This window comes from Myodes glareolus, chromosome 25 (assembly GCF_982192425.1).
Source record: "Myodes glareolus chromosome 25, mMyoGla1.1, whole genome shotgun sequence".
NCBI lineage: Eukaryota > Metazoa > Chordata > Mammalia > Rodentia > Cricetidae > Myodes > Myodes glareolus.
In genome coordinates, this window is record NC_142050.1 from 3303775 (window position 1) to 3425670 (window position 121896).

Sequence of the window (121896 nt, forward strand, 5' to 3'; positions counted from 1 at the left end):
ATTAAGTCATCTTGGGAAAATCCCAATTAGGAAACTCATAGCTTTAGAAATGACAAGAATTACTGAAATTTACATCCAAGGATGTGTTCATTTATATCAAATATTTAGAAGTAACACCTTTTTTTATTCAAATAATGTTCTTTAAGATACCTGGCAGGCTGAGAGCCACTTGGTGCAGCAGAATCATCCTTATGCTGGTCTGTTTGCAGCAGACTGCTCAGGAACAAGACTTTCAGGAAAAGCCACAACTCCTGTCTCCCTCCCAAATCCAAAGGTCCCGTCTCTTCACCTAAAACCCTTGAAATGGCTTAAAATTAACTAAAAAATGACTCCAAGAAACTACAAAAAGGCAGGAGGTAGCCAAGAAAATGACACACAAAGCAAATCAGGGCTTAATTGATTTTTTTTAATGAAATGAAACAAAGCTCAAAACAGTAATCTTGTTTCTTGTATGAGCAATGAAATACAAATTAAAATGAATCTAGATATAATAGAAAACAATTGGGAAGACCGCCAAGCTCCCATGAAACCAGTCCTCAGTGGAAACAGACAAATGAACTAAGTCTGTGTGTTCATGACTATGGCCTCCCAGGCATCAGGGTGAAACAAGGAGAAAAGCTTAGCCAGGTTAAATCGCTCAACTTTTCTCTGGGAGGGGAGAATGGCAGGGAACAGTGGAGCCCCGGATGAGAAGGCTCTCCCACAGTAGCTTCCCACAGGCGACTGTCAGCCTTCACACCAAAGGTCTCTGAGCACCACGGGGCTTGGAGTTGTTTCTTAAACTATAGAATAATTTGGGGTTATTCTATTAATTTTTCTTTCTGCTTAGGAAAAGATTCCCTGGTATTGAATAAAGCAAAAATAGTTTTAAGGTAAATAAAAAATGGACTACAAGGAAATATTCCAGCAAGCAGATACAGGAGCCGACCTTTGAAATGGTTGCAAAGATAAAGGCACCCAGAGAAAGAGTATTTTTTTTTCCAGAGATAACTATCCCTGGATGTTTGTCATTTCTTCATTTACTGCAAGCAGGGGCAGGCAGTGCTGACGACAGCTGTCCTGCACTATCTGCTCAAAGATGTTTATATAATGATAGTGGAGAGCCTTGGGAGGCAGAGATAATGCTAGTCTCCAGAGCAAAGGACAAGTGACTGTCCAGGTGTATCAAAGATAAGGTCCGGCTTCAGACCCTCTAAGACAGGTTTGCTCAGAGCACGCTGTAAAAGGCTTAGCTTCAGGGTGAGGTGTTACTCAACTGTGGCACGTCCACTTGGGTTACTCAACTTTGTCCCCATGGGACGTGGGGGCAAAGAGACCTAAAGCAAGCACAAAGCCCACATTCCCTGTCTTCATGAAATAAAGTCCTTCATCTCCGTGAACCCCCTAGTCACATGTCTATGCCAGCATTTATTAAACTGTGGCAGTTTAATATCTTAGTGTTCAAAGTCCAGAAAATGTCAGGCCCTTCAGTTTTTATAAACATTTCAAAGAAGAATTCATCTTGGAGTGAAGCTGCTTCTGCTCTAGATTGCTGGCTTTCATGTTGCCTAGCAACTCATTGGTCATCATTGATCTGACAATCTGCAACCAGCTACTGTGCTATGTAGAAGAGTGTTATTCAACCGCATGCTTCAGGAGATGGCTTTGATTTATCTTCGTTGCCTAACAACTAAATACAGACATTAGTGTGTGCAAGGATTTTATGTTGAACTATTGTTAACTGGAAGAACTAGCCGTGGAAACGACAATATAGTAGTATGCTCATAGAGCTACACTACCTGATATCCAAATCCATATCCAACTTTTCCTTAGAATCATTAGGTTTACTGAATTGTAGATAACAGAAATTCACTTGAGGGAATTCAAGTGACAGACCATACATCGGGAAGTGAGCTGTGGACATCCTGCCAAGCCTGGGGCTGGAGCATGGCTTGTTCTCTGTTTCCGGTATGTAATGGACCTTCAGGGTTCTCCTCAGCACAAGCTTGTGACTTTCAGCCCTTTGTTCTACAAACTCCACCTTTAATCTGGTTCATCCACCTTCTGCCTATTTGTTCTTTATAATTTGCTATTAGTTGATAATTTCACCCACCTTCTAATTCCTGTGAAGAGCATTCAACTCAGCTCACAAAGCCCCAGGAGCCCATATGCTGGTGTGTTTTGAGTAGACACACCTTCATGAAAGTCCACAGGTTACCAGATAGTTCATGGCTTCCTGGGCATCAGATGCTGTGGGGAAAGCATCTTCAAGGATCTGAGGCTATGAAAGTCCTGAGTGAAGCGGCCTCACTAGTACCAGCTAATGACAAAAGCCACAACGTTCTAAATAAATCAGAAACACCACTGGGTTCAGACTTGTCCTATGTGACTGCCTGCAGCCTATGTGTCCCTCTCACTTTCTTCCCATCTCTTCCTTCTCCTGAAAAATGCATATATGAACACTATTTCTTCTCATAATGTCTTGAAATATGAACAAGTCTGAGATGGCAATTTTTAAAAGAACTTGCAGTAAGACAGGCGCAAAGAACTTGAAAGAACATAAAAAAAGGGAATGCTAAAATGCAAAAGGGGGAGGGATATACTACTTTAGTAAAGTAATAGAACAAGCCATGATAGCAGGGAACAGTTGTAATTTCAGCACTGTGTACACTGAGGCAGGAGGATGGCAAGTTCAAGGACAGTCTTAGCTACGTTAATGACACCATCTAGAAAATATATAAAAATAAGACAGAATAAAAGAGAAGAATGCAAAGAAATGACAGAGAAAGGAAAGGAGAAAGAGAGAGAGGGAGAGTGAAAAGGAGGGTGGGAGGGAGGGATGGAAGGACAGAAAACATAATTCATATGGCTATTCTTCTTTTAAAGAATAACCCTGACAAGAATTTTTTTAAAGGGTGTTTTTGTACACAATTGTTAAGTACAAATTGGTTCAAATTGTTGGAAAAGGAAATTATCAGTGTAGAGCCTTAGAAGTGTTTACACCTACACATTAGGTAAGTGGTCAACCTTTGCTTTTCCTAAAGAATTTTGTTTCCAGGACCCACACGAAGAGCTTGGCATAAAGCTGTGTGACTCAGGCTTCCCCTCAGCTGCCCAGATCAGAGCTGTCCCAGCTGAGAGCCAACAAAAACTATCCAAGGGCATTCTACACTCGGAAAGTGACCTGCGCATGTCCACAGAAACAGCACAGAAATTACAGGCATCTTCTAACTTTGGGAAATGCCATGACTATTTGTAGGAAAAGCCAACAGAAAGAACTAGAGCACCACAGCTCTCACCCCATCCTCCAGCCCACACACACACTCTGCCGTGACTACGTACTAAGTACTTGTCAAGTACCTAAATAGCTATGATGGCACGGGGTCTGAAAAATAAAAAGAAACAAAGTTGAAAGATGTATTTTTTAAAAGAAAATACATTTTCTTGCTCTGCTTTGGTCGAAGACAAGCCCTAATGGGCCATAAGGTCATCATTCACCCCTCCTATATGTTCCCAGCAGTAGAGAGGGAAATGTGTCTCAGTGAAGGACTCTGCAACAGCCTCAAGCTCTTGTGCAAAAATAAGATCTGACCCTAACGTCATGTCTCAAGCAGTTGTCATGACTTTATTTATACCAACCTTTTGGAAATTAACCAAATGTCTAATAATAGTGAAGCATTAGATGTGGGGAGGCCATGTGGTGGATGGTAACATAGTTATTTTGAATGCTCTCAAAGTATAGCTAATAAAGCACAAAAAATTAATAACCAAGTTTTGAAATAAACAAGTACAATGTAATTGTTTCACTTGCAGACATTACACTTTCAAACCAGTACATGATTAGGAAAAAATATCATATCTAACGAGTCATTACAGTTGAAAATCTCAGAGCAGCTCCCAGATGCAAGACTTCCACATGGTTCTCCTCACACTGCACAGCAGCTTCTGTGAATGAGTATAAGAAAATGCTTGGTTTGGGACTTAGGGATATTGCATATATATATATATTTAAATATAATATTCATTTTTATTTATAATAATTTAAATATATATTAAATATATATATAATATATATAATTCCTATCCTACTTATCCTACTTACTGGACTATAAGGCACATACTATGACATTCGCAGAAAGTGGAATTGGTTTAGAAAACACCAAATTTCAAAGTACATCTCACACTTATTAGAGCATGCATTCAGTAACAAAATGAAAGTAGAATTTGAAAAAATTTATTTAAATCATCTCTTGTACACGGCATGCGTATGAATGATATATGGTGATTATTTGTATAACTTGTTCTATGCCATGTGCATAAAAACCCAGAAAGCATATGTACAAAAACATTTATACCCATCATCACTAATGACACAATGGATATTGCCAGACAATGAATTCTTTTATCTTTGTGTAGCCTTCAGAAGCATTAAATGAATATATATTACTTTCATTACAAAGAAAAATGATTATTTTTAAATAGCATTCAAAAACATTGTATCTTTAACATTAAGCCTTATTTTATTATAAATGCTTAATACATAGTTTTAGTGAACCAATTCTCTATCAAATGAAAAATGGTATAATTAAAATTTTACTGCTTAACAAAGGCAAAAGTATAAGAACACATCTGTGATATAGGATGTAATCATCAGTGGGATGGGTATTACTTTACCTTAGAAGGACAGAACTTAGAAAGAACAAAACAGGAACAGGAAAACCTCCATTTATAGAACTGGACATTAACTTAATGTCCACTAACTTAATCCTTGTTGAGGCTAAAAAAATTGTTTCTAGGTGTGGATTATGTAAACAGATTTGTGGAGTCTATGAGAATTGCTTTGAGGTCTTCCCAGGCTCCCATCAGTCCCTACCCTTTAGTTGCCTCCCTCAAACACCATTAAGACATGGACCACTGCAGGACTTTGTCTACCATCCATAAAAGATGCACAGATGCGCTCGTCGGGTAAAAGGACATTTCTTGCTGGAACATGTAAGTTACTCTAGTAGGTCCATTTCCATGATTGGGAAAAATAAACACCTCATATGAGAAGGATTTAAGCAATGGATCAGTTAAAATTCTTCTTTGATTATGTAAGATTACTGGTAGCTGAACCATTGTGTCAGATGCGCAATGGAGATTAAATTGTAAGAGTGAGTTTTAAATTATCAATGTTAATCGGAATTAATAAATTGAGCAAAGACATAGTCCAAGTCGGACGGAAGGTTCTGCAGAAACCAGGCTGTTTCGAGCCATTGGCAACACAGCTACAAAGAAGGTACATCCTATCAGAAAGCAGTGGTGGTTGTGGGAAATTAATAGAGACTGCTAGAACCCAATCTTGGTGTAAAATTACATGGAAGGGATTAGGAAGTGAGGGGAAGGTAATTAAGTAGAAAGAACAGCCGGAAAGAACAGAAAAGCAAAAGATCAGATGGTCCCAAAGTTGAGCCCCTCACCATCTGTTGGCAATCATCAAAATTTATTTGATCTTATTGCATATTTACCCTGTAAAGGAAAAAAAACCCTTTTTCCAATGAATGAATGAATAAGTGAGGTAAAAGGAGAATGTCATTATACTAGAGCTCATTAGTGGAGCAAGAAAAATCTCTCCCATTGCAACAGGACAAATACAATTAATACAATCAATTAATACAATTAATACCTAATTGTTTCCATCTCTGTCCTTGTCCCTGATATCCACTCCACTAAAAGGTCCTTTTGTGATGACGTTGGACGGCTCTGTCCGTCCTTGTATTGTCATTGTTTATTATGTGTTTGTCTATACACTCTGCTCTTATGAAATTTCTGGGGGACAATGTGTATCCATCATGAAAGTAGGTCAGCTGCCACTTAGGTTCCTCTGTCTAATTGGCATCAGCACCTGTGATTTCGCTATCAGCTAAGGGTTGCCTGCTGCACTACGTGATTTTCTGAAGCAGAAAACTCAATTCTTCCCTTTCTTTCTGGCCCTCATGTCTCATCAAACACCATATTCTCCTGTTTTCCTTGCCTTCTCTGTTGTATTTGGTGGCTTCTCTTGCTTCCCCTGAGCCCCCAGGTCTTGTTCAACTTTTCTTTCAAACTTTGATGTCCATAAGGACGTTCCCTCTCATTCCCTCCAGATCCATCTTGCACTACCCATCCAGAAAAAACACAAACCTGATCTTTTCGACCCTTTTAAAACATTTGTTCCCAGAATATATACAGGGTGACGTCAAAAGGCTTCTCCACGCTAAAACAAAACGAAACTGCCTTCAGCACAACAGCAGCCCCTGTTTATTGCCCCTCCCATGCTCCTCTTCCTCACCCCAGAGTTCACACCCTCCGGTCAAACTGGAGTAATTTATAAAGCAACTACTAATAAATAATTAAGCAATTTTTATCACAATTAACTCTGGAGACGCCTCGGGGTGAATTTTCCCATGTATTCTGTGCTGTGTATTAGTATTTAAAAATGAGCTGCTTTGGTTAGAGACGGTGGTTAAGCCTCCCAGGGACGGCAACACAGGCCGTGCAGCCGGCTGTCACGCAGGCTCATCTACACAGAAGGCTTCAGAGTGCTCAGATACATCTCTGTATCTCTGAATACATATTAGAGCTGACCACTAGTCAAGCCAAGCAGCGTGCAGCTGCACAGAGAGCTGTAGGTTTTCCTTTATTAAAAAATGATTGAGACAGTGTCATTCTTTGTCTAATATCATCTTTCACATCCCTAGCAACACTTTTAACATGCCGGATATTTGAAATCTTTTATCAGAAAACACTGACTCCCTAAAGTCAAAGGTATTATTTAATTTAGTTCTATAAGTGACTGAGAAAAATAAATGCATGCTTCTATTAACATTACAGTTATATTTGCATTGCAGATGGACTATTTAAAGGTTCATGTAATCCACAAAGTAACTGCTAAAAGGTATGTTAATAAAAGACTTTCACATATGAGGTTGCTTCTCTGTTGTTTATTCTCTCAAGATTTTCCTTCACAAGAAATTGCCATCCTATGATGAAAAAAGATAAATCATTGGATGCTACATTGAGCCGTGGCTCTTGAACATGGGATCCATTTCTCACTGGAGATTTGCATATCTTGACAAGCACTGAGAGGCACAGCACTCCATCACCTCCTACCACTCTGAGGAGAGCGCAGATTCAAACATATGAACTGGTCTGCTGGGCCTGTTGACTGCTGTGCTAAATGCCCCTAAGAAGATGCTCAGACATCTGGAGTGTTCTACAGATGAGATGAAGTGCTCAACAGCTTGCAAAAAGTAAGCTGCACTCCTAACTTTTTCCTTTGTAGACAAAAGCTACTTTATATGCTATTGCTAGTTCTATGTTTTAGCAACTTAGCCAAAATATAACTAACAGAATAGAATGCAGGTATTTAATGTGCACAATCTTGATGTGTCTATGAATGTTATTATTTCTAAATAAAAAGTTAGAAATGAGCAAAGAAAACTTAACTATGTTGATACTACAGAAATCACAATGAACATCTTTGAACATGCCCTTCCGATCTTTAAAACTGTATTTCTATATACACATAAAGTAGACAAGGATTTCTACTCCTATCAAACTGTAAGCAAACTAGGTATATTTTGGTGTGTTCCTCTGACATTTTTACTAATGTCATGGAAAAAATCATGTCATTAAATATCATCCAAAAGATGATTATTAATATTTATCAAATACATTTTTGCTTAACAGTAACAAAATAATTATAAATTGATTGATGAAGAAAATAACCTCTAGGGAACAGAGAAAAATGTAGAGTTCAATAAAAATCAATAAAAAAAAGAAAATATCCTCTAACCACCTCTTACCTATGGCTACCACTAACAGCCACTAAAATATAACCAGAGAGGTGACCATGCAAAAATCTGCATATATAATTAGAAACAAAATATATAAATATATATATAAGGTATATAATATAAATAGATATATATGCACATGCTTTAGAATTATCAAAGTAATCAAACTATATATATTTTATTTCATTTTAAAGATATTTTAGAAAGTAGTTTGCACATTTGAATATTAGTTGCAAAAAGTTCTTTAAAATGCATGCACAAGCCTTTAATCCCAGTGCACACCTTTAACCTCAACACTTGAGAGGCAGAGGCAGGAGGACCTCTGTGAGTTCAAGGATAGCCTGGTCTACAGAGCTAGTTTTAGAACAGCTGGGGTGGTTACACAGAGAAACCTTGTCTCAAAAAACAAAACAAAACAAAAAAAACAAATAAAAAAATCCATTCATGATAAAAAAAAAAGTAATTCTCACCAAAAGCTAATAATAGAGAAAATTACTATTTGAACTTTTGAATACTACTTTTCTAAGGAGATGGCTATGAACACAGCTGTATGGCTATATAAACCCTATATAAACCCTATTATTAATTCAACTTTGATGTACATACAGTCCATGGTATTATGTTAAGGGAAAAATTAAAATCCCAACATCATTCTACAATATGAAGTATTTTTTTCCACAACCTTTAATTCAAGGAAATATTTAAAGCCCTGGACAGTTGTGTGTGTGTGTGTGTGTGTGTGTGTGTGTGTGTGTATAGAGTCATACACCCTGGTTGCCTATGAGGTGAGATGTGTTTTTCAGATGCTGGCAGGTCTTTGGCAGAGGTGTCTTTCCCTCTGTCAGTTGGCCTGCTAAGTTTGTTTTCTCGTTGTGCCATGAGTGGTGTTATCACAAGGAAACTTACCTTTGCATTTTCCTTAGCATTCCTGTTTTGCTTACACGTTCATGTGCACACTTCTATTCACCTAATTTGCAACTTGTCACATCTGGAAAGTGTTTGGGGCGCGACTTGAGGTAAGTAGGCATCCTTGCATAGGTTGACATGGCGCCTCTGTCACATCGTAAATTCTTAAGCTTGCATTTGAGTTTCGATCTGTGCCAGTGGAGTGATGAAAGCTGCAGCCCACTCCCAGGCTTTCCTCCTTTTCTCTTCTCCTTAATGCGACTCTGATTGAAGGTTGGGTGCTTTTTTCTACATAAAGTACCATTATTAAAGGCTTACATTGTGACTTAGACACTCACGTTCAGCACTTGTTCCTCTTAGGGTGATGCAAGCTTTCCATAGCAGGCATACACAAGTCACAAAGTTAGAAGGAACCAAGAAAACTGCTTTCATCTTAGGACTCAGTAGCAAGTACCAGTAGAACACTGTGGCCCTTTTAATTCTGTCACTTTCCACTTTCTAAGTTTGTAGAGGCTCAAAAAGATGAAAACCAACACTTTAAGTGGTTTCTTCCAGCCAAGCTCCTAACTGTGAAGTTCCTTATTGTTGCAGGGGAGTTGGAAACCAGTCTTTGAAAGATTTTCAGCGTGTAAATTGACACTCTGAAAACAGAAAGCCCCCACCCTCCAACCCCAAATATTCATTTAAATGGAAGTGCTCCATTTTCACCAGTTGGTGGCAACCTCAACTTATACAGTTACATCTTTTCAATGGAGCCACTGCCTGCAAAGATAATGACTCCAAATGTCTGACACCCTAATTCTAGCAGTTCTGTTGCCCTTTAGTTGTGATTGAAACTGAAAAGGTAAGACCTGAAATCACAACTAAAAAACTCTGCAACATGCAACAAAATTACCACCACTAATGTGAGTGTAGCCTTTAATGACTAAGCCCTCTCTAGCTCTGTGTGTGTGTGTGTGTGTGTGTGTGTGTGTGTGTGAGAGAGAGAGAGAGAGAGAGAGAGAGAGAGAGAGAGAGAGAGAGAATAACAATTAATGAAAAAGGGAGGTCATGAATTTGAAAGAGAGAAAAGAAGGGTGTATGGGAAGGTTTGGAGGGAGAAAATGGAAAGGAGAAATGTAATTATTTTATAATCTCAAAAGAAAAGAAAGAAAAAGACCATGTGTCTCACATGCTTCTAAACCTACTGTTACATATTTCCAGATAAGACTGAGAAGAATGCTCACAGAAACAGAAGCAACCTCATGGGCAGCACTTGAAAAGGACTGTGTGAATTAGCACCTTGCATTCATTTTAGAAGCAAAAACGAAGATAGAATTAAACTAATTATTTGCATTTTTAAGAACACAAGTTTATAATACGAAACATCATCTCATGAAGACAGCAGTTTGAAATGTCTTCAGGGACAATTTGATCTATATGTTTATACATTCAGTCTCCAAGACAAATACAATAGACACAGGGCATTGTGGGTTAGGAGTGTGGATGAACTATCCCCTTTCTTGCTAGATTATTTGAAATGAACTAAATGACAATTCCTTGATCAATATAAAACCTCAAAGCCAGGGCAGACGAGAGCAGGGATGGGATGGAATTTATTCTGAACTCTTTCATGAACTGCAGACTGTGTGTCGAACCCACATACCCACTGCTCTGCAGTTGGCCCTGTGGCTAACCAGCCTATTGGCCCCTCTTGTTTCTATTGAGGCTGAGAGAGCAGGGCAAAAAAAAAAAATCAAAAGTTGCATAGAACTTTTGGCCAAATGATGGGGTACACTTTCAAGCTTAGCTGAGTAAGGGCTAAGGAGAAAACTGTTTAGGCAAAGAACAATGGAAAAGATGATAAAAATATTAACGAAGAAACTAAGCTAGCCAAGCAAGGGCCATTGGAGCTGGAAGTCCCTCGAGGGCAAGGGCCCCTGGAGCAGGAAGTCCCTCAAGGGTGGGGGCCACTGGGTAGAAGGTACATCAGTCTAGCCTCCAGGTCTCTGAAGCTCAACTGCAAGCAGAAATCTTACACAGCATCCATTGGGACTCGAGAGTGGCATTGACTGTGTCCCTACTTTTCTTCTCATCTTGCAGGGTACCTAAACCCTCCCATTAGAACCACACTCCTCTAGTAGTCTCTTGTCAACAGCATAGTTACAAACATGGAAAGCTTTAGGGTGAAATCCAGCATTCAAACAATGAAGACTAGTACAGGTCTTCTAGAACTTGAATGTTTATCTTCATTTAGAGAGCACCTAACCTGGAGTGGTGGCACAATCCTTTAATCCCAGCGCTTGGGAGGTAAATCTCTGAGGCAGATCTCTGAGTTTGAAGCCAGTCTGGTTATATCTATATAGTGAGTTTCAGACAGTTAGGGATACATAGAAAGGCACTGTCTCAAAACAACAAACAAACAAATAAATAAAGTATTTAGCCTACTTCCTTGAGCTTTTAAAATATTAACCTGGAACTTGAGTAAATATTGATTAGAAGTCAATTTAGTTGTGAACTGTGCTAACACGGGCAGTCCACTTTCTCAAACACTATTTAAGTACATTCAGCGATCTAGGGAGTCAAGACTGCCTGCGTAAACAGTATGAAGGAACTAATACATGACTGAGTGCCAGCATGCGCTTTACAGATGCCAAGAACTTTAGGAGTTAGGAGTCGAGGAGTGGTTGTGGCCAACAGAAGGATTTAGCAGCTAACATTCACAGAGTGTTCCCTTGGTGCAAAACCTGGCAGGTATCCTTTAACGCATGAGCTCACTCCATCCCCGCATCAACTCTGAGCTAGACACTATTATTATCTCTGCTTTACACATAAGGAAACTGAGGCTTGGTGATGTTAAGAGAACTTATTCACAAGAACACAGTAAGTTACTGGGGATGTGTGGGTCATGAACACAGACACAGCCTAACTCCAGAACTCGGTATTTTAGAATTTCTGCTATGTGTACACGGGGTACAGCTGCGGCTCCATCCATCTCAGTCATGCCCGAGAAATCAGAGGTGTCTCATTTAGCTTGGTTCGTGGTGGCTGCTCTCTGATCTGCAGGGACCGGCACTTCCCAGCTCCCTTTTTATGTGAAACCAGGCAAACTGGCCCTAATGAAACAGTCTGAAGCTTTGTCACATCTGAGTCCACGGCAATCATGAGTCTGGAGCTCATGGTGACAGGGTAGGGCTCTGTGAAAATGAGCAGCGGAAATGTCAAAACAACCCATAATGGAAGATTTTTTAAAAGGCCTGATATTACAATGCATTTCTTAATTCAGAAAAAGTAATGCATACCAGTCAAAGCTATTTGCATCTTTCTCACTCAAACGACAGGCTAAAGAGGAGGCATTTATGCAGAAGGTGGTCTGGTAAATATCAGACTGATCATAGCAGGCGTTTGCGAGATATTTCTTAAGATATTTTTTATTGGAACTTAAATTTTGTATTCTAAGCACACACGTTTATAGTGAGGAGTGGGAGACGAGAGCAGAAAGTTCTCCAGAGCAACATAAGGAAATAAAAGCACAAGACAAGGCTCCCCCAAGTTAGTTGAGCTTGTTATGTTAACAAGACTTGTTAAACTAATGCTCACAACCCCAAGAAGAAAGTTCTCTGAAAATGCACAAGGAGTTTCAGCTATGGAAACAAAATATCTGGTCCTTGTATATTGTTCATAATGAGAAAAATAAAACAAAATTTATCCACAAGCATGTGACTAGTTCCAATTACACTAATGAAAAGTGAAGGAAGCTATCATGAAAAGGTGATTGTATGTCCTTCAGTAAACAAACTTAAACATTTCTTTAGACAAGTACTATATTTAAGGAGCCAAATTCTGCCTCAAAGAGAACCAGCTGGCCATGAAATATGATCTCCAGTTGGATGAAGGATAAACAGAGTTGAGTGAGCTCCTTTGCGCAGAACATGCAAGTAAGACAGAAAGCATTTTGGCCTGGGATTTTCCCTGAGCAGGTGTCAGCAGCCTGCCTTGTGGCTGCTAAGTCTCTTTTTCTCCCCCCTAGCAGAATAGGAAGAAGGATGCTGGTATCTGTAGGCCATTCGCATACACGTGACCAGAAGGAGATATACTTTGAAGTAGCTAGGTTCTATCTATGAGCAGAAACATGGTGAGAAAGCACTCTCATGATTACATTGCTCCCCAAAACATGAATCTAAAATGTTTGCTCCAGAACGCTGTCTCCAAGCATCCCAGATAATGCCCCATGAGCCAATTTATACCCTTAAGAACTTTTAATACCTTTAAGGCAGACTACACCTTTTGTTTACTATTTTAAAGGTTAGAGAGAAGCCTTGCCTCTCAGATAACATTTCAACCCCTTAGGATAAAATGCTCCTGCCCGAAACAGATTCAGTACTGCCTATTTGTGCTGGAAGAGGAGTGCTGGGCAAAGGCCAAGATCAGAACTGGTTAAGACAGCCAGCACCTGCTTATATCTTTGTACTTACTCAGTTACCCTATTTTTATTTGTGCTAAGACCTCAAAGGAGAGGTGTCACAAGTGAACATTAAGACAGGATTGTTACATTACAATCCTGGTTTACATCATTTTATGTCACTGGGTGGATCAGGAAGCAAGAGTAATGAAGATTGGATAAAAAAATAAAATAAAAGTAAAGAAACAGTCTTCTATGTGCAGGATCAATAGGAAAACCATGTCCTTTGGCTTATGCCTAGTATGGTAGCAAATTAGATGCTTTAACTTTATTTACCTATCAATCAGTCGAGTGGAGTAGCAGTTACAGTTTTGAAGATCATCATAATAAATTAAAACACTCAGCTGTATTTGAATCAATTAAGGAAACAATTGCTTGTTCTATTTTACTTCATGTGCTCTTTCTTCTCTTTTTTCTGCTCGACCCTAACTAAAAGTTCCTCTAGAAATAAACAGAAAAGAGTAATGACAGAAAATCTGAGGCTTTCAAACATCTTTCTAATTTGATTGTTTCTATAGCAATCACTTTAAAACAGACACTTTCCAATGTCTTACAGATGCAAGCTAACATTCCCAAAAAGCATGACCTCTGTGCCTTCTGAAACCAGTCATGTCTGAGACAGTCTATGGTCCTTAGTTCCCAGCTTCTGTCTTCTTCTTATGAAGTGCGCCTCAGAAGCTTCCAAGAGAGCTATCTCTCCACACTCTGTCTAATCTCTGTTTTGGGTACCACCTCATTCTTTCCCTGCCTAATAATGATCAATATCTACCAAAAGTCTGGGTCAGGAGCCATATGGTCCAAGTTTGTTACCAGGGTTTGTATTAAATTCAGGAAAGAAACACTTTCTTCCCTTTCCTCTGGATTGGAACCTTCAAGAAGTTGTTTCTTGGTCTAGCCTGAGACTGACGGCAGTCCAGGTAAGAACAGCCTGTAAAGTAGTGACCTGATGTGGTTGCTTCAGTACCTCTTAGGACTATTTCTTTGTCAGTATAACAGACACCCAACACCACCACACTTCCTTGACTCTAAAAGTATTCCTTTTGTGCTTCATGCCCAGAAATCTTTGAGGATTCGTCATGATGTCGCTGACACTGACTGTGCAGAACGTACCCAAGGACAGAAAGGTCTTGCTGTTGAGCTGCACCGGGCCAGCTTACATCGCACCTTATCGGTTTGCACAGGGACTTAAGTTCTGAACTCAGATTCTCCCTCTCAAAAGGATTGCACCATGAAGGTGCACTACAATGGATTTTAAAAATTTTTAATGTAATTGAAATCTTTATTCAGATAATTCCTTTTTCCTCTTTTTTTAACTTTATAAATAATACCAATAAAAATTCCCACTTCCCTCCTGCTCCCCCAAATACCCTCTTCTCACCCTCCTCCAGTCCTAAGAGAGGGCAAGGCATTTCTGACCTGTGGGAAGTCCAAGGCCCTTCCCCCTACATCCAGGCTTAGGAAGGTATGCATCCAAAGAGAATAGGATCCCAAAAAGCCTGTACATGCAGTAGTGACAAAGCCCAGTGACATTATCATTGGCCTCTCAGTCTACCCCAATTGTCAACCACATTCAGAGAGTCCAGTTTGATGCCATGCTCATTCATTCCCAGTCCAGTTGGAGTTGGTGAGCTCCCATTAGCTCAGGCACACTGTCTCAGTGGGTGAACCAACCCCTCATGGTCCTGATATCACTCTTGGGAATATACCCAAAAGATGCCCAACCATACTATGAAAACATTTGTTCAACTATGTTCATAGCAACATTATTTGTAATAGTCAGAACTTGGAAACAACCTAAATGCCCCTCAACGTAAGAATGGATAAAGAAAGCGTGGCACATCTACACATCAGAGTACTACTCAGCGGTAAAAAACAAAATCTTGAGTTTTGCATGCAAATGGATGGAAATAGAAAACACTATCCTTAGTGAGATAACCCAGACCCAAAAATATGAGTATGGTATGTACTCACTCATTAGTGGATTCTAGCCATAAACAAAGGACATTGAGCCTATAGTTCATGATCCTAGAGAAACTTAGTAATAAGTGAACCCAAAGAAAAACATATACAGATCCTCCTGGAAATTAGAAGCAGACAAGATCACCAAGCAAAAATTGGGAGCATGGGGGGAGGGAATAGAGGGAAGGGGAAAGGGGGAGAGAAAAGGGAGAAGGAGAGGGTTGGGGAGAGCTTGGGTGTAGGGAGCCGCCTGGATGTCGCCTTGGCCAGATAGTGCCAGCAGTCCTTCAGCCTGGAGGTATACATATCCTTTGATGTTGCTGCCTTGGGCGGGTGTGCCCGAGCCTTGTTTTGCATCTCAAGAGACTCGGTCTCCTGACCTGTCCCGTGGCCTTGGGTCCTAGTAGAATGGCATCAACCAATCAGCATTCGAGCCTCTCACCCTAGAAAAGCGGCTGTCTTTGGATTTTTCGCTCTCTCGTCATCCCTGTTCCCCATTCCCCCTTTCAAGCAAGGAGCTCTAATAAATTGTGATTGAGAAGGATTCTTGATTTTGTGACCGTCCATTCCTGCTGGTCAGGAAGCGTGTCACATTTTGGTGCTGATAACCCGGGACGCCGGATTTGAACAAGCCAAGGAGGGAGCAGAATTCAGAACTCAACGCAAAGAGCTGTGACTGATGTCAGGAAATCCTCCAGATGTATGCTGATTGCTAAGGCTGGTCCAGAGTGGTAATGTTTACATTTGTTCTTCTCTGTTGCTTTGGGTTGCGCTGTGATTAACCAGGTGGTGAGTGCCTTTGTTGCTGCTGTGACTGCAGCTCTAGTCAAAAGTAAAAATAAGTCCGCAGTAGATCAAGCGGCATTTTTCTAAAAGGACTTCCTTGTAAGTAAAAAGGAGGTTTTTTTCTTTAGCCCAGGGGGTAAGTGCGCACCATGGGCAATTCTTATGGAGCCAGCTCGAACCCCAGGGAGATTTATCGCTCAATCCAGGCACTTTTGCGACAGCGTGATTTAAAGATCTCTTCTAGCACTGTCGCTAACATCGTAAAAGACATTGTTGATGTCTCACCTTGGTTTGCAGCTTCAGGTGACCTAACTTTGCCATCTTGGAATAAGCTAGGCAGGGATTTGGAACAAGCAGAAGGTAATATTGGGAGAGGCACACTTCCTTTTTGGAGGATGGTGCGGGACTGCTTGAAGGAAGAACGTAATATAGAGATATTAAAACAGGGTCGCAAGGCATTACAGAAACATCAGGACAGCTTTTCAGAATCAGATCAGAAGGAGGAACAAGAGTGTAGGCCTAGAAAGAAAAAGGAAAAATTAAAAGATAAGGATCCGGAAATAAAAAAAGGAGAAAAGGGGAAGAGAAGCCCCATAGCTTTAGTAGTGAAAGAATTTGTAGATTTAGATTTATCAGAGGAGGAAGAACAACTAGAGGGAACGGCTGCTAAATCCGAGAAAGAGCAGCAAGGTAGCCGGAGGCGGGGCGATGTTGATGTGTTTACTACAAAGGGCAGAAGAGACGAGGCGCCAGTTCCTGCTGCCCTCCCCCCATCCGCCCCTCCACCCATGTACCAGCAGGTAGCTACAGAAGGTCACAGCTTCATAGGAAGGCAAACTTGGTCGCAACTGGCTGCTGCCTTTCCTGTTTTTGAGGAGCCACAGAATTACAATAGGTGGTATGAACCAATCCCATACAGACAGCTGAAGGATTTGGTTGAAGCTGCGAGAAATTATGGAGCAAATGCCAGTTATACAATCACATTATTGAGAAGGATTGTTACAACAGCGCTGACTCCTACAGACTGGCAGGAGATTGCAAGAGCAGCTCTTCCAGCAGGGCAGTTCCTGGATTTTAAATCTATAGTCCAGGACAAGGCTCAGACCCAAGAGCGCATTAACATACAAAGTGGCCACCCAGAGTGGACGGCTGATATGCTTCTTGGACAGGGGGCATTTGCTGGAAATCAGAATCATTATCCTTGGGAGGTTTATAGGCAGGTTAGTGAGATTCATTATAGAGCATGGAAATCACTCCCTAATAAAGGTGAAACAGCTGGTAACTTAACCAAGATTATTCAAGGTGCTGCAGAGCCATTCTCTGATTATGTGGCTAGGATGACAGAGGCAGCTGAAAGAATGTTTGGGAATTTAGATATTTCATTGCCTTTTGTCCAGCAAATAATATTTGAGCAGAGCACCAAGGAATGTCAAAGAGCAATAGGTCCAGTAAAGGGAAAAGGATTAGAAGCCTGGATCAAAGCCTGCCGTGAAGTTGGGGGGCCTCTAACCAATGTAGGGCTGGCGGCTGCTGTGCTTGCTGCTGCCAGAGGTGTCAGAGGAGATAAGGGAAAGGCATGCTTTAAATGTGGACAGTTGGGGCATTTCAAAAAACAATGTCCCAATAGTCATAATGCCTCAGATTCTTCAGGGCTCTCAGCTGCAACATCGCAGAGGCAGCCAGACATTTGTCCCAGATGCAAGAAAGGGAAACATTGGGCTAATGAGTGCAGATCAGTTAGGGATATAAATGGACAACTTATTCCTATGCCTATTCAGTCATTGTCAAAAAACGGATTGAGGGGCCCATGCACCCAGGGCCCAAAAATATTTGGGGCAATTCAGAACACGATGGCAGTCCCCGAGATGACTCCATCGTCCCAACAAGAAGGGCAGCCAAAGGCTCCGGAGGGCTGGACCTCTGTGCCACCTCCAAACTGCTATTAACTCAGGATATGGGAGTTCAGGTCATAGAAACAGACGTGTTTGGGCCATTAGAAAAAGATACTGTTGGCATAGTCTTGGGACATTCATCCTCAATTATGAAAGGCCTGATAGTCCATCCTGGAGTCATAGACCCTGCCTATGAAGGCTGCATTAAAATTCTTTGCCATTCTCCATACGGGGTAGTTTCCATCGCCCCAGGAGACAGAATAGCTCAACTCTTAGTTCTGCCTTCAGGGCGTAATAAGCTTCCAGCAGAGGGGCTTGTCTTAAAGGACAAAAGCCTTGCTCCCATGGGAGTAGATTTGGCTTGTTTATCCTTGGAGCTTGATCAGCGACCAATCTTAAATTTAGAAATAGAAGGAAAGATTTTTTCAGGCCTGGTGGATACTGGAGCAGATAAAAGTATCATCAGATCCCAAGCATGGCCAAAACGCTGGCCCTTACAACAGGCCTCCCAGTCCCTTCAAGGGCTGGGGTATGCACAAACACCGCATATAAGTGCTAAGGAGTTAGTCTGGAGAACAGAAGATCAGAGAGGGACTTTTCAGCCTTTTGTGGTTGATTTGCCCATCAACCTATGGGGCAGGGATGTGCAGTCTCAAATGAGATTGAGACTTACAAATGATTATTCTGATACCAGTAAGCAAATGATGGCACGTCAGGGCTATGTTCCCAATAAGGGACTTGGTAAATGTCTCCAAGGTAGACAGAATCCTATTGAGTCTGTCTCCAAGTTAGATAGAAAAGGCTTGGGTTTTTCATAGGGGCCACTGAAGCTGTAGCTTCCACACAAAAGACAATGCCCATCCCTTGGCTAGTAGATAAGCCGGTATGGGTCCCTCAGTGGCCCCTTTCCTTGGAAAAGCTGGAAGCTGCAAGACAATTAGTACAAGAACAGTTAGAACTAGGACATTTAGAACATTCTGTATCGCGTTGGAATACGCCTATTTTTGTGATTAAAAAGGCTTCTGGAGGTTGGAGGTTACTGCATGACCTTAGGGCAGTCAATGCTCAGATGCAGGTCATGGGCCCAGCCCAGCAGGGTCTTCCATTGCTTTCAGCAATACCAAAGAATTGGCCTGTAATTTCCTTGGACATCAAGGACTGTTTCTTTTCAATTCCCGTGTGCCCTCAGGACCGGGAAAGGTTTGCATTTACTCTTCCATCTGTTAACAATGAGCAACCCAATGCTCGGTTTCAATGGAAAACTTTGCCTCAGGGAATGGCCAATAGCGCCCTCATATGTCAGTTATATGTAGATGCAGCATTGAGTCCTGTTAGGAGACAATTTCCTACTGTGAAAATTGTTCACTATATGGATGATTTATTATTATCTGCCCCCCATCAGGAAACCCTGAAGGAAGTTTTCCAAAAGGTTACATCCCTTTTGGAGGAGCAAGGATTCCACATAGCCTCAAATAAAGTACAAACATCTTCCATGGTGAAATTTTTGGGGACTATAATCACCCCTGAAAGCATCAGGCCTCAGAAAGTGCTTATTCGCACCCATCACCTTAAAACTCTTAATGATTTCCAGCAGTTGCTGGGAGATATAAATTGGATTAGAGGATATCTAAATATACCTCGATCTGAGCTCTTGCCTCTGTTTTCCATCTTAGAAGGCAATCCTGATATCTGTTCACCTAGAGCCATGACCCCGGCTGCAATGCAGACCCTTAAGAGGGTAGAATCTGCTATTACTACAGCTCAATTACAGCGAGTGAATCCATCCTTACCAATTTTGCTATGCATTCTCAAAACAAAAAATTATCCCACTGGAGTGTTATGGCAAGATGGACCCCTCTGGTGGATGCATGGAAATTCCATAGGAGCAAGATCTGTTCAATATTATCCAGAATTGGGGGCTGGCCAAGCATTAATGGGAATAAAGCTTTGCTTAGCCCACTTTGCGAGAATGCCTGACAAGTTGATAATTCCCTATACGAGGGAACAGGTAGAAGTTTTGACAGCCACAGTAGATGGCTGGGCTATCCTGCTTTGTGTATTCCCTAATGTTATTGACAATCATGTGCCAAGGCACCCCTTAATAAATTTTGTGGAGAAAAATTTGGTGTATTTTCCCAGGATTACCTCACCCCACCCATTAGAAGGAGCCTTAACTATCTATACAGATGGCTCAAAGACCGGAAAAGGGGCTCTGGTGGCAGGAAATGCTAAACCTGTGGTCTTTCAATTTCGGCCTGATTCCCCCCAAGTCACTGAGTGCTTGGTGGTTTTGGAGGTGTTTCAGAGATTTCTTGAGCCATTTAATTTAATTTCAGATTCACAATATGTGGTCAATGCTGTGGCCTCTCTTGAGGTTGCAGCCTCAATTCGCAGCTCAAGTACAGTGTCTAATATTCTTTTACAAATACAAAAACATATTTTAAAAAGAGAAAATCCCTTTTATGTTGCTCATATTCGAGCCCATTCTCTCTTGCCAGGACCTATGGCAGAGGCCAATGCTCAAGCTGATGGTGCTACTCGAGCACTCGCCCTTGTGGCTACAGATTCACTCCAGCTAGCTAGAGATTTCCATCAGCTTTATCATGTTCCAGCAAATACACTTCGCTTAAAGTTTAAGATCTCTAGGGAAAATGCCAGGAGGATAGTAAAAGCCTGTCCCTCCTGCGTGACCATGTTACATCCCCCACATATTGGGGTAAATCCCAGGGGGTTAAAGCCAAACTCACTCTGGCAAATGGATGTGACTCACATCTCGGAGTTTGGCAGACAAAAGTATGTTCATGTGTCGGTGGACACATGCTCTGGAATAATTCATGCCACCCCACTGGCAGGGGAAAAGGTAACTCATGTAAAAATGCATTGCTTAGAGGCCTGGGCAGCTTGGGGAAAGCCAAGTCGTTTAAAAACCGACAATGGCCCAGCATATGCCTCACAGGGCTTTAAAGCCTATTGCAAGCAATTACAAGTTGAACATACCACTGGCCTACCATACAATCCTCAAAGCCAGGGTATCATAGAAAGAGCAAATAGAAATTTAAAGGAAATTTTGCGAAAGCAAAAAGGGGGAATAGCTGTAGCAGCTTCCCCCAGAGAAAGGATTTCTCTTGCACTCTTTACACTTGATTTTTTAATTCAAAATATTGCTGGAAAAACAGCAGCAGACAGGCATGCCCTGTTTGAAAGCTCTACAGAGCGAGATTTGGTCATGTGGAAGGATGTATTGATTAATAAATGGTGTGGACCGGATCAGGTAATTACCAGATCCAGGGGAGCAATTTGCATTTTCCCTCAGAATCGTGAAGATCCAATCTGGGTGCCAACGAGACTGACAAGAGAAATAAAGAAGAAAGATGATCCAGTGGATGCTGAGTGTCCTGCTGTGGAAGATTCGTGCCAGTGATGACCCTCTGGGCGGTGTCAAGAGCAACTGTTTCACGTTATCACCTTGAGCAGCACCCTGTGCAACCTCTTATCTCTTAACAATTTTCTGACTGACTCTATTCTGCCTTTCTCCCTCCTTGGGGATGGGTGGGAGCAGAGATATCCTTGGCATGCTGTGTCTAGGTGGAAGTGCTGTATGTCTTTGATTGGTGTGCTACCTGCTAGCCCAAGTGAGGAGGGACAAGGTCTTTGTGGCACAAGCCTTGGCAGTCTTGGAATGTGTATCCTCACCCCAGGTTTGGCTCTCAGCCTCAAAAGAGCTCACAGGCAATTAGCCATGCATAGCCTTTGCACCCTCTAGGGACCAGATAGTCCCACGGCACAGAGGAAGGTATGCATAGGCGGAGGGTGTGCAGACACAGCCCTAGCACTCCCAGGGAAGTAATTGTCCCATTGCACGGGAAGGGTGTGTCTTGCTTTTCTTTTCTTTAATCAGTCCACACATCATGAGGTGGGGACCAGATTGGAAAACAGTTTTGCCTTATTGCTCTTAAAGACAATAAAAGGAGGAGCTGTAGGGAGCCGCCTGGATGTCGCCTTGGCCAGATAGTGCCAGCAGTCCTTCAGCCTGGAGGTATACATATCCTTTGATGTTGCTGCCTTGGGCGGGTGTGCCCGAGCCTTGTTTTGCATCTCAAGAGACTCGGTCTCCTGACCTGTCCCGTGGCCTTGGGTCCTAGTAGAATGGCATCAACCAATCAGCATTCGAGCCTCTCACCCTAGAAAAGCGGCTGTCTTTGGATTTTTCGCTCTCTCGTCATCCCTGTTCCCCATTCCCCCTTTCAAGCAAGGAGCTCTAATAAATTGTGATTGAGAAGGATTCTTGATTTTGTGACCGTCCATTCCTGCTGGTCAGGAAGCGCGTCACACTTGGGGGAGTGGGATGGTTGAGATGGAGGAAGGACAGAAATGGGAGCAGGGAAGGAGATATCTTAATTGAGGGAGCCATTTTGGGGCTGGCAAGAGCTTGGCTCTGGAGGGGTTCCCAGGAGTCCATGAGGATGACCCCAGCTAGGACCCTGGGTGGTGGAGGAGAGGGTGCCTGAACTGACCTTGTCCCGTAGTCAGACTGATGACTATCTTGAATAATCAATCACCATAGAACCTTCGTCTGGCGACGGATGGAGATAGAGACAAAGACTCACATTGGAACACTGGACTGAGCTCCAAAGGTCCAGTTGAAGAGCGGAAGGAGGGAGAATATGAGCAAGGATTTTTTTTAAGTTATTTGAGACAGCGTTTCTCTGTGTAGCTTTGGCGCCTGTCCTAGAACTCACTCTGTAGACTAGGCTGGCCTAGAACTCACAGAGATCCGCCTGCCTCTGCCTCCCATGTGCTGGGATTAGAGGCGTGTGCCACCACTGCCTAGCCAAGATGGCATGTTTTAATTATCATAGCAGAAACTAAGGGTTACCTGCCAGATTCAAGTAAATACAACTAAAGGTATTAGAATTGCCAAACTTTTAAAAATAGGAAATCACATCTTAAAGCTGGACGAGATTAGCAAAAGTGACACACATTTATAAAGAACCACAGTCAGATCTCTAAATACATATCTGTCAAAAATTGTTGGCTGCCTTTCAAGAAAAGCTATTTAACATCCACAAATATTTGATTGAATTAAATATGAAAATAAAGTATATGCTTTAAGCAAATAAGAGAGAAGGTCAAAATTCCCAGGGTTGTCCCATGCTATAGAATCAATGTATCATGATCATACTGAAAGCCCGTCTTCTAGGAAACATGCTTTCGACACGACTATGAATGAGAAAGATTTGGAATCAGATATCACATAAGATGAGCTAAATGTAAACATGCTGAAGCCACAAGCAGAAAATGTCATTTCTTCTTAAAGTCATTACACACAGTTTCATTTGTAGATCTTGGTTCTATGAGTCAGACTAAACACATATGCCTTTTTTTCCATACCAAATAGCAGGAGGAAATAGGGGGCAGGGAAGGGGGGTCAAGGGAAGGAACTTTATGATATGAAGATGTGAATCTGTGGGGTATCCCTTAAAGAAAGATGGGCAGTCACTGCAATTAGCCAAGACTGTAGCCATAAATTTAGGCATCGCTGTGGGATGAGTGATCATAATTGTAAGTCATTGTAAGCAGGAAATCCCTAGGACCTTTTTATCCAGAGTATGTCACAGTCACAGCTACTATGTTAAGTCAGCACAGGCATCCTGAAAGATGATACTGCCCATGTTACAGCCATGCCTTGTTTAAGAACTACATAACTGCCACATGGAGTCAAATTGGATTCCAGAATGAAACAGCCACAGCCACAGCCAAATGCAGGGGAATTTTGAATTTTGACAGAGATATAAATGTACCAATAAGATTTTGCAAGCAAAGGCAGCAACATGAAAGTGCACCACCTCACAGGAATGAAGTGAATTAATAGGAAAGATTTCAAAGTATAATGGCAGCTATGAGGAAAATAAAGCTAAGAATTTAATCAAGTACATAAACAAAGAGCCAAGTGCTTATGAAATGAGAACAAGAGGTGCCACAAATACTAAGCTAAACTTCTTAGACATTCAAAATATGCTCACACTGATACACAATTTAGTAAGGAGACTAGAGGACAGTAAATCCGCTGCAGGCTAAGTGCTTAAAGTAGGAGCACAATGCTGATGAATTCTTGCAGAACTCAAACCAGAGTTGATGAAGCGTAAACTGTTGAGAAATTTTAAGAATATAGCAAGCAGACTCAACCCTGTTAATTGATTTAAAGAGTTTCTGTAAATGGAAACTGCATATCTGTGTCAAAAAATAGCAGCAAAGATTTTCCAAATAAAGAGAATTTGGTACAATTCCTTAATTTAGATGACATGTTCACTAGGGAAAGGGTCAAAGCTTAAGTACAATTTTCAAGCATGGAGAACATTTCTCTATTGCTTTTCTTTCTTTTACCTTGTTTTCTTTAGAGATGGCATCACGGGAAAAGGCTCAGAGGTGGGAGGGAACTGGGGATACAGAGAACTGTGGAGTGATGAACTTAGGGGGACAGTAAAGAGAGGTTTCAAGTAGACGTGGAAGCAGAGAAGAGAGGCCTCATGGAGAGGAGATGCAACCACTGAGCAAAGAGAAAGCCCTGTGACCATTAGCTTAGAGGATCAGGAAAAGAAGTAAGCAAATGACTGATGGGAGCCGGATTTCCCCATGTTCGAAGGATGAGCGGCAATATCAAAATGAGAAATGGTGAAAAGCTCTGAATCGCCTCGCTACAATTCGGCATTTGCACACACTTAAGTGAGTATATATGTATAGATATATACATAGATGAGTTTGTATGTTTATATGCATGTATGCATATGGAATGTATGTGTTTATATGTATTTATAAGCCTTGTTTCTTAGGTTCATCCATTGAAAGAATCTAGAAAAAGTAGACTCTAATAATTATGACCGTAAATCAATAGCCTGATTGGAGTTTCATGTTTATACATTCCCTTGAAAGGAACCAAAGACATTTGAGGAAATAGATATTATGTGGTTTGAAGTGAAAAAAGTGTGGAATAAGCCTGGAATATCATTGTGTGACAATAAGTATGAAAAAAACTTAACATAAATAGGCACATCTAAACAGCACAACACCCAGTTTTGACAAGAGTCAAATTGACAAATTTTGAACAATTTCAATATTAAAATGATAGAAACCAATTATAACTGAACTGAAAACAGATATTCATTCATAAACAAATGAAAAAGAAAAATTATTCTTTAGAAGAATATTTTTAATAAAAGTCTAAAGTTAACAATAAAGATATTATCATTTGATAATTATTGGTACATAATTATATTTTTAAAATTATATAAAAATATAATTATTTGTAAATGTTACTGCTATGGTGTCTGACCTAGTCTCCATAAACAAATGCATATACATGCATATGCACCTGTATGTATGCAAGCACATATGAGTGTGCATATACACAAAATAAATAAGTAAAAAAAATTATTGTACCTAGGGAGTTAAGTCCAGTTTTCCAATGTGTGTCTCTGTCTCTATCTCCATCCATCGCCAGATGAAGGTTCTATGGTGACATGCAAAATATTCATCAGTATGGTTATGGACCAAGGCCAGTTCAGGCACCCTCTCTTCTGCTACCCAGGGAACAATCTGGGGACTTCTCCTTGGGCCTGGGAACCCCTCCAGAATCAAGTCTCATGCAAACCCTAAAATGGCTCCCTTAGTTGAGATATATACCTCCCTGCTTCCATAACCATCCTTTCTCTCTCCCCCCATCCCATTCCCCCAAGCCATCCCCAATCCTCCCCCTCTCTCTTCTCTCTAGCCCTCTCCCCTTACTTCCACCCCTCCACCCCCTGTGCACCCAAGTTTGCCTGGCAATCTTGTCTACTTCCAATATCCAGGAGGATAACTATATGATTTTCTTCAGGTTCACCTTTTTATTTAGCTTCTCTAGGATCACTAATCATAGGCTCAAAGACCTTTAATTAAGGCTAGAATCCACTTATGAGTGAGTACATACCATATTCCTCTTTTTGGGTCTGGGTTACCTCACTCGGTAAAGTGTTTTCTATTTCCATCCATTTGCATGCAAAATTCAAGATGTCATTGTTTTTTACCGCTGAGTAAAACTCTAATGTGTATATGTTCCACACCTTCTTTAACCATTCTTCTATTGAGGGGCACCTAGGTTGTTTCCAGGTTCTGGCTATTACAAATAGTGCAGCTATGAACATAGTTGAACAAATGCTTTTGTAGTATGATAGGGCATCTCTTGGGTATATTCCCAAGAGTGGAATTGCTGGGTCCTGAGGGAGGTTGACTCCCAGTTTCCTGAGAAACCGCCACACTGATTTCCAAAGTGGCTGCACAAGTTTGCATTCCCACCAACAATGGATGAGTGTTCCCCTCCCTCCACACCCTCTTCAGCCTAGGCTATCATTGGTATTTTTGAGTTTAGCTATTTTGACAGGTGTAAAATGGTATCTCATAGTTGTTTTGATTTGCATTTCCCTGATCGCTAAGGAGGTTGAGCATGACCTTAAGTGTCTTTTGGCCATTCGAAGTTCATCTGTTGTGAATTCTCTGTTCAGATCAGTACCCCATTTTTAAATTGGGTTAATTAGAGTTTTAGTGGCTAGTTTCTTGAGTTCTTTGTATATTTTGGAGATCAGACCTTTATCTGATGAAGGGTTGGTGAAGATCTTCTCCCAGTCCAAAGGTAGCCTTTTTGTCTTACTGACAGTGTCCTTTGCTTTACAGAAACTTCTCAGTTTCAGGAGGTCCCATTTATTCATCGATTCTCTTACTGTCTATGCTACTGGGGTCCTACTTAGGAAGTGGTCTCCTGTGCCTATGTCTTGTAGACTACTTCCCACTTTCTCTTCTATCAGATTCAAAGTGGTCAGATTAATGTTGATGTTTTTAATACATTTGGACTTGAGTAGATATGGATCTACTTTCATTCTTCTACAGGTTGACATCCAGTTATGCCAGCACCATTTGTTAAAGATGCTTTCCTTCTTCCATTGTATACCTTTAGAAATGAGAAGAAGATGGAGGGAGAACGTGAGCAAGGAAGGCAGGATCAGAGGGAACCCTCATCCGACGATGGATAGAGATAGAGACGGAGACCCACATTGGAGTACTGAACTGAGCCCCCAAGGTCCAAATGAGGAGCAGAAGGAGGGAGATCATGAAAAAGGGTGTCAGGACCGCGAGGAGTGCGTTCACCCACTGATACATGGGGACTGATCTAAAGAGAGCTCACCAAGGCCAGCTGGACTGGGACTGAACGAGCATGTGATCAAACCGGGTTCTCTGAATGTGGCTGACATGGGGGCTGACTGAGAAGCCATTGACAATGGCACTGGGTCTTGTTTCGTCTGCATGTACTGGCTTTTTGGGATCCTAGTCTGTTTGTATGCTCACATTCCTAGACCTGGAGGGAGGGCTGAGGACCTTGAACTTCCCACAGGGCAGGAAACCCTGACTGCTCTTAGGACTGGAGAGGGAGGAGGAGAGGGAGTGGGGGGAATGGGAGGGTATTGGGAGAAGGGGAGAAAGTGGAAATTTTTATAAATAAATAAATAAGTAAAAAAATACAAATATTTAAATAAAAAAAGATTCAGAAAGCAGGGCTGAGGGTATAGTTCAGTAGTACAACACTTGTCTAGCTTGTGTGAGGCTCTAAGTTCAATCATAATTCTTCCCCCCCCCAAAAAAAAACAAAGAACACCTTGCATCAAAACTCAAAAAGCAGGCCAGGCAGTGGTGGTGCATGCCTTTAATCCCAGCACTCAGGAGGCAGAAGCAGGCAAATCTGTGTGAGTTCGAGGCCAGCCTCATCTACAAACTGAGTTCTGTGACAGCCAGAGCTATTACACAGAGAAACTCTTTCTTGAAAAACCAAAACCAAAAATCAAAACACAACAAGTAAGCAAAACCTCAGAGAGCAGAGCAGTTGAGACGTCTCAGCAGATAAAGGCACCTACTGCCAAACTGAAGATCTGAGTTCGAGTCCGAGGACCCACATGATGGAAGAAAAGGACTAATTCACACAAATTGTCCTCTGGCCTCTTATAAATTAAAAAAAAGCAATAAAAATAAAAAATTAAAATTTCAATCATGTGTAGTGGTGCACACTTTTAATCAGTACTCTGGCAGTAGAGGAAGGCAACTCTCTAAGTTAGAGATCAGTCTGCTCTACAGAGCAAGTTCCTGGACAGCTAGGACCACACAGAGAAACCCTGTCTCACAAAAAGTGAAATAAATAAATGAAATGAAATAAAAAATAAAAAAAAATTTATTGTAACAAAATTTTGTTAAATGTCATTTCTTGAATGGTGCTGTAACTTTTCTGGACATCTTATTGTTTCCCTCATTAATAAGTAGTTAGAACAATATTTTGTTGTTGTTGTCATTGTTTTTGGGTTGTTTTGGTTTGTTTTTCGAGACAGGGTTTCTTCGTGTAGCTTTGAAGCCTGTCCTGGAGCTCGCTCTGTAGACCAGATTGGCCTCTCAAGTGCTGAGATTAAAGGCATGTGCCAGTACTGCCTGGTTTAGAATATTATCTTATTATTTGACTACTTTTATGCAATTGATAATTTTATATTTTTGAGAAGTTTGCTTTCAATACAAAATTCCTTTCCAGAATAAAGGAATAAAGTAAAATTATAAGAACAGTCTGTCCAAACAAAATATCTACAAATAATCACATAACTTCACAATGTCTTTGCTCAAATCAAGTGGTAAAGAAAAGTTTCAACTTTACTTCATTCCCCTAGGTCATCAGGTAATCCATGAAGTGTCCTCAGTACTGGGTAGAATGATATAACAAGTTCAGGGATTTTATTTCCTCTTATTTCCAGTTTAAGGAAAAAATATGAAAACCTAAGGAATACTTAGATTTTAAACAATATAATTAATAAGAAACAATAAGAATCATAAGAAATTAAAAATCACCAAGAAGACAGAAATGATGCTAAACATCAGTAACTACAATAAAAATGAATGAGAAAAATGTTCACATTTGTTTTAAATTTATCAAGCTCTGTTTACAGAGTGTTATTAATTAACAAAATGTACATGTTAAACCAAAGGACACACAGGCAGGTTTTCAGACAGAAAGAGTGCAGCATAAACATGATGTTCCCATGATGCCACATAAGAAAAAGCAAGAGTTTAGGGAAGAAGGAGAAGGGAAGAGCAGGAATAGGAAGTGAAATGGGAAAGAAAAGGGAAGGGAGAAAAGAAGCTGGGAAAAAGAAGAGGAGGCGGAGGAGGAGAAGGAGAAGAGAAGAAGGAGGAGGAAGAATAAGGTGGGCTGGGGTGTAGGTAAGTTGGTAGAGTGCTTGTCTAGCATACATGAGATCCTGATTTGCTCTGCACTGTGACACTGATCAGGTTTGGAGGCATATGCCTCTCATCTCAGCATGGAAAGGCAGAAACAGACTTATTAGGAGATCACAGTCATCTTTGATTATGTAGTAAGTTGGAGACCAGTCTGAGCTACAAGAGACTCTGCCAAATAAAAGAAAGGAAATAAGACAAGGGGGGAAGGATAAAGAGAGGAAAGGAAGGCGGAGAGATAAGAATAAAACAAGCAAGAGTTAAGAAAATTATTTCATTCTTATGAAAGTCATGAAATGTCAAGTACTTATTAATATGACACTTACTAAAGAGAAAATAAACTTCAGAATTCAGGAAGAAATTGACAGTTTAGAGAGGGTTCTCTAAGGTACTTGTCTTAGAGCAGTAAACAGTAAACAGAGTAAGACTGAAAATAAGTATAGAGGGTGTTCAGAAAATAATGTGATTAGTACTCTGAGAATAAAGAATAGAAATGGGATTTGAGGGGTTGTTTGCTTGCTTACTTGCTTGCTTGATTTTTTGTTTTGTTTTGGTTTGTGTCTGGGGTTGTGTTTTCTGCTTTTGTCTGTTTGTTGTTGTTTGTTTGAAACAAGGTTTCCCTGTGTAGCCCTGGCTGTCTTGGAACTCTGTAGACCAGACTGGCCTCAAACTCAGGCATTGACCTACCTCTGCCTCCTGATTGCTGGGATAAAAGGCATGCATCACTATCACTTAGCTTGAGTAAGAATTTTGTAATAGCCAAGTATATGTTACCTACAAAAAAGCTTCAACAAATTTTAAAGACCTGCTATATGCCCATCATACCCACAGCATAATGAAATTACATACACAGCTTAAGATACCTGAAATCATTTAGTAGCAAATTCTCATCTTAATTAACAAGAGGACATCCATAGTCATTGTCCTGTAAAATGCGAAATCTCATGTTTGTAATAATGCATACACACACACAGGTAAACACAAGCACACATATATGCTTTCAACTCAAGAGTGCTGCCCAGATGTTCAGGAAGTCATGGACCTTCTCATATAGTATGTGAATTTATGTTGCCAGTCCAACACCTATAAATGTTTTAACTCCGGAATACACATTAGACCTCACGCAACTTGTGTAAGAGCTTCTATACCAGAATGCTATTTCCTCTGTATTCTGAACCCAAGTAAAACAGGATAATTTAAGGGAGTCTTTAGCTCCAATACCCACTTTTCCACTGCGTCAAACCTCCTAATCAAGCGTATTTGTGTGTCAAGGCACCAATTTTGTGACTATTGTAATAATGCAAGTTCCAACCGTTTTTGCTTTTTCTTTCCTTTCTCTCTTGCAGGGGATAATGGGACACACATATTTCATCTCTCCTAGAGACGAACATTAAGAAAGAGAACTAATATTTTGGCTGGTAATGGTTCAGCCTCTAAAGGTAATGATCCATCAAGCTTTATTGTACAGAGAATAGAACTATACTTGAAGGACAGGCTAATGCCTGACCGTAAGTGCAATTTGAATAAAGAGGAGTGGTTTTTTTTTTCCTCCTTATCATCACCCTTGGCTAAAAAGAAAAAAAAAAGTTAGGGGGAATAAACAGATGGAAGGGGTCACAAGTGCTATCCAAAAATTTAGCCTGTGAAACTTGGTGTATAAAAGAACAGGTGGACGGGCCTAAGAACCACAGTCAAGAAATCCTTGCACCAGTCAGTACCAGGTATTAAACGGGAGCTGAGGAGGCAGAAGTTGTTATAGGCATCATACTGTGTGCCTTGTTTTCCTGTTAAAAACATGAAGACAGGATTTAACTAAGATACACTACTTGGCTGGGGTTGTAGCTTAGAGGCAGAAGAGTTGTCAAGTCAAAGGCCAAGCCTTCTAATCTTTGGCACTACCAAATAGCCCTGGTGCTTTACCTACTGGTTTGGGCAGTGATGACGTGTTTTGCATTGTATGGGGGTTTTGTTTTGTTTTTTGGGTTTTTTTGGTATGCATGTCTTGTGTACTTTGGCTAGGTCTTGACTGAATAACACATAAGCCCAATCCTTGTGCTTTTCTAACTCTTCAGAACCTCTAAACCTGTGCTAAGAGAGCCGAAATCCTGAGCATGTACTATAAGCAGACGATGGGGAAACCGTTCTCTACACTTCTGCTACAGAAGGGGGAAGAAGGCACAGGTTTCATCTGCTGGTGTCCTAAAGATGTGTCGTAGATTTATGAGACTTGCAAATAAAATAAAATAATCATGTTCCTTATTCCAGACTTCTTTACTGATACATAGTATCAGAAGTAGCCAAATTTCTGGTCATGAGCTAACCAGTAAATCTTCATGTGAGTAGAACAAGAAAGGATGTTTAAAAAAGACTCTAGACACATGTAGCAGATTCAATACTAACATGACTTGGCAATATACCTGCCCAACCTCTGAACCAGCTCTCTTATCTTACAGTATGCTTTCTTTTGTTGAATGCCTTCACACTTCAAACCTGGGGAAGGAAAGGGCCTCTGGTTTTTCCTACTTTCATGGATTATTATTCCACCATTTGGATCGGTCTCAGGTCCATCTAAATCCAAAACTTTCCTTTTTACACAAAAGGTCAAGCCTAAGGAAGCACAAATTAAATGCTAACTTTTAAGTAATAAATAAAGGTATGATTCTCATAGCAATCCAAGCTGAGAGGCTAGAAAATTGCACAGGAGGTGATCTGCTTGCTGTTGAAACATGAGCTGTGTTTGATCCTTCGTTCGTGCCTCCCTAGAACACATAGGCCAGTCAGTCTAAACAATTAATGGTGAGAAATCCTGTCTCAAAAAGTAAGGTGCAGAGAGAGTAAGAAAGATCCATCACCTCGCCCCATGGCAGAGGTTCTCAGTCTTCCTAACGTTGCAACCTTTTAATACAGTTCCTCAAGTTGTGATGACCCCATCCATAAAATCATTTTTGTTGCTACTTCAGAACTATAATTTTGTTACTGTTATAAATCATAATGCAAACATCTGATATGGAAGATATCTTCCAAAGTGGTAACAACCCACAGGTTGAGAATCATCGCCCTACGACCTCCGTGCTGTACACATGCACGCACATACATCAGCAAACTGAATGTAGATATTTTTTCTGATTGTTAATTATTTTACTTTTTATTGTTTGTCTGTTTATTGAGTATAGTATTAAGTAAAGTTATGGAAACATAACAAAATATACACATTTTATCCCTTCAAAAAATTATATCAATTATGCAGATAATTCTTATGTCTTAATAATCTAACAAAAGATGTTTATCTCCAACATAACTTTGGCTTTCTGACTTTTGGTTTGCTGTCTGCCAATAGCAACTCCTGAATAGTGAAAGCAATTTGCATTCCACAGTCTAATGTCCCATAAGCTATAGTTTTTGGTGCATAAAATGCTCTGGGGATTTTCATACCACACATGATGAAAATGGCACACAGGATCTTTCCTCTTACAAAAAGAGCTTACTAACAGTTGTTCCATTGGTTTACTCACTTGTTTTGCGATCACTTAATAAGATACCTGACATCCTGTAGATTTGATGCAAGAACCCACTCCTCCAAAGGGGGCCTTTGCAATGCTGGTAACATGATCTAAGGTAGATGCAGACATGTATACTCATCACCATTCTACGGTATGTTTACTATGAATTTTCTAGAATTAACACCAATCTTGAGGTAGTCTCTGTATCTAGTTGTTATCTGTTTTCAGGAAACGTTGACTATTACAGTACGTTCTCACTAGATATCATGAAGAAAGAGTCACGGGAACCTGAAACTCCAGTATAATTTCTAGTACCTTTTTTTTCTGTGCTCTTTGGAGACCAAATTACATCAAAGATTACCTGTGATTCCACAGTCTCAAGATGGAAGGAATCTGTGATTCTTTGACCAAAGCTGTCAATGCCACATTCAGATGATACACAATTAACATCTTTGTCAATGTCTATGTTAATTCCATTTATATGTTGTGTTTTGACCAAATCGACTTTCAGCTCTCCAGAGGCTGTGAAAGAATAACACCCTTTAGGGATTCAGTCCCTTTAACATTACTTTGGCTCCCTTTGCACAAACATAACACATAAATCCTGAATCTTATTTTCCAAAATATGCATAATCATAAGATTTCAAAATTGTCTTTTCAGCATCAGATACAAGATGCATTCAGAGGTTTAAAGTTCATAATGGTGGGGAAATCATGGCAACAGGGGGCAGAAAGTGGGCTAACCATACTTCTTCAGTACACCATGAATAATGCTGGTGATGTTGGGGCAGGCCATTAAGTCTGACAGTTGGGAAGCAGAGGCAGGAGGAGCTCTGCGTTCACCTAGCCACATAGGTCTACATCTGGAGTTCCAGCCCAGTTGGGGATACATACTGAGATCCTGTCTAAAACAAAACAAAATACTGTGCCAGATTCTTGTTACCTGTTTTTTACAAGTCAATTTTATAAAGTTGTAAATCTGCATGATCTTAGAGCTTCAATATCCACACAAAGGCTAGTATTGCTTTGAATATATATAAAATAATCTATTTGCTATTGCAGAGTCTTAAATTTTCCCTTATAAATATCATTTATGTACAGTCTTTAAACTGTCAAAGCTAATTCTGCAATTCTAAGTCTAACTGATGGTCTTTACTAAGAAGATATTCATCACTCATATGGATTGTAATAAAATGTCAAGGATTTTGGTAATTGTCAAAATATCAATGACAATGAGTAGGCCGAAATGATTATTTTCTGCTCTGATACTCATCAGCTATACTCCCAGTTTGCAAAACATAAGGAAAAATGAAGACAGCAAAAATATTTGTGTCAATCATTACTTTTAAAATAATGCTCATCAGAAGGAACATTTTGATAGTCATGACTAATAATATTGGTTAATATTTTGTATGTGTCTTTTGTACTCTTGGATAGAGCTACAGGCAATAGAAACAGTCTATCAAATTTCAAAAGCTACATAGAGAAAACATAGAAAGTATTACACACTTGAGTAGAAGGGTGTTTAGAGTTCGGTCACCCAACCTGTCCTTCCTGACTTCTGGACGATGGTGTGATGAGCACTGATAATGGCTGGCATATTAACTGCAAGTCCAACTGTCGGCACAGGAGGCTTTGTCTTTAGTCTACAAAGCATTGGAGTCACTGATGTCCCCTACATAGAACACAAAGAGCTAAGTCAGCATGTCTTTATATAAAATTTACATCATTAATATATATTTTAGGGAAGTCCCACTAGGACTCATTTGTTGCCAAGTGCTTTTTCAAAGTACCATTAAAAATATATGGTTTTTGCTGTGTGCCATGGTGCATACTTTTAATCTCAGCACTCAGAGGCAGAGGCAGGTGGATCTTTGTGAGTTCAAGGCCAGCCTGGTCTACACTGCAAGTTCCAGGACAGTCAGAGCTACATAGTGAGATCTTTTCTCAAGAATGCTTTTTTTCATATGTGCATAATATGACTGCATTCATGTAATTATACATGTTCATATGTGTGTAAGCACACACATTTATATAGAAACTTGAAGGTAATACCTGGAACCTATCCCATTGCCTCTCTGTCTTATTGTTGAAGGTAGGACCTCTCATCAAACTCAAAACTCATGGATCTGGCATGCTACACAAAACCATGTCTCTGCTTTCTGAAGCCAGAATTACAAGCAGGTTGGCTACCATGGCCAGCAGGAACCTACATGTGTTTGGCAGATCCATGCTGCAGCCCTCTTGCTTGTGCGGCAAGCACTTTAATCAATGAGCATCAGGCCAAACATAGGAGTTTTTTCTAACTGTCCCCCAAAATAAAAACTCTTACTCACTAATGGATCTGTAACATATACAAATGACTTTTGTTGTTGTTATTTATTTTATTGCTGTTGTTTTATTTTTTGAGACAGGGTTTTGTGTAGCCCAGGCTAGCATTGAACTTTGGCATGGCCAAAGACAACCATGGATTCCTCATCCTCCTGTTGCTGCTTCCCTTAGTGTTGGGCTGAATGGTTTATACCACTACACTGTTTTTATTTGGTGCTGGAGACTGAACCCAGGGCTTTGCGCATGTTAAGTGAGCACTCTGCCTACACATATATATACAACCCTGAGCTCAAACACATACTGACCATGTGAGTATATTTGGGGGGGGGATATGGGTGTGGGTGTGTATGTGTATGTATGCATGTATGTGTGAGTGTGTGTATGTGAGTGTGAGTATGTGTATGTGTATATATGCGTGCATGTTATGTGGTTGTATATGTGTATATGTATTTATATGCGTATGCACATGTGTGTGACTGTGTGTCTCCATGTGTATGTGTGTGTGTGTGTTAGAGTACCAGAAATTGAACCTAGGTCCTAGTACATGCTAGGCAAGTGCTCTGCCACTGAGATGTATCCCCATGAGAGATCTCTTAGAGTCCATGGAGTTTGCAATCTTCCTTCTGTGATTACCACAAAACTGTGAGTTTATAGTTGTGAAAAGAAAAGTCCACATTGGTCATGTACTTTTGCACCATAAATATGGTTCATTGCTACTTTAACTATTTATTCATTTAATTTTTTTCCAGGAAGATAGTAGCCTTCTTCTTCTTTCTTTTTTTTTGTTGTTTATTAAATTATGAAAGTTTCCATTTCCGCCCCTCCTCCCAACACCCTCCCACTCCCCCCCTCCCCCTTCTTCTCCCTCTCCATCCCTAAGAGCAGTCAGGGCTTCCAGCCCTGTGGGAAGTCCAAGTTCCTCCCCCCTCCCTCCAGGTCCAGGAAGGTGAGTATCCAAACAGACTGGATCCCCAAAATCCAGTATATGCAGAGGAAACAAGTCCCAGTGTCATTGTCAATGGCTTTTCAGAGAGGCTCCGGGCCAGCCACATTCTGAGAATCTGGCCACATTCAGAAAATCTGGTTGGATCACATGCTCGTTCAGTCCCAGTCCAACTGGCCTTGGCGAACTCTCATCAGACCAGTCCCCTTGTATCAGTGGGTGATCGCACCCCTCGCAATCCTGAGGTTTTTCTTCATGTTCTTCCTCCTTCTGCTCCTCATTTGAACCATGGGGGGCTCAGTCCGGTGCTCCAATGTGGGTTTCCGTCTGTATCGCCATCCATCGTCGGATGAAGAATCTATGGTGATAAGCAAAATCTTCATCAGGATGGTTATAGTCCAAGGCCGGTAAAGGCACCCTCTCCTCTGTCCAGAGAACAATCTGGGGATCTCTCCTTGGACCTGGGATCCCATTTATAATCAAGTCTCTTGCAAACCCTAAAATGACGCCCTTAGTTGAGATACATTCTTCCCTGATCCCATATCCATCCTTCCTCCCTCCCCCCATCTCAGTCCCCCGAGTTTTCCCCATTCCTCCCCTACTCCCTTCTCTCTAACCCTCTCCCCTTCCAACAACCCTCCCAACCACTCCCCCATGCACCCGAGGTTACCTGGGACTCTTGTCTATTTCCAATCTCCAGGAGGATAAGTACATGATTTTCTTCAGGTTCACCTTCTTATTTAGCTTCTCTAGGATCTCGAATAATAGGCTCAAAGACCTTTAATTATGGCTAGAATCCACTTATGAGTGAATACATACCACATTCTTCTTTTTGGGTCTGGCTTACCTCACTCAGTAAAGCGTTTTCTATGTCCATCCATTTGCATGCAAAATTCAAGATGTCATTGTTTTTTACCGCTGAGTAAAACTCTAGTGTATATATGTTCCACACCTTCTTTAACCATTCTTCTATTGAGGGGCACCTAGGTTGTTTCCAGGTTCTGGCTATTACAAATAGTGCTGCTATGAACATAGTTGAACAAATGCTTTTGTGGTATGATAGGGCATCTCTTGGGTATATTCCCAAGAGTGGAATTGCTGGGTCTTGAGGGAGATTGACTCCCAGTTTCCTGAGAAACCGCCACACTGATTTCCACAGTGGCTGCACAAGTTTGCATTCCCACCAACAATGGATGAGAGTTCCCCTCTCTCCACATCCTCTCCAGCATAGGCTATTCATTTAATTTTTATACAAATGTCTCACTATGTAGACAAAGCTGACCTCAGACATGCAGAAATCCTCCTGTCTCTTTCTAGGTCTAAGCCTGGATTAAACGTGTGTTACCATGAGGTCCAGCCATCTTCATATTCTTATTTGAAGTATCTCCCTATAAAAGAAATATTATCTCCATGTAGGCAACTTCAATGGTAAATTTTGTTAACTGGATTGAAATTCTTAGCATTCAGTTGGTGAGAGACTTCAACCAGACCTAGGATAAGGGACTCATTTCTCTTCCCAAGTCCTCTAAATTTTTCCAGACTTCCTGTTTACACTAGATACACACAGAGCAGGGACCACTATTCTCTAGAGCAGTGCTGAAGTGGGTTTCTGGGGTGATGGAAACATTTTGAGGCAGAGTTGCAGTACTGATGTCTAAGAGCACAAATTACTAAGGTCCATCCATCTGTACATTTACAGTGAACTAATTTATGCTTTGTACAATTGAACTTTATATCTCAATATATATTTCTTGTTTCTAGATGATTTATAAAAGTGTTGTAAAAATAGAAACACTGATAAAAAGAACTTAAACTGTGACTTGAGCTTCATTCAAGAGAATAGAACTTGAAGTTGGAGACCAGGCAAGTCTACAGCCTGCTGCAGCCAAGGAACAGAGACTGGAGGTGCAGCTCAGTGCTTTCTTGACTTGCATGGGCCCTGACTTCAATTCCCTGCACCGCAAAATTAGCTAAGATTTTTGGAAAATAAAAGCAGAACTCATAAAAGACTACAGCAGAACACACAACACAACACTGTCAACGTCCAGGGTACAATATAAAAATTACTGAACATACTTTGAAAAATTTTGAAGCAATTTTAACAATAAAATCACCAATATTCAAGGGGTGGGATTTTATAAAAAGGAAAGAATATATATGAACATACACACACGCATATACATATATATATATATATATATACACATTTGAAACTGTAGGACGAAAATTCCATGAAATAAGTTGAAACTACTAACACACAAGGCTTTTAAAGTTGCTATTGTAATTATGCTCAAAATACTTATATATAAGTAATATCTGTTAGTAATCAATAAAATCATAGGAAATCTAAGTAGAGATACAGAAATTATTAAGGAGAAACTAAAAGTTCTAAAACTTTAACTATGAGATGGATCCATGTGTAAAAGAGTTGAGTTCCAATTTCCAGAATTGAGGCAAAAGTCAAGTATGCTGGCACACATATGCAATAGCAGGACTGGGTATGGGAAGCAGAGAATATCGGGGCCAACCAGTCAACCTAATTGGCATGCTTCAGGTTCAATGAAAGGATCTGGTTTAAAAATAAATGAGGAAGAGAACACTTTGTTGATTGCTGGTCTCGCCTGCACACACATATGAGCTTGTGCACATATACAAGCACACTTTAAAACTTCAAATGAAATCATTGAAATTGCAAAAAGTAATCTATTGGTGTAGCAACAAAATAGAAGCAAATATGAAAATGTGAACTTGATGATAACACAAAAGAAACAGAATACAGCAGAGACACCTGTAATATCAGAAATCGAAGGACTGATACAGAATAGACACAAGTTAGCTAGTCTGAGATCTACAGCAAGCCCATGAATGTGTGTGTGTGTGAGAGAGACAGAGACAGAGACAGAGATAGGAGACAGACAGAGAAAGAGACACAGAGAGGTGAGGGTAGCCTGAGATCTACAGTAAGCTCATAAATGTGTGTGTGTGAGAGAGAGAGAGAGACAAAGACAGAGACAGGAGACAGACAGAGACACAGAGAGATGAGACTAGCCTGAGATCTACAGTAAGCCCATGAATGTGTGTGTGTGTGTGAGAGAGAGACAGAGACAGAGACAGAGATAGGAGACAGACAGAGAAAGAGACACAGAGAGGTGAGGGTAGCCTGAGATCTACAGTAAGCTCATAAATGTGTGTGTGTGAGAGAGAGAGACAAAGACAGAGATAGGAGACAGACAGAGACACAGAGAGATGAGACTAGCCTGAGATCTACAGTAAGCCCATGAATGTGTGTGTGTGTGTGTGAGAGAGAGAGACAGAGACAGAGACAGAGATAGGAGACAGACAGAGAAAGAGACACAGAGATGTGAGGGTAGCCTGAGATCTACAGTAAGCTCATAAATGTGTGTGTGTGTGAGAGAGAGAGAGACAGAGACAGAGATAGGAGACAGACAGAGACACAGAGAGATGAGACTAGCCTGAGATCTACAGCAAGACATAAATGTGTGTGTGTGTGTGTGTGTGTGTGTGTGTGTGTGTGTGTGTGTGTATGTGTGCAGGAGAGAAAGAGAGAGAGAGAGAGAGGAGACACACAGAGACAGAGACACAGAGAGATGAGGCTAGCCTGAGATCTACAGCAAGACCATAAATGTGTGTGGGTGTGTGAGAGAGACAGAGACACAGACAGAGACAGAGAGGCAAACAGAGATACAGAGAGATGGAGACAAAGACAGGGAGAGATGGAGACAGAGACCAGAGACAGAGAGAAAATGTGCTCAAATTACAAATCTAAAATGCACCCCATTAAAAAAAATGGAATAAGCCAAACAAAGCTTCAGAAAGTCTGAAAAGTTTGCCACAGTATCACAGGATTTACGGTGTGTATAATTGGATTCCCAGGATGAGATGAAAGAATGTAGAGAGAAAAATACTTGAAAAAACAGATTCCAATCTCCAACATTTGAAGAAGAAAAAAAATACAGACTGATACTTCATAGTCTATCTGCTGAAAGCCAAAGTGGAAGGGGAAATCTTAAAAGCAGACAGAAAAGCAAGCAAGCTACCAAACACAAAACTAAGGAACAATGATTCAGATGATCTGGTTTCACATTAGAAACGGTGAAGGACAGAACTCCATGAAGTCAAAGTGGTGGTAGACGAAAACATCAACAATCACAGCTCCATATGCAGCCATCATGACCGTATGTTTACAAGAGGAGAGAGAGATGACAGGGTGTTTAAGTATGGCTACAAATATTTATTTCCTAATTGATTTGTTGAAATCGTGAATGAAATTCTTTAGGGTAAAGAGAAATGATTCCAGATGAAAACTGAAGTTCTTAGAGAGTGAAGATATTTAGAAATGTTGATATCTGGATAAATATAAAAATGCATTTCACCCCTTAATCTTTTTAACATATGTGTAAATGTTTAGATTTTTAAAATTCCTCAGTTGGTCACAATGACTCACGCCTGTGATACCAATATTCAGAATGCTAGGTCAGGAGAATTCCCAAGAAGTCAAGTACAATCTGGACTTAATGATTAGTTCCAGAAAAGTTTAGACCATACAACAAGACTATCAGTAAAAGTAAAAATCAGACATAAAATATATAAGATTCCTTGTAGACTTATTGTTTCTGTAGATGTGACAATATTACAATGGTCTCCATAAAGAAAAGGTAGGGGGGATAACAATTCAATATAGTTTGTGACTTTTATGTGACCTGCCAGATTATTAACCTTAGAGTTAAAGATTAAACTACTACAGCAACTACTTTACGAGAACTAGAATTTTTAATGACATGTTTATTTTTATTTTATGTGCATTAATATTTTGACTGCATGTGTTTCTGCATGAGGGTGTCAGACCCCCTGGAGGTGAAGTTAGAAGTAGCTGTGAGCTGCCATGTGGGTCCTGGGAATTGAACCCAGGTCCTCTGAATAAACAACCAGTATTCTTAACCAAGAATACTGCTCAGTCCCAGAATATCTTGTGGTTACCCGCCTACTGGGGCATGGCCTCATATATATGCTGATGCAGAGAATGTGTCTGGCCTTTTTTTTCTGGTCTCTCTCTCTGTTCAGGTTGCAGATTTCAGCTAATAATCTCCGTTACAGCAGAGGATTCTGATTTGTGAGTTTACCCCTAAATAAATAACCATCTATTTTTCAAAAAAGAAAAAAAAGAAGTTTTTTGTTTTTTTTATACTTCTGGATAGAAATTTACCTTCAGTCCAAAATTCTTCAACACACACACACACACACACACACACACACAGAGAGAGAGAGAGAAATATTTAGAGAGAATATTTGTGAACAATTTTTTAATCAACTTCTTTTATTGACATGGCTCCCAGATGAGTTATCATTAGACTCAACACAATGTTTGATATAAAAGTAAAAAAAATGCATCTAGTAGTAGTGGTAGTATCTGTTCTTATTGGTGTCTTTGGGACAGAGCACTGCCATCAGTAATGCTTCCTAAACCATCAAAGGATAGTCAACTCAAATTTAAAAGTGTGTTTGTTTCAGAGTACCGAGACTTAGAGTTTAAGTTTCACTGATTTTTGTGTTTGTTTGTTACTTAAGTGAGATGATAAAAAAAACACAGCTCACAGAGCGACCGAGAAGATTAAAGGTAAGTCACAGACACTGCTGATCACAGTACTGTGGAAAGGAGAATGCTTGATTTATGCGGGTCACACTCATTAAAGGAAGCATCGCATTTGACAGTGCTCAATATGAGCTGTTTACAGCTTGGTAATCCATGTTTATCACAAATGTGAATTCTGTGCTCATTACAATTTCTGTTTTTCACATTTATTGGATCGCTGTGCTATATAACACCCCTGTGTTTGAAAGTCATTCCTATACCGATTGTTTTGTGTCAGCATATAAAAAAGCAAGAATGAATTAACTATGAAGTAATAGCAACACAGACCAACAATTCCCTGGAAAAAGTGTTGTGACCTGACTCCTTTTATGGTTCAAAAAAGGTGTAGTTATCTCATGTAATAAGTGTAGATGTGTAATTTGTACACACTGCTCAGTCTCCTATTACAAGGTGCAAAATTCCAGGAAACAGGATCAGAAAAGTCTTTAAGCTTCCAGGGATCCATTCCAGTCAGACTTTGTCTCTTGCTACACTACAACGTTTTCTCTGATTTTCAGGTTTTTTTTTTTTTAAATCGCAAATAAGGGATTCCAGCCCTGTAATAGCAAACGTTTAAATTGCATTTGTCATGAGCCTGACACATTTTAATATTTTAAAAATTAACATTCTGCTCCACAACAAGGTGATCATATCAAGTAGATAGAAACTGAGGCATAAAAAAGGCTAAAGGATTTACCCAAAATACACATCTAATAAGGACCAAGCCTTATCTAGATTCTGGTCCAGGGCTTGTTCCTCAGCCACCATGCTATATACTGCCTCCCTGAAATCTAATTTAGGTCCTAATTATCTATAATGTAACACATTTAAAGGTTATCCTAAATAACAGTGTCTAAATCCGGCAGGTATCAGTCAACTGGCCAAAGGACCCACTAGAGCTGTAGAAAAGCCCCTGCTCTGTTTGCCCTCCGTGAACCCCAATACGTACAATATCCACCAAGGTGCACCAGTCACCACATTGTTTTCTCTGCCATGCTGGTAGTGAAAGAAATAGCAGAGGGTGAGAAATCAGTGGAGGGGGCAAGCAGGATGGAGAACAACATGTGGAAAGCAACCGGATCCCAAGTGGGGAGTCTTCTTTCGCTCCCGTCAGTTTCTCTCTCCCTATCTCTCTCTCCCCCCTCCTTTCAGGGAGGACAGGGTGGCAAGTTGCCTGGGCTTCACTGAAAGTCACATGGCACTGAGTCTCGGGGCCCTCTACTTGAAGAATTACAAAAAAGTCATGTCAGAGTACTGGCTATTGATTTAGATCATTTCTCAGCCCTGATTCACTCAGGTATTGACTAAGAGTTGAACAGCTTTACCAGAATTTTCTGTATCTTAAATTCAACTACAAATTCACAATGGCTTTTTTTTGAGGTTTCAGTTGTAACTATAGCAGATTATTATCTCTTCTTTCAAAATCAAATAATCAGCTTTTCCAATTTAGATTTATCATGAATATATTCTGTCCAATGTTTTCTTTTTAGGAATTGACTCCAGAGTATAAAACATTATATTTTAATATATTTATATTTTTAATAAGATACTTTCCCTTTTGATTATGACAATAAGGTTTTCACTGTGTCCCTTACCATCCTGGGGTCTAGTCAGACCTAGGCTGTGTCGAAAAGGTTGAAAATCGTTTTAACTATATGTCTGTGTTCCTTCTGGAAAAAAAAAATCTTCCTGATTTTATACTCTTGTTTTTCTATTCTCACTTAATGTTCCAGGTCCTTAGGAAATCACAGCTTTTTCATTTGAAAAACAAGTTTAGTGAGATTAGATTGGACTGTCCTCAGTAAAATGTTAAATCACTGTAGAACTAAAGGTGTGATATCCAAGAGGTGTACAGAAGTTAAGGAAATCAATGAGCTAACGTGTACTCTAAGTCACTTGTTTATAAAGCCGTGGAAAAACTCAGTTTCACTGTTTGCATCTAGAATGATCTGATAAATAAGAATATGAAAGTAAGTGAGATCTCTCTTTCCTTAGCCTTGGAAATACTGGGAAATCAAGAAATACTATTAAAGACAGTAACAAAACAGTATAATAAGATCAAAAAGATAGAAGTAGAACAGGGCAAAACTATACAGATAAAACTCTCCAATAACTCAGAAGCCCCAGTTATCCCTCTCCCCAAGGGTAAGGGCCATTACTGCCACAGAGGGAGAATGAAATAGGCTCCTCACTGAAGAACTGCACCAATCTTCCTCTGGTATGGCTGATCACAGGAACGGTAAGTCACTAAGTGGATCAGCGTCAGAGATTGCCGGCAGGGCTGTCTGCAGACAAGGTGAGAAAGAACCTGCCTCTGGTTCTATCAGAGCAATCACATTAAGGGGACCTTTCAATCAACGCAGAAGGACAGGCTTTTAGGCCAGAAGTCTTCTTTTCCGCATGGTTACAACTAAATATTGCAGGATGAGAGGAGGAAAGCCCACATTTGAAGGCCACAGTAGAGGGTATGGTGGTGGCACTTGGTTCACAGCTGCCCATTTGGTGCTCTCAGAAACTCTCTGACGTGGAAGTCTGCATTTCTCCTTTGGCTGGTAAGATGAAACCCAGGAAGCTGCTGTGAGGTGGACACAAGAGTGATGTGTTCTGTGATGGCGTGAGGTTCAGTCCACGGATCTTCAAAGCCCATGGTCCTCCTTGCACATTTGGGCAAGCTCTCTCTCGCTTTCCTCTTCAAAATATAAGTTATGACCAGATTCTTCCATATCTGAACCAGGCAGTTTCCTAAACTGTAACATTTATGCCCTCCCAGCCTCCCCACCCAAGAGTCTCCTCTGCAGTCAACTATTTTTCCTGAAAAACAGGCCAACCTAGAAAGATATTTGGCACTGGGTGAGAAGCAGAATCAGAACAAAGACATTGGTTAATGAATAAAGAAACTGGTTTGGCCTGATAAGGTAGGACAGAGTTAGGTGGGGAGAACTAAATTGAATGCTGGGAGGAAGAAGGCAGAGTTAGAGAGAAGCCATGGAGCCACCGGAGTCATAGATGCCGAAACTTTGCCATGAGCCACTGCCACATGGCGATACACAGATTAATGGAAGTGGGTTAAATTAAGGTGTAAGAGCTAGCCAAGAAGAAGCTAGAGCTAATGAGTCAAGCAGTGATTTAATTAATACAGTTTCTGTGTGATTATTTCAGTTCTGAACGGCCAGGGAAAGCAAGCAACCTCCCTTCTACACAGTATTCTTAAAATATGCTTTTTAAATGAAGAGAATGGTCATTGTTTCTTGGCAAGAGATATGAACCAGGACAGTTTGGACTCAATCTATTCTAGATCACCCATCAAAGTGTCCATGACCCAAGTGTCACTCATGGCCTAGAATGCCTACACCCCAGACTTTGGCGGGGCAGTTGCTCAACAGGAATCTAGGCTGCATCTGGGGAAGGCAGACATGGAAATAGACCTGAGTGAAGCCTATGTCCTTTCCCCCACTTCATTGGCCTTTGTCCAGTGGCTCACATTTCTAAACATACAAGGGAAAAATTAAAATCATCACGGGATAAGAAATGCAAAACTGCACATTAAACATGAGTTTCCCAACAACTAGAAGGTCAGCCAGATATAAGTCACAGCAGAGTTAAATTTCACCTACACAGTAGGTCTGCCACATATCACAGAATCCATGATACCGGCTCACTGGTTCTTAGTGGGAATCAGTTTGCTGTTGCTAAGGCACACAAGAGTCTGGGGTCCAAGAAGAACCGTATGTATAGTGTTTGTGAACGTTTCATCTAGGTAGGAAGAGGAATGATGACGTCTCCTTACCTCTGAGATCTTTCGCTTAAGACCGAGAGACAACAGAAGAGGAACTTTAAGTGATTATTCTCATGCAGTGACAGGTAAGACACAGAAAGAGAGATGGAAGCGAAGGCTTCACCCCAGCATAGCTTACTGCTGTGGAATTCATTATAGACTAGGAATGTTTATTTAACTCTTCTGATTTTATGATCATCAGTTAAATTTCAAGGAATAATTTGACATACTATGTTTCATTTTCTATAAAGTAAGAATGAGCTGATCACAGATGATTGTTCTTTGGGTAATGAGACAATTGCATTTCCAATTAAAAATCAATAAATTATCATTCAATTTTAGATATCCACTTTGTGAGTTTGATTTAACGTGAATCTGCCACTGAAATACATCTATTTTTCTGAGATGACAAGGACTCCACAAGCTCAGAGTCAGATCATTTGCTGAGATGAATTCACCCAAGCAAAGGCCTCTTGCAGAGTTCTGGGAGGTGTCAAGAAAGGCAGCTGTTGACCTGGCCTGCTTGCCATCCCACCCACAGTCAGGATCTGACTTGACATTTCCATTGCTTCTGAGGAACAGTGTTAACCATGGCACCCCATTAATTGTTGGCTTCCTGTCAACCTTATGCACAAGAATTCACCATACAGAGAACATATTGTTCACATCTAACTGGGGGTAAAAATCTAATTTTGTGGTTTCTCATCCCACCTTCTGTCAATTGTTATATCTGGTGAGAAAAATATTAAAGTCGAGAAAGTCAGTAATCACCATGCCCCAACCCATGCTGCCAAGTTTACCAACCTTTCATTCTTTGGCCAATTTACTGTCTATGTCGGCTTTTCTAGCTTTGATAATGTAGAGTATTTCACTTTGCTTTTTTCATTTTGTTTTTTCTGTGTCTTGAACATCTGAAAACAGATTTATAAGTTAATCAAGGTGGAATATATTTGATTCATGTTAGTGTTATCTTGAGGATTACTTTCTTTTCCTACTGTTTCTAGGGAGAAATGAGAGACGGACTGTGCAGGACAAACCCAAACAATGGTAACTGGATTCCATGGCAGTCAGAAGGAACTCCGTCTGTACTTCTGCATATTCAGCAATAAGCATTCTCACATTTATAATCATGAGAATGTTGCATTTAAAGTGCATACTTGTGTTTATTTGAAGATACGCCAAGACAGAGACAAAAGAAGGCCTTATGTTTCCTTAGGTAGCTATCATAAAATATGTGGAGTGTCTCTAGGAAATAACATCTAGAGGCCTCAGTTTTAACTACATGATGGGTAAATGACAACTCTGAGCTTAATCTAATGTGTCAGCCACAGAAGTCCTTTGCTGTCCCATTGGTTATGAATAACTCTTGAAACCAAATGTTGAAGAGATTCTGCTGCTACTTATATCCATATAGCTCTGTAGAAGTAGCCGTTTATATGGTGGAAAATCCTAAGAAACATTACTATTATACTATCCACTCTGTTCAAATCCACCAACAAAATCTTACTGCACAGACCTGGGAGAGGCTGAGGCAGGAGAATAGAAAGTTCCTCAGGCTGAGTTTAAGTGATGTAAATACATTTTCTTGTATCTCTCTCTCTCTCTCTCTCTCTCTCTCTCTCTCTCTCTCTCTCTCTCTTCCTTTCTTCTTTCTTCATTATAAGGATTTTCATCTCATTCTATTGGTCTTATCTCAGTATCTCTTTAGTCCTTTCTATAACATCTCTCAGTAATTCCAAAGTGAGCTGTTTCTCTGGTTACAGTAGCTTAAGCACAGCAGCTACTCATCATTTCAACAGACTCTTAGAAAACCATATGCTCTGTATATAAAGTAGTTGGAGAGTAGCTGGGGGTACTTGCTTTGATCTCACCCCAAACCACTGAATGCTCCTGATCTACACAGTGAGCTCCAGCAAGCAAGACCACAGCAAACCGGTGCCTGACACAGCCAGTGGCAGCAGTCCTGGGCACAGCATTGTTTTCCCCAGGTGTTATGCCTCCTTTTTGCCTCACCTATAGGATTTTAAATTACCTGGCTAATATTTAGGAACTACTGAGGAGTGCCAAAAGACACTGAGGAGAGCCAATAAAGGAATGTAAAAGTGAGTTAGAGAAGCAGACATGACAGTCAGAGGAGTCTACCAGCGTGGTGGCAGGAGGGTGGGAGGAAGAATTGCCTGTGCTGCTGCTCATTACTCTTCCTTCCAGAGCAGGGCTCCTTCTTAGTCATGTGATTAAAAAGAAATAGAAAAGTTAAGGCTAAACTATGAATCATATGCTCAGATAATATTCAAAAAGAATATAATATACAATCTAACAAGGAATCGTAAGGGTAGTTACAAAATTCTCTAACGAAACAACAGAAGTACATCAGTCACTTTAGGATGTCATCCTGTGGAGCTAATGGGCACAGGAAATAATTCCCACGAATGTGCCAAAGAAAGTAATTTCCCACCAGAACCCAAGGAAATATACTGCTATAATGATGACGGCAATAACTGATACACTATTCATAAGCCTTCATTTATCATGTGCTTTACAGTTATTTCCATACTGAACAGAATTTTTTTGTTGTTTCTTCCACCAGACAGCTATAATACCTAATGTTCCAGCATTAACTAGAAGGTAACATGTTGAATTCAGAGCGACTATTTGCATACGTGTGGCAGGCAGAGGTGTAGGGGCTGTGTTGGGGGTGGGGAGTCAGATATTAGAAAAGAGGCCAGCAACATTGGTACAGGAGAGCTAAGTGCACGTCTCTAGCAGTCTGAGCATTCTTTACTGTGGTTAGGAACTGTGCACAAATGAGAGCCGGTATGACTCCTGGCAGAGATTTCTGTCTCTGGGGATTAAAGCTAAGCCTAAGGAGAAAAGGTCTCTCGTTCTGGGGTTTAGAGCATAACTACCAAGAGAGAGCACTGAGACAGTGTGTTGTTACTGCTCTCGACATGTCAGCAGATCAGTTATCTCTTTCTGCATGATTAACATGTACGGTTTATGAGAACACACAGGCTTAAGTGTTTATTTTTATAGGTTAGCTATACCAATCAAGCTCTAGATATCTATCACAGCTCCCTGTGTGTGTGTGCAAGGGCTTAGTCCTTGGGTATGGAGTACTGAAAGGGAAATTGGAATACCATCAACAAATTTTTATAACTACTTAGGTATAAGACCTAAGAGATCATAAAGAAACAGATGCGAGCTTTCAGGGTAATTTCTTTTCCCTGAGGCCACAGTTATTTAGCATTTATGACCTGTCTGATTCATTAAATAAGATCAGATTAATACATTCAGAATCCTCTATAAGGATCCAAGGACCAAGGAAATGCCTGAAGATATTTTGAGACCATGGCCTTGAAGTCTTTCTGATTCTGGCCTCTGATCACACAATTACAAATGTCATCTGTTACTGCCCACACCTCACCATGGTAACCGCATTCCATCTTCATGGGCCTCCTTCTCAGCCTTAATGTAGAAAGCACTCTTGCCAATAATTTGGAATGAGTAGTTCTTCCCATAGATGCTTCTAGCCCAAAGATGCCCTCCTTCTTCTCAGTATTCTCCTACCCAGCCTGGTCTTCTACTGCTTTTTACCTGTGACTCTATTTGCTTCCTACAATTAACACTGGAAAAAACAATTCTACTTACTTGTCATCAGCTTATTATAGTTTGGTCTTTATGGAGGAAGCAAACACAAAATAGATTTTACATTTCCCCAGTTACTGCCTTCATCTTTGAATGGCAAGATTTTCCTTCCTTGCCTCTTAACAAAACTCCAGCAGCAACCCAAGCTGATGAGTTGCTTTCACTTGTTAAAACTCAGTCTGCTTCATTTTAAACCCCAGCACTATCCTCTTTCACAGGACATTTCTTCCCCATAGTCTCCTTCCCACCTCTTCCTATACTTTTAAACATTCTAGAAAGAAGAAAATAATAGGGAAAATGTTCGCATCTGCTTGTCAATGGTTCTCCATGGTCACTGAGACTTCTTTGAGTGAAGTCATCTGGTCTTTGACATTCCCCTACACAAGCCACCAACTGCCAGTTCTTCAGAGGACCACGTAAATCCCCCAATAAAGAACTCTTTTGTCTTACTTCTAACCTCCAATAGTACCTAGCATAAGGTTATTTACTCATCAACTGTGGCACAGACAGTCAGCTCAATTCTAACTATAACCTATGGTGTCTGTCAGGACTGGGGACACTCCCATCCTTGCCAGAGCAAGGAGGCAGAGTACTGTTTTCTTCTGTCGTGTCGTTCATCAGACCCCTTCCTCGGCTACCATGGCAGAGGCAGCTCCACAAGTCTGAGCATAACATGTGACAAAACCCGAAAACAGGATGCCCTTCCACTTCCTACCGGGACCTCCAAACTCTGGGTGCCTGTCTTACAGCTCCCCTCGTTTGGTTTTGGGCACCAACCAATGCTCACATGACTCTGAGGACACATTTGTCCAACTCACATCACGGGGAAGAGAATTAGGTACCAGTCACTTAGTCCATGCAGTAGCTTCTTTATCTCTCTCCATTTTCTCATAAACATCTAACAGAGAGTGAAGGGGCTAGAGAGGGGAGCTGGCCAGAAGTTAGAGATCAGCAAAGAAATCACAAGGAGATGGCTATCCTTAGCTGTTGTTTGCCATTCTTAGAATAAGGAAAATGAATGAAGACTGTAGGCTAAGGATTTTGTTATCATTCAGTGTACAAGAAAAGACTAAAGAAGGAAGAAAAGGGGAACCTTGGACTAAAAGACTGAGCAATGTAACTATTCCACAATGCATGAGAAACCAACGCAGATCTAAGTGTGAGTTGATTACTGCTCCTGTCACTCCTGTCCTTTCTCTCTTTTTCACTTCAATCATCCATAATTCTCTTTTCTCTCACCTTCTTTTTCCTCTTGCTCTTCATTGATCTTCTCTCTCTCTTCCTTCCTTCTTTCTTCATCCCTTTTTCTTTACATAGGACAAAAAGTAGTACCCAATATTCACAAATGAATAGAGAAGATTATTTTAGGTCAAAATATTGGAATGTTGAATAACTAAAACCACAAGTTTACTGGTCTATAATCAAATTAGTAGTTCTGTTTCAAATAACCTTTAAGCAGCAAAGCAGTAACATAACCGTAAAGAGATAATCAGATGTCCATTTACATATTTAATATGAAGAGGATCCTTGAAAACATCATTTTCTTTTCTCCAAATCATTTAAAACTAGTTTAATGTTTCTTCAGTTTCTTTCAATAATTTTGTAAACTCAGAATTTCTTTGTCAAATTTATAGCAGTGAAAAAGCTGTGAGTGAGTCCTTTGTCCACTTTACAACTTCCTGAAGTTCCTTCTCACTCATTTCAAGGGATAGGCAGTAGTTAGTTGCACAGAGGGGACAGGAGGTAGATTCTCAGTCAGTTCTGAAGGGAAAGCCTGGCTCTACCCAGCAGCACGGAAGCTGAAATGACAGTTTGCTGTGGTGACCACCAGAAGACAGAACCCATACTGGGGGAGTGGATGGCAGAACCAACCCAAGACATTTTGTTTTCAGTATTAAGGAATTTCTTTTCAAATGATCCCTCTTGACATTTTTCACACCTCTTCTAATAATGTCTTCAACATCATGTGAGTCTAGACTATAGGAGACAATCCACCAAGACTTGGACAACTTTGGCCAAGTATGATCTTTAAAACCTATTTCATGATTACTACATCCACAACATTACCAGTTTGTGTAGTTTCTTGTCTAAAGTGGCACACAGTCTACTTTACCACTTCCTATCATAAAGCAACTCCAACTCAACATAAGGAAACAACTGTGGCTATATAAATAATACCACACAGTATTGTCATCACAGTTCTGTAAACAGAGACTGCACTTTTGTTTCCTGGTCACTCAGACCCAAATAATCACACAAAACTCTATTAATTACAACACTGTTTGTCCAATGACTCAGGAGTATTCCTAGATAGCTCTCACATCTTAAATTAACCCATTTCTATTAATTTGTGTATCACCAAAGGCTGTGGCTTACTGATAAAGTTCTGGCATTCTCCTCCTTTGGCAGCTACATGACATTTCCTTGACTTGGCCTACTATGTCTATATCTATATCTATATCTATGTTCAGATTTCCCTCCTGGCTTTATTCTGCTAAGCCATTGGCCAAAAAAGGTTTATTCATCAAACAATAAAGCAACATATATACAGAAGTACATCCCACATCATCTCCCCTTTTCTGTCTAAATAAAAGGAAGGTTTTAATGTTAACATAGTAAAATTACATATAACAAAACAGTTACCAAGCGAGAATTAGTTACAATATTTAGTCCATTTGTTTGTATAAGGCAAAAATTAAAAAAATATTCTATCATTTGTCTTTGTGGGTCTTAAGTTTCATATCTATCTTCTCTTCAACTCCATCAAAGGCCCCAGAAAGATATAATATTACCTAAGTAAACAAGAAATGCATATAAGCAACTTCCAAAGTTCTAGAGATGACAGAGATATCTCGCTGCCTGGACAGTCACCCAAAGTTCTTCTGCAATGTTGAGGAATCATCCATATTCAGTCTATAGGCCCATAGTATCTGGCAGACTTTCCAGTAAAGCAGGAAATTTGAAGATCTGTTCTGCCTTGTAATGGCAAAGTTCATCAGTAACTTCCTTATGTATTTTGCAGAATGTCTGGCAGTTTCCTCTCTGAAGCAGGAACCCTGAAGTACCAATTTTGTCTTTTGGGACATTCAGCAGTCACTTTTCTGTGGGTCCTGCATGTCCAATTCATACAGCATACCTTAAAGCAGTCCAGACAAGAACAGTTTTTTGCCTAAATGGCTAGCCTTGTCATATTGAAAGCAAATCAAATTCTGTAAAGAGTTATTTTGATGTTCATCAACATCACTGAAGTAATTGATGTTGCCAGAAGCAGAAATGTCTCACTATCAAAAAAAAGTCTAAGTTCTTAAAACATTTTAAATGTTATATTCCATTGGTCTTTGAGGTTTTGAAGATTATCTAACTGAAATATATGTCTGGATATTTATAAAACCTAACTAACATAATTAAAAGTTTGATTATTATAGATGCTTATTTATTAATCTGTATTTCTTAATTATACATTACATTTTTAAATGAGCTACACAAACACAATACCTTAAACAAGAGCAGAAAAACATATACAGTGTAATGAAATTGACCTTAAATTTATATCAATATACCAAGATTCACACCAATGCAAAGTAGTCATCTCTATATCATATCCCCTCTTTAAAAAGAGAGAGAGAGAAAGAGAGAAAGAAAGAGAGAGAGATTGGCTGTGAACATTAATGATTTATAGCCAACCCCTTTTAAATGAAAACAAACATTTATAAACAATCATTTTGGGAATTTGAGTATAGTTTTCTTCAAACTGCTTCCTGCTGTTTTATGGGTGAAATATTTTTAGGGTTCACAGAGCCTTTTTGGGGGGTCTTTTATTATCAAACCACATCAGTCTATAAGGAATCCATAGGTTCTCATCTTCCTTGGAAACAAAAGCAGAACCTCTTTTCCAAAGTAACATATTCTTAGACCCAAATTTTGAAGTCAAGATACCTTTAAAACATATATTTTGGTTTAGCTTAGTAGCCCCCAAATCAAAGGGTTTTTAGTAGTTAATGAATTAACAGTCAGAAAATTCAAAGAAAACACAGAAATATACATAATCAAGACTCTTTGTACATTTTCCACTTTATATGGCTTTTTATATTATTTATTTTATTTTATTTTTTAAATTTTGTTGTTTTTTTGAGACAGGGTTTCTCTGTATTGACCCAGCTGTTGTAGATCTATCTCTGTATATCAGATTGATCTTGAACTCACAGAGATTTGCCTGCCTCAGCCTCCAAAGTGTTCGGATTAAAGACATGTGCCGTCACACCTAATGACTCTTATTTTTCTTTCTTTTTTTTTTTTAAAGGATTTTCTCTATACTTTTTCTTTTACCTTCCAAGCCTACATATATTTTTTAAACACATTGTATACTATTAAGAGGTTTTTTTCTCTGTCTGAATCTCTTTACTGTATATCTTTATCTTTTTCTGACCTCGTGAGTCTTTAATCTGCTAAGCAATATGGCTAGAATTAAAGCCATGACTTTGATAGCTGAATCTGCCCCACTCCTTGGCTTCCTGAGAGTCTAACTTCATGATAGAAGTACTGGCAGGAGCCATGTTTTCTTCTACAACTCGGTATCCATGCTACCACCAAGAAACATGCTGGCAGCTGCTCATAAACACTATTTAAGTATTTGGTGGCAGGGCCTCTTAAAAGGGCTGTGAGGTGCTTGCCTCTAACACTGAGTCAGGAAGCCTCTCCTTAAGGAGCTGTGCTTCTGCTTGACTCTAGAAAACAGAGTCAACCTGAAATAATGCTTCTACCAAGAAGTCAGCCTTAACTCTGCTCTTTCATGTCTAGAATCCCTTCTCAAGCTCTCAGGTTTTATGTGGATATAGTTGCCCTCCATGTTGGCACCATTTGTAAATGGAGATTGTGCTTGTATTTCCTGATCATCCAGACTACAATCACACAAAAACCAATGAGTATTCCTAGCTAGCTCTTACATCTTAAATCTTAAATTAACCCATTTCTACTAATCTGTGTGTCATCACATTAAGGTTCTATTGTCCTTCGTCTTTGGCAGCTTCATGGCATCTCCTTGACTCTGCCTTCTCTATGTATCTGTGTTCAGATTTCCTGCCTGGCTAATGCTCTGCTAAGCCATTGGTCAAAATAGGTTTACTCATCAACCAATAAAAGCAACATATGTACAGAAGAACAACCCACATGACAGCCCTTCAGGTGTCTGACTCTTGCCCTTCACTGTCCTTACTTTACACAACTGTAAGCCACAGTTAACTGGCTGCATAGTAACATCTATCAATGATTAATCCTTGTGTGATGGAGAGCGAGCTGTTTTTTCTTTTTTTACTTTCCACCTGTCCTTTCTAAGGGACCAGTTTTACTTTCATTTTCACATTTATTTAAACATTCCTGATATATAATTAAAAGAAAACTCCATTGAACATGTAACATTTCACCTTTTATATAAAGTCTGTTAAACAAAATCTTTAATGTGCTTCCTTTTTATACGATTATAGAAGCTTTTATTTTCCTTGTTTTGCGGCAACAAAACTTGGGGCTTCTTGTTTACCAAGCACACTCTACACCGGAGCCATAAACTCAGTAGTCATTTTAACTTTCCAGAACTTTTGAATATGTTAAACAGTGACAGATTGTCACACCCTTTTGACTATTTCACTCCTCGATTAACATGATATTTAAACATTCAAAATCTTTTTTTTCCTCAGTATTCTATGGGAAACTTTGTTTTCTTTGGCTCTAAACTATGACTCTTCACATGTTCCTGTGTTGTCTAGTACCACAGTTGAGTTCAATGAGAAGAGGTAGGAATATCAGAGCCCCAGGACTGTCTTAGCTTCATAGTCAATAGAGATTCTCAATTACATTTGACTCTGGATTGAACAAATAATTCCTCATTAATGATGCAGCATTTGTGGATCTAGTTTTATGGTATAATATTGGGTAGTATTTCCCAGCAAATAATATGGATCAATTTCTGTTGGATGAGAGATGAGAAAAAAAATCTAGCTTGTCAGCCTTTTCCTAATTTATTTATTCTTCTATTTGTGAGTACAACTTGCTCCAAGAAAACACTGTGTGTCTGCTTAGAGTAACACATCTCTGTGCCATCTGGCATAGCATTTTTTCCAGAGGTGTCTTAGTTGTTAACTTAGCTGCGTCTGTGAACCAGTACAGCAGACTCTCAGTAGCTGAGCCTGTCTTTACCTTCATCATATAAACTTGGTATTTTTCTACCTCTGAAATATGGAAATAAACAACACATTGTAAAGAACTGTGCTCTCACTAGTTCATGAAAAAAGTGTCTGCAAGTGGGCTTTGCAGGTTTCTTAGGAAGTAGATAAAGTGGGCATATAGAACTAGACTTACAAGGACTTTGGGAGACTTCAGAATCAGAAGTGGGAATGTAGAAAAACACAAGTTCACACGGTAATGACTACGCTCATACACACTGAGCTTGTCTGATAACGCTTGAACGGAAAACAGCTGTGTAACTCTTCTCTGTTTTTGATGGTGTGGTTGATTTGCTTCCTGTTGCTGCACAGCACTGTCACAGACTTGTCAACATAGCAAATGTCTCTGAACTCACAGTTCCTGTCGGTGAACCAAGCTAAATGTGTTAGATGCACTAAAGAGAGCTCCAAAATAGATAGATAGATAGATAGATAGATAGATAGATAGATAGATAGATAGATAGATGATAGATAGATAGATAGATAGATAGATAGATAGATAGATAGATAGATAGATAGATATAAAAAGAGAGAGCTCCATCTTGAGAGATGGTATAATTGGAAGAGAAGAGGAAGGTGTGCCTGGCCTGGGCACCAGGGTTCCATAAGTGGTTAAGGAAGACTTGTCAAGACAGGACACCATCCTTGATGACTAAGAGACACAAGGAAAGGCAGTTTCCCCGGGTAACTTTTTTTCTAAGTTCTTTAAGAATTTCATGCAATGTTTTCTTTTTTCTTTTCTTTTCTTTTCTCTCTTTTTTTTGGGGGTTGAAAAAGTTTTATTTTGTTTTTATCATAACCACCGTCCTGCCTCACAACTACTCCCAGGTTCCAACCCCTTCTTTCTCACCTGACTTCAGGTCCTCCCTACTTTTTTCTCCTTTTTTTTTTTCATCAAGGCCAAGTCATGCTGCCCAAATATTCTTGGATATGTAGCCTTCCAACAAGTATGATGAACTTAACAGGAGTTTCTAGGGAAAGCTGCCCTTTCCACTCGACACAAAGGACAGCCAATAGCTTCTCAGCTGGGAGAGAAACTTCATACCCAGCTCCCCAGTCCATGCTGGAATCTGATCTGGGTTAGGCTTGCACAGGCCTTGTGTGTGCTGTCACAAGCTGTAAATGCATAAGCACTGTTGACTTGAATTTTGTTTTTCTGTTGTTTGTTTTGATCAGTGTTAAAGCTGAATCAGGCTCCATTTAATAGTTACCCCCTTCCATGAGTTTTAGTAATTTTAAAATAAAAGTAACTTTTTGGCTAGGTAAGCAGTCTGTTGTTCTTATAGGAGTCCCTATGGCTAGATGAACAAACTATGTCTAGAAATTGCTAATTTTTTTCTGGTAGAAATAGTAAAGTTACTTATTTGTGTAGAGTTTTATATTTCTACTCAAAACTTAAAACAATGCAATTAAATTGATATATTGGAAAACCAAGAAAAAACTTACATAAATTTTAACCCCAACCATTCAACTACATGAATATAGATGATACAGTACTGACATGTCAACTTTCTAAGGTGAAGTTTGCCAACTTAAGCAAGATCTATATTTAACTATAAAAGTTCAGACTATTCTATTGGTATTTGTCTATAAGAGAAAAGGCATATACATTTAATAATGGACATAGGGGGAAATCATAGCATGAGGAAAATATTATGGAGAGGTCATTACTTACCTGCTTAACATATTTAGAGATATTTGTAACCATTTTTCTGTAAGACAGAGAAGGTGGATAGTTCTGAAGATGTTTAATGATGCATAGAGGAACACTGGTCCAGAAACTGACATCTGAACTATCAAATGATTCAAGGAAGAACCTGAACACTGTATTTAAGCAAAAGAGAACCTAAAATTTGGTCAGTAGCAAATTTCTAAATATATTCAATTATTTCATGTTAGTAATTGGCCATATTAATTATTGTATTTACTTTGCAAACGTTCGAAAAGATGAAAACCGGATGTTTGTGCCTCTGAGGGATTGTGAGCTTATTCAAGAGTCTCACTAAATTTGCAGACTGTATAGAACAGACATTTCTTGAACTCAAAGTTTCATGTCAGAAATAGAAACTAATTTGGCTTAAAGCTGTCATGTGCATGAGTAATCAATGGTTATACTAAATCCATAATAGCAAAGTTCAAGTAGGAGTTGAAACAAGCAGACTGTTCTTGCAGAGGTCCTGGGTTTGGTTGTCAGGATCTTTACCTGGTGGCTCAAACCATCTTAATTCTAGTTCCAGCTATACCAGCACTTTTTTATGGCCTCCATGGGCATGTGGAATCCTGTTCATACTTTCACATAGACACACATACAAACAAATAAATCTTAGAAAAAAGAAAAGTGCAAATATCAATAAAAAGTCATGAATTGTATTTTTAAATTCCAGGGAATGAAGACAGTCAGTGATTTTGGTGTTCAAAGTAACCCCAGAACTCACAATGCTGAGATAGGAGGACTCCAAGTTTGAGGCCTGGAATACATCTCAAGAAGACCCATCTCAAACGTAGGGGTGTTTCTAAGATATATTTTTAAAAGTTTGTATAATACAAGATCTAATAGAAATACAAAGTTGTAGACGTGCAGAAAAATTTATTTTCTTTTATTGCAGATGAGTTATAAAAGAAACAAGGAAATATATTCAAATTTTGCCAAAATTTCTGATGAGCTTATTTGTAGAGTAACTCAAGAGTTAAGGCAGAAAATACATGGATCTATATCATTATCATTATTGTCATTATTACTACCATCATAATATTAATATGAAACTAGAAAGTGGTTTTATACATATTAAATTTCAAAACCATTTTACATAGGTAATAAAGTTTATTCTTTTACATTTAACATCATCTTCCTACATGAAAGACATTCCATATCTCTTCCAGTCCTGTGTCTCATGTTGACTTTGTCAAGCTTTTGACTATCAGGTAACAAAACCTTAATCTTACCCATTTCTGAAAGACCTATGACTTCCTTCTTTCTTCTGTGTCTTGTTGTTGTTGTTTAGAATATTGTGTGGTCACTCTGATAAATACATTTATTTCTTAAGCATACTTGTTTGTAGGTGATCTGAATCACTCTGATGATTTTTGATTTTGCTTTTTGTCAATAATACTCTCATTTAAGAAAAACAAATTTCAAAGACTTTAAAATTACTTTTACAAGGTCACTGGAAAAAAATCTAAAAAGTTTGTCCTTTTATCTAAAGAAAGAGGTGAGACCCGGAATTTGTGTTCTAGACATTTAAAAAGTTACTTATGCATGGTGGTATGCATTGCCCAACAGTAGTCAAATTATATGATATATTTCTCAAATACCATACTCTTCATCTGCATACTTCAGATCTTACCTACCCATAAAGCCATCTAGAAATCTTTGAGGGATCCCACTTTCCATAATATATTCTCCCTCCCAGAAAGAAAAAACAAATGTTGCGGAATATTTAATTATGTAAAGATGTGTTATGTGTTTAAGCTGTGGACTATTACTATAACTGTGTAAAGATGTTACATTTGTTTCTGCTGTCTTTGTTAATGATGTAAAGATGTGTTGCATATGTTTGACCTTGCCTGTCTAAGGCACCTGATTGGTCTAATAAAAAGTTGAGTGGTCAATAGCTAGGTAGGGGGATAGGTGGAGTTGGTGGGCAGAGAGAATAAGTAGGAGAAGAAATCTAGGCTCAAGAGAAGGAGAGAAGAAGGGGGAGAGATCAAGGGAGAATGAGAGGGACATGCTTGGGGCCAGAAACCAGGCAGTTGCCAGCCAGACATGCAGACAGCAGGAAAAAAAGATATACAGAAACAAAGAAAGGTAAAAAGCCCTGAGACATGTAAGTGGTGTTTCTCGTTGGGACTACTGGTCAGCTGTGCCCCACTGGTGGCTCCCAAATAACCACAAAAACTTATTATTAATTATAAATGATCAGCTGATATCTTAGGTTTGTTACTAACTAGCTCTTACATCTTAGATTAGTCCATATTTCTTATCTACGCTCTAGCACATGGCAGCACCTCTTTTCAACACCACATATTCATCTCTTGTTCCCTTTGCATTTGAATGGCAACCTCAGCTCTTTCCCACACTGTCTTTTTCCTGTGTGCAAGTCCTACCTTATTTTCCTTCTTAGCTATTGACCATTAGCTCTTTATTAATCCAATCAGAAGGCACCTTATCAGAGACACATTTTTACTGTATATAAAAAGATTATTCCATAACAGAGGCAAAATGTAGATAAAGAAAAACAGATTAAAATGGGAGCTAAACTGAGGCCGAGCATTGAAAACTAATAACAAATCTTCATATGATGATTTGGGAGCTGGCTGGTGGCCCAAAAGAAAAAGTCTATTACAACCAAATTCATGTGTTTCACCTTCAAAGAGAATATTACTGTGTTCAGTTTTGATAGTGGATGTATCTATATAGAGACCGATAAGTACAGATAGTATATAGATAGAGATTGATAGAGATACTGGCAGGATGGCTCACCAGGTAAAGACAGTAGCTGCAACGCTAAGAATCTAGGATCTGCTTTCATTGTCCTGGACTGAGTCCCACAGTTTGTTCTGTGACGTTCACATGTGCACTGTGGAATGATTGCACGCACGCACACACACACACACAACCTTTTAAAATCTTATATTGCACCCCAAGAAAGAACTTCAAAAGATTACACCTAGAGTCATATTTGAGAATAAATGACATTTAATTTGGAGAGCTTATCTGCTCTAGGACAATACTTACCAAGATCACCTGAGAATTTTACTGGTAAAACCTCACAGTGAAAATCAGCACTGTTTGGTGGCCAGCTGGTCTTGATTGTTTAGATACTTCAAGTGAAAGGGATCCTCCAGAATCTAAATGGCAAAATCTTGGTGGGCAGATCTAGTGGGCTTGCTTTACTGGTCTTTGGATAGATAGAAAAATCATAGAGACATTTAAATCACCAACCCAATATTCTTTAATGAAATTATCTGCCAGAATTTAATTGTTTGGCCTCCATAGTGGATGGGTACTGACTGCTCAAAGAGGCACATCTCATTAGTACCTCTTGCTGACCTGTGGAAACAACCAGCCGAAATATGAGACTCTGTCTGTGCCCCTGCCCTTTGTGTATCTGTTGTGATCAAGGAGGTAGGGTACAGTTCCTACTAGAAGCCTTATATACTATGTGCAGGGCCCTGGGTTCAAACTTCAGCACACAAATGCTCAAAAGACAATCTCAAGAGGTTATTTATGATCAACTTTGGATCATCAAGCAAAAGTACTTAAAACTAAAAAAATAAGATTTTTTAAAAGTAAATTATTAAAAATTGAGAACTTTAATATTGTATTGTGTTTTGGTTTTTGGGGTGGTTTCTAAGGTTCAACCAAAGGTTATTTTACAATCTAAGTGAATGTATGTGTGTTTGACTTGACTACTTTTTGTTAATATCAGTCAATCTCTGAGATACATGTGAACCTGCATAGACAGAGGGAAGATTTAAGAACAATTGCGCATGAGTTGACTAATTGCAATGAATTCTGAAGGAAGAAGGCAGTTTCATTGGGCATCATTAAACTGTCAAGAACTATACATTACTCACCTAGACACGCAAACAACCTTGAGTGACGGGTGCTATTGTCTTCATTTTTATAAATAAGAGAGCAGGAGTTCAACAGGTAAAATGATTTACCTGATTGTTTAGCTCATAAATGTGAGAGCCAGGTGTCAGGTACCAAATGTTCTTTCAAAAATCCCACGCTCTTTTTTACCACATTCTTCTACCCCCATAGTAAAGATTTTCCCTAAGGACCACAAAGTTACAGCCGCTACTCCTGTAAACTGAAAGTGGCATCCAAATGTCACAAGTTAGAAAGGCAGAACTTTGTGATGAGCAGTGTAATCGTGATTTCTGGGTGTAGTGTAAAGGCTCCCTGAGTCATCCTATGCAACCCACTAAGTGTTTAGTTGACTACGGCTCTTTATCAACGTGCTAGTTGGAATTGGAAGCATGTGAGATGAAGTATCCCTGAGGAAACAGTGGCTACCTTTCAAGTGCTTTCCAGACATTACCTAATGCATTTCCACATGTCCCTGGGAGCGATACAGCTCCACAGGAAAAGCTATCCTAATTTGTTTATGGATACTTGCAGGTATTCCACGTCACAGTGGAGGCCAGAGTGCATCTAACAGCACTAGGCTCCCCGAGGTGGAGGGCCATTTGAACACTGCAGCTGCACAACTCTAAGGTAATTAACCATCATTGCTTTTCCTTATTTGGAAATTTTATTTTGGCCAAGAGGCTGTGATGTCAGGCAACTCACTGAAAACTTTCTTGTGTGGATTTCAGGGGCTACACTCTGATCTAATCCAATGGCTCTTCTTTTTCTATTACAAACAATGTGAGATCATCCTGTTCACATACCCAAGGGACACCACGCCTCTTCAGAAGCAGTAAACTGTAAATTCCCGGACAGTTGAAACCACCTACTCCACAGAAAAACTTTTTCTTGGTCTGTGAGAGAGATTCAGGACAAAGTAACTGTCAGACCACACCTTTCTTTCCAGTTGGAAAACAAAGCAGAAAAAAGCTCACTGGTGGGCGATTGCTGATTTCACCTCAGAGATTACCTGCAAGCTGGAAAGAGCAGACCTTTGGTGGACTGCTGTCTTGGGTAGGGGAAGGGTGAGAGCATGAGGCAGAATTTCATACATGGATCTACAACAAGTACTGGGTGTTTTTCAGTTTTAATATGCCTAAATGTAAACAACAATTCTTTTCATTCTTTTAAAAAATACTTCTTTATGTTTATTTTCCATACATTGGTGTTTTGCTTGCAGGTATGTCTGTATGAGGCCATCAGATCTCCTGGAACAGGAGTTTCAGACAGCTGTGAGCTGTCATGTAGGCAATGGGAACTGAACCTGAGTTCTCTGGAAGAGCACCCAATGTTCTTTACCGCTGAGCCATCTCTCCAGCCCCCTAACAACAATCCTTAAAGGCAACATTATAATAACTTCTCTCAAGTTCCTTCCCACATCAGTCCTTTCTATATCTGTGCTTCTGGAAGACTCTAGCCTTTCAAGCATAATATAAAACATAATATAAAAGGACTAATTAACACAGTATAAGAAGGACTGATGCCTTGTGCTCTAATACATAAAATTAAGAGTGAAAGGCATGATGAAGAAGACAACGAACACAGTAACTGAGTGGATTGCCAGCACACTGGAGTGTTTCTTCCCTCCAAACAGAACTGGTGGTGTCTCCACACCTTTGGAATCACAGGCAAGGGAGGCGGTTGTTGTTATTGGCCTGGGCTTTCTGCAAAATGGGTTCTTAAGCACAAACAGGAAGATGGTGCTATGAGATCTGAAGAGGTAAAGATTTCCATTCCATTAGGAGGTATAGGTATAAAGGAATGGAAGAAGCAGAACCTTCTTTCCAAAGAGAAAGATTTTAAATAAGTAGAATAAATATATTAGTGAGAAGAAAAAAAATAGTTCAAGCCAGGGGAATGGAATTAGCTGTTTTTCTCATTTCTATGACCAAATTCTTGACAGATACAACCTAAGGGGAGGGAGTATTTATTCATGGTTCAGGGGTGAAGTCCTGTGTGACAGAGAAAGGACAACAGACCTGTGAAGTGGCTTGATCACATCTCTGGCGATCATGAAGTAATGACAGTCTGAATTGAAGACAACCTATAATCCTGAAGTCCAACACCTACAGCCCTAGGTTGGCCAGCTTGGCTCCTGTCCAAAAGACTTTCCTACCTCCTAAAGCAGCCTGGCTTGTTTTGAACCAAGTACTAAGGTACAGAGTTCATTCAGGGCATTTCACACTTCAACTTAAACAGGAAGAGAAGAGATAGACATGGTGCGTCCCGGTTCAGCATAACTAGATCAATACAAGCCCGAAGGAGAGGGTGATTTGGGCCTGGTCACAGACTATCTGAAACATGTTGGAAGGTTGGAAATTCATTTTGTTCCCTAGTGAACCACCCAAGTTTTAAAGTGGAGAAGTGACAAGATCAACTGTTAAATGATTCTAGTAGTAATTACAGACAGAAGAGAGAAGAGAAGGGGGGGCTTGGAAGGAGGAGCTAAAGAAGGTAGAGAAAGAGAGGACTTTCAAAGTAAAAGATCAGACAGGAGCCAGCAGAAGTCTGTTGCAATGGCTTGAGCCTAAGCGAGATTCTGGGGAGAAGGCAAAGGAAGAGAACATGCTGATTCATAAGTTACTCCATCTTCTCTGATAGCATACTCACACCAACAAAAGAGTTGGGCATGTATCCTCCCAACTTGCACATATTTATCTATGAAAACTATGTACTGTTCAACTAATATACTCACATTATCATGTAATTTGAGGCATTTGTGCATGCTAAAAGAGTAGAGAATATGTTCATTCAAGTTTTGGAAGCTCAGTTTCTAGATGTCTTAATTTTGATGGCCTCATATCAAAGTGCTCCACACTTATAGTAGGATTCATCCTTAGCAATGAGTGGATATAAATTCTTATTTCAAGTAGTTTTGATAATTTTATTTTTGATAATTTCTTAAGTGATTTTAGTGACCATTATATGTAACATATTATTGCATATACATATATTCTTGTTTAGAATACTTTGTGAGTGTCTGTGTGTGTGCTTGTGTGTGCCTACAGAGGCCAGAGGAGGGTGTTCAATTCCCTGGAGCTGGAGTTACAGTAGGTTGCGACTTGCGTGGCTACTGGAAACCAGCTTGTGGTGTTCTGGAAAAGTAGCAAGCACTCTTAACTGATGAGCCACTTCTCCAACCTCCTGAATGATATTTTCAGTAGTCCCAGAGAAAGTGACCATTATGTGTTCCTCTTGGACGTCTGATGGCTAAGAGGACTGTGTGGTGTAGTCAGGAGAATCTGAAAACAGGGAGCATTTGGCAACCTGTGAAGAGGGACATTGTCACAGATAAAAGGAACACCATTGGGAAAGGGGAGTGAGAAATCTTTCTTTGACCAAGAATGGAAAGGACAAAAAAAAAAAAAAGAATAATTTGTTAACTTGTTCTAAAGTAATTTACAGTTGGAAGAGACACTGGATGTTTCCTTCTCCTTCTTCTCTTTTCTCCTGGCTCCTTAAAACGTTATTAGAAAGAAAGTACCCAACTATGGGTTGATGAACATTCTAGATACCTTAGGGTTAGGTAATTGAGCAGGAGACTTAATTCTATCGGTTCAGCATTCAACAAGAAAAGACATACTTACTAAAGCCACAGCAAGGAGATGGACAAGGTAACAGACTTGAGGATTGCTTAGAGGAGACTGAGGGCAATGCAAACACTTGCCTGGGTAATTCTGTCGACAGTGAAATGACGAGGTGTGTAGGTTAGAAGTGGACAGTACAAGCAGGCCTGTGATGAGTTGACATTAGAAATCCCAACAACTAGCTAATCAAGACTATCCTACTGGGGAATCAGTGGACAGCTCTACAGATTGCAGAGACACACTAATAAGGCACACAATCCTGTGTGTTTCTGCATGTGTGCATGCATATGTGTGTTTAAGGATCCCTGAGAGTAATAGGGACCCAACTAATGGTGAGCTGATGCTGAGACCACAGAAACATGGGAAGCAGCCCGACAACTGGCACCTGGCTCTTAAGAAAGGATCAACAAACAAACAAAACAGGTCTAGAGAAGAAAGGAAATTCGATGGATAGATACCATGAGAGAGTGGTCAACAGTGTTGGAAGCTACACTAGCTGACCAAAATTAACCATAGAGGTTGTGGAGGACAGGACAGACAGGAGACAGGAAGTAGCATGGCTGGGAGAAGAGAGGATCACACCCTTTCTCGGATGGAGGAACAGAAGAGATAGTTCACTAGTGGTTGCTCCGCTGCTTCACTGATCCTTCAGGTTCTTACCCTGAAGAATTAGAGAAATGATTCATTCCCAGTTATTTCTAATATTTTAGAAAGCCTTCTGGTAATCGCAATTAAGTACAACACCAGGTTTATTTTTGGCAGACATTTTACCAACCTGGGTGGGGTGGGGGCTAACACTGGTTTTTGAAGGTGGTTCAGAAATTCTAATCTGCTGTTGATGACATCATAGAATTGTCTAGGATGTGATTGGCAGGCCACATATTGTTAGCCCAGTTATCTGGTTGTTACCATATCTGATTCAATTCTGCCAGCATGTGATCAACCTCAGATCAGAAGGACAGCCAAAATTAAGCGACCATTTGCAGGGAACAGTGCCTAAATGTTTGTACACTTATTTAACTTTATTGCTTATTAACATTATACCTATGACAGTGATGTATGTGATTTCATTTAAGCGACAAGAATCTTTCATGATATGAAGCTTGTGGCTGGAAATATAATTTAAAAAATCCTTCAATGGAGAATGGGAATGTGTCGACAGGATCTGTAAGTCCCTTCACTCTAATATTCTAGAATGCTGAGAGGGGCCTGTGAGCCCAAGCGTAAGAATGGCTAAAGAACACTTGAGAACACCTCCAACTTAACTGACCCATGCTAACCGGAATGTCAACAGCCATTCTGGTCTGCAAGGCATCGTGAGACCAAGTACACGCTATACATTTAGTTGTGTAACAAGGCCTTTCAAAGGACGTGGAACGTTGGTTTTATTGATAGGAACCAGGATTGTCAAGGACAACCAATCTGTCACCCTGGCCAGCTTCTGTGTAAACAGGAAGGAGAATGGGACACGTAGACTAACTATGCCTTTGTCGGGCTCCTTCTATGCCGTACTGACTGCATCTACACCCACTGCCAGTGGGCAAATAGGTCAATAAAAGTTCCCAGAGGGCCTAGCCAAGGCAGTTGGGTAGTAAATAGTAAGGAGAGGCCCCGTACTCTTGGGTTGAGTGTTCCACCTTAGGTTCAGAGGAACTGGCCAGATTGGTTACTCTGGGCGGGCACAGAGAGCAGCAAGTTCAGAAAGGGGTGTGATAGGGAAGTAGGAAGTGTACTTTCCGGAACAGTAGTTCTATTGCCCCAACCTGGGCTCAGGTAGAGGCCAGTGCCCCGGGAGACAGCTCCGGAGCCGACATCTGGGCCGGGCTGCAGGCCTTGGCCGTCTCCCCACACCCCCATGTCGGTGCAGCCGCCGCCGTCCGCCGGCGTCCGTGACCCCGTGACCCCGGAGGCCCGCGCGGGCCCGGTGACCCCGGAGTCCCGGGCATCCGGACCCCCCTCACAGGCGCAGCCGCTATTAAGGCAGGAGGCTACCGGGGAGGAGGAAGGGGAGGAGACAGGCGGCCGGGGCGCCTGGGGCACCGGCACGGCGGAGCAGCGGCGGCGGGGCTGGGGGGAGGCCGACGAGGGCCCGGGGGAGGCCGGCGGCGCCGACGCCACAGGCTCGGGCTCCCCGGCAGGCGGCGAGGGTGACGGGCGAGGCAGCTGGCGACTGCTGCTCGGCTGGCTACCGCGCCGGCCGCCCCAGTGCCGCCCCTGCGCGGCGCCCCTTTCCCGCTCCGCCGCGCACTGTTGTCATGGAGGAACCAAGATGGCGGCTCTGGCCTACAACCTGGGCAAGCGGGAGATCAACCACTACTTCAGCGTGAGGAGCGCCAAGGCGCTGGCGCTGGTGGCCGTGCTGCTGCTCGCCGCGTGCCACCTCGCGTCCCGCCGCTACCGAGGTGAGCGGGCCCTCCCCCTGTCCGGGCCGGCCGGCCGGGGGAGGCGGCGCCGCGGCCCCGAGCGCGCGCGGGAGGCCGCCCCCCGCCGCAGCACGCCCACGTGCCTGCGGCCCCGCGGCGCCCCACGTGCCCCGAGCGACCCCCGCGGGCCGGGAGGGCCGTGCGGCCCTGGGCCCCCAGCTGCCCGCCCTCGGGCTGGGACCTGGAGCCGCACCGGGCCGGCGCTCAGGCGGGAGGCCGGGCGCGGGGCCCCCCGGGCCAGCCTCAGGTCCCAACGGTCGGACCCAGCAGCCTGGGCAGCCCTATTTGTCCTTGCCAGAAGAGCTGCTCTGGCCCACCTGCCTCCGCTGGGGGAGGTGTCATCAGCCTTTCATACACTTTTCAAGAGTTTGGGTTGCACACTTTTTACAAATAAAGGCACCAAGGCAAGGATTTGGGTTTTTTGTTTGTTTGTTTGTTTGCTTGTTTGAAGAAGTTGGGAGTTGACAGACACGGGCAGTCAAAGCAAGTAGTAAACTTTTTGAAAGCAGGCCTTCAATATGGGTCTAGATAATGGTAGCAAGCTGGAAAGGAACTCTTCTTTGTTTATCAAGAGATACTTGCTTGTCTTTTTGAAAAATGCCACCAGGACAGACACTGAGAGTAGGAGAGAAATAATGATAGGATCTTTTATTTTTGACACTTGGTACCACTAAACCATTATCTGGACAGCTCTTAGTGACTGAGATAATTAGTCAAGTGTGGATAGGTGTACATTAGTGCCGGACCTATTTATACTGTACAACCCCTTTAGCAAAATCTGTAGTCACTGGGGTCCTAGAATCTGAGCTCCCTTCTCATTTCAAGCAATCTCTCAAAGTAGAGGCCATTTTGATCAAACTCAATGCTTTGTTTCTGCCTGCTCTTGAGTTTATCAGATCCTATACTTTAGCACCATAACTGTATTGCTATGTTATAAATATATTAAATTGAAAAAAGTAGATCCCTTGTATTCTTGTGACCATTCTCATCCAATCTCTACAGAGTTTTGGCAGATGACCTGGTAAAGCCTTGGTTCGTCTACAGCCGCCATCAAGAAAGCCTACATTTTCATATATAAAATACACTTAACAGTGTTGATGCAGTGACTTTTGATAACTTGGAAAACAAGTTTCATTTAAATATGATAAATCATTTTACGCTAGTTTGGCATGAGCTGACTGTAGTTAGCTCAGTTTGTGTTTATGATGCCAGCAGAGCTGACATTCACAACTGTAATGTTGGGGTCCCAAATGCAAACATGTAGCTTGCTTAGAGCTTTTTCTTGTGCTGTTGTCTTTGATAACTTGGGATACTAATTTTTAATATTACATTTTATCAAGATCTGTTATCAGCAGAGAAAATAGAATGTGGGATGGGCCCTTTGAGTCAGTGTAGCAATCTGAGATTGGAAAGTCTCCTCTAGCAGTGGGTCATCACCTCCCCGCTGCCTTGAGTGTGAAGCAGTACACCTGGCGTGGGTTCTCAGTATCAAGAACTTGAACCAGTCTGTTTGGGAAAAATAAACGTCTTGCCAGGAACATTTTAGCCATCCATGTCTTGGCAGTGTCAAACCATGTCAGATGCAGTGCTTTCACATATAAACATGCACTTGAACCACATAGGAATCTTTGGAACAAGAAAGGGCTTCCTATCTTAGATGGATGGTGGAGGTATAGTCCACATCAGGGTCTTAGGTGTGAGGGTGTGAACATGCATCAAGGTAGAATGAGTACGCACACACACGCACATACACACACACACATCTCTACACCTCTTGGTTTGAAAATTATTCAACATAAAAGTATTACACATTTTGGAAAGTTAAGCTTCCCAATTCTGTGCATTAAATTGAGCACTTACTGTATGCAGGTAATGTTTAAGGTTTTTATATTTCATTTCATCTTTACGGTGTCTATGAGGTACAGTATCTCATCTCTCCCCCTACTTTAACATTTCTGTAATCAAGAAGAGTCTTTAAAACTTTGATTGCATGTCAAAGTTTAATTGCAAATTTTTTTCTGCTATGAAAAAGTATCATAAATTCTGTGAATTAGAGAATTATTTACATTTTAAAGTTGAAACCAGAGAAGTTAAGTAAATTGCCTGAGAATATATGACTTGTCAGTGGCTGAGCTGTGATTTAGGACTAGTTAGAGAGCCTGGTGCCATTATGTTATAGTCTACCTTTCCGCAGGCTTGGTGGAAGGTTTATGGAAGATGACGTTAATTTAAAATAAGTAATGCTTGATAATTTAAAAGTACAATTTACTACCAGTAAAGAGTTTCCCCATTTTTTTTTTCTGACCAAGTGATAATATTGATGTTGCAGTATAGAACTTCAAAAGACTTGCTTTTGTTCTAGTTTCCTCCCCATTCTCCCTCAGCTTTAAGCTTCCAGTGTAAAAGTACTCTTGCTTTTGCTCCTTTTCTCTACCTGGATATCCCCTCTCCCCTAGAATTAAAATTCTCAGGGCTTTTTCTCAGTGCTTGACTCAAATGCTATCTTCACAGAAATTGGAATGAGGAGGAATTGGAATGAGTCTCTTTTCAGAGCAACTTGTACATGCTTAGCACGTTGTACTTACAAGAATTGATGTTCTCTTCCACACACACACTGTGAGCTTCCAAGGGTATTGTAACTATTTTTAAATAGCCAAAGCCTGACACACAGTAGGAACTCTATAAATACCTATTTGGTGAGTAGACATCCAAAATTTATTTTCTTTTATTTTTTATCTGCATTTGGTTCGGTTGTGATTCTAAGTAAATTTTGTGTTCTAATCTGAACTTTAGGAAGAAGAGGTTTTTTGAATTATTAATATATCTTATATGTTTGAATGAGTTTTAAAATACATTCTTTAAAATGCCCATTAATGTGTGGTTCTGGAGTAAACACAGATTTCTGACCAGAGGCTGGTATCTAAACCCATAAGGAAAGCTTTAGAGTGGTAAAATTAATGTACTTCAATGTCTTAAGTTTTTTGAAATTGATTTTCTTTCCATCACTAAGCATATGAAATGTCAATATTAAATGTCTCCCTGCCTCTGCTTTCAGATGTTAGAATAGGATGCTCAGCTCTCTAAAGAAAAATTTAAATGATGTTTTCAGCACAGAATAAACTTGCTAAATCTTAGATATATTCTTCTATAGAACATAATGAATGTATGCTGTATGAGCTGGTGCTTTTAGAGTTGGTAGTAGGCAACACAACTGTACGGTGACTCAGTTTGAAAAGCAACTTGTTATTTATGAAGCCTATTGGAGATTTTCTTTACTCGTTACTGGCATTTTTAGTTTCTTGGTGTGCTTATTTATTTGGTTTGTTCTTGCTTTTCTTTCTGTTGTTGGGAAAATACCATGCATAAGAATTGGAGCATCTGTATTCACTAACCAGAAAGATTACACCAAGCATAACAGAATAAGGAAGAAGATAGCCATTCATCTAGATAGTCTGAGCATGGGAGCCAGCTCTTTAGGAATTGTCTTTAAAAGTTGTATTACTACTTTGATTTTTCCAAGTTCTTTGTAGTCTAAGTTGGTTATATTGAAATAACTATCAGATTTATATTAGACAATTGAAAATAGCAACTTGAGATTCCTTTTTTGTTTTTGATGTCATTGAAAAGGGTTTGCAGATTGTAAAAATAAAAAAAGTGATACATTGTCTTATTTTAACTACTATGTATTCATTTAGTAATTTGATCTGAAAGCATTTCCTTTCTAAGAAAAAAGAATGTGCTTTAGAATATGGAATTTTAGAGAATTTTGTAAATCATGTTAATTTATTTTTAATTAGGTTATGTGAGTACTTATTCCTGTTATTTTTATTTTGCTAAATGTGAAAAGGCCACTCTTACATAGTTAGCAAAGTTGATCACCAACCAGCTTTCAATGGCATATAAAAGAAGGCTGTTCTCTGAAAGACGGTTTGTCTCTGGAGTACCGATCTCTTCACGTTTCCTATGCTATAGCATTTTTCTAAAATGGGTTCAGGACATTAGACCTGTTGTTTTTCAGTAGATGGTCCAAGGAGCCAAATGTTGGCAGTTGTACCAAGATGAAAAGAACTCTGCATGTCAAGCATTTCTGGAGAAGAAATTTGCTATTTTAAGCTATGGGCATGTCACTTCCATCTGCATACATGAAGATACTGAGAGTTGATCAAAATGACAGTTTTTGTTTAGGCTTTTATTAAAAAATAGAAGGGTAGGAATACCCACAGATTTGATACCTCACTTTCACAACTCATATTTTCTAAAAAGTAGTTGCTATTAACTCACAAGTTGGTTTTGTATGTGTATCTGAAAAAGTAGGAATGCAATAAATATCAATTTTTTTGTTCTGATGTTAAACATACTCTAATTTATAATAGTTTTGCTGTAGGGTTATCATAAAATAATAAAAATGGCTTAGTTGAGTTTTTCTGTAACCCTTCCTTTATTCATTTTTGGTTATTTGTGTGCTTTAATATTTGGGGGGTGATCTAGAACTAGATTTTAAAAATTGGAAAGAATTAAGAACTATTTATATCTAGTAGAGCTTGTTAGAATCTTTGAAATAAAAAAAAACGTGCTAAAGGTCCATTTGCAGCTAGGAAAACTCAGTCATTGGTATCCTGCACTTGTTACGGTTTGCACCAGTAAGACTGGGCAGCATTGTGAGTTCTCCCTTCGTGTTGACCATCTTCTAGTGTGTATTATGGCAGTCCAGACAAATGAATAACTAGACTGAGGAAATAAAGGTGTGAGGGTGAGATTGTAGTCCAGCGGTGACTGCTCCTGTGCCATGCAGGGAGCCCTGGTTGGATCCAGCCCCCAAGCAAACAGGAACAGCTGAGTTCCTTGAGCCTTACCCAGTGCCTCCGTACTGTTTGTCAGCTCTGCAGTGCTCCTTTTATTGGAGTGCTTAGCCTGACTTAACGTGATTATAAACCAGTTTTAGCGTGCTGTTAACTGTTAATAAGAAACTAGAGATTAACTTCTATTTTCCTATAAGCCGCAGTTAATGCAAATATCTCCCCTTCATCCTTTTGGTCCTGGGTATTTGGTTAAGGTAAAATAAAATGGCCAAAGGATGTAGAACGGTTCTCCTGGTTTACACAGAGCCAGAAGGATTCTAGCCAGAAAGGAACTCTAACCCTAGATTTAAACCAGGTTTCTGGATGCTAATGCAGAAGTGCAGTTGTAAAGGGAGTCCTTTCCAAAGATTTTCTTTTAGCCCTTACGCTTTATTTTCCTCAGTCAGAAACAAATTGATAAAATTCCCTAAATCTTATTTCAGATTGAGTTGATGTCTGACGAGAGAAAGTGGAACTAGAAGAAACCATCAAAATGGCAACCACAGCATCTAGGGGTTGGAAGTCCTTAGTAGGTACCAGAGAGGCTTCCTCCTACAGCAGATGAAGTGATGCAGAGATCCACAGTCAGACCACATGCAGAGAGAGTCTAAACTGATCCCTCCCCTCTGAAATCAGGGAACACTGTGGAAAGACTGTAGAAGTCAGAGGGACTGGAGGACACCCAGGAAACAGGGCCCACTGAATCAACTAAGCAGAGCTCATCTGGGCTCACAGAGACTGAGGCAGCAGGCATGGGGCCTGCATGGGTGTGCACCAGGTTCTCTACATATATGTTACGGCTGTTAGCTTGGTGTTTCTGTGGAACTCCTAAGAGTAGAAGAAGATGTGTCTCTGACCTTTTTTCCTGCTTTTGAGACTCTTTTTCTCCTATTGGGTTGCCTTGTCCAGCCTCACTATGCGAGTGTTTGCCTTAGCTTATTGTATTTTATTTTGTCCTATTTGGTTGTCATCTCTTGGAGGCCTACTCTTTTCTGAAGAGGAGAGGAAGGGGGAGTAGATCTGGAGGAGAGGAGAGGTGGTGGTAGAACTAGGAGGAGTGGAAGGAGGGAAACTGGTTGGAATGTGTTGTATGAGAGAAGAATTTATTTTCAACGTAAAGAAAAGGAGAAGTCCCTTCCAGGAAGTAGAAAGGCTAAGTGGCTCTTTTCCTCTAGCTTGCTGACGTGTTGACGTTTACCATGCTTCTGTGAAACCTTTGTGTGCCTTTGGGAGACATAAGGAAGTCTAGAACACTTTACTTCATGATTTCAAGAACACTGAATAGGACCAGAATATGTAAAATATAAAAAATAAGTAAACTATTGGTGTTTTACTGTTATAGGCAATGATTCATGTGAATACCTTCTCTCAAGTGGCAGATTTCTTGGAGAAAAAGTTTGGCAACCTCACAGTTGTATGATGCATAAATACAAAATGAGGTAAAATGTCTTCATATTGCTTGTTTTCTTTCCTTGCATAATTCTTAATATGTAGTGAGAAGCAAACATGAAGGTGATGCAGTGCCCTGCTGTGCAGGTGGGTGGAGACTTCCTGATAGAGAGCTGGCCTGGCCTGCCCTGGAGCGGCCCAGAGCTTTAGAGAAAGGGTTTTGACCAAATTTGACCATTACCTGAGGTAACAGGTAATGAGGGTAGAATGTCAGGAGCGGATGTGTTCTGTAACCTGGATCCCTGAGCCCTCGAGCACTGAGTAAGGATAAAGGCCAGTAGAGTTACGGTGCTTCTCGGATGTTTAACGCATGAGGTCTTATTGAGTTAGTTGGTAAAAAGGACATAGGCTAGCAAGTTAAACAGACTTGGCTACCTAATTCTAAAGTTGTGTGATTGGCTGTCTAACAGTTTTTGCTGGTTTTTTGTTTTATTTGTTTGTTTGTTTGTTTTACATTAAACCATGTTCTTTCAACTTCAGTTAGGTTGACTTTGTTTTAATTAATGTTTTTTTTTCTCAATTTCAGTGAAGCAAAGAATTGCCTTGTAGATAAACACATTGCATTTATCGGAGATTCCAGAATCCGTCAATTATTTTATTCTTTTGTAAAAATAATTAACCCTCAGTTTAAAGAAGAAGGAAATAAGGTAACTCCCCCTCATCCTGTGCCTTCCCCATGCTGATTTAGACACTATCAAGTGGGTATCTACAGGAGGAGCATGCTAACTGATAGTGGGGAGATGACCCTTCTCATTTGATTCTGGGAACATGAGGTGGAGGAGGGAGCATTTGTTGTAACAGAGAACGTGGAAAAGGACGTGGCGGCTCAGGTATTGTCAAGACTCTTCTCAAAAATCAGTTTGTCTCATGGAAAGTCTTAGTGAAACCTCTTAGTAAGGAGACAAGGAGAAAGTACCTCAACCCTTGTTAGTGCCCTGACACATTTCTTTTTAGTTTTTAACATATTTTAACTATTTAATATATTTTAAATTAACTAATATGTTTAATTAATATATTGTTTAATATGTTTTTGGTTTTAGTATATTTAATATATTATAATCTTTCAAAGTATAATTTTATATCTTGCTTTCTCCCATTGCTTATCATAGTCCACCATATTACTGTGTATTGACTTAACTGTCTTTAGGAGCCACGTATTATTGAGTAGCTATATGTAATTCCAGGTATTGACCCCATTTTTTTTTTTTAGTTTTTTCTAGTTTTCTTAATTTTTTTGAACTAAGAAAAGGCATTTCCACTTATTTTGTTGAGTAAAAACTACTTCTTAAAAATTTTAGTGTAGAATAATGCAAATATTGAGTGAAAGACTATAAACATTCAATGTTATTTATTCTTGTTCCAGTGTTTCAGTATATACTGTAGTTAGCGTGCGTACTGGCATCTGGCCTTCTGCAGCCCTCCTGACGCTGGCATTGAGCTCTGAACAGAGACAGTAGGACATAGATCTCTGCTCCTTTGATGAGGACTTTCTCATTTTAAAAATAGACCTGGACATGAAAACTGACAAGGATTACTATCTTTCCATCTACTAATTAGCTAATTTGGGGGGAGTGAGCTATCCTGCTATATCCTTCTATTATATGTCTTTCTCTCCTGTCTTCAAACAGCATGTGGTTACATATAGGGAGAGGGAGTGGCAGAGGGTCGATGATGCAGGCTCCCAGTTCTGAACAACAGGAGCAGCTCATGGGTTTGCAATGGGAATCTGCTGTCACATGAATTTTCCTGGTGGCACAGAACTGAGAAATGGGAGCTTTTCACAGAGTGGTGACAATAGTGGGTCCTATATCCTTAGAAACTGTTCCTTATAAGAATAATAGAAAACAGTGATGTTAGCTATATATTGTTTGGCGTTTGTAAACATATATTCTATTAGTATTTATACACACAAAATTTGATTTCAAAGAAATAGTTTAATATTTATAGGTTTAGAATTTTTTCTGGAAGTCAGTATATTGAGTTTGTCAGTTATTGAGAAAATTACAATGGCTTACTCTACGTATATATAAAATGATTTATAATATGAAATGTTTTATTTCCTAGTAGAATACTTAAGTTTGCAGCATTTTTCTAAGGATACCCAGTCATCCTGTAAATTATCAAACAAGATGCATTTTTAACTTAAATACATTTTTAAAAGAAACAAGAAAAGACAGTATGTCCCAATTCTAAAGATACAGATATCAAGGAAACAACTCATTCCAACTTCTGAGCAAACCTTTGCCAGATTATGTTTTGTATGTTCCCTTTTCCTACACATTATGGAGGCAGATGTTGCCTATCCTGTGTTTATTGTTGTTGAATAGAATTAAGAGGTATAAATTCTAATTCCAAACACAGCAGAGAAACAGTTAAGTAAAGAACATCTCCCCGAGTCTGGTGCCAAGTATTTATTTCATACACATATGTGTACATATATATTCAAATGTAACATACATATCCATACATCATTTATGTGCATATGTAAAAATGTTTTTGGGTTTTTTGAGTTTTTGTTTGTTTGGTTGATTTTTTTGTTGTTGTTGTTTGTTTGCTTTGGTTTTCAAGACAGGGTTTCTCTATATAGCCTTGGCTGTACTGGAACATGCTTTGTATATCAGGATGGCCTTGAACTCACAGAGATCTGCTTACCTCTGCCTCCCAAGTGCTAGGATTAAAGGCATGCACTACCAAACTAAAAACTAAAAAAAAAAAAAATAGTTTTTACAAAGATACATAAAAAAATTTATATGTACAGAAGGGAGAAACCAAACAAGATGGTAGAACTATTTAAAATAAAAATAAATACAAGTAACCCAAAAATTTAAGCTAATCACATATTACCAGATTTCTTTCTGAAAAGAACACTTTCCTACTTAGGAAATACTTAAATAAAGAATGGAAAGACTTTTACATACAAAAGGAGTAGTCAGTGAATGCCTGCTGAAGAAAAATAAGCTATATTAAAGCAAGAGAAAATAAATATTTAGGCAAGAACATTACCAACACAGAAAGTTGCTTTCTAATGACAAATGGTCAGATCACTAAGAAGATTTAAAAACTGTGATGTGTATTAAAATTGAAAACTTTCCCATTGCTCTCAATGAAGGAGGAACAAGCAAACAAAACTAGCAAACATGGCTGAGCTGTGGACATTCTTGACTTTGCAGTGCTTTAGCCTCAGCTTAGATGGCCACTGTGGAGAGTCTATGGCTGGGTTTTAGCTCAGCTTATTTGGCCACTGTGGAGAGTCTATGGCTGGGTTTTAGCTCAGCTTAGATGGCCACTGTGGAGAGTCTATGGCTGGGTTTTAGCCTCAGCTTAGATGGCCACTGTGGAGAGTCTATGGCTGGGTTTTAGCTCAGCTTAGATGGCCACTGTGGAGAGTCTATGGCTGGGTTTTAGCTCAGCTTAGATGGCCACTGTGGAGAGTCTATGGCTGGGTTTTAGCTCAGCTTAGATGGCCACTGTGGAGTCTGTGGCTGGGTTTTAGCCACGTTACTCCACTAAAAAGCATGTCTCAGTTGTGTCATAAAATTGGTGCCAGTTGTCTCTTTTTGGCAATTTATTGGAGCTGAATTTGATAAAAGTTTTAGAAACCTACAGTAATTTTTTTAATGGTGAAATGTTAGATACATCTTCATTAAGATCAGGAGAAAATCAATGATGTTCATTATTACAGCCTCTCTTCAACATTTTATTAGTAGCACTAGTTGAAAAAATGTAAAAATGTAAGGTTTGGAGAGAAGAAAACTCAGGAGTCCATATGGTACAGTTACGTACTTGGACAAAGGAGGGGAGCTGGTGATAGGATGGATATATAAATATTACTTGCACAACTCAAAGGTGTTAAAATTCAGTTATGATCTACAGAGCAGTAATATGGAGCTAGAACTTTAAAAGTTAATACTATATGAACTACCAAAAAGAACAAAGGCCAACCAGTAAATATGGGATATTAGTATGCACAAGAACTGTAAATCTTTGCTGAAAGACATTCTTAAGCTAGTATAACTTGCCAGGCATCGTGGTGCGTGCCTTTTATCCCAGCGCTTGGAAAGCAGAAACAGAAAGATATCTGTGAGTTCAAATCCAGCCTGGGTCTCCAAAGTAAGGTCCAGCACACCTAGGGTTGTTACACAGAGAAACCCTGTCTTCCAAACAGAAACAGCTCTGACTCAGTGGTAGCTGTGTCCTTGGTGAGATGACTCCTAGTATAAAGATGTCAGCTTTAAGCAGCTTGATCTATAGGTTCAATATCAGTCCAGCAAAATCCTAACCGAATTTGTTGTGGAACTGCTGGATTGATTTTACATTTTATAAGGAAGGACAACACACCACCAGTAACGCCAGCAAATCTTCAGAATAAGGATCTGTTCTTTAATATAAAGCTTTATCTTAACTGCAGTAATAAGGACAGTGCTACAGTGGAGTAGAGCTACACTAGCATAGAAAGAGACTGATGAGTAGTACAGCGCACACACGCGCACTCTCACACACTACTCAAGTCCTGGATAAAAGAAGGTCTATTTAATTAATTGTGCTGAAGTACTTGCTAATATGCTTAAATAAACTAAAATTAGATCACTAGCTCATACCATCAAATAAAATAATTTCTAGGTGAATTTAGAATGATCAATACATTAAAACTTTTTGAAAAAAATAATAGGAGATTATATTTATTACCTCAATGTAGGGAAAAGCTCTATACATAAGAAACAAACTATTCACTGGGGAGATAGTAAGATGGTGAATTTATAAACTAATGTTTCTCTGCTGTCTCCTTCCTGTGGCAGCATGAAAACATTCCTTTTGAAGACAAGACTGCATCAGTTAAAGTGGTAAGTTCATGTTACTAATGAATCAAATGTTGAAGCTATATCAAAGGCAAATTTATTTGGAGATCAACTAATACTCTGTACATTTTATCCATAGTAAATAGATTTCAGTGTATTCTTTAAAATACATATAGATAGAAAAGTAGTAGAATGAATGTCTATGAATTTTTTTATGTAATAAAATAGAAAATTTTGGTCTTTCAAATTTTTATTCAGAAAACAATAATCTTGTATAGTAACTTGAAACCAGTATGAATTTAAGATTAATGTCCATTAATAAATATATGTAGGGAGGTGGGGAGGAACTAGGAAAAGTAAAGAAAGAGAAGTAATCAGGATAGATTATGTAAGAAAAAAAATACCTTTTTAATAAAGGGAGAGCGGGGATCACAGACCTTTGTATCTCCCATAGAGTTGAGAATCAGACCCACCCAGCCTCAGAGAGGTGGCCAAAGACTCGGCTTCCTCATGCATCAGTAAAGATGGAGGAGACAGTGTCTACTCAAGATGATTGAAGCCTCTTTTAGAAAATGTCTTTTGTCACACCAAGCTTTGAAGATAAAGTGAATTTGTTTCAAAATATAAGCATCAGGAAATTCTGGAAGCCAAGCTAGTGGCTCCTCTTGGGATCACAGCTTTGCAGAGGATGAATTTCAAAGCTAGCCTGGGATGAAAAGGAAAACCGTGCCTCTAAAATATAGATATGCTTGAAAGAGAGCAACACTTTAGCTTTATTGTGTTTTGCTCCATAATTTAAAATTAATAAATTATTAATATCACATACTTTAAAAGCAATATATGGACATTTTCTGAATTCTCAATCACAGTGAGAATTAATTGGGGATTCAGGGGAAAAAAAGTCCTTAGCTTAAAAAAGTTCCAGGACATTCTAGTCCTACATAAATGAAGGTGGGGTAGAGTGATTGCAAGGAAAGAGCGGGGACATAAGTCCTGTACAGAGGAAGGAGTTGAAAGTCATTTTCCTTCAGAACAAATGGTGCTTTCGTTAAGGCCTCAAGGATAAGGAGGATGAGCCATGCCCAGGAAAAAGCATTATGTGCAAAAATCCCAGACATGGAACACACAGGCGCCTTCTGGGGCTGACAGGGAACCAAGAGGGTCCTGGAGAGAAAGGGTGGAAGCAGCAGAGGGAAAGGCAGAGGGGTGGTAGAGGCCACAGTCTGTTTCTTCTCAACAAGTTCAAGGGATCCCACATTTTATTCTGAGGACAGTTATGGGTTTTGAGAAAGGAGTTTTCTGCTCAAATGTGGGGAGTAGAGAAGATGAATGGATACAAGAACTGTCATGAAATACTTGGTCAAACTGAAATGACAAAAGAAGATGTCGCAGGCAACCTGACATTTTACTGTTAAGTGCTCTGTAGGAAAATGTTGATTTTTATTTGGAATGATGGGAATAAAAGTCTATTTTGTCTTGTTTTTTGCTTTTTCTTATTTCTAACATTTCTCCCAGGATTTTCTTTGGCATCCAGAAGTTAATGGTTCTATGAAACAGTGTATCAAGGTGTGGACTGAGGTCTGTATCAGAAAACAGTCTTTTGTGTCTATAAGCAAATTTAACAAGCCATTGAGAACATTGTTTTTCCTAAATAGTGTGGAACTGATTTTTATACTTGGATGATGAGTAACTGTTATTAAATATCTCTGCCCCATTATCAACAGGTAGGTATTACTTAGACTCTCCTTGTATAGGATCCTCTGTTGCTGCTGTCACTTAGGTAATTCAAACTCAGAGGGTGACACACATAAGAAAGAAGGTTCAAGAACATGAGATCAGAGACTGGGCATGTAAGTCAGGGGCCAGGAACTTGCCTAGCATGGGTTAGGCCCTGAGTTCAGATTGTGTGTGAATGTGTGGAGTGTGGGGAGAGGGAGAGAGGATAGTAACATCAGTTGAGATTGAGATTGATTGATTTAGTACAAGGCTAAACTATATAGTGAACATATATCTTGAACATAAATAAGCACAAATCTCACAGAGTAACACATATTCTCTTGATACTTTTCTGGGGTTTCTTATTCATAAACAGGCACTAAAGGGGACTTTCTTGGTTTTACATTCAAAGACTTTCTTTTTATCATTGCATGTATGATGTAATAGATAGGACTAGTATGTTCTAGCCTATCTATTACTATGTAGTATGTACATAAATTAGAACAGCAAGTGTATTCTTGATGTCAGAGAATCTCAAGACTCTTGTAAGTCCCCCTTACAGTCTCTGCAGTATTCTCCACAAAGCTAATATCAGACTGAGGATGAGGCCTTCCTTTCCCAAAAGCATATGCATTGGCACGAATAAAACACTGTTCAGTATTATTGGCCTTGTTTTGCATAATGCCATTATTTAGACCAGTTTATCACCCTCATTTTTATAATAAATGTTTAAAAGTGAACCACATTTCTGTGGGATAATGCTCTTGTACACTATAAGGATTTGTCACTCCTATTAGTTTAATAAAACACTGATTGGCCAGTAGTCAGGTAGAAAGTATAGGCGGTACAATCAGACTAGGAGAACTCTGGGACAAGGAAAGACAGAGAGTCAGTCACCAGCCAGATGCAGAGGAAGCAAGATGAGAATGCCTTACTGAGAAAGGTACCAAGTCACATGGCTAAACATAGACAAGAATTATAGGTAAACTTAAGTATTAAGAGCTAGTTAGAAATAAGCCTGAGCAATATGCCAAACAGTTTATAATTAATATAAGCCTCTGTGTGTTTATTTTCGACTGAATGACTGCAGGTCTGGATGGGACAGAAACTTCTGTCTACACCACATTATGGATGAGATATGCATTTTTAGGGTCATGATGGAACCTAGCCACCATTTATAATTCATTTGTATAAGGTAGGTGTTTAGATGTAAGGACTGCAACTGAGAACGGTTGTAGGGGACCTGTATCAACTCAGGGTACCTAAGAATGGTACTGAGAATGGTCAGGGGCCAGCAGCAGATTTAGTGTATCTGGAGCTCAGTTGTGAGTCCTTCTTTATTTGTGTTTGGTTTTAATTCTTTTCTTGGGGGAGACTTGATAATACATAGTGTAAGTTGATACCAGAAGAATGGTAGTATAAACTACATTAACTTTATTTACCTGTCCTTTAAAAATAAACTACTTTTAAATACTTTAAGAGTGGATTTTCTAAAAGTAAGGACACTAGATTGAATGTATTCTATATCTTGAGGGTAGTAGACATCTACTGAAACTGGTAAGCAGATGATTGCTGAGGTATAGTGGAGAAGGAATAGGAAAGTGGCCTAAACTGAGGAAACTAACTGTTTATGCGGAATTTCTTAGGTGAGTGGAAAAACAAGCTGGAACTACTTGGGTAATTTTGGGAAGTTTTGGTATGGATTAAGGTGGAGAGAAGCGGTTTGCACAGAAAAAATTGAATAATAGGAAATTTAGAGACGAAAATTTGTGGGGAATTGAATTATCTAGAAGTGGCAGGAAAAGGGGAAGGAAGAAAAGCAAGAGAGAAGGGGCTGAACTGTTAGAGTGCAAGGAGGAGTCTTCGCAGGCAGACAGCTGTGGTGAGACTTGAACTAGGTAAGATGAATGAAGCTGCAGATTTGGCAATTCAAACTTCATCACTGGGCACTAAAACAGCTGAAATGCTGAAATGGATGACTGTGTTCAAGCGGAAAACCCTGTAACATGAGATTTAAACAAGAGAAAGAGACACTCATGCAGAGGAAAGAATATTCTGCCAAGTGTTTGCTTTTAAGTACAGGAGGTTGGGGGATGTGAGATGGGGCTGGAAGAATGGTTTGGAGAATAAAGATGACTTGATACTTTCAGATTGAAGGAAGAAAGGTGAAACAGGACAGGAATGATATGAGTTTTGGAGGAGATGACTCATGCAGAAGTGAGAAGGGAAGTCAATCAGGAAAAGAATATGAGGCTAGTGTTGAGAAATGGAAGTCCGTTTCTGGACTTGCTCCTTAGAGGAAGATAGGTGAGGTGAATATGGAGATGAAGTTGGAGCTGTGGACGTGGGCTGGGGACGGGGGTAAAAGAGAGCATGTGCTGTCTCTGTTCTTATTTCTGAGTGATGTTGGAGGGGCAAACTATATGCTGACGAGGGCAAGAGGATGTGCTGGAAGAATGTAAGACTCAGGATCACTGCTCTGAAGATCGAAAAAGGGAGGTACCTAGGGTTGAGAGAAGAAAAGAAGTATTCTAAGAAGTATGGTGCTGTAAAAGGAAGCGCGTGAGGAATGGGCATTTCTACCTGAAGGGAGGTGCCCTCTCAGCCTGCATCACCGTCATGAGAAATGGGCATGTCTACTCTCAGTGTGCGTCACCGTTATGATGAGAAGTAACAGTTGTCAACTGACTATTCTATAGGGAGGATTTTAATATAGTGCTTATTTTCATTTTTTTTTTTTTGCAAAAATGCATTGAACTCAAAACTTAGAAAAATAGCATTTTTACTGTTCCTGCCAAGCTGAGAAATACCCTACTATTTTTTTTTTGAATGGGCCCTTACTGCACAAGTTCAATATCATCCCTGCCTATCACAAGGCACTAAGACTGTATTTTAAAATGAAATGTTTTAAGAGAAGATACTAAAAACTCAGTACTATGTATATGTTGTAAATTGGTTGCACTAATATGTGACATAACTGTTACAGATGGTGCACCTCACAGCTCGTGACTGTTCCTAGAGAGTGTTCCGTCTTTCCCACATATGATCTCTAATAATTATCAGTATATTTTGTTAAATTCAAGTTAGATTTAGCCTTCCCAACAGATTGCATTTGCTTAGGTCACTGGCCCTGTGTGTTGTTTCATTCTTGCACTGTGTACCCTGTAGGCTTCTGTGAATACCTCCTCAGTGACTGACATAATACACTGGAGCTCTACTGTAAGCAATTTATTCAGAATTCAGAATGATAGTAGGTCATGTTCAGTTTCAGTAGTGTGTGTGTGCATGTGTGTGTATATTTCTAAGAACACTATAAAGAATTAACTACATAATCTTTCCATGCAATGTAACCATGTAGCCATGTAAGCCTTTAGCTGTTAGAGATCTATCATATAGTAAAAATAACCCCGTAAGGGCTTCCGTAGACCTAAAGTGCATTGGTAAGGGCCAAGGATATATAAGGAAGACCGTAGCTGGTGTTGCTTGTGTTTGGTCCATGACCTGGATGTAGTGTGGCTATAAAGCTTTCCTCCCTTAGGACTTGGTCGCGAAGCCCCATGTGATTGTCGCTGGCGCAGCCACAGTAAGTTCTTGTCTGCATTCTTCCGGAAGGACCTTTTCTTCACTCTTATGTACATGCTAAGAAAAAGCTAATTTATATTAAATAGAATTCTTGGGTGTATTTATATTTTAATTCTCATTTCGATTATAATTAACCAGACTGATGAATTTTAATAAAAAGGTTTGAATGAACTGAGTTAATTTAATGTTAAATCTCAGTATTATTTTCTATCTAGAATTATATTGGGTTAGACATTCAAAGACTGTTTTATAGTGAATTTTTATAATTGTGAGCATGTATTTCATTAAATAATTTGACTAAATTTATTCTAGTATTAACTAAAACGAGAATTGTGTTAAAATTATTCTGTTACAATAGGTGCATTATACATTTTACTTTTCTGTGCTAAGTGCCGCATTAATGCTTAACTTCCGCTGCTTCTTAGTGGTCCATCAAGATTCACAATGGTAGCGATGAAGCGCTGTCACAGTATAGGATGAACGTCACCTCCATAGCTCCACTCTTAGAAAAGCTGGCAAAGACTAGCGATGTTTATTGGGTCTTACAAGGTAAGGAATGAATAATGGAAAAATGTCATTTTATATATACGTTAAGATATAGGTTTTATTATATCCTCTTTCAAGAGACAAAAATCACTATTTTCTGAGAATGAATTTTGAAATAATGTTTGCAAGAGTAGAATAAACTAGAGGGTCTTGCTTTCTTTTTTAAATTTAAGGAATAAACTAATAAATATAGAAAGCATAAAATAAATAAAAAATATCCTCCAACCAGTAGAGTGGCTGCAAAATCCAGTGCATAGATAAACCCTGCAGGCAAATGAGGTTTCTTCTCAACTGTTTTCCTTTCTGCAGAGCATGGTCACTGCTAAAGAAATGCAGGGAAAATATTGACCCTCTTCGTATAATATTGTAATCATTAGAAGTAAAGATATTTGGAAACTGCACTCTGTCTTTAAATTGACATCATCTAGTTTATACTGGGTATGAAAGTCACATTAAGTCAGCTCATTTCAGGAATTTATTGAATGCCCATTATTTAATGTTCCACACAATATGAAATGCCTTGAATATTTTGGCAATTCAATATCTTTGTCAAAAACTCTTAGGTTTATTTCCAAATAGGAAGGTATGAGCAAGTATAGGAAGGAACTGATGCACCATCTTTGTTCAACTTACAGACTCACGACAAACCTTTCTCCTATGAAAATGAGAAAGAATTAACATAGAATAGTTGATGAAAATGGACAGACCTGGGCCCTGTCTATTACTTCCAAGTTACCTGGACAGACTTCCCAGAATTGCACTGGGACCAAAGAGAAGCAGATTGGTTATTGTTCCTTATTAGACATCCTCCATCATCCAGTTGTAATTTCTTATCATCTTCATCAAGAACTTTAAACTCTTGGGCCATGCTGCAACATGAAAATGTTTTCTCTAAACAATATATATGGGAAAGTGATAAAAGTTTTATAAATTGAGCAAGATATTGGCTCAGAAGTTGAATGGAAGATAGAAAATCATTGCCAATTTCAGCCAGCTTTATGTAGAAGTAATTTACTAAGTACCTGGTCCCACCTCGAGTTTAAGAACAAACTGTGGAATGTGGACTAACTAGCATGTGTGGCCTACTTTTACCACTAAAAAGCTTTGAAGTGTTACTTTGAAATGTGTTTCCCATGTGCAGATCCCGTTTATGAGGATCTCTTGAGTGAAAACAGGAAAATGATCACGAATGAGAAGATAGATGCCTACAATGAAGCTGCAGTCAGCATTCTGAACAGCAGTGCCAGAAACTCCAAGTCCAATGTCAAGTTGTTCAGTGTTTCCAAATTAATTGCTCAAGAAACCATCATGGAGTCTTTGGATGGCTTACACCTTCCCGAATCCAGCAGAGAAACTGTAAGAGTTACCTAGATGTCAGGAGGAGAGGCTGAATTCAATTGCTAACACCCATGAGTCATAGGGATTACAGTCCTAATTACTCATGCTATCTAAATGTACATGTAGAAATAATTTTGCTTTCTGTTACCTAGATGAGGCTAGAATAAGTAAGAAGTGTCTTATACTCCAAAACTTGGAGAATCCGCAGCTGTAATAGAGAAAATGAAGCTTCCTCTAGAGTGCCAGTCACGGTTGAGAAGCTCTGAGTTCTTAGTATGCCCAGTGGACTGCTTTATGTTCTCCATCCCTTATGCAGACTCAACTGCAGTGGGGAGCACACATTTTCAGATAAAAAAAATCATTTTTATAACCTTATGGTTCTTGTACTGCATTATTCAAGGTACAGATTAGGGTGCCTGATGCAGAACCTTTAAGTGAGAAGAAAAACTTTGCAAGTAATCACTTTGTATGCTGGAACAAAAGATTTAGAGTGATTTCTTTTTTTTAAAAAAAAAATATGTCTTTAATTGAAATAGAATTACATCAGTTTCTTTTTTCCCTGTGGCCCCTCCCAGGAACCACCTCCAGCCCTTCCCATATGCCCCCACTTCAAAGTTGGTAGCCTCTTCTTTATTGTTACTGCTACACACACACACACACACACACACACACACACACACACACACATATATATATATATATATTTATATATATATAAATGTAGGCATGTATGTGCACAAATATATAAATATAACCTGATAAATCTGTTTTATTGTTTGTGTAAATATACATATATATGGTTTCAGGGCTGACAACTAATAAGAGGGCTCATCCCTGGGAGAGACTTAATTTTCCTTCTATCAGCCATCATTGTAGTTCTTTGTCTAGGAATGGGACCCCGCGAAATTTTCACCCTTCCTCATTAATATTTCCATTGATTTGGTCCAGTCTTGTTTGTACAACATTTTCTAGAAAAGATTGTTCCCCAAGCAGATTTCCTGGTATTTTGTCTCTTACAATCTTTCTACCCCTTCTTCCACAATGTTCCCAGAACCATAGGTGTAGGGGCGGTGATTTCGATGTGTCCATTGCAGTTGTACTCCCTACGATTCAAGCATCTCTGAAGTGTGTCCAGTTGTGGTTTTCTGTCATGGTCTCCATCTGTTCCATTTGCATCCTCTCTGTAAAGAGAGGCTTCTTTGGTGAGAGGTGGTAGCTACACTTATCTGCAGGTATTAAGGATAAGATTTAGAATGTAGTAAGGAATTATGCTGGGTTACCAAAGTGGTAATAGTGGATTCTTTTTTTAAGGTCCATGACCTTACTAGCTTTGGGAAGTTGGCTTAGTTTCAGTACTAGTCATGATTTCCCTTCTGTTGAGAAGGCTTAAGACCAATTATACAGCTGTTGGTTAGCACTAACATGTGAATGCCACTTAGTGAATGCATCTTTACACTTAGTTACCTCGCCACGCTGGTCATTGTCATGCTTCCTACATGTTGCAGGTGGATAGAACTGTTTGGTTGTTCCCCTCTCTTGGCAGATTGTGTTGTATTTTTAGGTACCATAGAGGCTGGACTACAGGAGAGGCTTGAGGGTCAGACTCAGCTGAATCTTCAGAGTCTTGTGCCTAAGTGTGTATTGTCTTTAGCAATAAGAACCCACCCTTAAAGGGTTTCTGAGTTTCTGAAAGGTAGTGGATCTAAGAGGTGTGTGGGTGTAGGTTTGTGTACACACACACACAGAGAAAAATTAATCACATACTTATCTTGCCATACTCTTATAATCGAAAAGTTTTGGCATTAGATGATTGTATTATTTTAACAAGATCTAGCAAGGAATTCTATAAGCTTAAATGTGCTTGTAAGGAAGAATTTAAATTTTAAGGAAAAAAATAACTCATGTCCCTTGTTTTAGTCCATGAGCTGGATGTAGTGTAGCTATGAAGCCTCTTTCCTTCCCTTTAGGATTAGGCTGCGAAGGCAATTTTTATCAGGTATCGAAAGGGCTCGTGTCAAATGTTGTGGTAACTGTCCTTCTGCAGGAAAATGTCTGTTTGCATAACCCCATTTCTTTATATATATAATGGTCTTTGAAAACTTGGCAGAGAGTTGCAGACCTTTTAAGAGAATCTGTAGACCAGGGTTCCTGAGAACACCAGGTAGAGAACTTCCTTGATCCCAAGGCTAAACTGATAGAATTTTCTAAACACTTGAATGCTTTGAAAGCTTATGCTCTGTGACAGCGTCTGAGTCCCTCAGATACCCACATTGGAGTTTTCATAAATCTAGAATTTGACCAATCTTTTAACTAGACAGAATCTTGACAGCTCACCTCAATAAGTTTGTTATAATCAAACTATGGTGAGCATTCCAATTTTATTAGCAATAGATATCTTAAAATTATACTCATAAATTATCTGTAAACTATAAATTAAATAAAAGGCATATTGTCAATATTGTTAGCTAAGAATTATTAATTTTTTTCAGTAGTAGTTATATTGCATTCTTATGTCAAGACTGGGACTTGATCTTAACTATTCTGGTTTTGGAAGTCTGCTAATTTAAATTTTTTGGTGTATTTAATCTGTCAGTATTCCTTTTTTTTTTTTAGCTGTTCTATTAGCAGTCATTGAATCTGTGAGCTTTTTGCTATTTTTCATTGTTTTTTGTTGTTCTCTAAAAGAACAAAACCGTGTCAGTGCATTATAAGTAGCAAGGTGGTGTTGCTTTCCATGTGCCATGGGTCACATAATAAAATAAGCTTCGTTCTGTGACCGTAACCAGAGAAGTTTTAGACACCCAAACTAGCTCATACAGAGTGCAGGAATACCATCACTTGCATGTGTGCCTGGGAAGGGAGTCTAAAAAATACAAGAGATTTTGGGTTCGATGTCAAAATCTCACCAGTATTCACAGAAGAAAATGGAATATGAAATGTGTCACTAACAAGATAATAACCAAAGGAATTATTGGTTAATTAATAATTAACTCTGTGAACAATTGGTCTGTTCACAGAGTGCAATGATCCTCATGAATGTGTATTGTAATAAAGTTCTGAAGCCTGTGGATGGTTCCTGTTGTCAACCTCGGCCTCCTCTCACGCTCATACAGAAGCTAGCTGCTTGTTTCTTCACCTTATCCATTGTTGGGTATTTGATTTTCTATGCCATTCATCGTAATGCTCACCGGAAGAATAAGCCATGTACTGACTTGGAAAGTGGTGAGGAAAAGAAGACTCTTCTCAATACTCCTGTGTCTTCATTAGAGACACTGCTACAGTCTTTCTGCAAACTTGGCCTGATTATGGCTTATTTCTATATGTGTGACCGTGCAAACCTGTTTATGAAGGAAAACAAATTTTATACGCACTCATCATTCTTTATTCCAATTATCTACATATTGGTTTTGGGAATATTTTACAATGAAAATACAAAAGAGGTAAGAATCATTTACATTAGCCCATGTTATCCTACTGTCTCGTTACAGAATCTGCATTAAAGAACTGTTGTCACTGTTTTACTGTTTGTAAGCTAGAGTTTACAAAGCATGTTCACAGATGAGGAAGAAAGACCCTTAACCGCCCCTTTGAAACACAGTGAAAACATTCAGCAGGTCAACAGACGGAAGCTTGCCCTGGGAAAAGGTTTCATGACTTACATTGGTTTTGCCTGCTTGTGGCTAGGGAAAGTAGAATGATTCCTTCAAGTACTAGATGCTATTTATTGTCAGTTATAATGTAAATATATATGAGGAAATATTTCTATTATGAGAGAACTATTTTATATTTGTGTACTTATTAGATGTGTCCACACAAATTAGAGCTTATATAATGATGTGGCTTTTGCACATAGCATTCTGGGTTTTCTAATTTAGAAATGTGCCCATTGTTCAGAATTATTTCTTAGGTTTTCTACAAGGGTGTGTGTGTGTGTGTGTATATATATATATATATGTACATATATACATATATATTTTTTGAATTCTTCTGATAAAAATGATAGCTCCTTAATGAGGATGACCAATCATTTCTTCATTATACTGTGAGAGTATGCTTAGGAAAATAGTTCTAATAATAGAACATTTTCTGTCAATGAAGTGTAAAAAAACTGTGAGGTCTTCTTTTAAATTCTGAAATACTAAAATTTTGTAAAGAAGATTGTGGGATGCTATTTTTAGAACTATAAATAGATCTGTCATCGTTTCCGTGCCATTTTAAACAGAACCAGAAGGACCACCTGAATCCCTCAAGATCTCATTATAGTTGTCTTTCAAATTGATGTCACATTTAGAAGAGTTTTACTGTATCTTTTAGTGAGAAATAGAGCCTATTTACCCCAACCATGGTTCTTTGACAGGAACATTAGCTTTAAATACTGTCAGAAAAATGTTATATTCTTAATATGTCCTGCTCAAATAATTACTTCCCGGTGGATTTTAAAGCAGACTTTGGTTCCTTTATGCAGACTAAAGTATTAAATAGAGAACAAACCGATGAATGGAAAGGCTGGATGCAGCTTGTGATTTTGATTTATCACATCTCGGGAGCAAGTACAGTAAGTACTCTGAATCTACGTTCAAAGCATATAGAAAGTGGTGTTGCCTAAGCGCCCTTCTCACTTCCTACCCAGCCCTCAAGCTTCCCCCAGGTCTTTTGAAAATCTTTCATTTTAAAGGCAAAATCAATTTTCTTTGAAAAAGATGAAGCAATGATTGATTTTGTATTTATTTACCCTAAGTTCTTTAGAAATAGCCGATATCTTACATCATCTTGTTGAATAGCTAATTTGAAGTTGTCAGGAAGCTTTGTAAAGGGCAAAGGATTTAGAATAGGTTAATTACTATAAAAAGAAATCAGATTTATAGTCTGTCCTTGACTGTGTTTTAAGAAATTTTAATTAACTAGTGTTGCATTTTTAAAATAATTTTTCAACATTTCTTTTTAATCGTATCTAGTTGTGTGTCTGCGTTTGGGCGTGTGATGCGCAAGCTCCTGTGGGAACCAGGGGACTTGGATCCCCGGGAACTCGAGCTCCAGTTCCGAGCTGCCTGATGTGGGTGCTGGGAACAAGCGCAGGTCCTCTGCGAGGGCAGCCAGTGCTCTCAGTCACTGAGACGGCTCCCCGCCCCTACTAGTTTTATATTTAAAAAACTTCAAAACTTAGAATGCTTTTTACTCTACTTTTTTCCTTCTTCTCAGGAATTTTATGATCTAGACTACCTCGGATATGGGGTAGTTAAGAAAAACAGTAGTCCTCCTGTGTCTTAACCTTCCAGCTGTAGCCTTCATGGGCAAGCCTGACATGACTTGTCGTAGAGGTTCTCAGAGAAGTCCGACTCACATGGAAAGCGTGTTAAGATTTAAAGTTAGGAACTCATTCATAATCTGTGAAGTACCAAGTTGTTTTATTGCTTCTTTGCTTACACAAAACTCATCTACAAATATTCAGTCTTTGAATGATGGTAAATTCAGATAAGAGGAGAGTGCTCTGAGAGATGTCTTTAACCTTCCACAGCAGCAATTAGTAATGTAAATAGTATTACTAGATTTTTTTTCTAAAAGAGAAAAAGCTGTAGTCTTTCTTATCTTGTATTTTTGAAAGTTGCTGAACTTCCCAGTTTTATGGATGTTTTGTTTGAAGGCACAGAGCAAAAGAATGAAATGTGCTTTTTTCTGGAATTCTCTGGCTGCGCTTTAAGCTTGCAACAGTGGTGAGATTCCTGTGGTCCCTGCCACTGTATGTTTGAGCTGCAGGTAGTGAAGCTGAGACCGTGAAAGAAATTCAGTCAGGGGAGATGTCTTAGGACTTGTGGCATAAATCCATGAATTCTCTAGGAAATAAAAAGAAGGGACTATTTCTAGGAAGCTAGAAATACCTCTGGCCTATGAATAAGGACTTAGTTAAGAGGGGGAGTAGGGGCTTGTTTTAAGAACGTGCCATTTACAGACATAATTAATTGCTGACATATTAAATGGTGATATTTCTATCTAAGAAATTAGGTAGGAAAAATTCATGGCAGATTAAGTTCCTCAATTCAGTGATTTCAGAAAGGAATTAGATTGTGAAAAGATGAAGGCAATTTGGCATTCTCTTGTAATCGTTTAGCAACCCAACATTTAATACATCTTTTTAGCCTGCCTCTCAATACATTCTCATTTACAATTTAAAAAAACAGCCCACGCTGCTCTGGAAGGACGTACTTTAGATTAGCAGATCACTTGTGATGATTGATCGTGTGTCCCTGTTCTGTTACACACATTTGGTTGTTAAAAATTACCTGTATCCTCACTGGAAAAGCATTGTTCATTAGGTTACAAGATATCTGGGGGTTCCATTCCTGGGTAGTTGAAAGATTAACCTTATTTAAAACTCTAACAGCATGATATTGTAATTGTCCGGCCATAATGTTTTAGATTAAGTGTATCAAGGAATAGTTGTTCCCTGTTTTTCATGCTGGAAAGAAAGCATGTTAAAATTCCAGAATTATTAAATAGTCTAAGCAGACAGTATCAACATACTGTTGGCATATACATTCTTTTAAAATAAGGTTTATATCAAATATGCTTAAAATGCTGAGAGACTCAAATTTGGCATCTGCACTAGACAATAATGTCTGTGCTTCATTGTGGGTTTTTTCCTTCTTTTTTGAGACTTTCCTGAAAGATTGTGAGGGAAATTTGTAGGGCTCGAAAGTTAGCCTACCTCTTTGATAAAGCTGAACTTCCAAATACAATGACAGCTCTAAACTTCTGTTGTAATCTTGATACATGAAATATAGAAAGGAAATGTGGATTTGAAAACAGATATTAGAGCAGAATGAGAGTCAAGTGCGTGTGTGACGTACTGTTTGCGGATCAGGGGTCAGAGCCCCAGCTTTGTGCATTCTGAGCCAGGACCCCACTACTAGGCCCCTTCCCCAGTCTTGGTTTGTTGAAACAGGCGCTCACTGGACAGCCTACTTTGGTCGTGAGCTTTTTATATAAATAGACTGGCCCCAAATCTTTATCCTTCTGACCTCTACAGACATGAACCACAATGTCCAGCACACAAAGATTTCCAGAGAAACTATAGATTATATTAATAATAATTTCTTGGCTATTATAATATTGTGACCATGTAAGGCACTTCCTTCCTTCTTACAAGATATATGGTAAAATATTAGGAATACCTTTGTTCTACAAGTTTTCAGCATAGTTTATTTGAGTACATTTTATTGGTCTTTTCTGTTGGTTTGAAATATTGCACAGTGAAAAGGAGAAATGGTACGTAAAATTTATGAAAGACCAACACAGGTAGGAACCTGGAAATTTTCTATAATAGAATCACATTACTTATTATAAATAAACAAGCTTAACTCTGTAATCCCAGCCTTAGACTTAAAGGTATTTGAAAGTTTGTTTTCTAGAGAGTAGTAAAGGTGATTGAGAAAGGTTAGCATAGGTTTGACATCTATTTTAATACATGCAGAGCTGTCAAAGGAAGAGAGATGAACCTCAAGTATGTAGCTCTGCAGCCAGACTCCACTGTGTTAGCCAAGCAGCCACTGGAACTAGGCAGAGCTAGGTAGAGCTGCATGCAGTGTGCTGTTCAGAGGAGAGAAGATTGAGTATGGCTGATTATAATCAATGAGTTCACTTTTGTCAGATTAGAAATAGTGAAGACTATTGCTTTTCCATTAAGATGTTAAAATGATAGTTTTAAAATATTTTTGTTAAGTAAATAAAATCTATTAAAATTGGATTCATCTGTTTCTTTTAGCCTATAAAGGGCATGGAAGCCACTTTTAGGAACCATTCAAGGACTGACTTTAGCTCTGCTGGACAAGCGGCTGTAGAGAGCAGAGCTTGCAGCCTCTGTAGATAGTCGCATTGCAGCTTTCGTGACAGGGGCCTTCATAGCAGTGAGTGACCTTCTCACAATAGTTGATATATTTTCTGCTATTAAAAAGCACTTATGGTCTGGAGAGATGACTCAGTGGTTACAGTATGTACTGCTTTTCTAGAGGGCTCAAATTCAGTCCTAGCATCCATATCCGACAGCTCACAACTGCCTGTTACTCTAGCTTCAGGGGGTCTAACTTATTATTATGACCTCCATGGGCATCTACATTCAAATGTACACATGTACACATACACACAAATTCTTTTCAATTGTGTATGTATGCATGCGCGCATGCTTAAGCCTGGATGTGATTATTGTCTTCACCACAACCAGGAAGCTGAGGTAAAGTAGATTGGTTGCATGTTTGAGATCAGCCCAGACCACATAGCGCAACTCTACCTGCAAAAGAACAAAATAAAATCTTCGACATATTCAGGCCCAGCATGATGGAGCACGCCTTTAATACCAACACTTGGGAGGCAGAGGCAGGTGGGTCTGAGTTTGAGGCCAGTCTGGTCTGCAGAACAAGCTGGGACAGTCAGAGTTACATAAAGAAACCTTGTCTTAAAAAAACAAAAACCAAAAATTCCTCAAACCAACCAACCAACCAAACAACAAGAGAACAACTTAAGATTCATGCAGAAGCTCCTATCCAGTTCATTCAAGAGAGGAATGGATGCAGACACTTTTCTGTTGGCTAATTTCTGAGGACTTTTCTTCAGCACTAAATTTCCACTCTTTTTCTCTGTGATTCCGAGATTTTGTGTTATACTTTCGTTGAGAATTTCTTCTCTAATTATGACATAAGACATTTAGAAGAAAGAACTAATGATGAAATACAGTTCACGAAAACTATCTGATATGCAGATAATTTCCATTGTAGTAATAGAGGAGGAAAAGTGAAGATAAGACTTTGAACTAGGTTCTGAGGAGGATAGGACTTGAGATCCTCCAGTGACTGTGGCGGGTCCCGAGGCCCTGAGCAAGGATTCTACCACTGAGCTAGCCCTAGTAGCCCTTGCTATGTTAAATAGTCACTTAGATGAAAGCCACACTGGCCTTGAACTCTATGTATAGCCCAGGCTGGTCTAGACATTGTACTCCTTCTGCCTCGGCCTCAGCCTCACAAATGCTAAGATTACAGATACCACAACCTCCTGGCTTGCAAATAAGATTCCAGTAAATGTAAACACATTTAGAAGAAGATCCTAGGGACATACTGACAGACAAACAGAAGGTAGCTAGGAGACAAGATCAGCTTTAGAGAGAGTCTCTGTCAGTTTGGCTAGAGTAGAGGCTCTGCAGAAGTGTGTATGATAGAGTGTAGCTTCGAAGGTTTGATCTAGGGTTTGTTCTCAAGTAAAATAGCCTTTATGAAGGAAAGAGATACATTCCAAAATGCATGCATTTTAGGCTCTAAAATCTCCTTAAGGTATACATTTAATTTATTTCATCCTCCACAGAATCACTTGGGAAATTCACATTGTCCTGCAATGGCTCTACCCATTGTTAAGGCTGGATAGTTGCAGAGTTATCAGGTGGCTGTAAAATTGAGCTAGTGACGTTTAGTGGGTATAAGGATTTTAAAGGAATGTACTAGCTATATTGTCGCAATAGTAGTTGCACTCCTAAAGGTAGAATGGCAGTGTAAAGTTAGGTTCCTAAATACTTGGAAATAAGGTAACATTTCCTGGGACTGACATATGTTGGTTAAAATGTGCAGTGCTGTTGAATTATCTTGGGTCAAAAATTAACCAGGTTAGCTAAAAGGTAGAGCAATTATATTTTCTTTATTATAAGGGGCAGGCTCATGCAACAGCAACGAAAAGTCCAAGCTCAGCTGTGTAGAGTGGGGGGGGTCACAGAGACAGAGCACAACTGGACCACAGGGCATTTTCCTCCAGGTACCCAGAAAGCCACGCCCTAACTTGGTCCCACCTCTTAAAGATAATTGACTGACAGATACCCCATCACAGTGTTTTAGTGTGAAGATGTAGTTCTCCAAAAACAATGCAGTGAGCACCTCCAGGATTTGGGCATGATGAAGAGGGCAGGCGATGAGGGTGACATGGAGTTCAAACAGATACTTTCCCAAAGATGGGTGGTGAGATAGCTCTTCTAGTCATGATTTCATATGTCTAATCTAGTTGTTTTGCTAAGTAAACTAAATATTATAAGTAGTCCTTTAGCCATTGCCAAAGGTGAGGACTTTGTTTTGTTTTCCGTCTGTTAGGAAAATATGAAATGCAGGGTACTTCCAAGCATCACATCTCGATGACTGTGCTGCGCCATCACACACTGTCCCTGTCTGTTCTGTCCACAGTTCCTGCCAGTGTACATGCACATTCGGGTTCTGGTTGCTGCATATCTGTTTCAGACAGGATATGGTCATTTCTCTTACTTTTGGGTCAAAGGAGACTTTGGAATCCACAGAGTTTGTCAGGTAAGAACGCAGCCGGTTCTCTTCTTTCAACTCAGCATCCTTTCTGTCTACCTGGTAAGAAATATAAATATGGTCATTTTGAGATCATGAATCATAAGGTTATATGAAATATAACTTTAAGGTTGTTTTTCTGTGTTCACTGTGTAGTAATTTGAGATAATTTAATCGTGATGGAAGGAAAATACTACCTAGATGTACACATAATAGCACCAGTGATCAGAGGGTCACAGTGGTGGTCGTCATCAGTTTGGTAGAGAGGTACCCACTGAGCTGAAATGAACATGCTTTTTCCCCCTTCCTGAGAAGAGAATTAATACTTACAGACCTTCTGCGTTGTGCTAAGCTGTTCCTAAGCATTACTTACTGCTATTGCAATCCTGAGATGTCATTTTTCATGATCATAAATGGGAACAGAGGCTCTGAGAGGACAATGCTCTGAGCAGGCTCTCGTCAGTCCTGTGCTACTGACTCTACGACCCTGTCTCATATTTGACATGGCTCTCATGAAAGTTACAAGGTCTTTTTAAAACTTAAAGGATTCTACTTTGTGCCTCTAACACCTATCCATTTTCTCCCAAATGGGTAAATCAGTATCAAACAGGAGATGGAATGGACACCTTTTTCTTGAGGCAGTTCTATCTCTGCCTAAATCCCTAAGAGGCCGGTGTATGATTTCTTCCCTTTATGTAAAAAGATGACAACTATAGTTACAGGATAGTGCAGGCTGGCTTTTCACTGGAATTTTGTTAGTGTAATAATGCATAAGTTTTTATATTAAACTCTTCAGTGACTTCAGGACGAATAAACCTTGGGGATTGATAAAATACACTGGTATAGTCGTTACTTGAGTCTTAGGTGTGTTACTGTATTCAGGGAAGTCTGTCTTTGCTTTTCATGTATATTGGGAATGAAAAATGTTTTCTTCTCCATTTTCATAGGTCTTATTTCGTCTCAATTTCCTGGTTGTGGTGTTATGTATCGTAATGGATCGACCTTATCAATTCTATTACTTTGTCCCCTTGGTCACCGTGTGGTTCATGGTCATATATGTCACGTTAGCACTGTGGCCACAAATAATCCAAAAAAAGGCAAATGGTAAATAGACTGGCTTACTAATGTTAATAAATATGTTCTTTCAGTGTACTGCATTTCCTGTTGCTGTTAAAGGCTGGTTTTTTTTTTTTTGAAGACTGTAGATCATTAAACTTATGTGTGGTTTTAGCATTTTTGTTTTAAAACTATTTCTAAAATAACACAGGCAGGTAGCTCGTGGTAGGATATAACACTGCAGAATACTCATTTACATTTCTATTGTGTATTTCCCTCTCAATAGTAAGGCAGTTCTCAAACAGCAGAGTGGTGGGGGTGTAAGGGAGGCAGACTCTTCCCACGTTGTACTTCAATACTGGTAACCCTGTTTTGTGTGGTTTCTTACATATGTGGACAGTTTAAGCAAACATTTAATTGCAAAAGCCTCATATGTTAAAGTTTATAATTTGTTTTCTACACAACTGTTTAGGAATTATCATCAACCTATTTTACATGTAAAGGACTCAATTACTTCCCTGTGAGACTGTCATTTCCCAGCTCTCACAGTCTCTTACTGATCGTGTTCAAGTATGGCCACAGTTGTTTTCCTGGTGTTCTTTCCCGGGATCATGTCGTTAAAAGGAAATCTTCTGTTCTTTTAGTAAAGAATTTTTTAATATTAAATCTGTATCTGACAGACTTAAATATTTAAGTCTTCAATATTTTCTTCCAACTTAAATATTTTCTCATTGACTTCTGTTAAATAAGTTCTCAGGGAAGTTTCAGTGGAACCATTTTAAAATTCATGAGTCTCTTTGGACAGTCTGTAGATTTAGAGTACAATTTCCCTACAAAACTTAAGCCATTTATGAAAATGCATAAACTTGAACATGTACTTTGAAGTATGCATATCTTTTATGGTTAATTCTAGTCCATTAGGGGGCTTATACTTCTTGGAACTTTATGATTAAGGAGAGTTCCTTAAGCTAGCATTTAACATGAGTTTGAGAATTGTGTTGAACATATAGTTTTATGCCCTGTTGAAACATCCAATAGCGGATGGCTGTAAATGCATCCAAGAGGCACCTTTAAGCATGTATATCTATAGTAGACATGTAGCAGGCATGTACGCTGTCAGTGATACGCTGCAGCCCCATTCTTCACAAAAATCCTCCACTGATTCCCTTTTGCTCTACCTTTGATTAATGCCCCTATAAACGTTTATATATGCTATATGCAAGGGTTATTTTGTGGAACATTCAGGATACAGAAACATTAAACACGGTATCCTCAAAGTGTTTGTTAGTAGAAATTTATATTGTTTTGTATGCTGCATGTTTTCTTTTAGGAAATTGTTTGTGGCATCTCGGCTTGCTGTTGAAACTAGCTTTTTTGCTGCTGTGCATCTGCTTCTTGGCATATTCTCAGGTTTGTATGGTCTTCTCAGCTTGTAGATTTAAAGTTCAAGTCTACTAAAGTATGTGAACAGGGTTAGAGCCTTTTTTAAGCTTTGTTTTTAATGACTGTAATAAAAGTGTCACTGTGGCTGACTGCTCAGTGGAGTTCTTTTGAGACCCTACCTACTTTCTTACTACTGTTTTTGTTTTAAGAGCAATTTTAAGCTCTTCCTCTGGCAATTGTTCAAGGTCCATTTTACTTGACTTTGATCAATCAAATGTTTATTGAATGTCTCTTCTGAGACATACTCTACGCGATGATCAGAATTCTCTTGACAGAATTTGCAGCTTAGTTTGTGCATTCTTCATTGCACCACACTGCAACTGAATTTTTCTGTAAATGAACAAAGTAAGTTTGAGACAGTTAATAAAATGACCTTGGGTGTAGAGGGTTTACGATGTTTTGTGTATTTAATTTAAAAGATTTTGGTCCTTATTTATTTATAGTCTTTATTTTGATGGTTTAGATTTTCTGTAGATTCGACAGAATGGCAGTGTTTTCTGCTGGTTAAATCCATCAGGCAGACATTTTATTTGGGCAGCATGATACTCAGAATAAAATATTTTAATTTGAGTATCTATAGTTTTTACATAAGCTACAGTTGACTCACGGTGCTAGGTTTTGCATAAAGCTATGTCAAGTGCAAATTCCCATTAGGTGTGTTTGTTATGTGTGGAGTGTACTGTGAGCTAGTTCTGCAGAGCCTTTGCGGGTGGGGGTGGGGCAGGTTTGTTAGGCCTTTTATACCTGCTGTCATACTTAGAAGCATTTAAAACATTTTTTTGGCATGGCATCCAGTTTTATTTTCCATGTGAGATAAATAAAATAATAAAACAATGGGGAAATGCATAAAAAAATAGGTACCAACAAATACTCAGTATTCTATATGTACGTTCAAATGGGAAAAAAATGGTGAGAATAAGAAAACCTCCCCAGCTCTGGGTCAGTGTTGACTCCAGAACAAGAATAAAAAAGGGATACAGTCCTGGTCAGCCCACTGTCTTCACAAAATGTCAGTACCCAATAAAAATGTTTTATTGGTGACATAATAAATAATAAATTTCAATTTATTTGTAAAATTTTAATTTACAAATGCATTTAAATATAGATATTCTTCTTATATAAGGTGGCCAAGGTCATATGTTTATATTTAATATGTTATGTTATATATCTGCTCATATCTGTATGTGTGTGTGTGTATGTGTATAATCCAGGAGGCTTTATTGATCAACTTTTGGTAAGAATGAACCAACGTTGTCTGTGGAGTAGATTTTGATACAGCTCTATTTTATATGCAGTTGAAGTTGTGCTTAAGATGGCAATGGTTGCGTTTTGTTAAAGTAAAGAAATTCTTTATGTTTTTCTTTGGGTTTTAGTAATTATTTTTCAGTAATCATTTTTTGTGCCATTGCAGTAGGTCTAGTAATAGGACATTCCTTAGCAGAGGGTGCTGGCGTTCTTTGTCAATACTGAGGATTTGTTCTCTTTGAAGGGCTTCATTAGTGTGCAGGAATGTACCTAAAGACTTTTGCCCTTTCAGTCCCAGATTTTCCTGGCTGTCAGATTAATAAGAGGGTGCCATTCAATAACTGGACAGAGTAAAACTTGAAACTGTGTTTCAAAGGTTGTAATAGCATTGGGATAACTGACCGGAGTGAGTAATCCAGGGGCTGTGTCAGTTCTAATAGTTAGAGATAATTAAGGACATCTAGAGGAAAATAAATTATATTTTCACTTTAACCATTCTTTTGGTTATTCATATCATATTGGCTAAAATATTTTGTATTTATGTGTCTGAGTAGTAAATATGAGCGTTTTTTGTGTATTAAATCCTAACTTCCCAATAAAATGGTTTTCTAATTACTAGTTTTTTGTTTTTTTCAAAATTTTGTTTTTTTAGTAGCTTTCATGTGAAGGACAAGTAAATTTGGAACATATTAAATAATATTTATTTGCCGTAGCTAAAATAAATTTATTAAGTGGATTTCAAATGAAGCCATATTTTAAAAATAAATTGAACAGAAGTTTAAACTGTGCATGTGCTTTGTGCAACTCTAGCTCAACAAATACGTATATTTGACTGAAATTGCAGAGCAGACATTGATTTGGATTGTCTTAACTGTCTGCATTCCTTTCTTAGGGTGCATTTGAGAAGATCTTTTCTCTTTGGCCACTTTCCAAATGTTTTGAGCTGAATGGGAATGTGTATGAGTGGTGGTTCAGATGGAGGTTAGACCGCTACGTATGTATCTACTTTATGATATCTTTCTTCCTCAAATGATACTGTTAGAAAATCAGTTGTGCTTTTGTCTATTTCTGCTTAGTCTTAGAATAAAGAAACTTGTTGAGAGTATGTTAAAGTAGACTAAACAATGTTCTTTTTCAGTACATGCATGTAAAATATTTTCAGTGTTGTCTGTAATGTAACCTTTGACTGACAGTTGTGATTTATAGGTGGTTCACACACACACACACACACACACACACATATACATATATATATATATATATATATGCTCCAGCATCAGAACAGTATTCATTCCCGAGTTTCATGAAATGTTGATTTTGGGAAGTGTGTATTAAAGAAAGACTTACCCCTGAGCTGCCAAGAGTTTTCAATCCACTCTCAAATCTAAGATTACTGTTATACAGTGGGGTTGTATTATACAAAGTTGTGCAATGTAGATTTGGTGATAGACAGTAAAGCAGCAGCAGCAGCAACAACATACTGGCCTATTCCATGCCCTTAACCTGAAAAGAAAATGTAGACCGTCTAGCAGAACACTCGGTCGATGGTAATTACTTTACCTTGTGCTTTATTTTTTTTTTCTATTTTTCACCATCTTTCAATATGCTTTCTTGATAACTATTCAGTGCCATTGCTGGTCTGTAACATCTGTGTAGTTTATTGCATCTCTAAGCCACATAAATACAATGTCCCTGCTGAAGTCTCTTTACTGCAATCTGCTCAGATGTGCTTATCTTCTGTTTTGTCAACTAAAGCAGAACACGATAGCCTGGTTGACTCCTCAACAACAAAGCATATTTCTTATAGTTCCAGAGACTGCGAAATCCAAGTTCATGGTGATGGCAGATTTAGTGCTGGGTGAGGGCCATGGGCAGCCCTCACTAGGAATGCTCCCAGGGGTCTCTTACAAGCACTAATCCCACTCATAAAGGTTGCACCCTTATGTCCTGACCGCTTTCCACATACTCACTTAAAATGCCAAACTCCACATAGGAATTCATTTTCGACATTCAAGAGGGTTTTATTATTTTGGGGATGAGGGTGGGAGGCAGCAGAGGAATGCAATGGCCCTGTCCATTTCAGTGACAAGTCACATTATGCCTAGTTACATCTTTTTTTTTTGAAAGCTATGTACTTTCTGCTCCACCATGTTGGGTTTTGAGAGTAGTTTCCTTTTAAGCTTAAGATTTAGCAGTGGTGTTGCTGGGTTTGATTGAAGGAAGCTGTGTACAGTGTATTTCAATGTTTTGGAGACTGTTTAGGAGAGCTTAGTATGTTTAAATTGTTGAGGTTAGGCGTGTAGGCCAGTGGAACAGATTGTGTTCCTCACGTAGAAGGCACTGGGATCAATCTCCAACACTTGAAAAGATCAGTGGTCTTCCCTCCCTGCTGCCTAGGTTGCTTGTTCTTCTGTTTGCATTTTGAGCAGTACTGGCTTTATTTGACTATCAAAGTTTGTTCTTACGGTGTAAGCTCTTCATGGCAACTTTAAAGTTGTCATCTTGTAGCCCACCTATTTCTATAAATACACTTTAAATAACCAGGCATTGTTGCTAGTGTTTGAGAAGTGACTCTTCAAGGCAACTTTCCTCTGTTTTGTTTGCAGGTGGTCTTCCATGGGATGCTGTTTGCTTTCATTTATCTGGCTTTGCAGAGACGTCAAATACTTTCTGAAGGGAAGGGGGAACCTTTGTTTTCAAACAAAATTTCCAACTTTCTATTGTTTATTTCAGTAGTCTCTTTCTTGGTAAGTTCAAAATGTAAGTTTCTAATTATCTAAATTATTAATTAATAGGGAAAATTAGCTGAGAAAAAACCTTAAAACAAAGAAATATAATCAACTGATTTAAATAAAAACTAAATTTTTTTACTGTATTGTTTTGAATTGGATATAATTTCTAAATATAATGTACATATATAAGTAAGGTATGGGCAGTAACTGAGTCTAGTGAGATAGGAATTAAAAAGCTACAATCAGTTTAGGAAAACTTATAACATCTCTGTGATGTGAAAAGCCAACACTGTCTGGTGACGGCCGGATTCCCAGGTGCACCAAATCTCTGTCCTCTCTCCTAAGCGTGTGCTCATGCGTAGACAGTTGGTCCTCCTGAGACAAGAGAATAAACCTACAGAAAGCTTCGAGTGATTTGCTTTATGACGTAGGGAGCTGCTGTGCTGTGAAGCAGATAACCACTACAACATTGTTTTGTGTCTTTAAGGGTCAGCTATTTTGTGATTTGATCTGTACATTCTTGTTTTAGACCTATTCCATCTGGGCTAGCAGTTGTAAAAACAAAGCTGAATGTAATGAGCTCCACCCTTCTGTTTCTGTGGTACAGGTAATTATCTTTTTTGATTTTTCTCTAGACAGATTTTTTTTTTAAATTTTTCAATAGAGATTTTTCTGTATAGCCCGTGCTGGCCTCAAACTCATGATCCTCTTGCCTCTATCTCCCAGGTGATAAAATCGTGGCTTTCACACTCCACTCCCAAGAATTATCTTGATTTAGAGAACTTTTCATTTCAAAGTTTTTGTGTGAATATAGTCTTCCGAAGTGAAGAGATGAAAGTTCAAACCCCAGAAAATTCTGGGAAATTAATTAATCTCTGAATCTTATCTTCCTTTACAGTAATAGAGATATTAAAATCATATCAAAGGCTTATTATATCTCATGTTTGAAAATTATATGGCCTAGCATTTGTAATTGAAAAATGATAATTCCAGGACTAGGGCAATGTCTCAGTTGGTAAAATGTTTACCGTACAAATCACAAAGATTTGAGTTCAGTCCCCAGCACCATGTAAAAGGTCAGATGTAGCAACATGTGCTTAAAATCCCAGCTCTGGGCAGCAGAGGCTGGAGGATTCCTGGGGCTTACTGGCCAGCATGTCTAATTAAACTGGTGACCTCCATGTTCAGTGAGAGACATATCTCATAAATAGAAAATGAAGAGCAATTGAACAGCACACCCAATTTCAACCTCTATCCCATACACACATATTCATATTTGCAAACATGTACATCATACACAAAACATTTTAATTCTTTACTTGTAATTGTTTTTATTGACATTTACTTGAATTTATTTAATTTTATTTATCAGTTACCTACTGTGCTAAATACCTTATTGATAGTTAATGGTTCAGTATTAAATAAGATGACATCTTTCCTCAAAAAATGTATGGTTTGATGGAGATGTGGATCAGTACACATTGATTCATTTATTTAGCAATGTTTTATATTCATTTAATAATCTTTTGATTCTGCATGTTAGATATTCCAGTGATGACAAGATCCAACACTTTTTATACTCTATGGAGGGGATATATTCTGTAAAAAATTATTATAAAAATCACTTAATTATGAGTAGAAGTATCTCATACTTTATGAGAATTGAATAGAGGGTGGTATGTGACATAGCTGGAAGACAAACAAATGGGGTCAGGGATCATGGATCATTTCCCTGAAAATAGATGTAACAAACACCTGGGCAGGCCCTCTAATGAAAGGGAATATGGCACATTGAAGGGACTTATAAAACAGGCCATTGGGCCTGGAACTCAGAGAACCAAGATGTAGAAACGTGGGGAATAGTGCCTATAAGGGAGCAGAGTCTGGTGAAGACTCAAGCCGGCTCTACAAAGCAAATGGTCAGTTGCAGATCATCATAGGGCATGATCATCAGTGTGGGGACAGTAGGTATAGATTGCTTTGAAAGTGTGGGCGTTCTTCCTAACCTTCACTGATACAAGGGCAAGGTTTTTTGAAGGAAATCGTCTTAAACTCTAAAGAATAAGTAGTCTAGCACAGAGGGGCATGGAGAGTTTTTGGAGTGTCTTCTCCTAGATCCTGAGTGTTCTTCAGTGCAGGAACTGTTGGATTTATTCTCAGCTTCTGTGTATTCTTTAGCACCAAATAGGTGAGAGATTCTCTCGGCATGATTGGTAATCAAGTTTCCAACGCTGTCTTTGAATGGCATTTCTTTTGCTTCTGCAGACAAGAGGACTGCTTACCGATAGCTCTTTGTACAACTTATCAAATGTCAGTGCCGTGACTCACAGGATGAGAGGGAACATTAACACTCATAATATACCAGGCAGAACAGTTAGGGAGAGAAATCAGAGAGTGGCTGCAAGCAGAATAGCGTCAGCTCCTTCCTACTTAGCCGCCCCCCCATGCTTATCTATCTAGTTCTCTTTGTTGTGAGAGTCGAGCTTCTCCCTTGTAGGGTAGAGGAGTGGACTAGGAATATAAATTAAAGCAAGCATTAGTTTTATTGACTGCTTCTTTTTAAGGAGATTTGTTCCACATCGTAAATGTCAACAGCATCTAAGAAATTCAGATGCTATAGCAACATCCTTCTGACTAGACTGCATGCTTGTTCTTTAGATGTGAACAGAGGATATATGTATGTGTTTCATGAGAAACTGGGAGAATGACAGATGACAAACAGAGAGACAAACAGATAATCATTAAGTACATACATTACATACATGTCTGAGGGGATTATTTTAAGATTTTAGCCACATAAACAATTCCTAGTATTTGATTTAAAAATATTTCTCGGCCTAACTCATGAGAAGTTTTTCTTCATTTCTCTCTCTCTTCTGTCCTCTCTGTATTTCTCTGTCCTCTCTCTACCACCCTTCCTCTCATTATATACATATGTATATATATGTATATATATTTGCATATATATATAGAGAGAGAGAGAATTTGTGTGAGTGTGTTATTAGAGAGAAAGAGAGAGAATGTGTGAGTTTGTTATTACAAAGAGAGAGAGAGGGAGAGAATTTATGTGTGTGTGTGTTATGAGAGAGAGAGAGAGAGAGAATGTGTGTGTGTGTGTGTGTGTGTGTGTGTGTGTGTGTGTGTGTGTGTGGTCTGGCAGGCACCAGACAAGTACATCACCATTGAGTATAACCCCAGCCTGTGCCAATCTTTGAATCTGAGCTTTAGTGGTTTTGCCCATCATTCTTGAAAGGAATTCTCAGCTGTGACTAGCTGTGGAACAGGTAATTAATCATAAAGAATGTATAGAAAATGATTATAATAGCAAACAGGAAGTTTTAATGCTAACTCAAATTTAAACATTATTATATTCACTTGATGTTAATAATGACTTCCCAAACTTCAGCTGTGCTCTCCATGGTGATTATTTCATTGACTTTTCTATTTATCAAATACATGATAAAGTATAGCATTTCAGTAGGACAAAGAGATGTAGTAAATGCTGGGAATGATAGATCCTAGATATAAAAAGAGAAAGTGCTCTTCCCGATGTCCAGTTGTGCAGTCTAAGGGACTGCATGCATCTACATTCATATGTCGAGTATTTTACATTACAGCTGGTTATAATGACATATTAAACAGACATAAGTCTCCCCTTCTTGATCTTTACCTCTAAATGTGTAATGTTTATGCTGTTCACTCTGTAGAAAGCTTTTTTAAAGATCTCCAATGTGTGCCTCAATAAATACCCATGCGTGTTTTCATATTAATGCTATGTCTCCTTTTTAAAGCTGAGCTCCTCCCCATTTGTGTTGCTGATGAAGCAGGCCCAGTTAAGTGCCTTTTCTCAAGTCTTAGAACTGGCACAAGCAGGCCCTGTTGGTAGCTCTCTGATGCTATTGCCCAAGTATCCTGCAGCTAAATGCGTGAGAGTTTCTTCTGGCCAGATTAGCCAAATACCTCCTTTCACTTCCTTATTCTTATCTCCCCAGAGAATTTCTGCATCCTTTGACAGAGGCATGGGGTGAACATCACTCAATAGGAGTTCTTTTCTGAAGTTTAAATGGATGTCCCAACCTTTTTATAAGAGTAAAATTTTGAAAAGATAATGATAAAAATGTAATCTCTCTCTTTTTGAAAAAGCATATTGTCTTGCTTCTTTGAAAGGAAGATGAATTTTAAGTATAGTACTTAAACTGGTTATAGGATATGAGACTGTGATTTGGAAATTTCAAAAATGCAAGGCTCTTCCCCCTTGTCCATAAAAGATGCAGGAAAGGGTGTCAGCTAGAAGCCCCCAAACTGGAGATTGTTTTGGAGTAACAATCCAGAGAGAAAGCTACTGCATGGGAATGCTGTGTGAGATGTCACCTATCAGGCCTTGCGGAGGCTACCTGATGGTTTTTATGGCCCTGCTGCTCCCATACACACATCCCTGGTAGTGCAGGAAGGATTCACTGTGACAAAATACTCAAGAAAAGCAACTTAAAGGAGGCAAGGCGTGCTTTGATTCATGGCTTAATAGGTTTCAGTGAAGTTTCTGGGCTGTGACGAGGCGGAGCACTGTGGCATGAATGTGGTCTGTCAAAGCTGCTTGCCCCAGGGTGGCTAAGAAGCAGAAATGGAGAGGAAGGTTCAGGGACAAGGGTTATTCTTTAAACGCATATCCTCATTGACCTACTTCCTCCACGCAGGCCCCATCCATGAGCTCGTCGGTGAGTCAGTCCATTTTAGGACTTCATATCCAAACCACAAATAGAAATTTGGAATATGTAAAGAAAAAGATACTTTATGAATAGAGCAAAAGTACATCACAGAGAATCTGGTAGTGGGGAGCAAAGGTTTAATATGTTTTTGTTATGCATAAAGTAAAATATTTCTGTCTTACATTACCTCAAACCATAATTATTCTTCAATATACAGATCATGTGTTGAGAGACTCGGTTGTATGCACTCTAACCAAAATACCCTACCAGTATTTATCAATTAAAAATGTATATCAAATTCAAGAATATAAACAATGAGCTCATCACTTTATTCTTTTAAATAAACATGCAATAATATTTACCTTTTTGGCTTTCTCTTATAGATTGTAGCCTTCATCCTGATAAGGAACATCCCTGGATATGCCCGTTCTGTTTACAGTTCATTTTTTGCTTGGTTTGGAAAAATTTCACTAGAGGTTGGTACTCTAATATTTTGTTTTATCACAAACAATCAAGCGTACATGTGCCATGTATGTGTGTGTGAATGTGCAAACCTGACGTACCCCTTTTAGATCAGAGTTATGTCCCATGTATTTGGACATAAATTTGAACAATCATAAAGCATTTGGGATGCTTTTGAGTCTTATTTAACAATAGCTAGAGGTCAATGACTATCAGAAACATCTTCACATTGCTCTAAGCTTTTCAGTCCAACTAAGAAGTAAGAAGTAAAAAAAGTATTAACCAGATAGAAATCAAGTCACACCAGGGAGATTTTGACTTTTTATTCTTCTCCATAATTAAATACTCCTGGAATTCACTCTCTAATGTTTATTGTAGTAAATGTGAGGTTTATATGACTGGGCACTGTTGGAAGATATTCAGATTCATTACAGTCTGAGCTATAAGGATAAAATTATCTACAAAATCAATTTAAGCCATGGGGTGTGAAGCAAACTCTGCAGATTCTGAATTTTGTTATTTGAAATAAAATGCTTTTACACAATTTATATTGCAGTTTTAACAGATACTTCTTAGAGTATATTTATGAAGTTACCTTCTTAAATAGGGCAGGTAAGTTTCTCCAAGTTCCCTGGTTAGGGTTCTCTCATTTTCCGTTTGTGTCCGTTAGAAGAGGGACTGTATAGGGCAACAAACTGCACATCAGGATTTCGGACCATTATGAGAACCAGATGGGTCAGAAAAGCCTCCCCGAGTAAAGCATTATCACATATTTAAGTTAGGGACATTTGTGACTTGCTCACTAAAGCTGTGTGCGCACCTAACGTCAAGTGTTTCTGCTCTGTTTTGTTCCCAGCTGTTTATTTGTCAGTATCACATCTGGCTGGCCGCAGACACGAGGGGCATTTTGGTACTCATCCCTGGAAACCCTACTCTCAACATCATTGTCAGCACTTTCATCTTTGTTTGTGTGGCCCATGAAATTTCTCAGATCACTACTGACCTAGCTCAGGTCCTTATTCCTAAAGATAATGCCTCTCTCCTCAGGAGGCTGGCATGCACGGTTGTCTTCTTTTGTGGACTACTCGCCTTATCCTCCATTCAAGACAAATGAAGACTCTAGGCTCCTAAGATCCTGAAACCAAACTCTTTGGGCTTACTTTGCAACTGCCTAGAGGGGAAATATTAATGACTCTGTAAATATAAACATTTGACAAGGGGACAGTTTTGTTATGTCTGCCAACTTCGTGTTATTGTACATATCAACGCTGCATATATCCAATGTGAAATGCATAAAAGCAATGAACAAGGATGCATCATATAGGAATGTATGTAGGAAAGACTTTTCTACTGGATCTGTGTCTCTATTCATAGGTGGTTATAGTTGACATATGAAGGCAGGGAAATGATCGATTTTCCAGTAAACATATATATAATTTAATTAGCTTAGTGATGCCACTGAGTGTTTGATACTCCCTAAATTTGTAATAGTTGTCCCATGTGTGTCTGTGCTCACAGAACCACTTCTCTGAGAACTTAGTACTGACATGACCTGCAGTGTTCCTTTCTGTCATATGTGCAATGATGTGGAATGAGAATCACTATGTCATTAACTTGTTTGCGTTCATATTTGCTGTGTATTTCCTGATGCGACTTTTTTCCTAGCTGTGGTTTTCAGATGTGTAAGCCTAAAACTTTGTGCATTTTGTCCTTCACAGAGTTGTTCTAAAGCTCGGTGACAAGGTTTGGTCATTGTGGATGCCACTGTTATTTTTAAAAAGGCCAAGTGTTCCTTCCAATCTGAGATTCTTCTATTTCTTTCCCCTAAATTCTAACAAGATAACAAGCTACCCTGTGTATCCACAAATGTTTGCTGGCCACTAATTAAGTATTGTATATTATTTCCAATCTTTGGAAAGTTCTTTATAGCCATTTGGTTATTGCCTATTATTCCCTTCTATTTTTTTTTTAAATATTTATCAATCTGAACCTGTACAGCATAGTGAAGTTTCAAGTCCTTTGACTGAAATGTATGACCTGGAATTGTAAGTACAGTAGTGACTTTGGATAATGAATGATTTGTTCAGTTGGTTTTTTATAACCTAACTGTTAAACGTATACATTTATTTATCTCTTGTACAGATGTGATTATGATTTTAATGTATGAAAGATTGCACTTATTTGCTTGTCTCCTATGTGTGGTAAGATGTATTTTCTGTTCACAGTGTGTGACAGTAAGGAGTAATTTAAATAGAAAATAAACATTCAGTGGATGCTTATTTTTGTATTGGCAAAATAGCAAGTCTTGGGTGTGTTTTTTTTAAATTATTTTTATTTCAGTTATCCTCTTTACCAAACCCTTAATATGTAGGGATAAATCACCAAGTTCTAGCTGAGAAGGAATAATTTAGTTATTAGGGCTTGTGATGATAGTCTGTCTTCCAACCAGGAAAGTTAAGAATTATGGTTTATTTGTATGTTTTATTTAAAAGTTTTATAATTCTCAAACCTTATATGCTACTGATACATTCCCACTAACTGAGAAATATTTATTTGACAGAAATATGCTTCCCTGTTTCTCTGTTCTTCTGCCCTTCCTTAATCTTTTGACATTTCCCAGATAGACAATTGTAATGATTCATTGCTCTGCCTCCTAGACGGCAGCCTTGTAAGCAGAGACTCGTAGAGTTATAAATCAAAAACTTCCCAGCACTGTGCTCACATTATTCTTGCTCATGTAGCTTGCCAATGAGCAGAGTGCATTTTAATTTAGCTTGTATGTCTTATCACCTGAAGAAGACTTGCCGATGGAGCAATTGGAAGCGAAAGATGACCAGTTCTTTCTGTGGTTTGCAAACAACTATGTTTTCAGAAATGATGCCCAAGTGAATGCCTGGTGCCTAAGTTTTTCTCTTCTATTTGATCTTAAGCCTAAAACTTAAGTGAAAAGTATTATTTCTTCATGGCATTTTTTTTAAGTTACAAGACAGTTTTAGATAGCACTAAACATAAGAATATAATAAAAACATAATGGGTTTTTTTAATATATATTTATACTTGAAATCCATTATATTTGACTTGGTTTAGCATGTCTTCTGGAGAAGAGGGCATTGCACAAGCTGCCACAAGGATGGCATCCATATTTGGTAGACAAACTTTCTTTCTGCTGTGGTACAGATGCTGACTTGCTGGGCATGCCATTCTTCATAAGATTGCTTCTGTATGCTAATGAGCAGAGGACAGTTCTCAAACTCAAATTGTTTCTGGTCAAAATCACACGCAGGAAACCATTCTCTGCCTCCAAGCTACTTTGCTACTCAGTTTTCCATGGCCCTCCCTGCTTCTTGTGGCAAATCTCTCCCTTGTGTCCAAGCACATTACCCATCTCCCTGTGTTAGAATGGATTGCTTGTTTTTGTGAGTTAATAAATGATATTGATATGCTACTATTCCATCAGAGCATAACACTACAATTTCTTTAATGGTTATGTTTTTTTCTCCATAAATTCTTTATTTTCTCAAGGCTAGGAAGCTGTTAGATGTGATAAAGTTAAGTTTAATAATAAGCATACCAGTATTTTCAATTTTTACAGATATTTTATAAGTAGATGGATAGATGAATGGTGATGATTAGGTAGATGGATGGATGGATGGATGGATGGAGACACAACTTCCTGGGATAGACACTATATAAGAGTTAATATTATCACAGGTTCTTGCAGCTTCCTCAGAACCCCTTCTCCCCATCTTTGAAGGCTAGTATTTTTGTCAATTTAGCAAATGTTAGAAAAACTAAATTGACATTTTTATGTTAAATGTTGTTAAATTACATATAAATATACTAATATTTTTGACATACAGAAATAACTATTTCCTATTGTCCAACTTAACAGCTGTCTTTGTTTTTAAGGATCTAGATGGGTTGCTAGTTACCTGAAGATTTTATATTGATAATTAATTATTTCAGAAGTTATAAGTTTGGTCATATTTTGGGTAGTTTTGTAAGAATTGGTAGAAACTTTAGACATTAATTTTTTTGAAAGCAGTGGTAAATATTTGTATTCAACAAAATTTATCCTAGTGTTAAATTCTTTAGAAAAATCATGAAACAGTATAAACAGGGAACTATTTTTCAAAGAAAATAAGGCTATTTATTATAAAATCCTTAATTGATTAATTAGTAACCTACTTAAATCTTGAAAAATAAAAATGAGACAAATGAACATTTTAAAAAGAAGCTTGGGGCTGGTAAGATGAGTCAGTAGGTGAGGTGCTCGCTGCCGTGTCTGAGATCCCAGGTAGTAGGACAGAACCTTCCCAAGTTTTCCACTGTGCTGCAGGCGTGTGCACACACAAACACTAAACATAGAATAATTAAAAGAAAAATAGAAATAATTTTGTGATTATTTAGAAGTATATCATTTCAGGCAAAAATCTAAAAAGCTAATTATTTTTGAAACTCATCTATATTAGGATTTCAATTACTAATATCTAGTGGTGCTTGCATTTTAGAGAATTATCTAATAATAAAAATTGTTTGCAAGTTTTTCTCATAAAATACTATTCAAAATGCAGAAATTTTTTAATTCTAGAATTATTACAGATGGACGAATTATTTTAACTCCCGTGAACAAACGGAGTCTTTAGACTTTCTACCCTATCACCATCTCTCAGACAGGAATTCTAGCACCTGAAAAGTGCTTGTTGTTTCTCTGCAGGTCGCCTTGTTCTCATTCTTTTTGCTTGCCTACCTCTACTTTATTTAATATGTGAAATGGAAACATCACCGTGAGGACCAAATACTTTCTTTTCTTTAAACATTGACCATCTAGGCTCCATTACTTCATAGAAGTTGCAACTCTAGAGTGACGATGTCATTGCTTGTGAACATGGGGCGCAGTGAGTAAGAGAAAGCCATGGCCATCAACTAAGACAAGTAGGCCTTATTTCTCCCATGCTAAAGCAAGAGGTCCTCTTGTTGTCTTGCACCCCCAGAACTGGGGCCTCATTTCTCGTACAGCCCAACCTGCTCTTGTCAGGACAAGCAAGGAGCCCCACTTCGCTAAATCCCACTATCACTGTCACTGCTGTCCTTATCCTCCCCCCCCCCCCGTCCCCAGACAACTGCTGTCATAAGACCCCTGTCATTTCTGGTTTTGTCTTCCTATCTGAGGAGCCATTCCTCCAGTCTTGGTTTGGGGTCCTCTTCACACCTTTAACATCTAAACTGCGTTTCCCAAAACCCAGATCTGACCTCTATTCCCATTTCTCAATGTCCCTTGCCCAATATCATGACTTAATATGTCATCTCTATCCTAAGGACTATGAAGTTTATATTTTACCTGAACTCAAACTCACATATGCATTTGCTTTCTCTGTTCAACTATTTTAAAAAAATATTTAACCATTAAAACAACATGCAAAGCTTCCCTATTATTGGTCAAATAAAAACTGACCAATCAAACCTCCTAGTTCTCTACCCCCCCCCCCCCGGGGCAAATGGTAACCATATTCCTCCATAACAATAGAAATGGATGCACTTCTTAGATACACCACGGCTTACAGTCAGGAAACCCTGTCAGCTGCCTCTCAGAATACACACAAAGTTCAGCTCCTTGTCACCACTTCCAAGATGACCACTGATCCAAAACAGAGTCAAATCTGGGTTCCTGCCTGTCTATGACTTGTTTGGTTTTGCTTGTTGAGGGGTAGGGCAGATATGTGCACGTGTGTACCCACAAGTGTAGAGAGCCCTCTACTCTCATTCCTCAAAAGCCTTTTGTCCTCTCTTTTGAGAGAAACTCAAAACTTCTCACTGAGCTGGAGTTCACCGACTAGGCTAGACTGGATTGTCTCCACCTCCCCTGGGCTGCGGCCATGCGCGTGCATCTCTTCCTGAGCTCTGTGTCCTGCTTCCTGGATTTGAAGTGTCTAGCTGACTCCCTAGAGCATAGGTTTCTGAAGATAGCAAGTTTTCTTTTCATTCACTGATTCTCTTCTAACCGTTGTATCCTTGCTTCTCTGAGCACATGGTCTGCTGAGGTCACGGCTCAGTCAACACTGCCAAATCACACCTAGTACTAATCCTATTTTTGAGATAAGAAAGTAGACCCTAAGAGAAAATGTTTCTCTTAGGGACAGAGACAAAGGGCTGATGTGATAGTTTAGTTGGCTTTTATGGTGTTAATTACAGTACTCTAACATTTTAAGCAGGTAAGCAGTTTGTATTAGCATGGGGTTCTTTGTGCTCCCAATGGCAAATTCCAGCTAGAAGAGTTCCTGCAGTGTAGAGCGTCACCCCTCCCTACTACCCGTCCCTCTCTGGTCATTACCTTTGGTTGTTCCTTCTTAAAATAGAAAATCATTTCTTTGAACTTAAATATCCATCAAAACTATGAAAATAAAAAAGAAAACTATTTTTTTAAAGTATTGAATTTTTATGAAAGCCAAAAATTTTCTTCAATGTTCAATCTGAAAAGCGTGTGAACTTGCGAAGTGAAATTAAAACTCATGATGTCACGCAAAGACATACACTTTAAGTCCATTTTAGTTTGGTGGCTTACTGTTAATTGTAGTTTGATCCTTCTCTGTTGTGCGAGGGGAGTCATTCAGGAGGAAGTTGTGACAGGTATTTTTGGTGTAGTGAACTAGAAATAAGTACCCACTTCTTGCCTCTTTCCTTCTCTCTATCTTAAATCCCATTCATTTGCAGAGAAATGGCCATGGAGAAATGCTTAGTGGAAATCCTGGTCCAGCAGTCGCAAATAGCCTACCTATACACAGAAACGGGCAGGAGGCCGTCCTCAGAGGGTGCCATTTTAAATGGAAATCATACATGGATCAGAATGGTCAGGAAGTATCTTTAAATATAATAGTGAGGAAGGAAGAGACTTATAAATTGGTTATTTAAGCACATTATTAAATTACAATTATATCAATATGGAAAAAATGAAAAAATATATAGCTCAATGTAAAAGCCTACTTTATTTAAAGGACATTCAAATAAATGAGTTTACATGAGGTACTTTTCTCATGGCTGTGACAAGATGCCTGACAATGGCTACTTTTGAAAGAAGGAAAGTATTTATTGTGATTCATAGCTGGAGGGTATAGCACACCATAGTGGACAAGGATGGTGGCAGGGGCAGGAACAGGAGCACAGCTGTTGTCAGGAAACAGAGGTGACACCCTCATCCCATGGGATGGTGCCACCTACATTAGAGTGGGTTTCCCCACCTCCATCAAACTTCTGGGACAGAGGTCCATTTCCATGGTGATTCCAAAGCCAGTCTAGTTGACAATGAAGACTAACCTCAGAGTTCTTGTCTCTAAATGAAAAATGAGTCATGATAGGAAACCAAAAGTTCAAATCAGAATCACTGCATTCTAGTATATGAAAATTTAAAACTTAATTCTAAATTCCACTACATAAAAAATTAAAACTAAAACATGCCAAAAGACATAAATAGGAAAAAATTCAACCTGTAAATTTGCAGAACATGACTATTTGAGAGAAATTTAATGCCCTGAGCATATAGAGGGCTCTTTTGGTGTAGAAATACCAAGTTGTCTCTAGATTCCAGTTGGTTGCTAATTCTGGACAGAAGGCCACTTCATTCACATGCCTTGATGTATATTGCACAAATAATTTAACTTGGAAGAACATCAGGAAACCAGCATACTAAATACAGTCTTTCTATGGATCCTTCTGGGAACTGGCGAGAAGGGCAATTTTTCTTAATAACCACTGTGTTTTCTTTTGCTTCCTTCAACCTTTTCCAAACTAAAATTAATTAAGACTAGATTATATTTAGCAGAAATTTGGAAACTAAATGGCCCATCTGTCTATGTGAGAACACAGATTCAATATTATTTTTCTTACTAAAGAGAATCTTGGCCTACCGCAAGAGTATTAAACTCTAAGTTTCCCCAAAAGATGTCGCTCCTGCCCAGTATCTTAAGATCTTTTCTCTGGAACCCTATGGTTGTTGACCCCCAGTCAAAGAGTCCAGTGAATCCCACATAGTAGTGCAAATTGTTTACGGGTTTGGCTGTTGCAAACTGTTAGTAATATGATGTTAAGAATATTCATGTTGTTACTTCATCCAGTCCTTTAAAATGTATCTGTACAACTTGCTTTTTCTTGTCATTGTGACTAAATATCAAACAAGGAGTAGGTTGGTTAAAGGAGAGACATGTTTTGATTTCTCTTTTGAGGTGCAGCCCATCATTGTTGGGAAGGCAGGGCAGCAAGAACTGCCTGCCAACAGGCCTGAGATAGCTGCATGCTCACAATTCAGTGGATCAGAAAGCTTGCTGACTGCACACTTGGTTTTCTCCCCATGCCCCAGCCCTGCCCTCCAAGGAAGGGTGCCTTCCACTTTCAAACGAGGGTCTTTGCAGAGTGTGATGGCTACAACTTTAATCCCAGCTCTAAGGAGGCAGAGACAGGAAAATCTCTGTGAGTCTGAGGCTGGACTGGTCTACAAAGTGAGCTCGGGCTGTGGTGGTGCACGCCTTTAATCCTAGCACAGAAGCAGTGGCTCTGTGTGAGTCCAAGGCCAGCCTGGTCTACAAGAGCTAGTTCTAGAGCTTGTTTCAAAGCTATAGAGCACCTCGTCTCAAAAAAACGGGGGGGGGGGGGGGCTGGAACTCAAGGCCACTCAGTGCTTATTTCAACCCTATCTCAAAACAAAAACAAACAGAAAACAATGGTGGCCTTCCCCACTCAGTCACCTCTCAGACTGCCCTTTACTCAAAAGTGCTCTTCACTAATGCTCTAGGCATTTCTTAAACCGATCAAACAGACAAAATTCACCAGGACAGTGCATCAGAATATTAACCAAGAACCTAGCAAAGATCATCTGGATAGTAACTCCTTACTAAGCCCCCGGATCTCCTTTGAATTTGAAGACAATAATCTGCATTGTAGTTCATCCTGCAAAGCAACTCTATGAGAGGCCCCCTTCTATCCCCCAGAACCTTAATCATGCCTCCGCGAACTCTTTCTGTGCGATTCAGTGGTCTGTTCCCTCCTCACTGCAGTGCCCAGTCTGTTCCCTCTGCACTGCAATGCCCAGTCTGTTCCCTCCGCACTGCAGTGCCCAGTCTGTTCCCTCCGCACTGCAGTGCCCAGTCTGTTCCCTCCGCACTGCAGTGCCCAGTCTGTTCCCTCCGCATTGCAGTGCCCAGTCTAGTTTCTTTGCCTGTAGACACCTGTGGCTTGGCTCTTAGCTTTTACTGCTAAGAACTAGAAGGGAAGCTGTTGTCTCAAAGAACAGAGAACTTGGGTGTGTCTTATTCACATCACCCCCATTCTTGGCCACGTTTTTTTTCTTGTCCATTTCAGATGATACTGTTCTCTGCCTTGCCCTCATCCTTTCTGGAAAGAAGGCAGTCTTATGATTTGCGAGTGTCTATAGCTAACAGCAGTCAGAATGAGAAACACCACAGTCACATATACTCTTCATCTTAGTGGCCATGCTTGGACAAGACGCTCTTATTACATGTCTCTGCAGCAAAGTCTTCATGGCCTTCTTCACTCTTCCTTAACAACATGGCTGGAAGTTCTCCCTACCTCCTCACTGAATGTGTGCCCTGCTTCTCGATCTTATTTTTCCTTCTTTCTTTTTCTCTTTAAGTTAGCATGAGTTCTAGTATCATTTCTGCCTGTTTCCCCAACCCCCCCACCCCAACTATTTCCCTTACAGAGATTGTAGTCCTGAAGACCAGGTGCCAAACCACAGCCTTACGAATGTGGCACATCCTTGTCTTTCCAGCAGAGGTTTGTGCTTACTTGCTTTGTTCTCCGACAATCTTCATGCCACTGTCTGCCCTTCCCTTGCTCCAGTATGCCAGTTGGTCCTGAAAGATTCAGGGAAATCCTCTTCCTATGACTTAGTTTTCTTGTCCCTCTAGAAAAACATGGCATACTGCTCTCTGGAAGGAGTACCCTCTTCTTTTGGTGACCCAACATTATTCCCCTTAGAGGGGCTTGAGTCCATGAAGGCTTGCATGATGTGTCGCCTATGACGAAGTGGGCAGAGAGGAGCAACAGCTAAGATGGTAGTGAATACAGAGCGAGGGTGCTGAATGGCCACTCAGTTAGACTTTTGGTCTCCTTGGCCACTTCTCAAATATCCTGGAAATAAGCTGCTTCCATACAGGAATCAGGAAAGACTTTCCTAGGGGATAGTGCAAGCTCTGGGAAGCTCATGCCTCTGGAAAAAAAAATCCTCTAAAGAAAAATGACATTTTAGTGGTAGGGCAATGGCAAAGTCAAACTACAATTAGCAGTTTGTACTTCTCACCATAAAATGCCAGGTCACCTCCCTTACCCTTACATGACGTACAGGTGTACAACTTTCTTAGTCATCTATAAGCATTATTTTGTATAAGGATGATAACCCTTTTTTTTTCTAATTTTGAAAATACTATCCCCAGTTTCTACTTGCCTTCTATTTTGACTTTTCATTTTTTATGTAAAGTAATTCAAACAATAAAATCCACTCAGTTGTGTCTCTGATTATGCCTTCTTTTAGGCCCCTTTCATCCTGTAGGCTTGTCTTGTCCAACTTCTATGTGATAATTTTGTTTTATCTTATTATATTCTATTTTCTTATATTTTATTATTATCTCTTAGAAGCCTGTTCTTTTCTAATGAGAGACAGAAAGAGAGTGGATCTGGATGGGAGGGGAGGTGGGGAGAAACTGGGAAGAAAATCATGAAAAAAACATATGAGAATGTATTATGTGAAAAATGAATCTATTTTCAATAAAAGAGATAAAAGAAAACATGAAAAATAAAATCCCTATTAAAAACTCTATTTCTGCAAAGTGTTTTCCTATTCAGGGCTCCTCTAAAAGCTGGCTGCCTCTTTTGTCACTTGGCATATAGCCAGAGCAATAGTCTTTGAAGAAGAATGTGCTGTCTCTAAAATTTACAAAGAGGAAACCTAACTAAGGAGCTTTTCCTCCCTTGCAGTAGAAGATGCTAGAGGCAGTAATGTATTCTCTGTTTTGATAGACATGCCTGGACACAATACTCCTTGCTGGACTCCTAAAAGGTTCGCTGACGAGCCTGGCCTATTTTGAAAGGTTTACTACCCAGAGTCCATAGCGTGTATATCTTACCAAAGTCTGAGCAGGGGCCACCTTTTTCCCATTCTGTCCTCAGTATAGCATATTAGTGTGAGAGTCCATGCATGCAACACATGGACAACCCACAGCTCACAGCTCTTCAGGCCATCTGATGACACAGAGAATGCAGATACATTCCAGTCAAATGAATACTCTCTATTCTATGTGACTGCAAACTATTTCAGGCTAAGTAGAGGGAGAAAACTTACTAAATCAGTGGGCATGCTTATGCTTCTTCAGCAGCCTGTTCTAGTCGTGAAACTCTGCCTAGTACAACACAGATGATCTTGGTTGTTACATAGTCGAGTTTGCTATATGCACTGATACTCCGCAGGATTTATGTGCTATCTGCAGTGCCACAATGTTAACTAGAGTTATAATTTTTTTCAGGTAGAAGCTCTTGCCAGACCTTAGTGATTTTCCCAACTCACCCAGTGTGTACTTTCTAGTTAGGTTTTTAGTATGCAGAGAAATATTTCCTATCACCCTGCATCCCAATAATCCCCAGTTCATGCCCAACTTTGCAATCCTAGTGAACCAAACAAGGCAGTCATACAGCAGATACTGGCCAGAGGATATTTTACACTTTCACATTTATTTGCATAAAGACTTCCTGCTTCTATCATCTTAATTTGCTTATTTCTATTACTCAGTAATGTAGTTTATTTTTCTCTTATATGTTGTAATCATCTCGTTTTTAGTTCTTTCTTCCTTGCCTCACAGTTCTTGTATTATCTGAGCAGAGCTGTGAGTAAGAGCAGACATATTAGGGAACAAAGATTTCAATTGCAGTGATCCTCATCATTTTATACACGAAACACTGCATGCTTCATTTCTGACAAGAATCTAGCGTTGAAAATATCAGTGGAGTCATATGGTGAAATCCGAAAGAAGGCACCAGAGGACGGGCGCTCTTCCCCAGTCTCAGCATTCTGGTCATCTTTAAAATACCAAAGGAGCCACATGAAGTCAACAGAGATGGGATGCATGCTTGAGCCAGTCCTGACCTCCATCCTCTTCTTTCCCTTGAAACATTTCATTCTGTATTTATTTCTGCACAGGAGCAGGTTTGGATGGTTCAGGAGACAGGAAACGCTAAGGAGAAATCGTGCGAAGTTTCTTTTCCCACCTGCGCAGCTCTTATGTCGTCCGCATTCCAACTCCACGGAACCCTCCTACTAGTTCTTTGTGTTCTTGTAAATTTGCTTCATATGCCACAAGAAAATTGCTGTTTTTAATTTGCAACATACTAGAGTTTTGAACTTTTTCTCACCTGAAAATTTTCCTTAGTATCTAACTCTATCAATATGCTGTGTGTGTGTGTGGGTGTGTGTGTGTGTTAGAGAGAGAAAGAGAAAGAGGGAGAGAGAGGGAGAAAGAGGGAGAGAGAGAGAGAAAGAGGGAGAGAGAGAGAGAGAGGAAGAGAGAGACAGAGAGAGAGACAGAGAGAGAGAGAATCAAAGAATAACTCTCAGGTGCCATCTACCTTACTTTTTGAGACGAGATCCTTCAGTGGCCTGGAACTTCATCTCTTAGGTTGGACTAGCTGGCCAGTTGTCTAGAGAATCTGCCTGTCTGCCTTCTACCTCACTATCATTTACAACTATGTATCACTATTCAAATTTTGTGTCGGTTCTTGGGACTGAGCTCAAGTCCTTACAACAGAGAGATGAGTGCTTTGACTCTTGAATCATCCTCCACGGTCTTCTGTGTCATTTTTTATCATTGCATAGTATGCATGTAAGTCACTGTCCTGGGTGACAGAGTGACATACCATCAGCACCTTTATTTATTAATACTGTCAATTCTAACAAAACATATTTTTAAAAAAACAGTACTGTACAAGTAGTTTTGCTTGCATTTCATTTTCCACTATAAGTGCATTGGTTTAAGAGAAACTTATCAGACATGGAAATACTGAGTCTTAGAGAATATGTATTTTTAATTTTATTTTGGGAGTTTGTTCTCCTTAGGGGCCCTGGGAAAGTACCCTTCCAATAACAATGCATCATTGGCCTCTCCTGGCACCGTAGCTTTCCCTCAACACACTGGCATTATCACCTCATACTCTATTGTAGATTTAAAAGTCATTAATATGTCAGGCATTGGTGGCACACTCCTTTAATCCCTGCATTCAAAAGGCAGAGGTAGGTGGATCTCTGTGAGTTCAAGGCCTGCCTGGTATACAAGAGATAGTTCCAGGACAGTTAGGACTGTTCCACAGAGAAACCCTGTCTCAAAAAACAAAACAAAAAGGTCATTAATATTTCTCTCCATGTGTACAATTTGCATCTATTACTTGCCCCCTGTCTTAGTCCTTGAGGCTGCTATAGACAAAGTGGTTCATAAGCAAGAAATTTATTTCTCTCACTTAAGGATTTTGTGAAGTCTAAGATCAAGGCATTGGCAAATGCTGTTTGTGAGGCCCTAATGCCTGTCTCAGAGACATCAGTCTTCTTTCTGTCTCCTCACATAGTGGAAGAGGCAAGGCATGTCTCTCTTGAGATGCTACTAATCCCATTCCATCTGCATGCCTTTATCACTCCACAAAGTCCCTATCTTCTTATACCAGTGTTTTGTACGGTAAATTTCAGTATATAAATTTTCGTGTGTTATGTACAGGCATCTAGACCTAAGTACTTGTTTATCTATTGTTTTTTCTTCAACTCTTAATAGAATTGGGAGATTAGGTCATTATCCGTGATCTAAAATATACTTTTTCTCAGTCCTCAGTCTTTCTTTTGTTTATTGTTTTGTTCTGCAAGAAAAGATATTTTCAAAGAATAGGTTGTGTCAATCTGCCATCTTATAACGTTTCCATTTGAATATTTTTGAATAAATAGGATTTCTCATTCTTCTTTAACAAAGGAAGCTAATAAGGGAAAACTGACAGTCATTTACTGAGACCTGGGTAATGTGTGCTTGGAATCCAGTCTTATTTGGTTTCAGATGACCACTCTGTTGCCAGAACCAATTTTTAAAGAGTACATCTTTTTCATAAGTGACTTCTCATTGCTTCTTATATACTTCATATCCTTATATACTTCTTATAGGCACCTAGAGCACTCTGTGTGTATAAGGCAGGAGAGTCACACTGTGCCAGTCACCTCTGTGCGGGAGCTTCCACTGTTCTAATTATAGAGGTTTCCAGTTCCTTTATCTCACAATATACTATAAAATGTTTGTTTCTGGTAAAAAAAAAATCCATCTCCATTTTTCTTTTTTTTAAAAAATGAGAGGTCTACTAACAATTTTTTATGCTTGTTTTTTTCCAGTTACATTCAAAGTTAGTTTTTCTACTTCCAAAAATACCCTAGTCATGTGTGTATACATATGTATGCAAGTACAAATATATCCAAAGCACACCACTTTTACTAATGTTGGATAAATGGCATGCTTTGTTTGTTTAGTTCAAAGAGATGATAAGCCTTTCCATTTGCACAGCCCTCTTTTGTGATAGTCAACTGGCATTTTGAAATTTTTGTTTACATAAAATTTTTCCAGGACAACTCATTACTAGATGTTTTTGTTGCTGTTGTTGGTTTATGTTTGGTTTAGTACGGGCTGCTATTTTAAGTGAGGACTTTTTTTTTTTACCATATCTTCTAACTAGGAATTATATATACATTACGTATATATAAGTTATCTTTATATTAAATCGCTATACCATTGTACTAGTCAATTTTAAAGTAATTGGTTTTTGTTTTTTTTTTTTTTACTCGTTTGTAATTGTTTAGTTGATTCTCTTGGATGT

At 39.2% G+C, this 121896-nt stretch overlaps 1 protein-coding gene across 1 annotated transcript; it reads left to right on the plus strand.

Annotated features, from left to right (window-relative positions):
• Positions 1 to 66096: 66096 nt before the first annotated feature.
• Casd1 (CAS1 domain sialic acid O acetyltransferase 1) lies at positions 66097 to 109302 on the plus strand. Its single transcript, XM_085683739.2, has 18 exons — positions 66097 to 66758; positions 72960 to 73056; positions 73593 to 73713; positions 77863 to 77907; positions 79378 to 79440; positions 83117 to 83161; positions 83586 to 83709; positions 84848 to 85062; positions 88062 to 88484; positions 89510 to 89599; positions 95250 to 95369; positions 96308 to 96464; positions 97747 to 97826; positions 99997 to 100098; positions 101711 to 101851; positions 102366 to 102443; positions 106926 to 107018; positions 107861 to 109302. The coding sequence occupies exons 1-18, from the start codon at positions 66212 to 66214 to the stop codon at positions 108116 to 108118; spliced, it is 2799 nt and encodes a 932-aa protein (XP_085539865.2). The 5' UTR covers positions 66097 to 66211; the 3' UTR covers positions 108119 to 109302.
• The last annotated feature ends 12594 nt before the right edge of the window (positions 109303 to 121896 follow it).

Coding starts and splice junctions, on each gene's coding strand:
- Casd1 (XM_085683739.2), top strand. CDS start 66,212: ATGTCGGTGCAGCCGCCGCCGTCCGCCGGCGTCCGTGACCCCGTGACC. Junction 89,600..95,249: donor ACATCTCGGGAGCAAGTACA/GTAAGTACTCTG, acceptor TTCTGTCCACAG/TTCCTGCCAGTGTACATGCA. Junction 95,370..96,307: donor GAATCCACAGAGTTTGTCAG/GTAAGAACGCAG, acceptor CCATTTTCATAG/GTCTTATTTCGTCTCAATTT.